At 40.7% G+C, this 139,902-nt stretch overlaps 1 long non-coding RNA gene across 3 annotated transcripts; it reads right to left on the reverse strand.

Annotated features, from left to right (window-relative positions):
- Window positions 1-19,170: 19,170 nt before the first annotated feature.
- On the reverse strand, window positions 19,171-99,626 carry LOC120884223 (uncharacterized). Of its 3 annotated transcripts, XR_013436345.1 has the most exons (12): window positions 99,494-99,626; window positions 81,089-96,023; window positions 80,871-80,940; window positions 80,411-80,483; window positions 76,350-76,530; window positions 70,672-70,781; window positions 68,059-68,173; window positions 40,513-41,273; window positions 36,961-37,137; window positions 33,633-33,697; window positions 24,011-24,121; window positions 19,171-21,297 (listed from the first exon to the last, which is right to left on the reverse strand). It is a non-coding gene; the product is annotated as an uncharacterized LOC120884223 (long non-coding RNA). The 3 variants fall into 3 exon arrangements; XR_013436347.1 differs by lacking the exon at window positions 36,961-37,137 and having other exon boundaries at window positions 41,188-41,273; XR_013436346.1 differs by lacking the exons at window positions 80,411-80,483; window positions 80,871-80,940; window positions 81,089-96,023; window positions 99,494-99,626 and adding an exon at window positions 78,303-78,477.
- Window positions 99,627-139,902: the final 40,276 nt, after the last annotated feature.

The raw sequence follows: 139,902 nt of genomic DNA on the forward strand, positions 1-139,902 counted from the left end.
CCCTTTAGGCCCCTTTGTCTACTCCACTGCTCTTTCTTCTATTCTTTTTTTATCCTCTCTCCTCTTTATTTTGGATTACCTTCTGCATATCAGAGAAAATATTCTACCTCTAACTTTTGGGGACTGGCTTATTTCCATTGGTATGATAGTGTCCAGTTCCATCAATTAACTGATTGACGCCATAAAGTCATTTTTCTTTATGGCTGAATAAAAATCCGTTGTGTATATATGCCATGTTTTCTTTATCCATTCATCTGTTGAAGGGCACCTAAGTTGGCTCCATACCTTGGCTATTGTGAATTGTGTTGCTATAAACATGGATGTGGCTGCCTCCTGTAGGATTCTGATTTTAAATTTTTTGGATATATACTGATGAGTAGGGTAACTGGGTCATATGAAGGTTCCATTTTTAATTTTTTCCCAACTGCTTTACAGAGTGATTGTGCTAATTTGCAGTCCCCACTAACAATGTGTGAGTGTACCATTTTCCCCACATTCTCGCCAACATTTGTTGTTACTTGTATTCTTGGTAATTGCCATTCTGCCTGGAGTGAAACGGTATCTCAGTGTAGTTTTAACTTGCAATGCTCTAATTGCTAGAAAAATTGAACAATTTTTCATAAATTTGTTGACCTTTGCATTTCTTCTTTTGCCCATTTATTGATTGGGTTATTTGCCTTTTGCTGTTGTTGTTTTATTTGTTTTGGTGTTAACCTTTTTGAGTTCTTTTTTATTTTCTGGATATTAATGCTCCATCTGAGGAGCAGGTGGTAAAATATTTCTCCCATCCAGTTGGCCCTCTTTTCACACTCATAATTGTTTCTTTATGTAAAGAAGCCTTGAAAAAAATGTTTTTTTTTAAAGTTGTAGCTGGCCACAATAACTTGTAGCACTGGGGATTGAACCCAGTATGTCACATGTGCTAGGCAAGCACTCTACTACTGAGCTACACCCGCAAATCTGTGAAAGAGATTTTTCATTTGATGACATTCTATTTATTTATTTATTTATTTAACTTTTCTCACTTTCAGAGTCTTGTTAACGAAGTCAGTTTCTGAACAAACATACATGTTGGAGTGTTGGGACTACATTGTCTTCTTCTAGGAGTTGCAGGGTTTCTGGTCAAAATCCTAGGTCTTTGATCCACTTTGAGTTTTTTGCAGGATAAGGGATAGGGGTTACATTTCATTCCACTACATATGGATTTCCAGGTTTCCCAGCACCTTTCATTAAAAGGGTTATCTTTTTTCCAATGTATGTTTTTGGCACCTTTGTCTAGTATGCAATAATCGTGTTTATGTGGGGTTCTCACTGAATCTTTACTCCATTGGTCTTCATGCCTGTTTTGGTGCTAGTCTCTCTTTCTTACTATAGCTCTATAGGATAATTTCAGGTCCTGTATTGTGATGTCTCCTGCTTTTCTGTTCTCATTAAGGAAGGCTTTGGCTGTTCTGGGTCTCATTTTTCTAAATCAATTTCATAACTGATATTTCCAGTTGTGTGAAGAACATCATTAGAATTTTGATGGAAATTGCACTGGAAGTATGGCTATTTTGACAATATTCATTCTCATTCTTCCTCTCCAAGAATATGAGAGGTCTTTCCATCTACTGAAGTATTATTCAATAGTTTTTCTTAGTGTTCTATAATTTTAACTGTAGAGGTCTTTCATCTCTTTTGTTAGATTGATTCCCAAGGGTTTTTTAAAATTTTTTATTTCTTTTAATTAATCATGCATGACAGTATAATGCATTTATGAAGTTTGGTATAGATAGATGGGATACAATTTCTCATTTTTCTGAGTATATATGTTGTAGGATCATATTGGTCATACAGTCACATAAATACATACAGTAATAATGTCTGTTTTGTTCTATGATCTTTCCTATCCCCACATTCCTTCCCCTCCCCTCCTTTCACTTCCCTCTACCTAATCTAAGGTAATGGTATTCTTCTCTAGAGCCCCCAACCAATTATTGTGAATTAGCATCTGCATATTAGAGAAAACATTTGGCTACCTCTCCCATTCAGGACCCCAGTCTGCCACTCTTACTCAGGACCCCTGTAGCCACTCCCATGTGGACCCCCATCTACCAGCTTGGGGCTCCCACAGTAGTCTCCATCTTAGGATACTCCAACCACTGCTATAGTTCCCTGCACTTGGGGACACTGGACAGGGTCTGGAGATAGCTTCCAGCCACAACACTGCACACCCAGAGCTGCATCTTCAAACATGCCACTCAATGCCACCTCTCAGGCCAACCTGACACCTCATCTCTGAAACCAGCCACCTCCACCTTGGGACACCTTGGTCACCATCTTTAATTGGGGCAACACTCAGCTTGGGACACTGGCAGAGGCTTAGAAGCAATATCAAGTTAACTACAGGGCTGGGATTGTGGCTCAGTGGTAGAGCGCTCACCTAACCCAGGCGGGACTCAGGTTCGATCCCTAGCACCACATAAAAATAAAGGCATTGTGTTGTGTCCATCTACACCTAAAATATTATTTTTTTTAAGTTAACTAAGTTCTCAACTCTCCCACTTCCCCACAGCCACTAATTGCTGATCAGTAGCTCCCAAAGACTGGTCCTGACCCGCCCAATATAAAACAGCTCTCTGTGACTCGTGCAACAGGTGTGAACGCCTTATAGCACAATCCATAAGACCTCTGGAAAGATCAGTTGGAACAACACAGGGATGCCCTCATTCACCACTTCTATTTAACATAGCCCTTGAAACTCTAGCCAGAGCACTTAGACAGATGAAAGAAATTAAAATTAAATCACTATTTGCTAATCACATGATTCTATACTTGAACAATTTGAAAAATTCCACCAGAAAACTTCTAGAACTAATAAATAAATTCAGAAAATTAGCAAGGTATAAAATCAATACTCATAAATCAAATGCATTTCTGTACATCACTAATGAATCCTCTGAAAAAAGAAACTAGGAAAACTATCCCATTTGTAATAGCTTCTGTAAGGGACCAGGGAAACGTGGGAGGAAGAGACCATCAAGGGAGTGCCTCATGCAACAGAAAAAGGGTGTATTTGGGGACCAGCACTCTGGGGCTCAGTGCTCACTTGAATAGAGCAAAGAGAGAGAGAGCCCTGAGAACAGCTTAAGCAGAGCTTATATACTTTCCTTGGAGAGGGCAGGGAGGGAAGTTACATTTTGTAGTTTGGCAATTGGGGACAGCTCATTCTGGGAACAAGATTAACAAACAGTTCACAGTTGGGGACAGCACATTCTGGGAACAAGATTAGCAAACAGTTCTTAAGATTTCAACAGTGTTTTGTTAAGTATATAGAAAAACGGAGTGACAAGTACCTATTTTATTAACCTTTCACTTCAAAAAATAAAATAAAATCCTTAGGAATCAATGAAGCAGGTGAAAGATCTCTACAAGGAAAACTACAAAACACTAAAGAAAGAAATTAAAGAAGATCTTAGAAGATGGAAAGATCTCCCTTGTTCTTGGATAGAAAGATTTAATATTGTCAAAATGACCATACTACCAAAAGCACTACACAGATTTAATGCAATTCCCATCAAAATACCAATGACAAGACCTCTGGAAAGATCAGTTCCTGATTGGAAGTAGATAGGGAGGGGGTGAGTGATACAGTTTACAGGGTAAAGACCAGGAATTGTGAGGCCCACAGGTGATATAAATGGCTGTGGACACATATGGAAATGTCATGGGACTGGAGGAGGGGCAACAATAGTCCAGAGGGACATATGTGGGCTTCTCTGGAGGAGGGGTCAGACCACGGACCCCAAGTCATGGCCTCCCTTCCTTCATGATAGATGCCAACAGAACTTGGAACCCAGTAATCAGGCACCCACATTCTAGCAGCAATCTCCTCCCCAGCTCATTTTGTGAAATACTTTGGATGCAAAAGCATGTGTTCTTGCTTCTCCTGTGGAGGCGAACTATTTAGGAGGCAACACCACCAGAGCTCCCCCTATGGCTGCACAGCCCCTTCCCCAGATCCCAACCCCAGGACACCTCACATACGAAACATCATGGTGAGAATGGGGTGCTGGTGGAGATCCTGCTCCCAGCACCTCTGCCCTTGCATAAACAGACAAGGCAGGCCCACATGCAACAATCCAGGGCCACTGAGGCAGAGACTATCCACCACCGTGAGAAACTCTGAAATGCCTTCCTCCTGAGTTTGGGGGAACAGGGAGCTAAGGCAGGATCAGCTATTGGGAGATTGTGAGGCAGATGTCCTGTCATGGTCATCCCCAGGACAGGGCTGGAGGTGGGGATTGGGAGTGTCTAGGCCTCATTCTGGCCCCCAGTGCCATCTCCTGTCTTCCTAGGGTAGAACTCTGGGTCACAGGGTCTGCGTGAGATTTGGGGAGATCACCACTAGGGCAGAAACACCCTGAACAGAGGCTAGGCAGGACCAGGGGCTCCCTGCCAGCTTCCAGGCTCTCTGTTGACCTGCTCTCCACAGGTTCTCATGGAGGACACCAACAGAAGCTTCCAATCAAGAGCTGTGCTGGAAGGGCCAGGGCCGAGCAACCATGGGGACAAGCTTGGCCTCAGGGTGAGTGTGGGAGCAGGGAGGCCTCCACAGCCCAGGCCTAGAGAGGGACAGAAGGTGACTCTGAGCCCAGACACCACCCTGAAAACATTCCTTGTGGGGCTGAAAGGTGGAAGGGCAGAGTCCTGAACCATAAGGAATCTGAACACAAACTCCGCACCCATCCCCACCTTCTCTGCCAGCCTTGGCCTTGGCCAAATGAAAGGTCACTGTCCCCATATTAGAGACAACATCACAACAGCAACACTGACACTCTCACTTCCTTAATCTGAAGATTTTGCATTCCACCCTTCAGCTGATTATAACTCCTAGACCCAGGTGTCTGGGTGGCAGTGGACTGCCTGTCCTTCCACACAAGTCTTACACATTAACAGGATTAGTAGGGGGACATTTAGCCAAAACATCCAGGGAACTTTGCTACTTGGTCCATTTGTATGTCACTTGCTGTCTCAAGGAACACACCCCACAGTCTCAGAACAGGTGTTGGGGGGGCCCAGCACTTTACCACCTTCCAGGTGGACTCAGTTTCCACAGCCATTCAGCCTTTCCCAGCATTGGGACCTGACCTCATTCCCTCCTGAGCCACTTTGACAGCATCACAGAGAATGATGTCCTGGGTGTCCTCACACAAGAACTGCCTGGGATGAGCCTGTTTTCTCACTTCCAGAAGGTGATGTGCTGGTGGGACTCAGGGGATAATGCTCCTAATGCACAGAGCTGCCACCTCTTGTCATATAACAAACTAGCCTGAAGCTGCTGAGGTAGTCAACTATACCTCAGCAATTCCACTTGAACTCTGCCAGCCATTGTGGTGATGGGGCTCTCCTGTCCCCCTCTGGGACAAACCCCTTAGGGTTTTGCACTGAACACCATCCCCAGATACATCTGGTGGGTCACACCTCAGCCATTGACTCTCCATCTCCTCCATTTCCCATTCCAGAAGGGAGAGGTGGCTACAGAGGTAGATGATAGCAGCATGTTATATATGTTTCAGGCACAGTCCCTAGAGAGCTTGGAGGACACCCTAGAGCCAGACTGCCTAGATGATGACTCCTCTTTCACGTCCAACACCTCCAGTTCCTCCACCGAAGAGGAGATGGATGTAATCTGAAGAAGGTAGGCCCTGCGCAGAGTGACAGGGTCATATACAGCTGTGAGTCCTGTAACTGGCTCCTTTGAACACTGGGGTGCCAAGAAGACCAACCTCATGGTCAGAAAGGCCAGGCCTCTCAGGCTGCTGTTCTCCCCTCATTCCTCTAGGGTGGTCTCCTCACTCATTGGGTTACAGCAGCTTCATAACCCTGCTCAGAAAATCCATTGCCATGTCTATGTGACAGGCCATGACTTGGAGGATGAAGACCATCACATCCTGGGCTTTATTGAAAACCCAGAGCCCATGGAGGGAGAGGCCAAATGTGAGAAGGTCTGGGTGGTAGCTGTGAGCATATAGGAATGGAACAGGGCTGGACATGCAAAGCACATCTTCCAGAAACATGGGCGGGGCAGAAACAATGAGAAGCACAGCTGTCAGTCTCTGCATGCATTCTGGGGACACTCTCAAGGACTGGGTTTGTGTGTGGATCTCTGAGGAAGGCAGTGGAAAGCATTTTGTCCCTGGAAGGAACATGGATAGTTGGCAACTTTTACTCTGCTTGCACATGCAGGGCCACTTCTGGTGACTGAGGAGACAACTGGCCAACTTCCACCATCTGGGAGAGCACTACAGCTGGAAATGCCTGAAATGTCATCTCCAGGCCAGCAGCTCCTGGTGGCCCCTCAGCCAGCGAAACCCACTCAGCTCCCCCTTATACCTATTCCCATGCCAGAGCTGCTCTTGCTCTCTCCTGGCATTTATTTTTTCATTCTTTTTGTTGTATGTATTGACTTATATTTTTTAAATATTGGTTTTCTCAAATTAAATAGTTTGTTAAAGATTCAGTTTATTGGCATGAAGTACATTCTCAGAACACTGCACCTATCTCCACTATGTAGTTCCAGAACATTTTCCTAATCTGGTACCCACAACCACTCCCATCTCCCCTCCAGCAACCCCTCATCATTCTAGCCCGGGATATGCCTAGTCTGCATTTTTCAAATCAGTGCAGTCTCATTTCTCTTTGGTCACATAATGTTGGAAGGGACTGATAAAGTTTATTTAGCAGGGTAAGTGCCATACAGGTCTAATTTTTTTGATGGTGTTGTTGTTGCTGCTGGATGTTGAACCCAGACGTACTCTTTACCCTGGTCCTATTCCTTTTGAATTTTTAGAAAGGATCTTGTTCAATTTCTGAGGATTAAGGCTGCCTGCAAACCCACAACCATCTTGCTGAAACCAGTATTATTTTAAAATAGAAAAAATCCTCTATATTCAATGCATGGAGAACAGATAAATCAGGTGTGTTACAGTTACACCAGGGAATATGATACAACAGTGAAAAATAGTAATGTCCAGCTCCATGTCATTGAGCCAGTAAATCTCAACAACAGTGCTGAACTAAAGAGCACACAGAGAAATCATTTGTGATAACAGCAACAAGAAGCCAAGCAAAAATAATAAAGCACTAAGAAACATGTTCTTACCATAGACTGTAAAGAATAGTGAGGACAAGAGTGGACAAGTCTCCAGCTAGTGACAACCTCTATGTGGGAAAAGAAAGAGGTTAGAGAAAGCCCAGGGAATGTGTCCAGGGCACCTGGCCTCATGGCCCTCTCAAGTGGAGCAGTGAGTCCACAGGTGCTCATTCTTGTCCTCTTTAAACAGGCAGCAAGTGTACTCTTCATGTGCATTGGTTTTATGAAGTGTGAGAAAATCTTTGATTTCTGGGAGGTGAGAGAGGCAGAGGGAGATAGAGTCAGAGAGAGCAAGAGAACAAGCTGTGTGTGTGTGTGTGTGTGTGTGTGTGTGTGTGTGTGTGTGTGTGATGGTGGGCCACAAGGCCTCCTGCATGCTAAACATATGCTCTGTCCCTGAGCTCCACCCCAGGCCTCTGACGTGTGTTTTGAAGAAGTTGTCAATTTTGTACCCTACTGTAAAACAATGTTCTACATTAGCCCCATGAACAGCTGCACATTATTTAACTGAACAGTTACCAATCTTTTAATAAATGACCAAAGTAGCATTTTTTCAATTTGAAAGCCAAAGTCAACATTTAACACAAGGCACCAACTCATGTGAGGGTCATCTGGCCACACCATCACCCCCAGGCCTTTTATATGTACACAGTTAATAAATGAGTCAATCGCATAACAGTGGTACCTTCCACAATTAAAAATAACAAAAAAGTAAGGTCTCCACACCACAATGATGGCAGTCCCTCCAGCATCGCCAATGACTCTGATTGGAGCCCTTGCTTTAGAATCAGCACCAGTCACAATAAAATACACACACCAAATTTTCTACATTAAAAAGGAAAACAAAGCCTTTAAGAAATTAATGTCTCCTGTGGGGACAAGTGCATGGAGTACTGCATACATGGAATATGTTAAGGGCGTCTGAGTGGCAGGGCACTCCCCTCATGTGAGCGGCAGGCTGCTTACCCCATAGCCACAGCCCAGGACATGAGGCCATGTGTTGCAGTCCCTGCACTTGCTCCACAGCCTCTCCTCACCTCAAGCACAGTTAGCAGAAACTGCATTGGTGGCTGCCTCTAATCTGCTTAGCTGCTGCCTGAGTATATATACATGGTAACTGCGCAATAAAATTAGATCTGCTTCCTGCCTGGTCTCCGGAGGTCTTGATTAGGGATTCTGCAGCCACACTCTCCTCTGCCCTGTTCTGTGGACATCCTTGCTGGACTAAAGAGAGCCCATGCAGCCTCAGGCTGGGTTGTGGCTCAGTGGTAGAGCGCTCGCCTAGCACATACAAGGTGATGGATTTGTTCCTCAGCACCACATACAAATAAATTTATAAAATAAAGGTATTGTGTCCAACCACAACTTAAAAAACATTAAAAGAAAAGAAATTAATGTCTCATGATTATGTACTCTCCACAGAGTACAAAGGGAAGGAATTTTCCTCAATCTCATAAAGGGTGACTAGGAAAACCCATAGTTGAGCTAACAAGACCCTCAAAGGTGGAAGACCAGAAACTGTCCCTGAAGAGCAAGAACAACAAAAGGACACCAACTCAATCCACTGCCCCTCAGCACTGTACTGTCTTTGCTGGCCAGAGCACTTAGGCCAGAAGGAGAAAGATAGGAGGATTGCAGACCCCAAAGGAAGAAGTGAGGCTCTATTAGCAGACAAGATGACCTTACATACAGAAAATCCCAAAAAAATCCACCAAAACACTACCAAAGCTAGCACCTGACATCAGCAAAGTTGCAGGACTCATTCAACACACAGAAATCAATGGCCTATTCAATATACCAGCAATGACAGGCTGAATGGAAATTTAAAAGGAATCCCATTTGCACCAGACTTAAAAAGAGAAAAACACCTAGGAATAAATTTAACTGAGCAGGTGACAAACTTCTGGAAATGACAAAACATGGCTGAGACAAAATGAGGAAAGTTTTTTCTAATACAAGTGTTGTGTCCTACAGATTTCTCCCTGGAGGGACTTCAAAGGCTTATCACAAATCATCTTCATTCAGTTCAGTGAGCCAGAGGTGTGTAACTTGTACCCAAAATAATGTAGCCAACCCAGCATCAGGGGTCCAGGCCATTGGGACTTCACCTTTTGAAGACAACAGAGACTTCATAGAAGTCAAACCAAGAAAGGGATACTGATACCTGATGGGTGGAGGCCATAACCACCTAAACAGAATTGGCCTGAAAAGTGACTAAAGCTATGTTAAAAGAAATAATCCCCAGATATCACCTGCCCCTGTTCTTCTGGTCAGACCATGGGCCCACCTTCATCTGGAAGTTACCCAGACAATCACCCAATATTGGCAATCAAATGGAAGCTACATGCCACCAATGACCACAGGATTCAGGGAAAGTTGAATGGGTGAACCACACCCTAAAGACCACCCTTGCTAAACTCTATCAGGAAACAGGGATTTCATGGGTAGATTCCTCCCTATAGCTCTCCTCCAGGTCTGCTGTACACCTGGAGGCACAGGGTACTCTCCATTTCACATCCTGTTTGGGACACCCCCACCTGCAATAAATACACTAAGAAGGGGTCCCTGTCAGATAGATGAGCTTAGCCTGCCCGACAGCTCCAGGCCCTAGGAAAGACTCTCCACCAGACATCTAGAGATGTTCAGGAGAAGGCTTCCCTCTCACTCCAACATCAACTGCACCCACACCAGCCCAGAGACTCTGTACGGATAAAACTGGAAGGAGCTGCCACTTCAAGCCACCTGTGGGGACCCCATATTGTCACATTAACCTCTCCCACTGCCATTAAACTTACAGGAAAAGGCCCGTGGATACAACACTCTCCAGTTTAAAAGGAAGTAGATATTGAGAAATCCACCACCTGCACATCTGAGGCCAACCCCGAAACCCACTCAGACCCACACTCCAGAGGCCACCCCAGACGTTAATTTGCCAACTCAAAGGACCCAAGGAAATCAAAGCCCTACCTCAGTCACAAATCTGAAGGCTGACTGGCCAAACCACCCTGGAAGCTTCAGGAATTCAGTGGGGGATGAGTGGGGGCCATAGTCACAATGTCACATTGCTGGATTAGGACTGATGACATTAGTTGCCTTGCTGTTATCCATAGGTCTGACTGCAACAGCCCCAAAGACTAAATTGACAGCTCTAGCATTGGACTCTAGTGTGGTAAACTTACTAGGGGAATATGCTGCTTTTTGTAGTGGCTTATGTCTTAACTGAATCCTGAGACAATGAGTCACAGCTCTTTCCCACTATGAACCTCTCAGAAATTCATCTCTCCCTCAGGGAGCAACAGAATGGATACATGCATTGAACCATTCCCTCGTGGTTTGTGCATCCATGAGGAAAAAACCTATGCAACAGGATCACCATGCCCTCCCTGCTATGCTCCACTCCTCCTGAGGGATGTGTTCCCCCACCTGTTCCTAGTCCCCCAGGTTCTGCTTCTCCAGACATAAAAGAGATGACAGAATTGCCACTGTGCCTGGTACCTCTATTTACCCTGCAATGCCAAGCAAGTGTCACCTGGCAGAAAAGGGTTTTCCCTATCAAGAATGTACGAAGACATACTGGACAGTAAAAATAACAATTTGAGAATATTGGGGATTCAAGACTGTCCCAAGGTTTCAGGCCCCACCTGTTGGGAAACCAAACCAGGCCATTAACCCCTATCTAGACTCAAATCAAGTAAGACATGATTTAGACCCTCAGCTCTATCAGATGCTAAACAAAACTTCCCCCTTCTCAATGATCTAAACCCCATGTAGGAAAAGACTGCTGGCACTGCTTACCCCTGGAGGCTCCCCAGTACCTGGCCACATCAGCACCCCTAAGGAATTTGACCAGCAAAGGCTCTCTCCCAAACTCTCTTTAAGAAGAACTATTCTGCATGGAGTCCAACAATTATTTATTGTAGATATTTTAATATCACTAAGTTTTGCCTTAGCTTTTGTTTCAATTTCAGGAGTTTTGCTATATTTTCAGTTGTAGTTTTTTTAGTTAGCCTTTATTGATGTTTTTGATATTTTAAAGACTATTTTTAAAAATTTCATCTTCTGATTGTTGCTAAAATATACATAATATATTTTGTACATACATGTACATGTTTTTTAAAAAGCCAGCCTTATAACCAGTTACCTTGCTAAATTCATGTCTAAATTATAATAGTTTGCTCACTCTTTTTGTCTTTTTATATTTCAGTTTTAGATAGCCTATTCATTATAATTTTTATACCACTTTTTTCTTCATTGCACTGGCTAGGATCTCCAGAAGTACAGATAGTAGACATTTTTGCATTTTTTTCTTCAAATCTAAGAGAAAATGAATCATTTTATCATTATATGAGATAAGTTAAATTTTAGATAATGTCTATGACATTAGGGAAATTCCTTCAAATCCTAATTTTCTGAAGTTTATTATCATGGACACTTGCTGAATTTCATTAAATATTTGTTTTGAAATGCTAAGAATGATTCTTTTCATTCAATAGAATGAGAAGAATCATTCTATTGAATTCTATGCATTGATTTTTAGAATTTTCTTAAATTATGGTGAAATGCATATAACATTAAATTTTGCCACTTAACTGTTATTTTTATATAAGTCAGTGCTTTTAATGACATTTATATTGTTGTGTATTAACCACTACTATCCATGCCCCGAACTCTTTTCATCTTGAAAGGCCAAACCCATCATCATTCCTTAAACAACAATTCACCATCTCCTCCCCACTTCCCAGCCCCTGAAGATAAGTATTCTACTTTTTCTCTTTACAAATTTGAATACTTTAGCTACCTAATATAAGGAGAATCATACACTTTTTTGTCTTTTTTATGATATGTCATTTAGCATAATATCCTCAAATTTTGTCTATGTGCATTTATTTTTGTGCCACTGGAATTGGACACAGGGGCACTCTACCACTGAGCTACAACCCTAGCCCTTTTTTAAACATTGAGTCAGGGTTTCTTTAACATAGCTGAGGCTGGCCTCCAGCTTTCAATCCCCCTGCCTCCACCACTCAAGTGGCTGGGATTAACAGGCATACACCACCATGACCAGCTATGTGGACTTATTTTGAGATGTTAAAGCAACTTTGTATTCTTGAATTAGATTCCACTCAGACATTATATGTTTAATATATTATATTTTTAATACACTTTAAGATTTGTCAAATTTTAAACTTTTGTAGGATTTTATGTCTCTCCATATTGTCTTGTATGTTTCCCTTTTTTTTAGAATTTTCAAATTTAACTGGAGCATTAAATTTCTACATCTCTGTGGGGTACCATGTGATGTTTCAATACTGTTTCCTTTAGTGTAATAGCTTTGGCAGACTTTTTTTCAGATTATGATGGACTCATAAAATGAATTGAGAATTATTTCATTTTGTTTGCTTTTTTTCCCTCTTATTTTGTGTTTGGTTTTGATTCTCTGTAAAAGTTTATGTAAGATTGATTTTATTGGTATTATAGGTGACATAAATGAGCCAGGAGTTTTCTTTGTAGGAAAATTTTAACTTATGAATTCAACTATTTTTTGACTACATATAACTACTGAAATTTTCAATCCTTGTGTAAGTTTTTTGCTTATCTGTTTGTAATTTCTCCATATTTTATCAGATCATATAATTTGGGGCTTTAAACAGTTCATGATATTTTATTATTATAGTTCTAATATTTGTTTGATTTGAGTAATGTTCTCCTTTACAATTCTCCTACTGGTAATATTTGGGTAATATTTGCATACTCTTTTTTGTGAGTTTAAGCTTTTGGGGACTTAATATTTTATTAATCTCTGCCAATATCATTTCTGATGTATTATACAGCTAGTTTCTTTTTCTTATGTTCTTTTGTTTTCTTTTATTTGGATATGATTCATGCTTCTTTTTTTAGCTTCTTGGAATGAAATCACAGATAATCATAGATTATAACAATCATAGATTTCAACATTTCTTTTTTGCTAACATTTATATTTAAAACTGTAATTTCTTCATAAGTATGTATTTAGCTGAACACAATTGTTCTTATCTCCTTTATTAAGAAATAGTTTATATCTAATCACAAGTTGTACTAGTTTAACCTCATATTTTGGTAAGGTTTGGCAAATTTATACACCTATATTACCAACACCAAAACCCAGAAACTTAGAACATTTTTATCACCCACAACCATTTCCTCTCCTTTCTCAGACAATTCTGCCAATTCTGTCTCTAAGGAACCAGAAATCTCACCCTTGACAATATAGATCAGGATTTTCTTCTCTAGGCTTTCATACAAATGGAATTATACAGGTTTTATTTCCTGATTCTACCTTCTTTCAGACACCAGTTTGGGATTAATTCCTGGGGTGTATGTCAGTATTTCATTCTCTTTTATTGCTAAGTAGCCTCCCATCACAATAACACCATAATATATTCACCCATTGGTAGAAATTTCAATTATTTTCAGTTTGAGGTTATTATGAATGACTCTTCTATGAATGTAGACCTTTACTTTCATACTGCATAAATTTCAGGGTTTGGAACTGTTGGTTCATATAGAAAACATGTATAACTTTATGACACTGCCAAGTTGTTAAAGTATCTATACCATTTTGCAAATCAACAGAAAAACATAAATTTTCCAATTACTCTTAAGTCTTTTTTTTAGAGAATTTTTAATATTTATTTTTTAATTCTTGGCGGACACAACATCTTTGTTGGTATGTGATGCTGAGGATCGAACCCAAGCCGCATGCATGCCAGGCGAGTGCGCTACTGCTTGAGCCACATCTCCAGCCCTCTTAAGTCTTGACATGGTATCAGCATCTTAGAATTTTTAGCATTTCTAATGTGTATAGTAGTGCTTCACGGTGGCTTTAATTTGCATTTCTCTGATGATGGCTTTCAATATTTTTCATGTAATTTATGGTAATTTCTGTCTCTTTTGTTAAGTACATGTTTAAATCTTTTGCTCACTCCAAGACTTAGGTGATCAGGGCCCACTACCTGCCACCATAAGCTGCACCTCACAGCTTCAGCACACCAGCAAGGAAGAATTGGATACTTTTCACAGCAAAGAGACTGATCCCCGCAGCCTGGAGTGGGTGGTGGAAGTCATGCCTGGTGTTCTGTAGTGCCAGAAGAACAGGAGAAGGATCCCATTTCTCTGAAGAGAGTTTGAGATGGCAGCAGTGGACTGGATGGGTTAGGAGGACCAGTTGTACCACTCGGAAGCCTACTTAAGAAAAAATACAAGACAAATACATAGGGACCTGTTCCTCCATTGTCTGAGTATGTTCCTCCACCAAATCCAAATCCCTTGACAAGCTAGTGACTGCTAATCCGTTTGACAGCAACTGTAATACAGCATAAGTGAAAAGTAGAAGAAGTGGGACAAAAACAAGATCCAGGAGAATACTCATTGCAACACCAGGTGACACATATTGTTCTGACCAGGCAGAACCTCTCAGCTCCTAATGCAGGTAATTCTAAAGGTCCTTCCAATCCATAAAAATAATTTTTCATACATGTGTGTTCAGATTACTGCTCTGGAGTAGCCTCATGAGCTATGGGTTAATGACACTTTTTCTTTCTTTCCTGATGTGCAGCCCACCAACATAGCATGTGGATATGTTCTTCTAAAGTATTTCAGAAATCCTGCTTTAAGACTCTATGGAATCTGCCCCCATGAAAAACATACAGGATTCGAAAAGGGTTGTTTTATTTTTGACATTTGCATCTAGTAATATGCAAATGTGAAAAATATCCTTCTCTAGAATCAAACTGGAATTAACCCAAAGCAAGATAAAGTCACAATACTCCTATGTATTTAACAAAATAAAGCTTGGAACATCTGACACAGAAACCTTCCATGTTGATGACAGGAGCTTTGTGAGGAGCAATGGTGTAGTTTCTGTTGCACAATCCACTTGAGTGCTTTTTGGAGTGCTTTTTGATCTAGGAGGGTGACATTCCCTGGAAACAATCCCCAAGACCTCCTAAAGAGCCAGGTTGCTTCTCAGCAGTGAGAAAGCACTGTCCTCCAGCTGAATGGCTCTTTGGGTGCATCCCCTGAGAATGGCTGACCTTGTTCCATCCTTCAGTACTGGTGCCCACACCATACAGATTCTTGGTTACTGTTTTTGTTAACACTGTTGTTGAGGTGTAACTGAAATTTAATTTGTACACATTAATGTACAAAACATGATGTTTGGATACACTGTAAAATGATCAGCACAAATTATTGAACTTATCAACTCAGTCATCATTTTCTTCTGAGTGTATGGGTGTGTGTGTGTGTGTTTGTGTTGACAGTTCCCAAGATCTATCCCCTTAGCAAATTTTAAACATCCCATATTATTAACTGTATTCACCATGTTATTCATTAGATCTTTAGAAATTCTCCATCATGTATAAACTTTATACCCTTTAACCAACATCACCTACCCCTTTTCCCTTGGCACACCAGCTGGTGGATCCAGACCACCAACTGGTAAATAAAATTTCTGTCTCCTGCTTTAAGATCAACTTGGTGATTTATTGCAATCTTGCCTTAACATTTTGGAGTCCCCAGCAAGATGATCACCAGAGTCAAGGCTGTGGCTCTCAGGCATGCAGGAATCCTGAATCCTAAGAAGCAGAGAGAGGCATCCTCCCTCTAGTTTTGGGAGCTCTGTGCTTTAGGAGGGTCTGGACCTCCTGTGATTTCAGCATGTCCATGAAAGCACTGGTGTTTTGCACATCTGTAAATCCAGAGGCTTTGAAGGAGGACAGAACTGCATGTGTTGGGAGGTACCTCATTTGCTCTTTCCATTTGACTTGATAGTAAATCAAGAGGTTCTGAGTGCCTGATATTAAATATTAAATCTTCTAAAGTATATCAGGGGCTCTCCTCAGGGGGTATATAGAATGAGCGCTTGATTGTAAAACTTTTGTTGAAGTGTTTCAAGTGCTTGATTGTAAAGCCCAATGGTGTATCAAATGACCTTGAGTGAGGCCTCAGTCAAAACCCAGCAAAGCTCTAATAAATGGACCATGACATGATCTGGAGGCTGGGATTACATGGAGAAGAGAGTGTCTGTCTTGTGTTTTTGTCTTGTCCTATTTGTTATTTGTTGTTGTTTGTCCCCTTTTGTTTGTTAATCTTCATTTCAATTTTTTTTCCAACTGTTTGCCCTAGCGAGACAAGACAGCCACAGTCACACTCAGTGCCTAGTTGAATTCTTGTCTCTCACCTTCCTTTTATTTCTGCCTATTGTTTTAGTTGTTAGCCTTGTCATGGGAAACCTAATGAAACCTGGCCTGATACCTACCTGGAGAAAAAGAAAATGGTTTAAAAGGTTTTTAACTGTGCTAACTAAAGCTTGCATTGAAATGTAAATGGCTGCCAACAGGTGTTAAAAGTAAAAGCTGAAGGTAATAAAATCATTCTAGAGATTGCCTTCCTTTAGGAACTGGGCAAGTGATTAGCAGAGTAGACAATGTCATTTCCTGCAGAGGGCAGATTAGAACTAGAGAGTTTTATAGGATTAGCATTTCTAAGATGTAAACATCATTTTGTCTAGGACATTTGGCTTTTATCAGTCAGCCCTAGATATTCACAAAAATTGCAGGTATGCACGAATAACTTCCAACTATTGGAGGTGACCCAAAGTTTTTACCATGTCAGTCCAGCTGATAAATGTTTTTCAGGCTAAGATTTTGGTGGCTGCTATCCAAGAGACTAGAAAAACTGGCTTAGAACAGGACCCCAACCTGTGGGGTCTCTCCCAAGAAGACCAGTGGAAGCAGGCTCCCTTGCTACCTCTTTGAGAGATTCCTTGACTATACCCGCTTAATTCTTTTCACCTCTGATGAGTGGGTCTGCATCAGGATAGAGACCAGGAAGGCCTTTACAATTTTGTATTTTTTGAGCTCATGATTCAGATCAGGCATGCCTAGGTTAATGTTTTTCTGATTAGATCTATTTTATCTAACTATAAAGGTGTTTTTACATTCTGCTTTGTTCAGAGGCTAATTTACAAGGGATAGCTCTTGTAAGATCAGGCGAGGTGAGCAGCAACCAAAGGAGGCAGATTTTAAAAGGCCACCCAACTAGGCTTTATTTGAGATATCACTCGGAGCGGAACTCGATCCGACCAACAGAGTGGGGTAGAGAAGGATCTGAGGAGGAACCGCATGGAAGCTTGACCGGACTGGACGTTTATGGGGCTTACAGCAGGAAGGGAAGGGCTTGGGACAGGAAAAGGTGTTCCTTGTCCCATTGGAGTTGGTCAGGGGAGTTGGCTGAACTCCAGGATTGGCCAAGGGGTTCTGCTAATTGACAAGTGTTAGTCAGGAGATCCCACTGATTGACAGGCATTTCCATGGGCGCCTGATTGATGTTTCTTTCCCGTGCGGGCTGCTTTGTTCTAAGTCACCACCACTGACCTAACAGCTCTCAATTTAATAGGTTTCAAGATAAGCTGAAAGATCTTTATTTGTCAAAGTGTTTTATGTACACTGGTGATTGTCAGTCTACGTATATTGACATGACTACATATGTTTGGTACCAAAATTGGCATATGAGCTCATAAATTAAAATAAAAAATAGATACAAATACCTTTTGTTCATGAGATTTAAAGGTTTAATTTAAATTGGGTAAACAAAAAAAGTACAAATGTCTTTGAAGTTACTAATACACAGTTTTGTTTCTACATGGTCAAATAGTTGTTGATAAAATATGCCTAATATCCATTGTTTCTAGGGTTTTTCTTGAACAAAAAAAAAAGTGATACTGTTCAATGTACTTGACAGCTTGGTTTTTAAAAATAAGTAAATTAGATTTAAAATATAATTAATCATAAATGTGTTTGCTAGAGACATCTAAGTGGGTTACAAAGTTAAAATGGTAACTGTTAAATGCTGAGAGCCATAGCTAAGTAGGAATGACGCATGGCAATTTCCTTGTCAGCCTACCCTATGTTGCTTAGAGGAAGGACTGTCCATTGTGGAAATGGGCTTGCCTTGGACCCAGGTCATTTGCAGTGACATTGCATTAATGTTTTGAGAAAGGTGACCCTGCTCAAGGACCAGGGTGGATCCAGGTTTAGGGAGGATCCTGCTGGATTAGGGTGAGTCCAGGTTTAGGGTGTATCCTGCTGGGAATAGGGAGTATCCCGCTCCTTGGGTTTAGGGCAGTTCCAGGTTTAAGGTGGACCCTGCTGGGAATAGGGCGTATCCTGCTGCCTCAGGCGCCTGCCCACTCCTTGAGTTCCCATTGAGTTCTCCCGGGATTCAGAGAGTATTTGGGGATGCAGAGCCCAGTGGAAGTGTGAATTTTCCCCAGAACGTGTGTGTAGAGTGCCGGTGACAGTTTGAGAATAAAGAGTTGCTGTTTGAATCTACAAGGTGTGTGGTGGCTTGTGATTTTGTGCCCCGCCAGACTGCGGCAGTTAACTATAGCATCAAGCATGCTTTAACTCCTTAAATTTCATAAGGTAATATACTTAAGCATTATTGGTGTTTTCATAAATTGGAAAATTTAAAAAGGAGTATAAGATTACTTTGTGTCATCACTATAAACAAGGTTACTAAGAGTTCAAAGTCCCAACAGCTATAATTCTATATACAAGAGGTCCAAGGTTTCAACTGCATTTCAATTAAGGTACTATAAATAACAAAGTATTTCATCTTATTAAAATGAAGTAGTTTAACTAGATTCAAAAATTTGTAAGGGTTATTTCAGAGTAAAAACAAAAAGATGGGTCAATGGATGTAAAAAATATTTTAAATCTTCTAAATAAAAAAATATATTTAGTAAAAGGAGAAAAAATTTCTAGGTAAAAAAGTCTTTATGTGGTAAAATAAAATTACATCTATGTAAACAGCAAGAGGATCTAATTAAGTAATAAAAAGGTCTATATAAATGCAGGATAAATTTTAAAAGATTTGTGTAACTAAGTTGGTTATATATATATATATATATATATATAAGTAACACAAACAGTTAAAGCTATTCAAGATTTTTCCCTAAGGTTAAATATTAAAGCACAACTACCGATGTTTGATCTATATGTTAAAATGATAAGGATTTCGTGAAACATCAATTTACTCTTTACATTGTGTCTGTTAAGTTTTATTCTCTAGAGCAACTAGTCTTAAAGAAATTAAGGTTTGTGCAACTGTTTAACCAAACAGCAACTATTATTTTAGAGTATTGTACTATGTTACAGAGTCTAGATGTTTCTTTAAAGGCTAGACTTGGTTAATAAGAAAACATCAATGTAATTAGGGTACTATTACTCTTCTCTACATATTAAATGTGTTTTTATCTATCAGATATACAAGTCTTTAAAGTAAAAAATTTAAAGGAGCATTTTATCAAGCTGGTATTCTCCAAACTATAGTTGTCTGTAATGGTAATTTTAGACTTATAAGGATAACAAATTTTATTGGGGATTTATTTATATAGCCTTTCTTTGATTTATGTTTTAGATGTAACATCATATTGTGTTAGCTAATATTCATATAAACTCAGGAAACAATATATGTTAACTTTATAAAATGATATCTAAAAAAGGATAAAACATCAACTTCAGAACTAGAATACTTTACCTAAGATTTGTGAAGAGTCCCACCTTACCTAAGGCTCTGCCTCCCATCTTACTACATGTTAAAATGGCTCCAAATTAGGCCAGATTTCAGTTCATTTAAAGTTATATTCAAAAGATTGATATTATTGTAAAGATTACTGTGATCTCAAACAGGGGATATAATGTAGAACTCAGTAAAGTTTCAAAATTATGTACAAACTATGTTTTTACTCTTGTAATTTCACTCTGTATTTTCCTTATAACTGTTGCCTGTTAATGTTTTGCAGAGGTACTGCTTTAAGAACACACAACCTAAGCTTATTTGAGATATTAAGCCATCATCTATAGACAGTAATTAAAGGGGATTAAAATTAACTATAAAGTTATAAACATTAAAGTTAAAGCCCAGTACTCTTGCTTTAAGTTGATAAGACTGACTTGCTGGGTGTTTAAGGCCAAGGCTTAAAAATTAAGATTAAAATAAAGGGGCCAAGAAAACCAATATTTGGCTCTTGCCCTCTGAGTCAGCCTGAACCCAGGTAAAAGGAGAAGAGCTTTGCAATCCCAGGCCACATAACCTCTGGTTCACGGAGATTAATGAGACCACTGGAGAAGGGAAAGCCAATCAGTACACATGCTGCAAAAGAAAAGGCTCATTGGAAAGGGAAAATATCCCTGATGCTTCCAAAGGACACCACATGGTCAGTAAGACTATGACCCAGCATATCACAGGTGGCACTAGCAGAGCTAAAAGTCTACTCAGAAGTTCCCCAAGAGTGTTCCCCAAGGGAACTCAGCTGTCTCTTAACAATAGATAGGAGCAAGGTCAGTTGACCAGCTTGATCCAGCAAAAAGAGTTAAAACCAAAGCACAGCCATTCCTGGGTATTTAAGAAATAATAGTTATTTTAATGTAACTTAAGATGTACACTTGTGTTAGCCCCCAACAATAAGTAAAACTTAAGGCAACGAAAGAGTGATTCTTAGGCAAGAAAGCCTGATAACTATCAAGAGAAACTGCCAGAGCCAGAAGTTTTTAGTCAGTTTAAGGCCTACAGTTCTTCCTAACCTCCTACACAAGTAGACTTAATCAGCATTTGCTAGTATAATTATCCAGCCCTAAGTAACAAAGATAAAGGGATATCTACTGACACAGAAACCATGTCAATAAAAAGACATTTTACAAAAATCAGATGACATTAAGAAGCTTAACTAAATGTTGTGCTTACATTCCTGATAATTCCTGACAATGTTAAAGATTTACATTCCCAAATAAAGGCTTCCTAGACTTTGTGAGGCTGTGTTATGGTGACAACTTCTCAATTCTTACACCTCTTGGTGAGAGATTATTGTTTCTATCATCTTCATGATATTTATTGACAGGTTCCAGATGCTACAACTGCTATTTTGTATTAATCTTATTTCAGTACTCATGTCTTTTTGTTTCTCTCATAGAAGCACCCATCCACAGGTAAACCAGATTTTTACCATGGACCCCTTGAAAAAGGGGCACCAAACTGCTGGCCCCACTTCACATCACCCCCTCTCACGTCAAAGCAGCAAGTACAGTCATCGCTCTTTTCCTTACAGCAGTAGGAGGTCCCTAAAATTAAAAGGAAAAATTGCAGTCAGTATAAATAAGTAATTTGGTTAAAAGACAAAATGGACGTCAGTTTGGGTCCAAAAAAATGTTAATCATGTTTTTTCTCTTGCTTGGATTATGTTATAAGATCCAAGCAGCTAAGACAACATATTTCATCAGTCAAGTTAATGTAAATGCTTGGCCATTACAATCTCTTACCTAATTTAAAAGATGAATCAAAAGTTTGGTTGTTTCTAGAAAAGGGTGGAATGTTATGGGCCAGGCTATATGGGCAATGACCAGACTCCATTTTTCCCTAAAACTCCATGGCATATAAGAAATGCTTCTCCCAGGGAAAGTCCCACCTCTGTACACATTAACAGATGCTTACCACAGCATGTTTGGCAACATAAAATGGCAATTCTTATGCAATGTAAAAGTGTTCTTTCTTTGGTTCCAATTTTTCTTGGACAATGTTCCCTGTCAGAGATTGATTGTCTAGATGTTTTTTAGTAACCATTCTTTAACTTGTACACAACTAGGGAAGTTTTGGCCCATCTCTTTTCTGCTTATGATTTTAGTCATGAGATTTCTTTATGGTTTTGAATCATAGCAACAGCCACTTATGCTTTAATATGGTTTTGGACTATAAAAGGTATACTCAACCCTAGGAGGGAGTCAAAGGGTGTAGACTTTCAGACTACCTTTTGGCCCACCAGCTGGTGGATCTGGACAACCAAACTGGTGAATAAAGTTTTTAAGATTGACTCAGTGATTATTGCAATCTCACCTTAACACAATCATCAGCACCACATAAAAATAAACTTAAAAATTAAAGGCATTGTGTCCATCTACAGCTAAAGATATTTTTTTTAAAAAAAGACTGAATAAATAACCAAGCGCAGTTGCAGAAACGTAAAATCTCAGTGGCTCAGGAAGCCAAGGCAATAAGCAATATAGGAAGATCCTGCCTGTCTGTAAACAAACTATAAAACAAGAAGTGGGGATGTGCTCAGTATTTAAGCACCCCTGGGTTTAAGTGGCTGTTGCTATGATTCAAACCCATAAACAAGTCTCATGACTACAATCATAAGCAGAAAAGAGAGTGGGGGGCTGGGATGTGTAGCTCAGTGGCAAAGCATCTGCCTTGCATTCACAAAGCCCTGGGTTCAACCCCCAGTTCCAAAAAAGACAAAAGAAGAAAAAAGAAAAAGAGAGTGGGCCAAAATGTCCCTAGTTGTGTACAAGTTAAAGAATGGTTACTAAAAAACATCTAGTACCCAAAATGAAAAGACTAAATAATATTCTCATTCTCATATTCATCCCCCAACATGTATTCTTTATTCATCCTTCAACAGATCATCAGGTACTTAAGTTGTTTCTATACACTGGCTATTGTGAATAAGGCTGCAGAAATATAGGGTTCCTAGATCAATCATATGACAGTTCTGCATTAAAGAATCTGAGGAAATTCCATACTATTTTCCATAATGCCTTAGTAACTTATCTATGAGGGGAATGTGCCAGAGCATATTAATTTGCTTAAAGCCTTTATTTTTTCTTTTTGTTGTTGTTAATAGAACACAAATAATATTTAATATCTAATCTAGGCTGTATATTCTGAATAGAGAAGTTCCTTTGATTTCTCTTCATGGATAGTCTAGTGTACTGCATATCCTACTTTAAGACAACAAGCATGTATTTACCAGTTTTGGATTTGTTAATGTAAATGTTTAACATGTTTTAATGTTTTTATTGTGAAATACAGTAAGAAATTTATTCATATATATCTATGTAACTCACTCTTCTAAAGTTGCAAATGTAACTCTGATACTTAACCATTAAGTATTTGTTTGCATGCATGTTTTCTTTTCTCTTTATCATATATTAATGTCTAAAGTCTATTTCTATTCATACATATATCTATCTGCACACAAACAAATAAAATTAGGTTTGAAATGGAAATCAGATTTCAGACACACTATGTCTAAGAAGTGCATGTGAGGCTTTAAGAACAAAATCACAGAGCCAATGATATGGCAAGGTGGTGGAGTGCTGAGCTATCATGTTTTGGGCCCTGGGTTCCATCCTAAGCACCACCAAAACAAAAGCAAAAAAACAGATTTAGTGTTGCTAAATGCTTAGGGTTTACTAATATTCCTCCTATTCAAGACAGTTTTGAATCTTAATTTTTAACCTCTGCTTACATTTTGACCCATTTTCCAGGTTTCATCTTGAGAGACTCAATTTTTGGTGATGAGTTGGAGAGAGAATTGAACGCTTACTTGTATAGGGTTGACAAATTTATCACAAAAGCACTGGAACCTGCAGCCAGATGCTGCAGGGCCTTTGAGAGTAAGGGGACTTGTTCTGGGATCACCTGAGGCATCTGGGACATTCTGCCTCAGGCAAGGAACCTGAGTGTATGAACAAGCATAAATCAATGAGAAAAAGGAAGAGGGTTTGTGATTCTTTCTCTTAGAATACTCAAGTTGGAATAACCCTCCATCAGCTCTCTGCCATCACAGATCCAAGACCTGGCCAAGCCCTCATGATGAACCTGAGCTCAGGAAGCTCATTCCCTGCTGAGGCAAGGAGGAGGCCAAGGGGAATGCTGGGCCCTTCTCAACTGCACCTTAGTATTTCAAGGTTACCTTTTTCTGGAAGCCCCTGTTTTGGCCTGACCTGCCACTTGTGTTCTGGACAACTCATGAGATTTCCACTGGTAACTTACCCCAGGAGCTGGATGGCTTCAGTCCCCTCCCAGACTGGCATCTTTGGTGCACTATCAAGAAGCTACAAGTCTTGAATATCCGAGGACTGAAGGTGTCTCACTGCTGCAGCTCTGAAAAAGAATGGGAGGAAACTGGCATTGGACTCCTCTACTTTCAGTGTCAGGTACAGCTGCTTCTTACTGATCCACTGGACTTGGGAACTCTGATCCCTTACTGACAAAAATAAAAGAAAAACAGATTTAGTGTTGCTAAATCTTTAGGGTTTACTAATGTTCTCCTATTCTAAACAGTATTGAACCTTAATTTTTACACTCTGCTTTCATTATGACCCATTTCCCAGGTTTCATCTTAGGAGACTCCTGGTTATCATTTTTGATCATTTAACCTTCTCCTGTTTGAAAGTATTCATGATCCTTATACTTGAAACACATGTATTCTTATGATGAAATAGATGTAATTTCGAAGCGGGTAAGTTAAATTCATTACAAACCTCATCATAATTGATCCTTCCTCAGTCCCTGTCAGAAAATGTTCTGTGGCAGAATCCCTCAAGTAGTATACCTGGTAAAAAAAAAGTTCTCAATTATCAGAAATAATAATTGGTAATAGAAATTATACCCTGGAAGTAAATGTCACTAGTCCCCTAGCAGGGCTATACCTAGCAATTCACACTGCATGCTCTTGTATTCACCAGCTGTTACAGCTTGAAGAGTTATCATAGGACATCTACAATTTGACACCAAAATGTGTGTATTTGAATTTTGTTATTTCATGTTCCCAGCTTATTTTTCATGAGGCAAAGTTAATTTGGATCTCATGGTATATTTAAATGTTTCAACATCTTATGGTTTAGATTTTAGGTGTCCTCCAAAAGCTCATGTGTAAGATAACACAAGAAAGTTTTCAGGTGAAATCATTTGGTTAGGACAGCCTTAAACCAATCAGTGCATTAATTCCATCATGGTGATTAACAGAGTGGAGAATGTAGGCAGGTAGACTGTGCCTGGGAGTGGAAATGCCTTTGGTATACATTTTGTGAGCTGAGCTTATTCTATGCTTCCTGATCATGTCCTGAGACACTTTTCTTAATAGCACTCTTCCAACTTGATGTTATGCCTCACCTTAACCCCCAGAGAAATGGAGTGAGCGATCTATGGACTGAGACCTCTGAAACTGTGACACATACCCCAAAGAAAAAAAAATTCTTCCTCTAATTTTTCATGTCATGTCTTTTGCTCATAGCAAGGAAAAATGTAAAATGCACCAGTTCCCTCTTATCAAAGATTTCATTTTTCCATGAGTGAATAACATATTAAAATATTATCTACTGTCATGTATATCTGAGAACAAATAAAAAGTGATTTCACTTTCTATCCTTTCACTTACCCATGAATTACCTATGTAATTCAAGATTGTAGAAATAAATATTGTATGCATTTTAAATTGCTCACCATTCTGAATGAATGATGAAATCATGCAATATCACTCTGTCCTGACCATGAAGTGAATCATACCTTTATTCATGCTCTATAGGCTACCCACCTATTAATACCTTGACAACCATTTGGGCATGAGATATAAACTAGGGGGAATTGCACTGCTGATAGATAGGGGTCAGTACTATCTATAGTTTCAGGCATCCACTGGGGATCTTGGAACAGATCCTCCAGGATAAGGAGGTCTTCTGAGTTCCTAAAATTACCATTGATCTCTTCATGCTTTAATTAGTATTTGAAGTCTTTCTCTTGGAACCAAACCAAACTTGGAACATGACTTTTTTGAGGAAATTTATTTTTCATAGGTTTCTCTGATACCTCTCAGCTGTGGAGGCACAGGGTTGTTTCATTTCTGCTTTTCCACATAAACCACTTCCTCTGCAAGATACCTTAAAACTGTCTGCCTTTTGTCCCATTCCCAACTCTGTGGAGAAGGGCATTCACTCATCTCTCTCTCTTCCTGATAAGCTGCACACCACACAGGAATGTCTCCTTCAGTTCAATCTCCATGACCCCAGAAGATGGCTCCAGCATCAGTTCTGACTTTCTTCACGTGTGTTCATCAGAAGACAGCAGAAAAATAGAGTTTGTATGTTCATTCTCTGACTTCTGCTCAATGAGATTCAACTAGCATGTTTTAGTGTCTTGCGGTGCAAGGAACTTACTTTATTGAGGCAGAGATATATAGGATGAAGACTGCTTAGGGATTATGAGAGGCTGGGATTTCCCCATCTGTGTGGCACTAGGAGACAGTCATTGTAATCAAAACATTTCCTCCCAAAATTAACAACATGAATATAGAAACCAGTCTTAAGAAATCATTTCTAGAAAAAAGAAAAAAAATAAGACACCACACAGAGCAGTTTGATTTACCCAGGGATGTTATGAACAGTTACAGTATGTTTCCCAGGAATCTTTGCACAAGAGACTGATCTTTATAAAACTTTTCACCATACCCCAACCATCAACAAATTTGCTAGCCCTTTCTCTAAGCTCCTGCCAAAATTAATTTTGAGTTTTTTTGAGAAAAATTTTGAGATATCACAGCTGGGGGGTGGGGGAGTTGGAAACCAGTTACCTGATCAGCCACAGAACCGCATTGGTAGCCACACCCACTAATAGATGATGACTAAGGTTTTCCAAGATGGATTCCATGTGTTTCTGGCATAGGGTGTTTCGTGAGGTGGGGGGTGCTGGAGTGACCTTATGCTGTGTCCAGAGCTTGGTCTGGTGACCCGCAAGCAAAGATTCTGCATTTTGTGCCGTGCCTTCTGTCTGCGCCAAGTGCCACGTGGGGGGTTTTGTATGTTCTGTACCTACCTGGTGTGGATTTCTTCTCAGTGATCTTTTGAAGGGATATTATCATTATTATTATTTTGATGAAACTTGAGTAGGAAGGTGCTCATTCATTTACTAAATGTGACTGTGCTTACTCTCAGTCATCCCAAAGAGAACAAGGGGGTGGCTCTGGGAGGTGAGGATATCCCTACCAATTGCATTTCAACCCCCTCAAGATGCAGATGGAGAAAGAAGGCCAGGAAGGAAAATGGCATTTTCAAAGTCATGAGGGAGGAGACCAGGCCTGTTCTTAGCTCTACTCTATGTGACAATTCACCTGTTTCCATATTTTAACTCTACTTTTTTACATTACACACATGTGACAATATGGTTTGTGCCATTATACACATGCCTGTTGACATTGCTAGGATGTAGATTCTAGGATGATGACACTGTGCAGGGAGACACTGGGAAAGCCTTAGAGACACGATGACTTGTCCAAGGTCCCATGAGAGGACAGGAGGAGGAGCTGGGTTGAAACCTAGCGGTGTCTCCCCAGATCTGGGACCCTGGCTGCACTCAGGCCTATCAAGGGATGTGGGGCCTGTGTTGGGGTTGGCTGTGTACACACATAAAAGTGTCATGGGGCTAGAGGAGAGCCAACAGAAGGACAAACATGGGCTTATCTGGAGGACCCGTTAGGCAAGGGAGCCCAAGACATGGCTTCCCTTCCTTGGAGATCCAAACAGAATTTGGAACCCAGTAACCAGGCACCCACATTCTAGCAACCGCCTCCTCCCAGCTCATTTGGTGAAATACTTTGAAAGCCAAAACATGTTTTCCTGCTTCCCCTGTGGAGGCCGACCCTTTAGGAGGCCCCGCCGTCAGAGCTCCCCCTATAGCTTCACGGCCTCTTCCCCAGAGCCCATCCTCTGGACACCCAGAAGACAAAACCTTTGGAAACAACTGCGATGCTGTTTTAGATCCTGCTGCCAGTGCCTTGCTGGTGGTAGTACTCCAAATGGCAGTCCTGCAAGTGCGAGGAGGAGCTTTAGGTCAACACCTGAAAGCCCTGGGGAAGTACATCCGGGAGAGACTATCACTGTGAGTAGCCCTGCAGAGCCCCACCACCTTGCTCCTCAGTAGGGGAGAATAGGGACCTGAGGTGGAAGCAGGAGGTGTGACTTTGTGAGCCTCATGTCACATCATGGTCACACCCAGGAAAAGACTAAAGGTGGGCAATGAAAGTGTCCAAGGTACATCCTGGGCACCCAGTGTCATTTCCTGTCCTACTGGGTAGAAGCCTGAGACACAGGGTCTCTCTGAGGTCGGGGGAGCAGAAGGTCACAAGGGGCAGAAACACCCTGAATGGAGGCGAGCAGGGGCTGGGGCTCCAGGCCAGCTACCAGGCACTGTCTTCCATTCTTTCCACAGTTGATCCTCCACAAACGTTGGAGCTACAGCTTCACCTCCAACTCCACGTCCAGTGAAAAATATCCAGAGCCAAGCACCAGTAGGCAGGAGCTGGGCCTCAGGGTGAGTGCGGAACAGAGGGGACTCTACTGGCAGGGGACAGAGCAGAATAAAAGTGAATAAGAGCACAGATATCACCAGGACCACCTTCCTGGTAGGATTGGCAGGTGGAGGGGCAGAGTCCCCACCGTGAGGAATCTGAGCAACAAATCCTCACCCATTCTCCCCACCCTCTCTGCCTGCCTCATTCTTGGACTCATCCAAGGTCACTGTTCCCATATTTGTGAAAACATCAGAACAGCAACATGGGTGTGATTTTAATTCTCTGATGATTTGTATCTGCCATCCAAATGACTATTAGCTTAGTTTCCCAGGTAGCAATGGCCTGACGGTCCTTCCACACACTCTCCAAGTCTTACACATCATCAGGATTACTAGGGCTGCATTTAGCTGAAACATCACAAGGCTTGTGCTAGTTCATCCATTTCTCTGGTACTTGCTGACTGAAGGAACACATCCCAGACTGTGAAAGCATGAGCTAGGGACTTGGGGCCTGATTACTTTCCAGGGGACTCAGTTCCACAGTCATTCAGGGCTGTGCAATATGGACCTCATTCCCTCCGGGGGCCATTTCAACAGCACCACAGAGAATGATGTCTTGACTGTCCTTACACAGGGATCCTCTTGTGTGGAATGAGCCTGTTTTCCCATATCCAGAGGGTGATGTGCTGGTGGGACTCAGGGGATAAGCTCCCAATGCACACAGCTGCCACCTCTGCTCAGCTAACATACTGGCCTGAAGCTGCTGTGTTTCTAACTATCCCCTCAGCAATTCCACTGAGAACTCTGCCAGCCATTGCTCTGCTGGAGTCTCCTGTCCCTCTGTGGGACAAGCCCCTATGAGCTTTGGCTATTGCACTGGACTCCACCCCCAGACACTTCTGGTGGGTCACTTTGGCACTGACTCTGTTTCCTCAATGTCCCAACCAAGAAGGTGGCTACAGAGGGGATGATACCAGCATTGGATATGTGTTCCAGGCATACTCCCCGGGGGACCTGGAGGACACCCTGGAGCCCATTTTCTTCTTTGAATCATCCTCTTCGGCCTCAACCATCTCGAGTTCCTCCATACAACAAGAGGTGTACCAAATGTTGGGAAGGTAAGCCCTGCCCAGGGTGACAGGGTCACATACAGCTGTGAGTGCTGGAACTGGCCCTGGGCCTCTCTGAGCTTCAGCCCTCTCCTCTGAACTGTGGGGTCCCAAGGTCACTGACCTCATGGTAGGAAAGGCCAGGCCTCTCATACTGCTGCCCCCATCCCTCTTGGGTGGTCTCCTCACTCCCTCACTTGCATTTGTCTCACTACCCACTTGGTAATGTCCACAGCCAGGTCACTGTCACAGGCCCCGAGGTGGAGGACCCAGGACACCAGGTCCCAGCCTTGACAGAAAACCTGGAGCCCAAGGAGGAACAGGCCGAAGGTGAGGAGGACTGAGGTGGGGTTCTGAGTATGTCAGAATGGGACAAGGATGGACAAGCAGAGCATACTGCACAGGAACTGGGGCGGGGCAGGAACAATGAGAGGCAGAGCTGTCATTGTCTGTGTGCATTCTGGGAACACTGCGTGATGTTGGGTTTGTGTGTGGAATTGTATGAAAGGCAGTAGGGAATATTCTGTCCCTGGACCTAACATGGATAGTCAGTGGACCTTTACTCCTCTAGCCGCTCTGGTGCTTGTGGAAGCTCCCGTTCGAGGTCCACCACCTCCACCATCTGATAGAGAACTGGAGCTGGACGCACTTGCCTTGGACAATCAAGACCAATGTCTCCTGCTGGCCCTTGAGTCAGCACTGCATCCAGAGGGGAACTCAGAGCCTCTGGTCTTCTCCCAGGCCATTTGTTTATTTGTTTTTATTGTATTTGTTTATTATTTTATTATTTAAAATTAAAGATTTGTTTTCATTGTTAAAAGATTCAGTTATTTGGCATCAAGTGCCTTCTCTAAACTGTGCACTAGTCACCACTATGGAGTTCCAGAACATTTTCCGGAATTCAGTAACCATGACCACTGCCTCCCCACCCTCCTGCTAGGCCCAGGGACCCCTTAGCTTCTAATATGCAATATGCTGAGTCTGTATTTTTGAAACCAGTGCAGTCTGATTTCTTCTGGGCTGCATAAAGTTTTGAGAGACTAATTATGTTTCCTCAGAAGGGCAAATGCCATACAGGTCTAAAAATTTTTTTATGTTTTTATTCTTATTTCTTTGTTACTGGGCTGGAACTCAGGGGCACTTTACCACTGAGCTACATCCATGGTCTTTTCTTTTTCATTGAGAACAGGGCCTTGCTCCGTTGCTGAGCCTGGCCTAAACCTAAACCTTTTAAAACTTAAAGCAGTTTTATTTGGAAACACACACACACACACACATACCTCTTAAGTTCAATGGCTTGAGAAAAGATAAATTTGCTTTGTAACAGGGAATACATCCCAAAGGAAGAAACAACAACATCCAGCTCCATGTCATCAGGCAGATAAATCTCAACACCAGTGCTGAACAGAACAGAAGAGTACACAGAGACAACCTTTATGGTAATACCAACAACAAGCCAAGAAGAATAATAAAGCACTTAGAAACATACATACAGTAGTCTGTACGGACACGTAAGGATAAAGGAAGAGATAAGAAACCCCAGCTCAACTTCCATAATCACCTCCACCACCTGAGAGAGCACCAGGGTCAGAACCACCTTCAACAGCAGCTTCAGGCCTGTGGCTCCTAGTGGCCCCACAACCAGCCCCACCCACTGAGCACCCCCTGCACCTGTTCCCACCCCAGAGATGCCCTTTCCCTCTCCACCTTTCATTTTTTTCTATTTTTTTATATTTTTGTTCAAACATTTTAAAATTTAAGACTATATTGTTTTAAAACAATCCAGCTTTTGAGCTTTAATTGCATCCCATTGTCCTGTATCTAGTACCCATTCCTACTCCCTCCCCTTCTCCCTCCTGCTAGTCTCCAGGGAATTGTCATTATTCTCTCCCTGGGATTTGCCTCCTCTGAGTTTTTCACATCACTGCAGGCCACCTTCTGTTTGACCACATAAAAGTAGAAGGGACTGTTTACACTTGAATTTTCTATGAATGGTAAATCCCATATAGATCGAAGATTTTTAGGTTTTCTATTATTTGTTTATTTTTGTTTTGTTTGTTTTGTTTTCTTTATTTAAGTACAAGAGATTGATCCCATGGGCACTTTAACACTACGCCACATTCCGAGTTTTTTTTTTCTTTTTGAGATGGAGTCTCACTAAGTTGCTGAGGATGTAAGATAGGAAAACTGGCCTCCAACTTTGAATCCTCCTTCCTCAGCCTCCTGAGTCACTTGGGTAGTCATGTGCCACCCACCTAGCAGTTCTACATTCATATGTAAAAAGAGTTTCTTAGAAAATACTTTCATAACATTGAAGTTGAAAATATTTTCTTCTGACCTAAGGATCAGAAGTCACATATCAACTCCTGATGGAGAAAAAAAAAAAAAGAATATAGATACTTAGAAAGACAATTCAAAACTAGCAAAGTGTTCCTTAAAACCCTAGACTAATCAAAGGTTAATATCCCAGGGACACACAGAACCTCACAGAGACAAAGAACAAATCCCTGCAATTCAAAAGGGAATCACTGCACTGAGTAACTTTCAAAGATGTTCAACCTCTGAATGTCAACACACATATTACTGAGAGGTTGTTTGTCCCCACTGATGGGCAGGTTTTAAGGCTGGTGCTGAACAGCCCTGGTGAGAATACAGGAGATGGAGGCCTGGGCAGATCCCCTGGGAGATGTGGCCACAGATACTCCTCAGAATCATTTGGCAGCACCCTTCCAAGTTCTTAGCATGTGTCCCTTCCTTCATCCAGCATGTCGAAAGCTAGGTACTTATCCTGCCAGCACTGTTGGAAATGGCCAGAACTGGAGTGCTGTAGAGGAGTGGATGGTCACATCTGCTCCCCATGTACCAAGGAACACTGTGGCTGCTGAGGTGGGTCTATCTGTGCCCACAAGGACAGAAGTCAAGGAAGCTGTTACATGAACACATTGCTGTGTTCAGGGTGTCTCTATAGAGGACCTCATTTGATAGAGGACACATCAATGATGTAAATCTGCAATGAATGCAAGTGAGAACTTGTGGCTTTTCCTATAGGGTTTGGTGCAGGACTAATGGTACCAGGAGACAGATTGAGTGCTAAGGCCTAGCCTCCCACATTGATTGCTCAATGTGTGGGGTCCACCCCTGGAGCAGCAAGGTCAGGTTCACAGAAAGGAATTATGGTGGGATTTCTGCTCAGCTTTCTCTTTCCTGTCTGAGAAGCAGCATTCTAAACACAACTTGGATGACTTTCAACGAGGCCAGACTGTAAAGTTTCTGTAATATTATAAAAACCACATCAAAAACTACAGGTACAGACCAATATATCTCATGTCTGTAGCCACAAACATCCTTAACAAAATACTGGTCCAGCAAATTCATTAGAATATTCTAAATCATTCACTAGGACCAAGTGAGAGTCATCCTAGAGGGCAAGAATGCTGTAAAACACATAAATAATTCAACCTGAAAAACCAATTCAAACACATTGAAAGATAAAAACCATACTATCTCAATAGGAATAGAAAAACTATTCTGAAAAAAATCAACACTTTTTCATGATGGACGTCCTCCGAAAATTAGGTAAAAAGGAATGCACCACAAGACAATAAAGGTCACACAGAATCTGCCACATCAAACATTGTATGCAGTGGCTGAAAAATAAAAAGCTTTTCCTTAAGATCATGACCAAGGTGATGCTGCTCACCCTGCAGCAATGTCTGTTCCATGTAGTGCTGAAGACCCCAGACAGAGGAATCTGTGAGCAAAAAAAACCCACAGGAATCCAAACCAGGAAGGAACACGGAAGGGCCACCTCTGTTGGCAGAGGACAAGTCCTCTTCATAGAGAATGCCACACTCTTTTCCAATGAAAACTGTTAGAACTAATGAACAAGCTCAGTCAAGGTTCAAGAGACAAAACCCACCTGAGAAAATCAGATGCATTTCCATGTCCTTAATAATCGTCTACCAGAAAAAATAATAATATTCCATTTACAATAGCACCCAAAGGAACAAAATACTTAGAGAAAGATTGAGCCAAATTATTCAAAGAAAGCAAATTGATCTGCATAGTGAAAATTAGTAAACACTGATGAAAGAAAATGGACACATACACAGATAGAAAGATACAGTGTCCTTATGGACGGAAGAATGAATATTGTTAAAATGTCCAGGTTACCACAACAAGAGATTCAGTGGCATTCCTTTCAACCTATCAATGAATCTTACCTGGTATAGAAAGAAAATCCTTTAATTCAATAAGTCCACAAAATGTCATGAATAGTCATCTCCTCCTGACAAAAAAGGACAAAGGAGAGGCATCACAGTAAGTGACTGAGAGTATATTGTAGGTTCTCATAAAATCCACTCAGATACTCACATGAAAGTTAACACAAAGCAGAGAACAGAGGATACCATATTAACACAGGAGAGAGCTCAGATACAAACCCAGGCATTACTGAAAAGGCACCAAGACCTTACAATAGGGAATGGACTGTCTCATCCATATACAGTGTTGGGTAAACAGGATATTTACATGCAAAGTAATGAAGCAAAGTAATGAAGATACTGTGTATCTTACACAGTACATACAAGTGAACTAGGGCTGGGGACATAGCTAACTTGGTAGAGTGCTTCCCTCTCATGCACGAGGCCCTGGGTTCAGTTCCCAGCACCACACACACACACACACACACACACACACACACACACACACGAATTAAAAATGGATTAAAGACAGAGACAAATCCACATAAATCTTATTTCTGACAAAGGTGTCAAAAGCACACATTGGAGAAGTAAGAGCCTCTTTAACAAATGGTGCAGGGGAAACTCAACAGTAATATGTAGAAGGATAAAACTAGATCCCTGTATTTCACCCTGCACAAACAAAATTAACTCAAAGTGGATGAAAGTCCTAGGAATTATGCCAGAAACACCAAATTGCTACAGGAATACGGGAAACATTCCAACACACTTGCAGGGGTACTGACTTTCTTGAAAAGATCCTTAAAATTCATGAAATAAAAGTGAGAATTAATAAGTGTGAAAGCATCAAACTAAAAAGATTCTGTACAGGAGAGAAAACAATTAAGAGTGTAAAGACAGCCTACAGAATCAGAGAAAATGTATGTCAGATAACCTTCCAACAAGGAATTAATAATCAGAAAATAGTATATAAATATTACATATTAATAATCAAAAAACCTTAACGAGCCCTATAAATGAGAAAGATGAAGAAATTCAAAGAAGAAAACCAAATGGTCAACTAACATATAAAAATATGTTCAACATCCTTAGCCATCAGGGAGATGAAAATCAAACTAAATAGAAACCAGGCACATAGGCACACACCTATAATCCCAGTGGCTTTGGAGGCTGACAGGAGGACTGCAAGTTCAACAACAACCTCAGATACTTGGTAAAACACTGTCTCCAAAAAAAAAGCAACTTTAAAAAGAGGCTGAGTATGTGTCTAAGTGGTTAAGAACCCCTGGCTTTAATCTCTGGTGCAAAAAAACAAAACAAAAACAAACCCACACTGAGATTTCATCTGACCCCACTCAGAATGATAATTATCATACTAATTTTCACACAAATGATAATTGTTCATGAAGATATGGGAGGAAACGTGGGTTCATAAATTGTTGATCGGACTACAAACTAAAGCAGTATGGCGATTCCTAAAAAGACAAGAAATGGATCTGCAGTCAGCCATCCCACTCCTTGGTATTTATACCAAAGATGTAAAATCATACTAAAGTGATATATGCATAACAAAGCATATAGTAGCACAATACACAACAGGCAAGTTATGGAACCAGCCTAGGTGCCTTCCAATAGATGAAAGGATAAAGAAAACATGGTATATAAACACAATAGAGTTCTACTCAGCCATGAGAAAAAATAAAATTTTGTCATTCGCTGGTAAAGGGATAGAACTGGAGAACATCATGTCAAGTGAAATAAGCCATTCTCAGAAATTCAAGGATCAAATGGTTTCTCTCATAAGTGGAATATAGAGAGAAAAAAGGAAAACGGGGAAATCTCACAAAAATAGACTAGACTGTGATAGAGTAGAATCAGAAAATCGAGGGTGAGGGAGGACAGGAGGCAAAGGGAAACAACTAGGGAAGAAAGCTGACGTAAATTTATGAATATGTCACAATTCATTCCAACTTTATATAAATTATAAAGCATCAATTCAAAAATAAATGAATAAATAAATAAATGCATAAGATATATAAGCCTATAAGCTATAATTATAAAACCTCTAAGAAGGCAGGGGTGTAGCTTGCCTAGCATGTCTGAGGCTCAGGGCTCGATCCTCAGCACCACATAAAATAAAGGCATTCTGTCCATACACAACTGCAAAAAATTCTTTTCTTAAATTCTAAGAGAAAAACTAGGAGAAAGCTCTGAGCAATGACTTTATAAATATGACTCTGAAGGCACATTCAGGAGAGCAAGAATAACCAAATGATAGGACATCACACTGACAAGCTTCTGCACAGCAAGGAAAACCAACAAGCACCAAGATAAAAGGCCACAGATACAGTGGGAGTCACATCTGCAAAGCATGTATCTGACAGGGGCTAACACCAAAACTATATAAGGAGCTCATACAATTCAATAACAGATCAAACATACATAAGTAAATATACTTAAGAATGGTGTACGGTGCCACTGCTGGTGGGACTGCAAATTGGTGCAGCCGATATGGAAAGCAGCATGGAGATTCCGTGGAAATCTGGAAATGGAACCTCCATTTGACCCAGCTATTCCTCTCCTCAGACTATACCCAAAGGACTTAAAAACAGCATACTACAGGGACACAGCCACATCAATGTTTTTAGCAGCACAATTCACAATAACTACACTGTGAAACCAACCTAGACGCCTTTCAGTAGATGAATGGATGAAAAATATGTGGCATATATACACAATGGAATATTACTCAGCAATAAAAGAGAATAAAATCATGGCATTTTCAGGTAAATGGTCGGAGTTAGAGAAGATAATGCTAAGTGAAGTTATCCAATCCCAAAAAACCAAATGCCGAATGTTTTCTCTGATATAAGGAGGCTGATTCATAGTGGGATAGGGAGAGGGAGCATGGGAGGAATAGACGAACTCTAGATAGAGTAAGAAGGGTGGGAGGGGAAGAAAGGGGGCATGGGGTTATTAATGATGGTGGAATGTGATGATCATTATTATCCAAAGTACATGTATGAAGACACAAATTGGTGTAAATATACTATGTATACAACCAGAGATATGAAAAGTTGTGCTCCATATATATAATAAGAATTGTAATGCAGTCTGCTGTTATATACAAATAAAAAATAATGTATGGTGCAGCTAACATTGTTAAAGTGTCCATTTGTAATTTTTGTAACACAAAAAGTGTTTGGTAATGGAGGTGATATGTATGTAAAATAGATTGATGGTGTAATCTTTTCACAATGTACATGGATAACAGAACATTCAGTTGTACATTTTAAACATATACCATCTTTTCCAAAGTAAAAGAAAGTATAAAGACAAATAGATTTACCTTCTTGTTTCAGTATAGCAAAATGAGATAATCACAGTTTTCAGAATGATCGGGTAATCTATGTTCATTTCTATTATTTAATATATAACTATATAACTTATTTCTCTTCTTATACAAGATCAGGATTTTGACGACACCTCAGAAAAAGGAAAACATTCACCAGGCATGCTCAATTTTCTGAAAAAAATATAATTATTTCAGGATATTTTACTTTAAAACAAATTGTTCAATGAAAATAGTACCACTCATTATTATTGCTGTATGTATATACATGACTGCATGACCAATGTGATTCTGCAACCTGTACATTCAGAAAAATGAGAAATTATACCCCACCTGATTCAAATGTATGATATGTCTAGATCATTGTACTGTCATGTGAAACTAATTAAAACAAATAAAAAAATTAAAATTAAAAAAGAAAATAGTACCACTGAGACATAGCTATGTATTTAGGTATGCTGGCACACACCTGTAAGACCAGGACTCAGGAGGCTGAGACATAAGGATCACAAGTTCAAAGTCAACCTGGACAATTTAGCAAGACCTGGGGAACTTACTGATACTTTGTCTCAAAATGAAAACAGAAAAGTAGAGAGACAGGAAGGCATTTGTTATTGTACTTGACAATGTAAGTGTTTTGCAAATTATTTCTTGTCATTAAACTTTACTTCCATAAATTCTAATATTTTTAAAGTCCTACCTCCTAAAATGCATGTTAGGATCTTTATGTTAATACCTCTAATACTTAGAATTGACCAAGAGGAAACATGAACACCTGAGACCATCTGGAGCCAGCTGCTCTGGTGATGGAGGAGGGCATTCTGGAGTTTCTGCTGGTGCATATGTTAGAAAACATCTAGATTCTACCTTCAATTAATTCAAAATATTAAAGCCTGGGCTGTTCAAAGCACAGCTAAGGTGCGTTTAGAATGCTGTTTCTCAGACAGAAAACAGAAACTTTGTCAGAAAGCTCAGCATAATTCCTTTCTGTGGCCTTGGGCTCCCCCAACCTGCTGGTCCCCCCAAAAGCCCCACCAATTGAGAATCCACCAAGGAAGGGCAGGCCCAGCGCTTAGCCTCCTACCTAGTGCCCTCACCCTGCATGAAAACCTGTAGTGTGCAGCAAAATAAGGTCAATGAGAGACGTTTATAGCAGTGAACACCCACATCAGAACAGATCAAAGATGACAACAAGCTAAAGCAACACCTCTAGGAACTAAAGAAAGAAGAACAAACTAAACCAAGAGTTGATTTTAAACAATAATAATAAATATCAGAGCAGAAATAAGTAAAATTAAAACTACAGAAACAATAAAAAAAACAATGAAACTCAGACCAGGTGTTTAGAAATAAAATCAGCAAACACTTAGCTAGATGAAGGGGGAAAACAAAGAAAAAAGATTCAAGTGAAATAGGAGACACTGCAACTGACACAAAATAAATAGAATCATAAGAAACTCCTATGAAGAGACCACGAACATATGCCAGTAAATTCGATAATCTAGCAGGATACATACCTCAACATATCCAATCTACCATGAGGAAATTATGAAGAAATGGAAAATCTTAATGCAATGTTGAGTAAAGACCTAAATACCTGATGAACACAGCTGCATAAATATTCAACAGAATGTTCCCAAACCTAATCCAATAGCACACCCAAAAGATCATTCACCACTATCAAAGGAGATTCATCCCAGGGAGGCAACAATGTGTCAACCTCTGTAAATACAAAAAGGTGATATGCTGCAGTAAAGAAATCCAAACTAAATATTATAACTCCATTGAAATCATTAGAGAATAACCATTCAGTAAAATTCTACTTCCTTTTATAATGAAAACCCTCAAAAATTAGAAACAAGAGAAATGTGCTTCAGCCAAATAAAGGCAATGGATTACAAACCCCAAATAACATCACACTGAAAGGTGAAGAGGTGAAACCATTTTCTGTAAGATCAGGAACAAGGAAAAAACTCTTGCTCAATATACTATTAGAAGTACTGGCCATACATCTACAGTTAATGGATGAAGCTGGAGAATTTCATGTTAAGCAAAATAAGCCAACCCCCCAAAACCAAAGGGTAAATGTTTTCTCTGATATGTGGATGCTGATCCATAATGGTGGGGGGTGGGTATGGGAAGAACTGAGGAACTTTGGATTGGGCAGAGGACAGTGAGGGGACGGGAGGGGGCATGGGGTAGGAAAGATAGTGGAATGAGATGGATATCACTATCCTAGGTACATGTACAAGTTCAGGAATGGTGTACTGCACTAATGGTGTGATTCTACTTCGTGGACAACCAGAGAAATGCACTGCTGTGCTTCATTTGTGCACAATGAATCAAAATGCATTCTGCTGTCATGTACAACTAGTTTGAACTAGGTATAATTACCCGTGTCTGCAGATGACATGATTTCATATACATAAGCCTCTCTCATTACAACATTTCCATGTCTGCTTGCTTCTCCAGGCTCCCATCAAGCTGACTGCACATGGACATATAGGGAACAGGCTCTCAAAAGAAGGAAAGTGATGACACCTGTGTTTCTAAAACCTCACAATTCAGCCACAAAATACAGAGCTCAGAAGATGTGTGGCTCTTTGAACATGATGACATGGGGCTACTATTGCAAAGTGCGGAGTTTTTAAGAATATGGAGAATGGGCTTATGCTAAAACTAAACACTTGGGGTCAACTCTAAAACTGTAGCGCTTTCAGGATCAAGTCTATGTTCCAAGACTTTTACTTACCAAAATTTTCTTATTTTAAAATTTAATCATCATTACCATTTCTAAGGGTGCAGTTCAGTGATATTGAATAACAAGGTCAGTGTATATTTCACCTTAACTCCTGGCTCAACTGATCTTCCTGCCTTTGATTCTGGAGTAACCATGACTACAGGTGTGCACCATTGAGCCTGATTACATTTTATAATTGATGTAAAACTGACAGTTTTACATTAAGAATTACATTAAAATTAATATTTTGATTTCTGATTTTAGTAATCTGTCTTTTTTATTATTCACCCAGAAAACATGTTATTCCATTACAATAAAAAACCACCACCCTCTCACTCTCCGATATATGAAACAAATTTCCTCTAATAACTTCAATAATTCCTATTTACTTATATCCCTAGGTGAACTTCATCCATTAGCTGGGTTCACTCCAAAATGAGTTATTATTAAGGAACTTGTATCAAAAAATAACTTTATTATACACATTTCCAGAGGGCTTGGTTCACATTTGGAATTTCTATGCTAGTATATACTATACCTGTATTTTATGGTGACATAAGGGACAAATTAATGTATTCATATTCTGCCAGGTTTCCTAGAATTTTATTAGAGCCTAGCACTTTTAAAATCCCATATCTCTTTGAGTGAATAATAATATGTGTAAATAAAGCCACTTCAAAAAGATAAACAAAATTGAAATTTTGTTATCTATGTTCCAAGACATTTACTTACTAAAATTTTCTTATTTTAAAATTTAACCATCATTACCATTTCTAAGGGTGTAGTTCAGAGATATTAAATACACTGACCTTGAACTCCTGGGCTCAACTGATCTTCCTGCCTTTGATTCTGGAGTAACCATGACTACAGGTGTGCACCATTGAGCCTGATTACATTTTATAATTGATGTAAAACATTTATAGGCATTAAGTACATTCTCAAAACTCTGCACTTATGTTTTATGCATAACTCAGGCATCTGAGAGGCAGCTGAAATGTAAATGTAAAGTTTGTAAGAAAGAAGAAAGTTGACTGGCCTGCTCCCTGCTAACCCCCAATGTCTAGATCAAGGTCTTGTACAGAGCAGGGATTTAATATTCATTTAACAGATATCTAAAATTATACTGAAGTGCAAGCTGTGAACTCTTCTTATTTACTAATATGCTTTAGTTTTTCATCATACTAAAATAATTCTATGAACACAAAGCACCTAACACAATCTCTGGCACTTATGAATGTGTGCTGGATGAATATGTAGGGAGGTAAGACATTTTATCTAAAGGTTAGCCTTTAATTTATGTGAATGATACATAGATGAACTACAACTTAACCGTGTTCAAGCTTGCCAATCACTGCATACCTGATTGTCAAATTTATATCACATAATCCATCTAGAATTTAATGGTGAAATTACAACTCACTCCGCAATTTTCTTTGAAAACTCCATACATGATGAATTAGAATTTGCTGAAAATAGCAACAGACCTCCTTCCATTATGTTCATCTTGGTTTCCAATTCAGGTGGCATCACACAAAACTTCAAAGCCTTTTGGTTTTCTAATTCTCAGAGCCTAGAAGGATACAATATACATAAAGAATTGCCATGATATAAAATACACCTCAAAGGATTTTTTTTTGCTTTTTTTTCCAAATGATATTTTATAAATAGCAAATAACTTCAGCTGAAGGAAAACAGGAAAACAATTTTCACCATAATGGTGTCTTTTATGTTGGATGGAGATACATACTTACGTGGGTAAACTGAAAGTTCGTTGGGTTTTAGGGTTACAAATTGATGGAAATAAGTCAAAGGAGTTAAACTAATTGTCACAACCACTGGGAATAAATAATGAACTTACAAAAAAGGTGGAGCTCAAGAACCCAATGCTTTACTGTTTGCTGCTTAAAGTCAATTGTGGACAAGACCTCCTTTTATTCTCTGACATCAAATTTATCTTGGATTAACACACAGAAAAATAGCCAAGCCATGAGTAAAGATGTGCACTCATCCATCCTTAAACAAAAAAATAAATGACCCGCCTACACTCAGCTTTTCCTGTAAAAACTGTTTCCCATAAACCTCCCTGTGACCTTTCAGCTGCCTCCCGGATGCCTGAGTCAAGCATAAAACTGATTTGTCATCTTCCTTTTCCTCAACTGGAACATGAGGCTGACAGGAAAATAACCTTAAGGAATGTTAAGTGACCACCCAATTGACAGGCAGCAGGACAAAAGTCTAGAGATCATCAGAGCTGAGGTTCTCATCCCATTTACTCTGGGCTGCGTGTCCCTATTATGTAATGAGGATGCTGTGTTGCATGGAGTATCAACAATCCAGCAGGCCATGAGGACCCCCTCCCAGAAAGCCTATTGCACTTCTTCCATTCAATGTTTGCTTGGGGCCCCTAGTGATTATAAACAGGCTGAAACTCAGCTGATCCTTTTTGTTATTCTTAAATTTTAATTAAGCAAGTAATATGTAAACACATCCTCCTTGTCAAGATCTTCAACACCATAGTTAGGCAAAAATCACCAGCCCCAACACCAGACTTGTCCCCCAGAAGTGAGGGTTCCTGGATACCTCAGGCCTTTTCCATGCACTCACAAGCCTGACCCTTATAAAATATATAGACAAAACATACATTCAATGGTTCCAGCACAAAAAGATATCACTTCACAAATCCATCCTTTGTTTTTTCACCAAACAATATATTTTGACAAGTCAGGTTAGAAAACATAGCCTTGCTAAGTTACTAAGTTCTTCCTAGCTGCTGCCAAGTCTTGCATTCTGTGAACACGCCACTTTTAGACAGGTCACCATCTGCAAGAGTTCTCCAAGTGCACACATGCTATGGAACCATCTGGTCTCAGGGAGCTCAGTGGATAGTCCCACCAGAGGGCTAGGAAAGTACACCTCCAGCCAAGTGCCCTCAAGAGGCTTTCAATTAGGACAGCCCAGGATTCCAAACCAGAAAACATGTGGAACTACAATGCAATTAACCTTGAACCTAAACAGAAATGTATATGGGATGATCAAAGTCCTGAAGAGACCAAGGAGGAACACTGATGTCTACCATGGCTTTGAGGCAGGGATCAGCAAATACAGCCACAAGCCAAATCAGGTCCCTCCAAAGCCACTTTTTACAAAATCTGAGCCATGCTCCTTCATTCACAAATTGATCCTGGATGCACCTGCACACTGGGCATAACCACAAAGCCAAAAATATTACCTGGCCCTTTATATCAAAGGGTGGCTGACTCCTGCTTTACAAGAGAACACAGCATCTGCAAAGGAGGAAAATCTGGCAGACAGGTTAATATAAAGGAAAGAAATACTGCATTATCACCAACACTGGGTGGGAAGAGATCTAACACCATCTATCAATGTGTTTACAAAAAGGATAGAGGTTCAGGAAGAAAGCAGACTTTCTTCAGAAGTCACAAATTTAGGCTTCTGGGTCAAAACTCATGTTTGCATTTTTGTTTCTACTTCCCTTTAATTGACAGTGAGACCTTGCTAAGTTACTTAAGATATCTTAGCTTGAGTTCCCTCATCCATGCAAATCGGAAAACTGGTCCCACAGGGTTACTGTAAAATTTCTGCCAAGCATTTAATACATGGATATTGGACACATGCATATGCAAATCCACTTCCAACACCTTGTATATCTATCAAATATAGTAATAGTTATGGGGCAGCCATCTTTCTGTACCCTCTCACCTTCAAATAAGCTCCTAATAGTACAACAGGGTTCTCAAGAGTACTTGGAATAGAATTAAAATATTTTCTAGAACGGAAAATACCATAGAAATCATTCAGCCCATCTTTCCTTACTCCTGCCTATCTGCAGGATTCTTGCCAAGAACTGCTACACCAGGTGCTTGAACAGTCTGAAGCCCACATCAAGGGCTCATCATTTCAAATTCTTCCTCAGAACATTCTGAGACTCCTTTCCCTGCACCCTCTATCCATTGCTTCTTGTCCTTTGAAAATTTATAGGAAACATCAGATTCCTTTTTCACAGGACAGCCCCCACCCTATCTCAAGACAGTTCCCTTGATCCTGTGTATTCCCTTCTTTGGGATATTTCCTGAAGCCTTTCCTCAGCTCAATGGCTCAAATGCCCTATATCATCTCAACTATGGTCCCTTAAGTTCCAGTCTTCAACTTTTAGACTATAATCAAATTCTAATGTAAGGGTTGGGAGAGTTGCTAACTAGTAGAGAGAGTATGTACCACTCTGGGTTGGGGCAGTACTTTAAAAAAAATGCTAATGTCAAACCATTTTCAAAATGGCACAGTGTGGGGGTGAGGCATCCATTTGGAAATGACTATCAATACAGTCACACCCTGTTACTATTCATTGCACAAATTACTGACACAGAATAATTTTTTTTCTAGTTTTAATTCTCCTTTCTCCTATTGAAAATTCCAGTTGTGTTTTTTACCACCTCTCAAGAAAAGTGAGTTTTAAAGGATATCCTCAAAATCATGACAGTATGGGCTGGTAGGAGACTCATCAGCACAGGTTTTAGTGTGAAATGGAGAATAAAAACATTCCCACTTTTCCCCCATAAGTATAGTTCCTTTATGTTTATCCTAAATCTACTCTAGAATGTATAATAATTATTTATAGCATGTGTGAAAACCTATCCTTTCCAGAGAATCTTTGTATCTTTTAAAGTACAAATCATACTCCTCTTTGAATGAGGTTTGAGAGTCTGCTAAGTTTCCTGAATTAAACCACACTGCAAGAAATCACCTGCCATGGACAGACTAGCAATCATCCTAAATACCAGGGGTGTAATTCAGTGGTAGAATGCTTGCTTAGTACTTGTGAGCATCACAGGAAAATAATTTTAAAACTACCCATTTTAAAAAATTGGTGACCCTGTGTGATGATTCATATTGGAGATGAATAAGACTGGCACAGAATTATATCATTTTCCTACTGTGTAATACTCTTCTATCTGCAGATGATTGGCGGAGGTGGGTGAAGGCTTGGGCTTGCCTTCCAAATTATGCCATAATTTGGCCTGTGGCATATCCCTAGTCGAAGTCTTTACCTTCAAGAAAACAGGGAGAGAAACCTGGTATACAGCACCCCCATCAGAATCTAAACTCCAGACAGAAGAGTTTTTACTATTTTATGCCATATACCCAGTGCTTAGAACAGCACCTAGCACTTGACAGAGGCTCATCAAAAGTGCGTTGAAGGGCTGGGCTGTGGCTCAGTGGTAGAGTGCTCACCTAGCAGGTGTAAGGCACTTGTTCAATACTCTGCACCACATAAAAAATAAAATAAAGGTATTGTATTCCCCTACAACCAATATATATATATTAATTTTAATGAATAAACCCTCACCTCACTGAGTTGTAATGATTGGCATATGGAACTGAAGTAGTCTATCAACAAAAATTTGCATCAAAAAACAAAGGATTACTTCTTTATTAGTGATAACAATCCTAAAACAAATAGTATACTTAATAAATATGTAACATGTGTCATTATTTTACATGGAATTTAATCATGACCAATAACATGATAAATCATCCTTGTAATTCAACTATAAAAAGATTATCCACAAAACCTTAACTAAAATTGTTAACCATTCATTCATCAATCTCCCAACACCATCCAACATCTCAGCATGATGAAATTTTGGCTTCCTTCAAGGCTCTTCCTTATTATCCAAATTCTCACTGGACATTTTCTAGCCATACACTCTACATCTGACACAATAACAGCTTTTTCCTCTGCAACTCATACCTAGAGAGGCTAATTCAATACATACATGCAAATGGCACATTCTTCATTTGCTTATTCCTGCCTGCAGGCCAAGGTCTATACTCTGGATCATACGCTTACTTTGAAACATGGACTACTGGAGTCCCTCTCCTGTTTGCAGTCACAGCTGCAATGTTCATCGCTACATTTTACACTACGGACAAACACCTTTCTGAGGTGCCACTGTCACTACAAACCTCCCATCGGCTATCCCCTATATTGGAACCAGCTTAGACGAGTGAATCTGAGGGGGATTCTCAGTTGACAAAGCCACTCTACACGATTCTTACATTCCACTTTGTTCCACCATTTCTTTCTTATCGAAGTCCTAGCAAGAATCCACTCACTCTTTCTCTATGAAGCAGGATCCAGCAACCCATCTGGACTCATCTCTGACTCAGATAAAGTCCCTTCCACCCATATTACACAATTACAGATGCCCCAGGCCTACTCACTCTAGGATTAGTCTTCATAGTCTAGTCGTGTTCTCCCCAGACCTCCTAGAAGACCCTTGACAATTATACCCCTGCTAATCCCCTAAATGTTCCTCCCCACATTAAGCCACAGTGATGTTTCCTATTTGCCAATGCTATCCTCGGATCTATTTTAATAAACCAGGCAGATTCCTGGCACTAGTATTCTCTCTCCTAATCCTCATACTATTTCTTGTCCTGCGTGCATCTAAACTACAAAGTATAATATTATGACCCTTAAGCCAATGTTTCTTCTGAGTCCTAGTTGCCAACCTCTTTACTCTGACGTGAACTGGAGGCCAAATAATAGAACAACCATCTATCATTATGGGTCAACTAGCATCTGTCTTCTATTTCGCTCTTATTCTACTTATTTCCCCAACCATCAGTTCAATCGAAAACAAACTTCTTAAATGAAAAGTCCTAATAGTATAAATGTTACTTTGGTCTGGTTTATGAAGCCTTAAATCTTCTTAGAGCAATATTCTGGGAAGATATTACAAATTCCACCTTCAACTCCCAAAGCTGGTATTACTAACTTAAACTACCCCTTGCATTAATACTTGACCACATCCTCTAAATTTGATTCCCACATGACTACTCTCCACTCAGCTATAAATCTAATAACTCCTATGTATACAGTGCATTAATGCTCAACCTCATTAATAACGTACAACCCATAAATAATCCTCAACAGTACACAGTACTTTATATGTTTAGTCAACATTAATACCTGACCCATGCATATAAGCAAGTGCAATCAATACTCATATAATACATAAAACATAACATCTCAGTTCAAAAATGATCAACCTTTCAAGAACATGGGTATCCCCACCCAACAGCAATTCTAGTACTGCAAGACACATTAAATTCAATAGTGATAGGTGCCCCGTTCTGTCATCAACCTGCCTCGTCCAAATGACTATCCCCTTCCAATGATGGTCTCTTAACCTACCATCCTCCATGAAATCATCAGGCTGCCCAATTCATGTCCCTCTTCTTGCTCTGATCCCATAAAACTTGGGGGTAGCTAACATCAAACTGTATCTGGCATCTGGCTCTACCTCAGGGCCATAATTTGTAAATTTGCCTACTTAGTGCCCTTAAATAAGACACATGATGGATTAATGCCATATATGAGCCCATGACCCAACATAACTGCACTGTCATGACTTCAGTGGTTTTATTTTGGGGGTATGCTTTCACTCCCCACTGGTCGTCAGAGGCTCCAACACAGTCAATTCAATGGTAGCTGCACTTATTAGTCAATATTTCCATCTAGCATATTAACTATAAGGTGTTAATATATTCATGCTTGATGGACAAAAAATCTTTCAAAACACAATTTGACGAGAGTTCCCAGCATCTTACAACTCTTACATAAATTAAAATCCAACCCACTTCTATTTAACCCTAAATCACATAGTTTTTACATGGCCTAAAAATTATTAACTTTTATCTCAGTATGTCCACATAATCAACTTTAAACTACTCCCATCCCAATACCAATTTCACATTAACAAACTATAAACAACAATTTAACTAAAACCAAAACCCTACTTCATCTATACTGATTAATACTATGATACTTACATAATAGTTTAACACACCCTAAATAAGAACAAGCCCATGATCTGTTAGTATAGCTTAAATAAAGCAAAGCACTGAAAATGCTTAGATGAGTGTGTTTGTGTGTGTGTGTGTGTGTGTGTGTGTGTATATACACACACACTCCATAAACACAGAGGTTTGGTCCTAGCCTTTTTATTGGCTTATGGTAAACTTACACATGCAAGTGTCCTCACCCCAGTGAGAATGTCCTCTATATCAAAATACAATCAAAAGGTGCAGGTATCAGGTTCACTATATGTAGTTCACAAAGCCTTGCTCAACCACACCCCACAGGACACAGCAGTAATTAAAATTAGGTACATAAACGAATGTTTGACTAAGTATACTATAAGAGGGTGGGTAAATTTCATGGACAGCCACAATAGTCATACGATTACACTAGTTAATAAAGTATTATATAAAGCATGATTAAGAAAACAACTAAATAAGACTGACCCTTTATTAAGCTGTAGAAAGTCCTAATGATAATAAAAATTGTATACAAATGTAGTCTTAAAACATGAATTCACGATCGCTAAGGCCCAAACTGGGATTAGATATCCCACTATGCTTAACCCTAAACATAAGTAATCAACAAACGAGATTATTCACCAGAATACTACTAGCACAGCTTAAAACTCAAAGGACTTGATAATGATTTATATCCTTCTAGAGGAGCCTGTCCTATGGTCGACAAACCCAGATATACCTTACCTCCTTTCCCAATATCACCCTATATACCACCTTTTCCAGCAAAACCTAACAAGGCCTCATAGTGAGCACAAGAATGTTACATAAAAATGTTAGGTCAAGGTGTAGCTTATAAAGTGGAAAGAAATGGGCTACATTTTCCATCTGCTAGAACAACACTTAGAATAGCTTTTATGAAAACTCAAAGCTCAAGAGGGATTTAGTAGTAAGCTAAGAACGGAGAGCTTAGCTGAACTGGGCAATAAAGCACACACAGTGACACCACCCAACACTGCCGTCACCCTCTTCAAGGACTATTAACTATAACATATCTGATTTTATTCCACTAATAATACGAGAAGAGATAAGTCATAAAAATGTAAGCATACTGGAAAGTGTATTCGAATAACCAAAATGTAGCCTAACAATCTAAAACACCCAACTTACACCCAAAAGATTCCACTTAACTGTGGACATTTTGAACTAATGCTAGCCCCTGAGCCTAAAACCTTAACAACAATGTATCAGTAGAATAGAACATTTACCTAATAAATGTATAGGGATATATTTTTAACTGGAGCTACAGAGACAGTACCATACAGGGAAAGAAGAAAGATTAACTAAAAGTATAAAAAAGCAAAGACTAAAACTTTCACCTTTTGCGTAATGATTTAACTAGAAATAACTTTAGAAAAATAATTTAAGCCAAGACCCTGAAATCAGACCAGCTACTTATGAGCAACTAATTAGAGCCTATGCTCCTATGTAGCAAACTAGTGAAACAATTTATAAGTAAAAGTGATAAGCCTACTGAGCCTAGTGATGGCTGGTTGTCCAGAATAGAATATTAGTTCAACCTTAAATTTACCCAGAGCATTGGTAATCTCAATGTAAATTTAACTGATGATCTGAAGAGGGACAGCTCTTAATTAGGGAGTAAAACTTTAAACTATCATAGTTCACCTAAAAGCAGACATTGATTTTTAAAAAGCATTAATTTAAACTTAACTCAAATTCAACTCAAACTTAATACCAATACTTGAAATGATCTCCTAACCCTAAATTGAACTGATCTATTAATATATAGAAGAAATAATGTTAACATAAAGTAACAAGAAACAACTTCTCCCTGCGGAAGTTTATATCAGACCAAATAATTCACTGATATTAACAACTATATAACACAAACAACTCAACCATTTTGACCATATTGTTAACCCAATACTGGCACGCACTTAAGAAAAAGATTTTAAAAATTAAAAGGAGGGCTGGGGTTGTGGCTCAGTGGTAGAGCACTTTCCTAGCATGTTTGAGGCCCTGGGTTCGATTCTTAGCACCACATATATATAAATAAAATAAAAGTCCATCGACAACATATATATATATAACAAAAGTAAAAAGGAAATTGGCAAACACTAACCCCAACACTGTTCACCAAAGACATTACTTCTAGCATGAACACTGTTAGAGGCACTGCCTGCTCAGTGCCATATATTTAACTGTCATATATTTAACATATATTTAAGTATCCTGACTTTGCAAAGGCAGCATAATCACTTGTTCCTTAAATAGGGACTTATATGAATGGTATGACATGGTTTAATTGTCTCTTACTTGTAATCAGTGAAACTGACCTTCCCATGAAGAGGCGGGAATGAATTAATAAGAGGACAAGACCTCAGGGAGCTTGAATTTAATAGCCTAAGCACTTTCAATAACCACTCGGAGACCTAAAACTCTTCCTAAGGGCCAAAAATTTTGGTTAGGGTGAATTCGGAGTATAAATCAGCCTCAGACACCAACCTGCCTAAATTTTAACTCATTAATTGACCCAAACTACTTGATCTACAGAACAAATTACCACAAAGATAACAGTGCAACCCTAGTCAAGAAGTCATATCCACAGTTAAGGTTTACTACCTTGATGTTGGATCAGGACATCCAAATGGTATAACCAATATTAATGGTTCCTTTGTTCAACAATTAAAGTCCTAAGTTCAGACCACAGAAATCCAGGTTCATAATATTTCTCCCTGAACTAAAAGACAAGAGAAATAAGGCCAATTCTACACATATGCCTTAATAGAAGAAATAATCTAATTCTAGTAATTATTATCCACCCTGCCCTAGAACAGCAGCTTTCAATTGCAAAAGACTTCCAACTTCATTACCACCTATGTTTTTAGTAGACTTACTCCTCCTGATTGCCCCACCCTTAGAGGCCGTGGCTTTCTTAACTCTAACAGAACAAAAAATACACAACTTCAAAAAGGCCCAAGTGTTGTAGGACCCTATGGCTTACTTCAAATGTTTGCTGATGCAGTAAAATTACTTATTAGAGTAATTTTAAAACCAAACCTCTAACATCTGCCATCATTTTGTTTATTATTGCTCCCTCCCTGGCCCTTACTTTGGCATTTGCAATGTGAATCCTCTACCCATGCCACAACCCTCACTAATATAAACATAGGAATTCTCTTCATCCTTGCAACATCCAGCTTAGCTGGATATGTGATCTTATAATCAGGATGATTCCAAATATGCTTTAATCGGAGCACTAGGAGCTGTAGCACAAACCACCTCCTATGAAGTAACTCCAACCATTATTCTACTATCTGTCCTGCTTGTACATGGATCATCTACTCTATCAACCCTAATCACAACTCAACATTTATATATTTCATTCATATTGCCAATGTGATCCTTAGCAACAATATGACTTATCTCAACACTGGCAGAAACAGTGCAAGCTCCTTTTGACCTGATAGAAGGAAAATCAGAACACGTATCAGGATTCAATGTACAGTACACCATGGGCCCCTTTGCTTTATTTTTTGTAGCTGAATATACCAATATTATTATAATAAAAGCTTTACAACTCTTTTTTATAGGGGCACTCTTCAACCCACCAATCACTGAAATCTTTACATTTTGTTTTGCCCCTAAAGAACTTAATCTTGGATATTCTTATGAATTCGATCATCATACCCAAGATTCTGATACGACCAACTCAGGCACTTATTATCAAAAAACTTCTCACCCCAACATTAGCTTTATGTATGTGACACATCTCCCCACCCATTATTGTAGCATGTGTACCCCTCAAACCTAAAGAAATATGACAACATAAAAGAAACTTTGACAGAGGAAACAACAGAGGATTAAATCCTCTTATTTCTAGAATCATAGGATTTGCACCTAACCCTAAGATTCCAAAATTCTTTGTGCTACCTGATACACCATGTCCTACTAGTAAAGTTAGTTAAATAAGCTATTGGGCCCATACCTTATAATGTTTATATCCTTCCCATACTAATTAACCCCTTAACTCGCTACCATTTATCTCACCATATTTTCAGGAATTTCTATTACACATTCAGTTCCCTCTGACTACACATCTGAGTAGGATTAGAAATAAGCATATTAGAAATTATTCCAGTTTAATTAACAAAGCGAACCCCTGGTCAACAGAAGCTGAAACCAAATATTTCTTAAGCCAGGTCACAGCATAGATAATTTTAATAATAGGTACTATTACCAACGTTAAAATCAACTCCAACAACCAAGTCTCTTCCCTAATATTTGCTGTAGTGCTATCAATAAAAATGGGATTAACTTCATTCCATCTATGAGTCCAAGAAGCTAAGAAGTCACACTTATATTCAGGATTAATTCCACTAACATGACAAAAAAAATGCACCAATTTAAATTATCATTCAACTTGCTCCCTCTATCAACTTTTCCTTAATCATAACAATAGTGATACTGTCCTTATATCAGAAGGATGAGGAGGACTTAACTAGACCCAACTATGAAAAATCCTAGCATGTTCATCACTCACTCACATAGGCTGAATAATAACAATCATCACATTCAACCCCACATTAACTATGTTTAATTTAATTACTTATATTATGCTTATAATCAACATATTCATGTTATTCCATTACAATTAAAAAACTATCACCCTCTCACTCTCCAATATATGATATAAATTTTCCCTACTAATTTCAATAATTCTTAATGTACTTATATCCCTAATGGACTTCCTCCATTAGCTGGGTTCACCCCAAAATGAGTTATTATTAAGGAACTTGTATCAAATAATAATTTTTTTAAGAAACCAAAAAGCTATTTTTATTTATGGACAACATAATTGTTGACATGAAAATACTATAGGATCTACAAGACAAAACCCTATTGGAACACAGAATGAATAAGTTAGTTTATGAAGGCGAAGTATACAAGATCAATTGCCATAAACTAGCAATGAATAATCAAAATTAAAGTTTAAAAATTACTACTTATGGTAACATCAAACAATACCAAATACATAGAAATCTTTCAAAAAATGTGAAGGATCTGTAAAATGAAAACTATTAGGATAAATATTCTGTTTATAGGTCAGAAAACTCAGTATTATTAAGCTGTAAATTAGTCAACTTTATTATACCCATAAACAGCAGTAATAGCCCTGCTAAACCTATATTTCTACAGATGCCTTATCTACTTACCATCCCTAACATTATTTCCATCCTCTAATAATACTAAAATAAAATGACAATTCGAAAGTATAAAAATAACCCTCTTTATACCAATCCTTATAATTCTATCTACCCTCTCCCTCCCCTTACACCCCTATTATCAATCTTAAACTAGCAATTTAGGTTAAACTTAGAACAAGAGCATTCAGAGCAATAAGTAAGTTCCTACAGTAAGGACTGCAAGACTTTATCTTACATCAACTAAATGCGAATCAATTACTTTTATTAAGCTAAACCCTTAATTAACGCATTTCACTAGACTGATAGGATTTGAACCCATAAAAATTTAGTTAACAGCTAAATGCCTAACTCAACTGGCTTCAGAAAAAAAGGTGGGAGAAGCCCCAGCAGAGTTGAAGCTGCTCCTTTGAACTTGCAATTCAATATGATAATTCACCTCAGGACTTGGTAAAATAGGGCTCAACCTCTGTCTTTAGATTTACAGGCTAATGCCTGCTCAGCCATTTTACCTCCTACCTGTATGTTCATAAACCCTTACATCGGAACACTTTACCACCTCTTTGACACCTAAGCTGGTATAGGAGGAACAGCACTTAGTCTACTGATTTGAGCTGAACTAGGTCAACCCAAAGACTTGCTAGGGGATGATCAAATTTATAATGTAATTATAACTGCACATGTATTCATAATAATTTTCTTTATGGTTATACCTGTTATGATTGGTAGGGTCAGAAACTGACTAGTTCCCCTTATCCGTGTAGCCCTGATATAGCATTTCCTCGAATAAATAACATAAGCTTCTGACTCCTACCTCCATCATTTCTTCTCCTTCTTGCCTCCTCTATAGTTGAAGCAGGCCCAGGAACCGGTTGAGCAGTATATCCCTCACTAGCTGGGAAGCTTGCACACGCAGGCGCCTCTGCAGATCTCACTATTTTCTCATTCAACTGGGCAGGTGTTTCATCCATCCCAGGGGCAATTAATCATATTACTACCATTATAAACGTAAAACCCCCTGCCGTATCACAATTCCAGACTCCACTATTTGTATGAGCAGTAATAATTACAGCCAGGCTACTCCTCCCATCCCTTCCAGTTCCTGCAGCAGGAATGTCCATACTCCTCACAGATCCAAATAGTTAAGTACAACGTTTTTTGAACCTGCGGGAGGGGGAAACTATGCTTTATCAACACCTATTCTGTTTCTTGGACATCCAGAAGTATACATTCTGATTCTATTCTTTTGGATATATGAGAATAGTTTGAGCTATAATATCCATTCACTTTTTAGGATTCATCATATGAGCACACCATGTATTTACCTTAGGAATGAGTGTGGACACCGGAGCACACTTCACATCAGCAACCATAATTACAGCTATTCCAACCAGAGTTTGCATCTGACTGGCAACTTTACACAGTGGCAATATTAAAGGGCCCTAGGTTTTGTTTGCCCATTTACTGTAGGAGGCTGCACAGCAATTGTTCTAGCTGACTCAGCACTACACATTGCATTATATGCTACATATTATGTAGTAGTTCATTTTCACTATGTCCTACCATCGGGGCTGTGTTTGCAATAATGAGAAATGTGTTCACTGATTCCATCTGTTCTCTGGTTATACCCTAGATGCTACATGAGCTAAAATTCACTTCACTGTTATACTGTAGGAGTGAATGTAACTTTCTTCCCACAATATTGCCTAGGATTATCAGGCATACCACGATGATACTCTGACTACCAAGACACATATACATCATAAAATACTGTATTCTTGATAGGGTCATTTCTCTTACAGCTGTAATAGTTATAATTGTTATAATGTGAGATGCATCAAAAAGAGAAGTCCTAACTGTAGAACTGACAATAACTAGTCCAGAGTGACTACATGGATCCCTCCACCTCACCACACATTTGAAGAACCAACCTATGTGAAAGCATAATTAAAGAAAGGAAAGAACTGAAACTCCTGTGACTAGTTTCAAGCTAGCCCCATAACCATTATAACTTTCTTTATAAGATGTTAGTAAAAATATCATATAACTTTGTCAAAGTTAATTTATAGATTAGGATCCTTTATATCCTTATGGCACACCAATTTGAACTAGGATTTTAAGATGCTACATGATCTATTATAGAAGAACTATTACACTTTCACAAACAGACCCTATAATCCTATTCTCGATCAGCTCTTTAGTTCTTTGTATTATCTCACTTATACTTACCACAGAACTCACTCACACAGGCACCATAGGTGCTTAAGACATTGAGAACATCTGAACTTTCTACCCACTAGTATCCTCATCCTAATTGTGCTTCCTTCATTACAAATTTTATTTATAATGGATGAAATTAATGACCCTTCGTTAACACTAAAAACAACAGGCCACCAATGAAGATATACAGATTACGAATACTTAAATTTTGACTCCTACAAGGTTCCCACCTCTGACTTAAAACCTGGAGAATTACAACTTCTAGAAGTTGATATTTGAGTAGTTCTACCTATAGAATTATCAGTTCGCATGTTAATTTCATCAGAAGATGTGCTTTACTCTTGAGCAGGCCCATCCCTCTCACTAAAAACAGATGCCATTCCAGGTTGACTTACCCAAGCTTCCCTAACATCAACACGGCCAGGAATACAGTACAGACAAGGCTCAGAGATCTGTGGGTCTAATCTCAGCTTCATGCCAATTGTCCTCGAATTAGTTCCACTGAAACACATTGAAAACTAATCTTCATCAATATTATAAATTCTCCATGAACCATTAACCTTTTAAGTTCAAGATTAGAAGCTTAAGTTTCCTCATAACAAGATGCCCCAACTGGATACATCAACGTGACTTATTACCATTATTTCAATAATTTTCACCCTATTTATCTTATTTAATCTCAAACCATTCATACCCCTCCTTTAACCCCTCACCAAAATATTTGAAATTGATTGAACATAAGACCTCTTGAGAAGAAAAATGAACAAAAAAATGTTTGCCTCTTTCACTACCCCTACAATAATAGGATTACCTACCGATATCCTCATTAGCTCACTCCTCAATATTTTACTGCCTTTGCCTAATCGACTTATAAATAATCAACTAGTCTCATTTCAGCAATGATTAATTCAGCTCTTTCTAAAGCAAATGTTGATAATACATAATCCAAAGTCTCATTGGACCAGCAACTTTACTTGTACTATAACCTCACTCTTTTACACCCACCACCCATCTCTCAATACATCTAGAAATAGCAAATGCCCTATGAGCAGGTGCACACATTAAGGATGGGAGATGAGATTGGATCCCATGCTGGCTTGGGACTGCTCTGCTGTAGATCCCATAATGAGGAATTGCCTCCCCCAAGGCTCCTAGAGAGGCCAGCATGGTAGACCCTGGTTCCTGCCAACCCAGTAGAGAAAGAAGGAGGGAGCAAGACACAGGCTGACTGGCAGCGCAAGACTGGAGTCTCCCTTGGTACCCGCTGCCTCCCCCTTGGGACATTGGCCCTTTGAGCCATGGAACTCCCCGCCCCATGCACCTGCGCTCCCTAAGGCCGGAGCCCCTCAATCCGCACTGACTCACCTGCCCGACTACCTGCCCTGACCCCAGCCCCGACCCCAGCCTCCACTCACTCTCAGCTCTACAGGCGGTGTCTCCAACAGCAAAACAGCGGTTCCACAGGAAAGAACCTCATTTCAGCAACACAGAGGCCAGGATGGCGCGGGGCGGGGCTACAGGCTTGTGGCTGGGACTTTGGGCGTGGCCTGGCCATAGGGGAGGAGCCAGACCTTCTGGTCTAGCCCCTAGGAAGCCAGATAGAGGAACTGTCAGGAAACACTAGGGCCAGAGGTGGGTTGTTTGGGGGTTTTTTGTTTGTTTGTTTTTTGGTGCTGGGAATCAAACCCAGGGCCTTGTGCATGCGAGGCAAGGACTCTACCAACTGAGCTATATCCCCAGCCCCATCCATTAAGAAGATGAAAGGTCATTTGCAGGAAAGTGAATGGAATTGGTCATCATCATGTCTAAGGAAGTTACACTCAGAAAGACAAGTGTTGATGTTCTTTCCTGTGGACTCTGAGCTCCGGGGAAGACAACATGAAAGATAGGGGGACCTTCAGGGAAGGAGAAGACTACCACGGTTACAGTGAAGGGGTTACAGAAGATAATAGCGAAGGAGGATGTGATCAAAGCATGTTATATGCATATATGGAAATCTCATAGTGAATCTCATTATTTGGCATAATTAATATGAATTAATGATTATAATTATTGTAAACACAATATTTTGAAACTATTTCTAATATTTGAATAACTCTTTTAATGATTCCTTCATGAAATAATATCTACAAGACTTCCTTAGTAACTAATCCTAGATTATTCATAATTTATAATCATTCATGAGATTTTATTTTTCAAATCATTTAACCAATTGAGAGAATAAATCTTAGACCATGCTAAATATATGTATAGCAGATATTTTTTTCCATCACTGGGCTAGAGTGCTTGGTTAGAATGCAAAAGGCTTCGCATTCCATCACCAGCACTACAAATCATTAAAAAAAATTACAACTAGAAATACTGAGAAAACTAAGAACACATAATTTTATTTTAGAAAAAGTCAATCAAATATCCAGATACCTCCCACCCCCAAAATTAAATTGACTCTTCACTAGAGCCAAAATTCTATCCTATCCAGAATTCACTCCTATCTCTTGTATTCTTTCCCTCATTTTTGAGTTTGAAAAAGTCTTATGGTTACACCTAAAAGGCTGTTTCATGGATTAGTGTAGTGTGATATACTTTAGTCTTGTTTTTAAAATGCATTTTTATAGGGGTAAAAATATCATTGGGACAGCTGTCTTGAATAATAGGTTATATTAGAAAAACCCCACATGGGATAAGATTCTTTGAAGAAAGTTCAAACAACCAATCTTCATTTATAGTAATGCCATGAGATTTTACAGAAAACTGTCAACTTAAAAGGCAGCTTCAAAATGCATGAAGTATGATATGTCAAGAACTATGTAAGGTTTTGAACAACCAATAATAAAAATTTAAAAAAAATTTAAAAAGGCAGTTTCAGGGATGGGAGTGTAGCCCAGTGACAGAGTATGAAGTCCTGGTCCAGTCCCCAACACTCCTCCAAATATCAATATATGATCTTTAATGTGAATAAAATGTTTTCTAATATGATTTTTTATTTGTGTTTTGGTGGAAGGTGGGCAAGGGAAACTACTTTTTTTTTAAGATTTCAGTAACTGGATTCCTTGAGTCCCTCTCCCATCTGTGCAGGCATCACCCTGGGTCCCAAGGCTCCAAAGCTTTGATTTCAGTGGTATCCAGGCCACATTTACTTACACCAGTGCTGCACCTTCAGAGGCCAGAAGCTACAGCTACAGCAGAGGGTGAAGTACCCTGTGAAGAGCATGGTGATGCCACCAACCCCACTCTTCCTCACTGTGGTGTTGCAGCAGATCCAGCCTTTGCACACAGCTCCCAAGAGTCTCCTTGGAGGAAACATGGAGGTAGTAAGCAGGGTTTGGGGTTACAAGTTGCTTAAACCAGCCAAACTTCTTCCTAACAAAGGAATTTGTGAGAAGCTTTGCCCCTGAGGACTGGAGAGCTGAGGCCTCTGGGCCATTGAGTTCCAATACTGAGGCTTCCCCAGCAACACCCCCTAGTCCAAGAGAACCAGGATAGAGCTATGGAAACCACTCCAACCCCATGAAGCTGGGAAGAGTCTTTCTGTCAGCAGCACCAATATGACTGGCTGAGAAAATCACTTTTTAGAAAGAGATACATGCAGAGACTGAGGCACCCACTGCACAATTCTGGGACTGAGAGCCAGAGCTGGAGTCTTAATCTCCACTAATAACTTCACATCAGGCACTTGCTGAAGACTGCAGAATGGTGCTTTCTCTTCTTGAAGAAATTGCACAGTAAGAGAAGCAAGACTTTGGTTGCTTGATTGACAAGCAGAAACTCCCTGTAAGCTGCCTCCTGTGGAGCTAACAGATTTAAAAGAGGACCTGCATCTTCCAGCTGAAGCGCCAGTGTTGAAGTGCTCAGAGCCAAGGCTCAATGGTGCCAGCTCCTGCATCTCCATGGCAGACACACTTTCCTCTGCATTCTCTTGGCTTCCACACGCTTCTGATCCAAGGCCAAGTCCTTGGTTCTGGTTCTCCCTGACTTGAATTTCAACAAACTGGCTGACTCTAAGGCCTAAAAAGGGTGATGTTGAAAATTCTTTTCCCAGCACTCAGTGTCAGCAGAGCCTAAGATGATTCTTTCACATGATGTGGAGTGACTAACTGAAGACCCATTTGAAAACTCAGAAGTGTTAAAATCCATTTGTGGGGTGGAATGGGGGGATTCATCTGATGGAAGACACTGACATGATCTGAATTGACTTGGAAGCAAAACCTAACCTAAACTAATAGTAAAATAAATTTGATTGTGGGTGCTATGCCAAATCTCCCTGAAATTGTTTATATAGTACACAAAAAATGTTCCATATACATATTACTTTTTCATTGGTTCTTTTCAGTTATCCATGACAATAGGAGTCATTTTGACCTAATTATGAAAGCAATGGAATATAATTTGTTCTAATTCAGTCCCCAGTACTTCCTCTTCTCCTCTCCTCCTCCTCTCTCCATGTTCCCTTCCTTCTACTTGACTGATATTTCTGCTATTTGTTTATAGTTTTTTTTAATTAGTGTCCTGTGCATGTGCATGATAATGAGATTCACTGTGGTATAGTCACACTAGTACACAGGAAAGCTAGGTCAGATTCACTGCACTGTCTTTCCCTATCCCAGCCCTCCCCTTCAGTCCCCTTTGTCTACTCCACTGCTCTTCTTTTTTTTATCCTCTCCCCTCTTTATTTTGGATTACCTTCTGCATATCAGAGAAAATATTCTACCTCTAACTTTTGGGGACTGGCTTATTTCCATTGGTATGATATTGTCCAGTTCCATCAATTAACTGATAAACGCCATAAAGTCATTCTTCTTTATGGCTGAATAAAAATCCGTTGTGTATATATGCCATGTTTTCTTTATCCATTCATCTGTTGAAGGGCACCTAGGTTGGCTCCATACCTTGGCTATTGTGAATTGTGTTGCTATAAACATGGATGTGGCTACCTCCCATAGGATTCTGATTTTAAATTTTTTGGATATATACTGATGAGTAGGGTAACTGTGTCATATGAAGGTTCCATTTTTAATTTTTTCCCAACTGCTTTCCAGAGTGATTGTGCTAATTTGCAGTCCCCACTAACAATGTGTGAGTGTACCATTTTCCCCACATTCTCGCCAACATTTGTTGTTACTTGTATTCTTGGTAATTGCCATTCTGCCTGGAGTGAAACGGTATCTCAGTGTAGTTTTAACTTGCAATGCTCTAAGAACAATTTTTCATAAATTTGTTGACCTTTGCATTTCTTCTTTTGCCCATTTATTGGATTATTTGCCTTTTGCTGTTTTATTTGTTTTGGTGTTAACCTTTTTGAGTTGTTTTTTATTTTCTGGATATTAATGCTCCATCTGAGGAGCAGGTGGTAAAATATTTCTCCCATCCAGTTGGCCCTCTTTTCACACTCATAATTGTTTCTTTATGTAAAGAAGCCTTGAAAAAAATGTTTTTTTTAAAAGTTGTAGCTGGCCACAATAACTTGTAGCACTGGGGATTGAACTCAGTACGTCACATGTGCTAGACAAGCACTCTACTACTGAGCTACACCCGCAAATCTGTGAAAGAGATTTTTCATTTGATGACATTCTATTTATTTATTTATTTATTTAACTTTTCTCACTTTCAGAGTCTTGTTAACGAAGTCAGTTTCTGAACAAACATACATGTTGGAGTGTTGGGACTACATTGTCTTCTTCTAGGAGTTGCAGGGTTTCTGGTCAAAATCCTAGGTCTTTGATCCACTTTGAGTTTTTTGCAGGATAAGGGATAGGGGTTACATTTCATTCCACTACATATGGATTTCCAGGTTTCCCAGCACCTTTCATTAAAAAGGTTATCTTTTGGGGGTCCCCAACATGGCGGTCGGCGAGGAGGCAGCACTTTCAATGCCTCCGTAGTAACAGGATCAGAGAGACCCATTAATACTCCTACATGCGACCTGCTGAGAAACTTCTAGCAAAATTCTGATGAAAGGAGACCTGCTGGGAATTAGTAAGTTTATTGGAGGTGTCAGTTTGTCCCAGACCAGTGAATCTTGGCAACCCGGAGCAGGGGCGCAGTACCGCCAGCTGCCGCCTAGCGGCCGCTGCCCACACATTACATCAAACATACAAACAGCCACTGTCTGCCTGGGCCCACGCCGGCCCGGCTCTGTGAACCGCCTCTGGAGGTTCAGCACTGAAAACGACCACCCCCCCACCACCAGTTCAGCGCTGCAAACAACGACCCCCCCATTCGTGTGAACAGCTCCCTATCGCCTGGCTCTGCAAACAGCCCCGCTCACATGGCCAACGGGCCCGCCCACCCGGCTCTGCGAACAGCCCTGAGCGCACGGAGTGGCGAGGTAGCCGCAGGGTAGAACTCTTGGCTACTGCTCCCACCAGTGCTGACAACTGAGGTCTCTTTCACCAACTTCTGGGGGCGTGGCTACCCGAGGGCAAGCAAATGCGCTGGGGGTTCTCAGCCCCAAGCTCTACAAACTTAGGATCCGAGGGAATGGCAAACAAGGAGAGTGTGCCCAGGCGTTCATGAAAACAGGGCTCCCAGGAGCAGCAGACCTGGCGTGTAGCCAGTATTGTGGTGAGCGTCAACAGTGAGTGGGGCCTGGCTCAAGGAAAAGTGGGGAAGTGACTAGACACAAGAGAAGGCCCTAGGCACTCAGGATTGGAGACCCACCCAGTCCGGGAGGAAGAGCTGCTACACAGGGATTGGCTCCCACCTACTGAGAGGAGAAGCATGGCCCCGTGGGCACAGCTCCACCTACTGGAAGAATAGTTAATCGAACTCTAAGACTGCATTTATTAATTTTTGTTGTTGTTGTTGTTGTTTTAAAATTTTATAAAATTCATTTTATTTTATTTTATTTTATTTTTTTAAGTTTAAGTTTAATTTTTATTATTATTATTATTATTTTAATTCTTTTTAATTTTCTATTTTTTTTAATTTTTTTCTTCTTTTCTTCTGTCTTTTCATTTCTTTTCAATTTTCTTATTCCCCCTTCCTTGAATTCTACCTGCTTACTCTCATTCTCTTTAGTGACTTCTTCCCTTCCCTTCTAATACCTTTCCTCCCAAGCATCAAATAAATTTATAGGAGTAAACAGTAACTCAGCAGTCAAACAGAACAAGAAGCAAAATGAGCAGCATGAAAAAGCAAGGAAGAAAAGGAGTACAAACAATGCAGAACAGCCTAAATATTCAAGAGGATATAGAGTCATCACAAAAATGGTCATATAAAGAACTCAAGGAACACCTTAGACACATGGAATGGAACCTTAAGGAGGATACGAGACAACAAATTCAAGCAGTGAAAGAACACATTGAGAATGAATTACATAAAGAGATAAAAGAAGAAGTTAAGCATCTTTATCAAGATAGAGATTATAAAAAAGAATCAAACAATAATCTTAGAAATGAAGGAAATTATAAACCAAATTAAAAACTCAAATTAGAGTATCACTAATAGAGTGGAGCAAGTAGAAGCCAAAACGTCAGATAATGAAGACAAAATATATCATCTTGAAAAGAGTCTAGCCAACTCAGATAGGCTGGTTAAAAATCACGAGAGAAACATCTAAGACATATGGGATAACCTAAAAAAAACAAATTTAAGAGTCATTGGGATAGAGGAAGGTATAGAGATTCAAACCAAGGGAATGAGTAACCTACTAATGAAATAATTACAGAAAACTTTCCAGAAACAAAAAAGGAAACAGATATACAAATTGTAGATGCATTCAGGACACTGAGCATACAAAATCACAGTAGACCAATGCCAAGACACATTGTTATGAAGATATGTAATATACAGAACAAAGAGAAAATATTAAAAGCTACAAGAGAAAGGAGGCAGACTACCTTCAGGGGTAAACCAATAAGGTTAACAACAGATTTTTCATCACAGACACTGAAAGGGGGAAGATCCTGGAACAATATATTTCAAACACTGAAAGACAATGGATGCCAACCAAGAATTCTGTATCCAGCAAAATTAAACTTCAGGTACGACAACAAAATAAAAATCTTTCATGATAAACAAAAGTTAAAAGAATTTGCAGCCAGAAAACCAGCATTGCAAAGCATCTTGAGCAAAACACTACACGAGGAAGAAATGAAAAACAATAACCAAAAACATCAGTGGGAAGTGCCTCAGTAAAGACAGAGGGTGGGGGGAAAGATAATCATGGAGAAACAAACTAAATTTTTTTTAAAAAAGGATAAATAATCAAACATGGCTGGAAGTACAAACCATATATCAATAGTAACTCTAAACGTTAATGGTTTAAACTCTCCAATAAAGCGACATAGGCTGGTAACATGGATTAAAAAAACAAATCCAACAATATGCTGCCTCCAGGAGACACACCTGACTGGAAAAGACATACACAGGCTGAAGGTGAAAGGCTGGAAAAACATATACCACGCACACGGTCCTCACAAGCAAGCAGGGATGGCCATCCTCATATCGAATAAAATCGACTTCAAGACTAAGTTAATCAAAAGGGATAAGGAAGGACATTATATACTGTTAAAAGGAACCATTCACCAACAAGATATAACTATTATCAATATTTATGCACCAAATAATGGTGCTGCAACGTTCATAAAACAAATTCTCCTCAAGTTCAAGAATCAAATAGATAAAAACACAATAATTATGGGTGACTTCAACACACCTCTCTCACCATTGGACAGATCCTCCAAGCAAAAGTTGAATAAAGAAACTATAGAACTCAATATCACAATCAATAACCTAGACTTAACTGACATATATAGAATATATCAACCATAATCAAGTGGATATACTTTTTTCTCAGCAGCACATGGATCCTTCTCAAAAATAGACCATATATTATGCCATAAGGCAACCCTCAGTAAATATAAAGGGGTGGAGATAATACCATGCATTTTATCTGATCATAATGGAATGAATCTGGAAATCAGTGATAAAAAAAGGAAGGGAAAATCCAATATCACATGGAAAATGAACAATATGTTACTGAATGATCAAGGGGTTACAGAAGACATAAAGGAGGAAATCAAAAAATTCTTAGAGATAAATAAAAATACAGACACAACATATCAGAATCTATGGAAGACAATGAAAACAGTTTTAAGAGGGAAATTCATCGCCTGGAGGTCATTCCTCAAAAAAAGGAAAAACCAACAAATAAATGAGCTCACACTTCATCTCAAAGCCCTAGAAAAAGAAGAGCAAAACAACAGCAAATGCAGCAGGAGGCAAGAAATAATTAAAATCAGAGCGGAAATCAACGAAATTGAAACAAAAGAAACTATTGAAAAAATTAACAAAACTAAAAGTTGGTTCTTCAAAAAAATAAATAAGATTGACAGACCCCTAGCCATGCTAACGAAGAGAAGAAGAGAGAGAACTCAAATTACTAGCATCATCCTGAATGGAGAAAAATTGAAGGCATTCCCCTTAAAATCAGGAACAAGACAGGGATGCCCTCTATCACCACTTTTATTCAATATAGTTCTCGAAACACTGGCCAGAGCAATTAGACAAATGAAAGAAATTAAAGGCCTAAAAATTGGAAAAGAAGAACTTAAATTATCACTATTTGTGGATGACATGATTCTATACCTAGAAGACCCAAAAGGTACTACGAAAAAACTACTAAAACTTAATAAATGAATTGAGCAAAGTGGCAGGATATAAAATCAACATGCATAAATCAAAAGCATTTCTGTATATCAGCGACAAAACTTCTGAAACAGAAATGAGGAAAAACTCTCCATTCACAATATCCTCAAAAAAATAAAATACTTAGGAATCAACCTAACAAAAGAGGTGAAAGGTTTATACAATGAAAACTACAGAACCCTACAGAGAGAAGTAGAAGAAGATCTTAGAAGATTGAAAAATATACCCTGTTCATGGATAGGCAGAACTAACATCATCAAAATGGCGATATTACCAAAAGTTCTCTATAGGTTTAATGCAATGCCATTCAAAATCCCAATAGCATTGCTTGTACAAATAGATAAAGCGATCATGAAATTCATATGGAAAAATAAAAGACCCAGAATAGCAAAAGCAATTCTAAGCAGGAAGTGTGAATCAGGTGGTATAGCGATACCAGATTTCAAACTATATTACAGAGCAATAGTAACAAAAACAGCATGGTACTGGTACCAAAACAGGCGGGTAGACCAATGGTACAGAATAGAGGACACAGAGACTAATCCACAAAGTTACAACTATCTTATATTTGATAAAGGTGCTAAAAGCATGCAATGGAGGAAGGATAGAATCTTCAACAAATGGTGTTGGGAAAACTGGAAATCTATATGCTACAAAATGAAACTGAATCCCCTCCTCTCACCATGCACAAAAGTTAACTCAAAATGGATCAAGGACCTTGATATCAAATCAGAGACTCTGTGTATGATAGAAGAAAAAGTTGGCTACGATCTACATATTGTGGGGTTGGGCTCCAAATTCCTTAATAGGACACCCATAGCACAAGAGTTAATAGCAAGAATCAACAAATGGGACTTGCTTAAACTAAAAAGTTTTTTCACAGCAAGAGAAACAATAAGAGAGGTAAATAGGGAGCCTACATCATGGGAACAAATTTTTACTCCCCACATTTCAGATAGAGCCCTAATATCCAGAATATACAAAGAACTCAAAAAATTAGACAATAAGATAACAAATAACCCAATCAACAAATGGGCCAAGGACCTAAACAGACACTTCTCAGAGGAGGATATACAATCAATCAACAAGTACATGAAAAAATGCTCACCATCTCTAGCAGTCAGAGAAATGCAAATCAAAACCACCCTAAGATACCATCTCACTCCAGTAAGATTGGCAGCCATTATGAAGTCAAACAACAAGTGCTGGAGAGGATGTGGGGAAAAGGGTACTCTTGTACATTGCTGGTGGGACTGCAAATTGGTTCGGCCAATTTGGAAAGCAGTATGGAGATTCCTGGGAAAGCTGGGAATGGAACCACCATTTGACCCAGCTATTGCCCTTCTTGGAGTATTCCCTGAAGACCTTAAAAGAGCGTACTACAGGGACACTGCCACATTTATGTTCACAGCAGCACAATTCACAATAGCTAGACTGTGGAACCAACCTAGATGCCCTTCAATGGATGAATGGATTTAAAAAATGTGGCATCTATACACCATGGAGTATTACGCAGCACTAAAAAATGACAAAATTATGTGTGTTTGTGTGTGTGTGTGTGTGTGTGTGTGTGTGTGATGGTGTGATGGTGGGCCACAAGGCCTCCTGCATGCTAAACATATGCTCTGTCCCTGAGCTCCACCCCAGGCCTCTGATGTGTGTTTTGAAGAAGTTGTCAATTTTGTACCCTACTTTAATTGTAAAACAATGTTCTACATTAGCCCCATGCACAGCTGCACATTACTTAACTGAACAGTTACTAATCTTTTAATAAATGACCAAAGTAGCATTTTTTCAGTTTCGAAGCCAAAGTCAACATTTCACACAAGGCACCAACTCATGTGAGGTTCATCTGGCCACACCATCAACCCCAGGCCTTTTATATGTGCATAGTTAATAAATAAGTCAACCGCATAACAGTGGTACCTTCCACAATTAAAAATAACAAAAAAAGTAAGGTCTCCACACCACAATGATGGCAGTCCCTCCAGCATCGCCAATGACTCTGATTGGAGCCCTTGCTTTAGAATCAGCACCAGTCACAATAAAACACACACACCAAATTTTCTACATTAAAAAGGAAAACAAAGCCTTTAAGAAATTAATGTCTCCTGTGGGGACAAGTGCATGGAGTACTGCATACATGGAATATGTTAAGGGCGTCTGAGTGGCAGGGCATTCCCCTCATGTGAGCGGCAGGCTGCTTACCCCATAGGCACAGCCCAGGACACGAGGCCGTGTGTTGCAGTCCCTGCACTTGCTCCACGGCCTCTCCTCACCTCAAGCACAGTTAGCAGAAATTGCATTGGTGGCTGCCTCTAATCTGCTTAGCTGCTGCCTGAGTATATATACATGGTAACTGAGCAATAAAATTAGATCTGCTTCCTGCCTGGTCTCCAGAGGTCTTGATTAGGGACTCTTAGCCACACTCTCCTCTGCCCTGTTCTGTGGACCTCCTTGCTGGAAGAGAGCCCATGCAGCCTCAGGCTGGGTTGTGGCTCAGCTGTAGGGCGGTCGCCTAGCATGTGCAAGGTTCTGGGTTTGGTCCTAGCACCACATACAAATAAATTTATAAAATAAAGGTATTGTGTCCAACTACACATGCTGCAAAAGAAGAGGCTCACTGGAAAGGGAAAACATCCCTGATGCTTCCAAAGGACACTACATGGTCAGTAAGACCATGACCCAGCCTAGCGCAGATGGCACTAGCAGAGCTAAAAGGCTACTCAGAAGTTCCCCAAGAGTGTTCCCCAAGGGAACTCAGCTGACTCTTTTAACAATAGATAGGAGCAAGGTCAGGTGACCAGCTTGATCCAGCAAAAAAAGTTAAAACCAAAACACAGCCATTCTTGGGTATTTAAGAAATAATAGTTATTTTAATGTAATTTAAGATGTACACTTGGGTTAGTCCCCTACAATAAGTAAAACTGAAGGCAACATAAGAGTGATTCTTAGGCAAGAATGCCTGATAACTACCAAGAGAAACTAACAGAGCTAGAAGTTTTAAGGCTTACAGATCTTCCTAACCTCCTACACAGGTAGACTTAATCAGCATTTACTAGTATAATTATCTAGCCCTAAGTAACAAAGATAAAGGGATCTCTACTGACCCAGAGATCATGTCAATAAAAAGACATTTTACAAAAATCAGATGACATTAAGTAGCTTAACTAAATGTTGTGCTTACATTCCTGATAACTCTGACAATGTTAAAGATTTACATTCCCAAATAAAAGCTTCCTAGACTTTGTTAGGCTGGCCATGTTATGGTAACAGCTTCTCAATTCTTATACCTCTTGGTGAAAGATTATTGTTTCTACAGATACTACAACTGCTATTTTGTATTAATCTTATTTCAGTACTCAAGTCTTTTTGTTTCTCTCATAGAAGCACCCATCCACAGGTAAACCAGATTTTTACCATGGACCCCTTGAAAAAGGGGCACCAAACTGCTGGCCCCACTGCACATCAACCCCTCTCAGCTCAAAGCAGCAAGTGCAGTCATCGCTCTTTTCCTTACAGCAGTAGGAGGTTCCTAAAATTAAAAGGAGAAATTGCAGTCAGTATAAATAAGTAATCTGGTTAAAACATAAAATGAAGGTCAGTTTGGGTCCAAAAAATGTTAATCATGTTTTTTCTCTTGCTTGGATTATGTTATAAGATCCAAGCTGCTAAGACAACATATTTCATCAGTCAAGTTAATGTATATCTTGGCCATTACAATCTCTTACCTAATTTAAAAGATAAATCAAAGGTTTGGTTGTTTCTAGAAAAGGGTGGAACGTTATGGGCCAGGCTATATGACCAGACTGCATGGCATGTAAGAAATGCTTCTCCCAGGGAAAGCCCACCTCTGTATACATTAACAGATGCTTAGCATAGCATGTTTGGCAACACAAAATGGCAATTCTTATGCAATGTAAAAGTGTTCTCTCTTTGGTTCCAATTTTTCTTGGACAATGTTCCCTGTCAGAGATTGATTGTCTAGATGTTTTTGAGTAACATTCTTTAACTTGTACACAACTAGGGAAGTTTTAGCCTACTCTCTTTTCTGCTTATGATTTTAGTCATAAGATTTGTTTATGGTTTTGAATCATAGCAATCATAGCCACTTCTGCTTTAATATGGTTTTGGACTATAAAAGGTATACTCAACCCTAGGAGGGGGTCAAAGGGTGTAGACTTGCAGACTACCTTTTGGCCCACCAGCTGGTGGATCTGGACCACCAAACTGGTGAATAAAGTTTTTAAGATTGACTCAGTGATTATTGCAATCTCACCTTAACACAATCATCAGCACCACATAAGGCAGTAGGATTTTGAGTTCAAAGTCATCTTTAGCAATTTAGCAAAGCCCTAAGCAATTTAGGAAGACCCTGTCTGTAAATAAAATATAAAAAAGAAGTGGGGATGTGCTCAGTATTTAAGCACCCCTGGGTTTACGTGGCTGTTGCTATGATTCAAAACCATAAACAAATCTCATGACTAAAATCATAAGTAGAAAAGAGAGTGGGCCAAAACATCCCTAGTTGTATACAAGTTAAAGAATGGTTACTAAAAAACATCTAGTACCCAAAATGAAAAGACTAAATAATATTCTCATTCTCATATTCATCCCCCAACATGTATTCTTTATTCATCCTTCAACAGATCATCCAGTACTTAAGTTGTTTCCACACACTGGCTGTTGTGAATAAGGCTGCAGAAATATAGGGTTCCTAGATCAATCATATGACAGTTCTGCTTTAAGAATCTGAGGAAATTCCATACTATTTTCCATAATGCCTTAGTAACTTATCTATGAGGGGAATGTTCCAGAGCATATTAATTTGCTTGAAGCCTTTATTTTTTCTCTTTGTTGTTGTTAATAGAATACAAAAAAATATTTAACATCTAGGCTGTATATTCTGAATAGGGAAGTTCCTTTGATTTATCTTCATGGATAGTCTAGTCTACTGCAAATCCTACTTTAAGACAACAAGCATGTATTTACTAGTTTTGGATTTGTTAATGTAAATGTTTAACATGTTTTAATATTTTTATTGTGAAATACAGTAAGAAATTTATTCATATATATCTATGTAACTCACTCTTCTAAAGTTACAAATGTAACTCTGATACTTAACCATTAGCTCCACATATGTTTTCTTTTCTCTTTACCATATATTAATGTGTAAAGTCTATTTCTATTCATACATATATCTATCTGCATGCAAACAAATAAAATTAGGTTTGAAATGGAAGTCAGATTTCAGACACACTATGACTAAGAATTCCATGTGAGGCTTTAAGAAAAAAAGCACAGAGCCGATGATGTGGCAAGGGGGTGGAGTGCTTAGCTATCATGTTTTTGGCCCTGGGTTCCATCCTCAGCACCACCAAAACAAAAGCAAAAAACAGACTTAGTGTTGCTAAATGCTTAGAGTTTACTAATATTCTTCCTATTCAAGACAGTTTTGCACCTTAATTTTTAACCTCTGCTTACATTTTGACCCATTTCCCAGGTTTCATCTTGAGAGACCAAATTTTTGGTGATGAGTTGGGAGAGAGAATTGAGCCCTTACTTGTATAGGGTTGACAAATTTATCACAAAAGCACTGGAACCTGCAGCCAGATGCTGCAAGGCATTTGAGAGTAAGAGGACTCATATTTCCTTGTTCTGGGATCAACTGAGGCATCTGGGGACACTCTGCCTCAGGCAAGGAAACTGAGTGTATGAACAAGCATAAATCAATGAAGAAAAGGAAGAGGGTTTGTGATTCTTTCTCTCAGAATACTCAAGTTGGAATAACCCTCCATCAACTCTCTGCCGTCACAGATCCAAGACCTGGCCAAGCCCTCATGATGAACCTGAGCTCAGGAAGCTCATTCCCTGCTGAGGCAAGGACGAGGCCAAGGGGAATGCTGGGTCTTTCTCAACTGCCCCTTAGTATTTCAAGGTTACCTTTTTCTGGAAGCCCCTGTTCTGGCCTTACCTGCCACTTGTGTTCTGTGAGACTTCTAACAACTCATGAGATTTCCACTGCTAACTTACCCCAGGAGCTGGATGGCTTCAGTCCCCTCCCAGACTGGCATCTTTGGTGCATTATCAAGAAGCTACAAGTCTTGACATCTGAGGACTGAAGGTGTCTCACTGTTGCAGCTCTGAAAAAGAACAAGAGGAAACTGGCATTGGACTCCTCTACTTTCAGTGTCAGGTACAGCTGCTTCTTACTGATCCACTGGACTTGGGAACACTGATGTCTTTCTGACCAAAAAAAAGAAAAAACAGATTTAGTGTTGCTAAATGTTTAGGGTTTACCTATTCAAGACAGTATTGAACCTTAATTTTTACACTCTGCTTTCATTATGACCCATTTCCCAGGCTTCCTCTCAGGAGACTCCTGGTTATAATTTTTGATCATTTAACCTTCTCCTGTTTGAAAGTATTCATGATCCTTATAATTGAAATTATAATATTCTTATGATGAAATGCATGTAATTTAGAAGCAGGTAAGTTAAATTCATTACAAACCACATCATAATTGATCCTTCCTTAGTCCCTGTCAGAAAAATGTTCTGCGGCAGAATCCCTCAAGTAGTATACCAGGTTAAAAAAAGAAAATTATACACTGAAAGTGAGATACTGAGAAGTAAATGTCACTAGTCCCTTAGCAGGGACAAACCCAGAAGTTCACACTGCATGCTCTTGTATTCATCAGCTAACCATTAGAGCTTGAAGTCTTATAATAACTCATAGGACATCTACAATTTGACACCAAAATGTGTTTATTAGAATTTTGTTATTTCACATTCCCAGCTTACTTTCCATGAGGCAAAGTTAATTTAGATCTCATGGTGTATTTAAACGTTTCAATATCTTATAGTTTAGATTTTGGGTGTCCCCCAAAAGCTCATGTGTAAGATAACACAAAGTTTTCAGGTGAAATCATTTGGTTAGGACAGCCTTAAACCAATCAGTGCATTAATCCCATCATTGTGATTAACAGAGTGGAGACTGTAGGCAAGTAGAATGTGCCTGGGAGTGGAATACCTTTGGTATACATTTTGTGAGATGAGCTTATTCTATGCTTCCTGATCATATCCTGAGACACTTTTCTTAATAGCACTCTTCCAACTTGATGTTATGCCTCACCTTAACTCCCAGAGAAATGGAGTGAGCCATCTATGGACTGAGACCTCTGAAACTGTGACACATACCCCAAAGAAAAAAAAATTCTTCCTCTAATTTTTCATGTCATGTCTTTTGCTCATAGCAAGGAAAAATGTAAAATGCACCAGTTCCCTCTGATCAAAGATTTCACTTTTCGGGCTGGGGATGTGGCTCAAGTGGTAGCATGCTCACCTGGCATGCGTGCAGCCCGGGTTCGAACCTCAGCACCACATACAAACAAAGATGTTGTGTCCGCCGATAACTAAAATAAATAAATATTTTTAAAAAGCATGCTGGCTGGACTGGCATCTAAAAAAAATTTTCACTTTTCCATGAGTGAATAATATATTAAAATATTATCTACTGTCATGTATATCTAAGAAGAATTAAAAAAGTGATTTCACTTTCTATCCTTTCACTTACCCATGAATTACCTATGTAATTCAAGATTGTAAAAATAAACAATGTATGCATTTTAAATTGCTCACCATTCTGAATGAATGATGAAATAATGCAATATCACTCTCTGTCCTGACCATGAAGTGAATCATACCTTTATTCTTTATTCTTCCTCTATAGGCTACTCACCCATCAATACCTTGACAAGATAAATTAGGGGGAATTACACTGCTTATAGATAGGGGTCACTATAAGGGAGTCTTCTGAGTTCCTAAAATTACCAATGATCTCTTCATGCTTTAATTAGTATTTGAAGTCTTTCTCTTGGAACCAAAACAAAATTGGAACATGACTTTCTTTGAGGAAAATTTCTTTTTCATAGCTTTCTCTGATACCTCTCAGCTGTGGAGACACAGGGTTATTTCATTTCTACTTTTCCACATAAACCACTTCCTCTTCTGATACCCTGAAACTGTCTGCCTTTTACCCCATTCTCAACTCTGTGGAGAAGGGCATTCACTCATCTCTCCCTCTTCCTGATAAGCTGCACACCACACTGGAATGTCTCCTTCAGTTCACTCTCCATGACCCCAGAAGATGGCTCCAGCATCAGTTCTTGATTTTCTTCACGTGGACAGCAGAAAGAGTTTGTATGTTCATTCTCTGACTTCTGCTCAATGAGATTCCACTGGCATGTTTTAGTGTCTGGAGGTGCAAGGAACTTACTTTATTGAGGCATAGATATACAGGATGGAGATTGCTTAGGGATTAGAGAGGCTGGGATTTCCCCATCTATGTAGCACTAGGAGACACAGTCATTGTAATCAAAACATTTTCCCCCAAAATTAATAACAGGAATATAGAAACCAGTCTAAAAAAATCATTTCTAGAAAAAAGAAAAAAAATAAGACACCACATAGAGCAGTTTGATTTACCCAGGCATCCCAGGGTCAGAACAGTTACAGTATATTTCCCAGGAATCTTTGCACAAGAGACTGATCTTTATAAAACTTTTCACCATACCCCAACCCTCATCAAATTTTTAGCCCTTGTCTATAAGCTCCTGCCCAAAATTAATCCTTTTACTTTTAGCTGAGGTCACGAGATTCTTTCACAAATTCTGTAATTTCCACAAAGGGCAATTAAAGGCCAACCATCTGTGTGAATGTCACACACCTGTATGCAGACACCGACAAGGCACTTGATACTCAGTATGTAGTAAACTCAGGTTGCTGAAAGATGGACACACACATTGCATAAAAGCAGTGTGGGGCCCCAGAAGCAGCAATGAGCATGGCAACTAGGGGAGGTGCTCCCATCTGGACCATGTGCAGGCCCTAAAACAGCCCCAGCCATAGCAAAACAAGAAGTTGAACAAGAACAGGAGCAGCCACCCAAAACCTGTTTCAGAAAGTTGCTCAGGGACTCCCTAAGTTGGGGAAACTGACCTCCAACTTCCAATCCTCCTTCTCAACTTCTCAGTCACTGGGATACAGGCAGCATCATCCACCCAACAGGTGTATGTTTATATGTAAAATATTTTTGCAACATTGAAGTTGAAAATGCAGTTGCTCAGCCTCTGAATGTTGACACACAAATGTGCACATTACTGAGATGTCATTTGTCCCCATTCAGTGAGCAGGTTTTAAAGCTGGATGCAGAACAGCTCTGGTGAGAATACAAGAGACAGAGGCCTGGGCAGATCCCTGGGAGATGTGGCCATAAATACTCTGCTCTCAGAATCCTTTGGCAGCACCCATTCAGGTTCTCAGCATGTGTCCCTTCCTTTATGTAGCATGTCTAAAGCTAGGTACATATCCTTCCAGCACTTGAAATGGAAAAAACTGGAGCCCTCAGTAACATCCATGTACAAACAATGGGTGGCAAAATCTGCTCCCCATGCACAAGGGGACATTGTGGCTGCTGAGGAGGGTCTGTGACCACAGGGACAGAAATCAAGGAAACATATGAAAAAACATATTGATGTGTCAAGTTGTCTCTGTAGAGGACTTCATTTGACAGAAGACACATAATGATGTAAACATGAACATACAAATAAATCTAATTAATGTATGTTAGAGTACTTTGGCCTTATTGCACAGGTTTTGGTGCAGGACTAATGGTACCAGATGAGAGGCTGAGTGCTAAGGCCTGGCCTCCAACAGTGATTGCTCAATGTGTGGGGTCCATCCCAGGAGCAACAGGTAGGGTGACGCTGGGTCCACAGAAAGAAATCATACTGGGAATTCTGATTACATTCTCTTTCCTGTCCAAGAAGCATCATTCTAAACACAACCTGGATGAGCTTTAAATAGCCTGGTATGTATGTAATATTACTTATGAATTAATTGGAGGCAAAAAGTCACACGTGCAGCCCAATCAATACATCAGTCGAGATGTGAGAGTGATTGGAAGCTGCACAGATTGTCTTAAAATTTTCCTCTTGGTCAGTTCAAAGTATGAGACTATAAAATACAAAAACCTGGGGCTGGGGATGTGGCTCAAGTGGTAGCGTGCTCGCCTGACATGCATGCAGCCCGGGTTCCATCCTCAGCACCACATACAAAACAAAGATGTTGTGTCCACCGAAAAGTAAAAAATAAATAAATAAATATTAAAATTCTCTCTTTTTCTCTCTTCTCTCTCTTTAAAAAAAAAATACAAAAACCTGCTCCTAGTGACATTACCAAGAAGAGAGGACTTTCACAATATTAAAATCTAGGAAAGTAAACTTTAACAACCAGATTAATTTACCAAATAATGATATGGACAAATAAAATATGATTGTTATTTAATGATTTTGTTTACCCTGAAAAAATATTTATATATTTATTTATTCATTTATTTTTAAGATGGGATTCTCTGTATTTCTCAGGCTGATCTCAAACTCATGATCCCCCTGTCTCAGTACACCTAAATCCTGGGATTACAGATGTGACCCAGCATATCTGGCTTTAACAATTAATTTTAAAATAAGATGGTCATTCTGCCATGACGCCATCCTGAGTCATTCCACCAGTGCTCAGAGCAACCATGCTGAACCACAGTGACACCTCCATCATTAAGGAAAGTTCAAGTATATAGAGAATATTCCCTAGCAGTTGGGAAAAGTCCACTTAATTCTTTTGAATACAACAGGCCTTTGGCTATATTTCTTTTTCTTGTCAAACACTGCAGGGAAGAGGTTGGGAACTGTGCCAAGAGGCTTTCAACTCTACTTCCCTGTAAACATGATTGCATTATCAGTATATTAAGACATCACAAACATAGCCAGGGATATGGTAACTTTCAGTATGGCAGGGGTGGCCTGATAATAAGAGTCAGAAGACATAGGCACATTATAGGCTCCCACTAGGTCATTACTTATCAGTCCAGTTCATTATCACATCAAATGTATAAAATGTCTCCCAGGGCAAGACCACCAGATTTTCAGGCTTCTGCTGGATTTTGGGTTTTAAAATAGAAGTTGTCCAGCCATGTGTGGCCTCACCATTTGAGGTAACTGGTATGACTCAATTAAGAGACAATAGCATATCTTGCTTTGAGATTTATTCAGAGTGTTAACATAATATTGGATCTCTCAGATGGTATAACCCTATGCATTCATCCCTTTACTCTCAGCTATTAGATATTCTCCAATATAGTGAAACAAAAAAAATTTCATTTTGGTTTCTATTCCTGGCATCAGAATTCTAGTTCAGCCGGTGCCTCCCTTCCCATTTATTCAGTGTGGGAATACTTGGGTACAAAGGAAATGGGCTAGCTCAGCCACTTCGTAACCACCATATTTACTATGAACACTAATATATTTCCAGATGTGTTGAAAGCAAAGCCCACCATATCAGAACCTATGAAATTGTAACATCAAGGTTTAAAAATCAAAAGAATACAAGTACAATGAGACCACTTTATCTCCACATGAAAAGAATGACTCATTTTACCAGAATCCTCTCATGCAAAATAATCTATAGGCATATGAACTTATTCCCCAAACCCTCACTGAATCTCCCATATAAATCTCCCATTGTTTTGCCCCCTCATGTTGAATGAGACCATGTGGGGACAAGTGCATGGAGTACTGCATGCATGGCATACATTAAGGGTGTCTGAGTGGCAGGACACTCCCCTTGTGCTAGGCATGATAGTGGCAAACCACTTACCCCATAGGCACAGCCCTGGGCATAAGGCTGTGTGTTGCAGTTCCTTAGCTTCCTCCACAGCCCACTCCTCAATTGGTCGTTGCAGTGACAGTTGGCCAGAAATTGTATTGGTGGCTTTAGCCTGCGGCCAGCATAGGCTTCATAAATGAAGGTTCATCGACGTGAGAAATCCTAAGGGAGTCTGAATTAAAGAGACAGACTCTAATTACCTTTAAACCAGCTCCAGGATGGCTTCTCCTAGCTCCAGCCTCCAGCTACCTATTATGGTAGCAAGGTTTACTGAAGAGGCTAGCAAGAGAGAGAACATGCCAGGGAGTGGACTTTTACTGGGGAACAAAAAATTCTGGGGAAAATCCCATCCAGTGAAGATTAAGGGGGGCAGTGTCCCAAGATCAGGTGCGACGACTGGGTCTTCGGGGTACTGGCCAGGCACACCTCCACAATGACAAGCCCTCGGACCTGAGAAACTAAACTCCTCTTGCCCAGCCAGGGAGGTAATTCAAATCATGTGCAAGGATGGCCTCCCACAGGTGGCTGCCTGTAATCTTCTTAGCTACTGCCTGAGTGTGTATGTGTGTGTGTGTGTGTGTGTGTGTGTGTGTGTGTGTGTGTGTGTGTAGTAACTGAGCAATAAAATCAGACCTGCTTCCTGTTTGGTCTCCAGAGGTCTTGATTAGTGACCCCAAAGTTATACCTTCCTCTGCCCTGTTCTGTGGACCTCCTCGCTGGACCAGAGAGAGCCTATGCAGGACCACACACAAATGAAGGTGTGTAAGCTAGTACTTCATGCTTCTACCTCCCAACATTTCCATGTCTTCTTACAGTTCTCTACCAAATATAACTTAAAATTTTTCTCCTGAGAAAGGCACAGGACATTAGCATGAGTTCACAAAGAAAGACCAGAACTCAGGATGGGGGTAATAGGAATCATGGAGCAACGTTAATCCAGCAAAAGCTTCTCATGAAATCACAGGGAGTGATTTATTCAGACCCTGACACACCTTATTAAATTGACTCCCTCATTTAACTGCCTTCATTGTCTTCCTATCCATAAGTTAGAACTTTAGGTCAGTAGCCACATTCCCATGCAGAACAGAATGTTTCTTTTGTGGATTCCTTTAAACCAGATTGTGCACAAGTATGTTTTTACATACTAGAGCAATTTAGTAAATTTTATGCAAAGAAGTCATTTCTTTTTTGTCCAAGACCACTTTATTGTGTTGTTTTCCCCCCTCTGATTATGACCATGTATAGGTGATTTTCTCAGGCTGAGGTAGAAGACAGACTCTCCCAAAGAACATGAAGAATGCAGGTGAGCTTTATTATATGTCAACTACTACTTCAACCACTGACATGCACCTTATCAATGGTCCAGAAGGGACCTGAAAGCATGTTTAATAGCAACAAACTGTGGTATTTCTATACCATGCAATACCACACAGCAATAAAAAAGAATGCACTGTTGACACATGTGTCTACTGGGATGATTGAAAGCATATATGTTGAGTGAAAAGATAAATCAATATCAAGTGGCAAATGTTGTATAAACAGAATTGAAAGGCTTTTGCTCCTAAATTCAGAAAGGAAGTCTAAATCCTTGGTATTTCCCAAATAATAAAACTGTCCATTATTTGTATCATAACTTTTTCTGCTAACAGGTTGAATCTGAAGCAAGAGAGGGAAAGTTATTCACCGTAAACACCACTCCTGTGAGTAGAAGGTTAGGGCTTTGAGTCAGCCCAACCTCAGGGCACTGAAGGGAGATGCAGGCTGAATTCAACCCCACATCCATTGATTTAATCAATCACATCTACATAATGAAACCCCAATAAAAGTTCTGGACACCGAATCTCAGTGGACATTCCTGCTTGGTGAATACAGTGATGGGCCAATAGAAAGGTATGCTGGATCCCACAGAAAGAAGGTCCTTGCTCAGACCCTCCTAGACCTCACCTGGTGTATCTCATTGTTTGGCTTGTCCTGGTTTGTACCCTTTGTAGCAGCACTTTAATCACCAGTATCCATGAGTTCTATGAGAAGGTCACGGAACCCCCAAATTAATAGCAGCTGGTCAGAAATGCGGGGTCTTCTGGTTATCCCTGCAATACAGCCAGCATCTGAAGTAAAAAAAGCAGCCTTGCTGGGGACCCTGTCCTTGGACTTGTGGAGGCTGAGCTCTCACTGTGGTGATTCCTACCAGAGTCACAAAGCAGTCCACCAGTTGGTGCTTATATCCTCTCACACTCTTTACTTCATCTAATTCTCAGAGACACATACTGAAATCCCTCCATGTTGATGTGTTTTTACTGAGCCATTTCTAGCAGCTTTTGGCTTTGGGAATTTAGCCATCACCTGGATTACTCCAGGCAGGCTCCTCACTGCTTTATTTCTGCTGCAACTTTGCTTTCCATCACTGCATCACACCACATGTTGGGACTGTAGAATCCACCTGTCTGATGGTGATATTGCCCATCCTGCCTTGCTTTAATTTGTAACTGTCTGCAAACTTAATTACTGCCAGCCCTCCTTTGCCATGCCAGTTCACATGCATTTTTCTAAAAGAAACTGTGGCTAGGTTTGTTTTTACATAGCACCCTGACATTCTCTGTGCAAAGGAAGATATTTTTTTCCATTTCACTTTAGTTTAACTGTATACTTTACCTTGGTCATTTCCTCACAAGCTACTTTTCTTTGCTAATTTGTACAGACCTGTCCACTGTCTATTGCACTGTGAAGCACTTCCCCTTCTCTGCTTTTACAATGAGCCTGAAGAAAAAACCTGAATAACTCTGATTTTTACATGCAGTATCTGTTTTTATCCCCAATTCTATACCTCACATAGCTAAAAAATATGACTCCCACTAGCCTTGCATAATAACAACTTAACTATGCAGGTCACAACTCATGTTTGCCTAAGTTACTTTTCAAAAACTGGAAGGTTTTTGTTTAGCTCAAAGCAGGTTTTTGTTTAGCTGAAACCCCTGCCTTTTTCACAGGGGCCTGCACAAGAGACTATGGGTGAGCATTTGATGACCAAAGGCCCAAAGCTCCACACTCAGATCATGCTATTGTGGCCATTTTATGAACACCTGTCCCATCAAGTGGTATGTAGATTCACTATGTATCCAGACAACAGAATCCCTCACCTCAATACCCTTTCACTGGCTTTCTTGTCTCATAAAACCCCTAAGTCTCAGAGAGGCAGATTTGAGTTGGGGGTCTCTCCCTACCAGCCTTGGCCATCTTATGAATGAACTCTCTTTCTAGCAACTTGCAGATTCAGGGAGGATTACACTATGAGGCAGGCACTAGGTTCGATCCTCAGAACCACATAAATGTAAAATAAAGATATTGTGTTCACCTAAAAAAAACTTAAGAATAAATATTTTTTTAAAAGGGGGGGAAGGGAAGGGAAATGGAAGCGGAAAGCCATTGCAACGAATTAGGCATAACTTTCCTCTCCTTATATATGAACACAAATCAGTGTAGCTCCACATCATGTAAAACCACAGGAAAAGGATCCTAATTAGAATAAGTTACATTTCATGTAATATCTCAAAATACACTCTCCTGTCATTTATATCTAAAAAGAATTTTAGAAAGTCTACAGGCAGCCAAATGGGATGGAAAGCAGGGAGTAGGCAGTGCCAGGACTGTCCCAGCAAAGTCATCCTGCTGGGAAGGGTGTGGCAAAGTGCACATCTCCATGAGTTAGACACCAGCCACCTGGCAGCAGGAATGCTCAACTAACCTAACCCAGGCAGGGCTCAACTGAGGTGCTGCCTGGCCCTATCTAGCTGGCCCATTCTCCTTGAGTGTGGGACAGGGACAGCCAAGCAGGCCAGAATGCACCAGGACATGCTTTGTTGGTACTGCTGATCTGCCTGGGGTGAAGCAGCCCCACCCTGGATCACAATAATCAAGCGCATCCTCATAACTCAAGAAATAAGCACTAAAAAATGGAAACATTTATTTCTCTGCCACAATCACCTAGATGTCAATTAGCACAGAAGCAGAAAAGTCATATACATGTTTTAGCTCAAGCATTTTTTCATACTTACTTGATGTGCCCCTTCCTCAACATCAGCATCTCATGAATATTCCTCTATGTTTCCTGATGTTTTCTCACTGCTTCTATAATATTAAAAAAATAAAATCATGCATATTTCATATTGTCATGGTTCTGAAAAATCTATGGATGCCATGCAGACAGTGCCAAGAATATATGATATGTGGCCCCAAAGGCCCAAGTGTTTAACCCTTTCAGTCTGAGGTACTATCTGGACTTGGTAGAATCACTCCCAGGGAGTCCTAACTGGAAACAGGTCAGTAGGAGCATGCAAAGGAAGGGAATATTATGATTCCTCAGCAGCTTCCTCCTTAGGGCCAAATGAACATAGACTGAAACCTCTAAAATAATGAACCAAAACAACTTTTTTTCTCTGTAAGTTGATCTGTCTCAGGTATTTCTATTAGAAAATAACAGGGCTGGGGATGTGGCTCAAGCGGTAGTACGCTCACCTGGCATGCGTGCGGCCCGGGTTCGATCCTCAGCACCACATACAAACAAAGATGTTGTGTCTGCCGAAAACTAAAAAAATAAATATTAAAAATCTCTCTCTCTCTCTCTCTCTAAAAAAAAAGAAAATAACTAACAAAGCCAATAATGCCAATGAATCAGCAGATGCTGGGGGGTGGGGTGGGGAATACAACAACAAATGGGGTCTTATCACACTCACTTTTCTGAATCTTCTTTTCCCACTCCAGGGTGAGGAGAGACAATTCCTTCAAGGCACCTCCTCAGCTTGACTCCACTCCTTCTCCTGGCTGATGTATCCACATTAATAATGTATAACATGCACATGACCCCAATGTTCCTTGCTCATACAGCAATGTGCTGCCAGTTTTTGACACAATGCTCCATAAACACACTTGAACTTACTGGTGTTGTTGTTTCTGTGTATGAGTTTCTGGGGATATTTGCATTTTTCATTTTCCTGGGTGCTGCCACATGGCTTTCCACCAAGGCTGGTCCTGCAAGCCTGTCATGGGTGCAGACGGCTGAGCAGGTGCACAACACCGTCTGGTATGTCTTTAATTATCCTTCCCTTCCATGCCCATGCAAGATCTTAATCTGTACTTAGGTTTTCCTTCTCATGCACAATCTCCTATATGTCTGCTACTCCCTTCTTCCTTTGCACGAAAATTGCAATTTGTGATGAGTTCAAATTTTGCTGTTGAAGATGGTCCCATTGTGGGATTGCTCACTTTTCTGCTAAAATATGGATATAAATACATCTTGATTTCCCAGCTCATTAATTTGTTTTGATCTTTATCAGTTACTTCCTCCCAGTTTCCTTTGGTAATTAAACCATGTAGGTCCTTTTACTTTTGTTGTGCTATTTCAGTATAGAATTCCCATAGTCTAATTTTTCCACTAAATACAGTTAAGACCCAGGAGTTTGAGAATTAAGGGCTTTTCTTTCCAGAGCTTTCTCAACAGATTTCAAATCTGTCTAGACAGTCCTCTTTAATCCAAGTGTTTTTGAGACGGGTATTTCTTGAATTCTAAATGAAAATTTACTGGTCATGTTATTATTTATACTAATCTTATTAGATTATGATAAAAATATAGCTTTTCCTCTAATTCTCTGTGTTGGTTAAGTTTTTTTGTGGCCAAATATATAATTAATTTTTGCAGTGGTTCCATGAACATGCAAACCAATGTTATTTTCTGTTTATTCAAGCAACAATCTACTTACTAAATCCAAGGTTTTGTTCTCTTTTAACTTGATCTAATGCTCAAGACACAAACTGAAGCCCCTCCCTGTCGATGTGTTTATATTGAGCTGCCTGCCATTTCTAACAGCTTTGGCTTTGGGAATTTGGCCATCATCTAGCTTACTCCTCACTGCTTTATTTCTGCTGCAACTTTGCTTTCCACCACTGCATCACACCACATGTTGGGACTATAGAGATCACCTGTCTGATTTCCCATCCTGCCTTACTTTAATTCGTAACTCTCGGCAAACTTAATTACTGCCAGCTCTACTTCACCATGTTGGTTCACATGCATTATTTGTAAATAAAACGTGGCTGACATTCATTTTTACATAGCATGCTGACAGTGACACTCTGTGCATAGGGAGCTATTCTTTCCATTTCCCTTTGCTTAACTATGTACTTTGCCTTGGTCATTTCCTCACAAGTTACTATTTGTTTGTTTCCTTGCTAATTTGCACAGACCTTTCCCCTATTGCACCTCCCCATCTCTGCTCTTCCAATGAACCTGAAGAAAAACCTGAATGAGCACTCTGACTTCACATGCTTTTAATTATCTCTTTGTATCCCCAATTCTATACCTCCTACAGATGAAAATACAACACTCCCAGTACCTTTGCTATAGATAACAGTTCAACATGCAGGTCACAAGGATAATGTTTTCATAAGTTGCTTTTCAAAAACTGGCAGCTTTTTGTTTAGCTCAAAGCAGCTGAAACCCCTGTCTCTTTCATTTGAGCCTGTATAAGCGTCCCATGGGCAAGCTATTGATGTCAAAAGACTAAAAACTACACCCTCAGATTATGCTACTGTGGCCATTTTCTGAACTCCCCAAAGTGCTATGTAGATTGCCTATGCACAACTGAATCCTTCTCCTCAAATTACCTTTCATTGACTTTCTTGTCACATTAATGCCCCTAAACCTCAGGGAGGTGGTTTTGAGTCTGCGGTCTCTCCCTACCAACCTTGGCCATCTTTATAAACTCTCTTTTGAGCAACTTGCAGATTCAGGGAAAATCACACTGTGAGGAAGACATGACAGGACTGGTTTTGTAACACACAAACCACTGCCTGGACCCCCGGAAGACATCTTGGGGTCTAGGAAAGGAAAGAGTCTGCTCTTGAACATGTTTTCACTTTGGCCATTTCTTCAGAACTAAGACTGGTTTCTAGGGCAAGTTACTCTCTAACTAAAAGGTTATCATTCTTCACTGCTCTTGCATCTAAGAGTCACCTGATCAAGGTGATGAGACAGGAGCAGAAGGAATGTCAGGATGAGGGGATCAGCTTGCATGGAGCCAACACAGCTGTGTGGCACTCTCTTTCCCTTTACCTCAAAAAACCTTCTGAAATTCAGCATCTGGGGCCAGGGACAGACTCAGAGATGGAAATCAGCTCCAGAGAGCCTGGGGCAGAAAGACAGTGAGGTGACTGCACAGGTGCCATCCAGGTCAGCATTGAGCACCATCTCTACTTCTTTTACAGCAGAAAGAAGAACTATCCCTCTTTCTGTTTTTTCTGTTCTATGATTCTGGTATTTCTGCAGTGGGTGGGCAAATCTAATTGCAACTGAGGCCCCAACTTCCACTTAAATCATTGCATCAACTCAGGCCAGACCCTTCCCTCCTCTATGAAATATATATTCCTGTCTTATCAGGAGGCAGGGCCAAGTATATTTCTGTGCAGTGTCATATATATTTCTGTGGATCTGGTGCCTTCACCAGGCTCCCATCCAAACCCACTTCTAATAGACACAATACCTCACATTTTCTTTGAGGATCCAGTCCTGCCCGCCCCACACACACACTTCCATGCAGCTGAGAGAGAGTGATTACACTTTCTGACTTTGAGGAGATGGGACAAAAGGATCTCACAATTGAGAAAGGATGGAGACCTGGGAATGTGTTGTGTGGCACTGTTTCTATGCCTGTGCCAATGATAACACACATTCTATAAACACAAGGCCAGGCTACACCAAGCAGGGTACACCTGCACCCATCCTGGGCAGACAGTAACATGGAACCCTGAAGCACCACCCTGACCAACCCTACCCAGCCTGGAAAACTATGTAGCATCTACCAGAAGGGACTATGTGTAAGTTCCTCTCTAACCATTCACTGCACATTTGGGAAACTGAGGCCCAGTGTCAGATAGGGACTGGCCAAGAGAACAGGACAGAGGCAGACTCCAGAGGAAAAGGCAGGATCATGACTTCCTAGTTCAGGACTCATCCATCTCCCATAGGATTTCCTTTGGAAAAAGAACTTCCATGATCCTGGGGACACTTGCCTGCCTTTTCCATGTAACAGTATTTCTTTTCAGCCTCTCAATAGGTGCAATCATGTGGAGATCAGAGAGTGGGTCAGAGAAAATGGGGGCCCAGGAGGTGGAGGTAACATGGGAAAGGACAAAGATGCCAGGCATGGTGGTACATGACTACAATACCAGCAACTTGGGAAGCTAAGGAAGATCGCAAGTTCAAAGTTAATCTCAGCAACACTGTGACAACCTGTCTCAAAATAAAACAGAAAAACAGGTTGAAGATGTGGCTTGGTGACTATGCACCCCTGGGATCACTCCCTGAGACCAAAAAAAAGAAGAAGAAGAGACTCGAGACCACGCTTCTATGGAACAGGAGCAGCCCATCTCCAAGTACCTTGACTGGGCCCTGAGAATGGAAAGGGGAAAAGACCAGAATTTCATTGTTGGGAGGTCCCTAAGGTGCCCAGGGATGTGCTTACTCTCATCCCAAAGAGAACAAGGTGGGTGGCTCTGGGAGGTGAGGATATCCCCACTAAATACATTTCAATTCTCTTAAGATGCAGACAGAGAAAGAAGGCAGGAAGGAAAATGGCATTTTCAAAGTCACAAGGCAAGTGGCTAGGCCTGTTTTTAGTTCTACTCTATGTGACATCCCACCTGTTTCCATATTTTATCTCTACTTTTGTGCATTACAGAGATGTGACAACCTGGTTTCTCATTACAGCAATGTGACAACCTGGTTTCTAAGTGTTATCTCACATATGCAGGGGAAGGCTTAGAGACATGAAGACTTGTCCAAGGTCACAAGAGAGGACAGGAAGAGGAGCTGGGTTTAAACCTAGCTGTGTCTCCTCAGAGCTTGGACCCTGGCTATAGCCAGGCCTGGCATGTGATGTGGGGAACTGTGTTAGGGTTAACTGTGTACACATATGGAAATGTCATGGAGTTGGAGGAGGGCCAACAGTAGCCCAGAGGGACAAATGTGGGTATACCTAGAAGAGGGGTCAAGTCAAGGGACCCTAAGACATGGCTATGTTGCTTTCAATCACACTCCCAGTGCCTCCTCTAGTGGTACTCCTCCAAGTAGAACTCCTCAAAGTAGCCCAAGGCCCACACCTGGTAACCCTGGGGAGGTACGTTCAGGAGAAACCATCACTGTGAGTAGTCCTGCAGAGCCCCACCACCTTCCCCCTCAGTATGGGGGAAGAGGCCTAAGGCAGGAGCAGCTGGGGGAGATTGTGATCCTGGTGTCCTGTCATGGTCACCCCCAAAACAGGGATGTAGGTGAGGAAAGGGAGTGTCCAGGGTACATCCTGGGCCCCCAGGGTCATTTCCTGTCCTCTTAGGGTAGAAGCCTGGTATGAATGGTCTGTATGAGGTCTGGGGAGCAGAAGGTCACTAGGGGCAGAAATACCCTGAATGGAGGCCAGCAGGGGCTGATGCTCCCTGCCAGCTACCACGCACTGTCTTCCATGTTTTCCACAGGTTATCCTCCACAAGCGTTGGAGCTGCAGCATAAACTCTATGTCAGGGAGGAAGAGCCAGGGCCAAGCACCACTGGGCAGGAGCTGGCCCTCAGGGTAAGTGTGGGACAGAGGAGACTCCACTGGCAGAGCCTAGAGAAGATGAGAAGCAAATAAGAGCACAGACACCACCAGGACCACCTTCCTGGTAGGGCCTGGAGGTGGAGGGCATAGTCCTACACTATGAGGAATCTGAGCACCAACTCCTCACCCATCCCCACCCTCTCTGCCAGCCTCAGCCTTGGACTCATGCAAGATCACTTTTCCCATATTTGTGACAATATCAGAACAGTGACACAAACACTATTTCACTTCAATTTTTCAGATGATTTGCATTCTGCCATCCAACTGACCATAACTCCTAGACCCAGGTGTCTAGGTGTCAGTGGCCTGACTGTCCTTCCACACACTCTCTTACACATCATCAGGATTAGTAGGGCTGCAGTTAGGCAAAACACCAGGAACTTGTGCCAAATGGTCCATTTCTCTGGTACTTGTGTCTCAAGGAACACACCCAGACTGTGAAAGCAGGTGCTGGGGACCCAGGGCCTCATCACCTTCCAGTGGGACCTGGTTTTCACAGTCATTCAGCCTTTCAGGGCTATAGGACCTGGACCTCATTCACTCTTGGAACCATCACAAGGATACCACAGAAAATGAAGTCCTGGCTGTCCTCACACAGAGACCCTCCTGTCTGGGATGAGCCTGTTTTTCCCATCTCCAGAAGGTGATGTGCTGGTGGGACTCAGGGGATAAGCTCCTAAAACATGGAGCTGCCACCTCTGCTCAGCTAACAAACTGGCCTGAAGCTGCTGTGTTTCTAACTATCCCCTCAGCAATTCCACTGTGAACGCTGCCAGCCATTGCTCTGCTGGGGCTCTCCTGTCCCTCTGTGGGACAAGCCCCTATGTGCTTTGGATATTGCACTGAACTCCATCCCCAGACACTTCTGGTGGGTCAGTTTGGCACTGACTCTATGTTTCCTCAATGTACCAACCAAGAAGGCACAGGTGGCTCCAGAGGTATATGATACCTGCACAGTATCTCTGTCCTGGGCATACTCCCTGAAGAGCTTAGAGGAGACTCTGGAGCCCGCCTAACTCTATGACTCCCCCTCTTCCATGTCTACCATCTCGAGTTTCTCCACCCAACAGGAAATGGACCTAACACTGGGAAGGTAAAGCCTGCCCAGGGTGACAGGGTCACATACAGCTGAGTCCTGGAACTGAACCTCTCTGAGCTTCAGCCTGCTCCTCTGAACTGTGGGATGCCAATAAAACCAACATCATGGTAGGAAAGGCAGGCCTCTCATACTGCTACCCCCCTCTTCCTTTTTGGGTGTCTCCTCACTCCTTAACTTGCACTTGCCTCACTATCCACTTGGTAATATCCACAGCCAGGTCACTATGACAGGACTCAACATGGAGGACCAAGGCCACCAGGCCCAGCATTGAGAGAAAAACCTGGAGTCCACAGAGGATCAGCAGAAGGTAAGAAAAACTGAGGTGGGGGCATATGAGTGTGTCACAGTGGGACAGGGATGGTCATGCAGAGCATATAATCCAGGAATGGGCGGGGCAGGAGCAACTGTCACTGTGTGCATTCTAGGAACACTGCCAGGGTGGTTTGTGGGTGGAACTGAGTGAAAGGCAGTGGGAAATATATTATCCCTGGAAGGAACAGGGATAGTCTCTTGATCTGTACTCCTCTTACAGCTGCAGGGCAACCTCTGGTGCTTGTGGAAACTCCAGCTCAAGTTCCACCACGTCCACTACCTGAGAGAGAGCTGGCGCTAAAACACCTGCAATGGCACCTCCAGACCAACAACCCCTGCTGGCCCCTCAGCCAGCACCACTTACTGAGACCAACCCAGAGTCTCCCTTCCTCTCCTCTGCCATTTATTTATTTCTTATTTTTATTTTCTTTGTTTATTTACTTTTGCATAATTAGCTTCTTTCAAAATTGAAATTTTTATGTTTTAAAATATTTCGTTTACTGGCATTGAGTACATTCTCTAAACTGTGCACTGGTCACCACTATGTAGTTCCAGAATATTTTACTGAATTCGGTATCCATGACCACTGCCTCCCCCACCCTCCTGCTAGTCCCCAGCAACCCCTCAGCTTTCTAGTCCTGTGATATGCCTAGTCTGCATTTTTCAAACCAGTGCAGTCTGATTTCTCCTGGGCCATATAATGTTGGAAAGGACTATTTAAGTTTCTTTAGATGGGTAAATGCCATTCAGGTCTGTTTTTTTAGTTGTTGGTTTTTTGTTTGTTTTGGGGGGAGGTTGTTTGTTTTTTGTTACTGGGGTTGAACCAGGGGCACTTTACCATTGAGCTACATCCATGGTCCTTTTCCTTTTTTATTTTGAGACAGGCTCTTGCTCCATTGCTGAGGCTGCCCTAAACTTAAACCCATTTGCTCAAAGCAGTGTTATTTGGAAATACAAAAAAAGAAAAAAGAAAAAAAAAAACCTCTTGTATCAATGCCTAGAGAAAAGAAAAACCCCTTTGTACCAGTTACACCAGGGAACACATCCAGCAGGGAAAAGCAACAATGTCCAGCTCCATGTCTTTAAGAAGGTAAATCTCAACACCAGTGCTGAACAAAACAGTATGCAGAGACATCATTTATGGTAATAACAACGAGCCAACAAAATAATAAAGCACTTAGAAACTTATGTATCACAATAGAATGTAATGATAAGATAAAGGAAAAAAATAAGAAAACTCCAGCTCAACTTCCATAACCACCTCCACCACCTGACAGACCACCAGGGTTAGAACCACCTTCAACAGCAGCTTCAGGCCTGTGGCTCCTAGTGGCCCCACAGCCAGCACCACCCACTGCACACCCCCTTACACCTGTTCCAATCCCAGAGTTGCCCTTTCCCTCTCCACCCTTTTATTTTCTTCTCTTTTTATATATTTTTATTCAAACTAGTTTATTTTAAAATTTAAGATTGTTTTTAAAAATATGCAGCTTAGTGGCTTTAAGTGCATCCCATTACCCTGTATTTGGTACCCACACCCATTCCCTCCCTTCCTCCCTCCTGCTAGTCTCCAGGGAACACTCATCATTCTCTCCCCATGATTTGCCTCTTCTGGGTTTTTCACATCAGTGCAGTCTGACTTCTGTTTGACCACATATGTTTAGGGACTATTTATGCTTGAATTTCCTTTGAATGGTAAATCCCATAGAGATCTAAGATTTTTAGGTTTTGTATTATTTATCTTTTATTTATTTCTTTTTTTAAATTAGTACTAGGGATTGAACCCAGGGGGATCTGAACACAGTGCCACATCCCCAGTCCTTCAAAGTCTCACTACATTCCTGAGGATCCCCTCAAGTTGGGGAAAATGGCCTCCAACTCTGAATCCTTCTTCTTCAGCCTCCTGTGTCACTTGGGTATCCTCCTGTGTCATTTGGGTATAATTGTGTCACCCAACCAGCAGGTCTAAGTTTATATGCAAAAAGAAAAATTATTATGAAAGATTTTCATGACATTGAAGTTGAAAGTATTTTTTTTCTGACTGAAGGGTCAGAAGTCACAAAAAAATGACTGACTCCTTATAGAAAAACAAAAAGAACATAGATACTTAGACAAATCACAACTATCAAAGTGTTCCTAAAAAATCAAGACTGATAAAAGTTTAATATCCCAGGGACATGAAGAACCTCATGTGTCAAATCATTTTTCTAGTGGGACAAAGGACAAATTTCCACAATTCAAAATAGAATTACTGCACATAGTAACTGTTAAAGATGCTCGATCTCTGTCAACACACCAATGTTGACACACATATTACTGAGATGTTTTTTGTCCCCATTGAGTGGGCAGGTTTTAAGGCTGGTGCTGAACAGCCCTGGTGAGAATACAAGAGACAGAGGCCTTGGCAGATCCCCTGGGAGATATGGCCATGGGGACTCCTCTCAGAATCATTTGGAAGCCAGAAGAATCAGGGAGGAAAAAGAAATCACAAGCACCCTAACCAGGAAGGAAGAAGGAAGAGCCGCCTCTGTTGGCAGAGGACAAGTCCTCTTCATAGAACATGCTACAACCTTCTCCAATAAATCTGTTAGAACTAATTAACAAGTGCAGTCAAGGTTCAGGAAACACAGTCCACCTGAGAAAATCAGATGCATTCCCATATCCTTAATAATCAACTATAAAAAATAATAATATTCCATTTACAATGGCACCAAAAGAAACAAAATACTTAGAAATAGAGTGATGCAAATGTATTCAAACAAAGCAAATTTACTTGTTTCATAAAAATTATAAAACACTGATGAGAAAAACTGAAGACATACATGGATAAGAAGATACAGTGTGCTTATGGATTAGAAGAATAAATATTGTTAAAATGTCCAGGCTACTCAAAGCAAGAGATTCAGTGACATTTCTGTAAATCTATCAAGGGCAGTTTTCCTTAATATGGAAAGAAAATCCTTTAATTCACATGGCACCAAAAAAAGATCATGAGTGATCATTTCCTCCTGAGACCAAAAGGTCAAATGAGAGGCATTACAGTGCATAATTATGAGTATATTGTAAGACTCTAATAATCCTTTCAGATACCGACATGAAAGCTGACACAAAGAAGAGAACAGAGAATACCACATGAATATGGAACAAGGAGAGAACTCAGATACAAACTCACGCACACAGAATCAATTACTGAAAAGACACCAAAACGCACAATAGGGAAGGGACTCTCTCATCCATGTATGTTGCTGGGAAAAGAGGATATTTACATGCAAAGAAATGAAGCTGGACCTGTATCTTAAGCAGTACATAAAAGTAAACTAAAAAATGGATTAAAGTCACAGAGACAAATCCACATAAATCTGATTCCTGACCAAGGTGCCAAAAGCGTACCTTGGGGAAATGACAGCCTCTTGAGCAAAGGCTGTGGGGAAACCTGAACAGCCATAGGTAGAAGAGTGAAATGAGGTCCTTATCTTTCACTCTGCACAAAAATGAAACCAAAGTGTATCAAAGTCTTAGGAATTAGTCCAGAAACAGCAAAACTGCTACAAGAAAACATAGGGGCACCATTCAACACACTGGCAGAAGCACTGACTTACTTAATAAGACCCCGAAAACTTAAGAAATAAAAGCAAGAACTAATACACGTGACAACATTAAATAAAAAAGCTTCTGCACAATAACAAAAAAATTAAAGAGTGTGAAGACAGCTACAGAATGGGAGAAAATGTTTGCCAGATACTTTTCCAACAGGGGATTAATCACCACAATATATAAAGAACTCAAAAAAAAAAACCCTGATAAACCACTCAGTAAATGGGCAAAATATCTAAAGAGACATTTTGCAAGAGAAGAAATTCAAATGGCCACCAGATATAAGAAAATATGTTCAACATCCTTAGTAATTAGGGAGATAGAAGTAAAAACTACACTGAGATTTCATACTACCACAATCAGAACAGCAATCATCAAGAATACAAATAAGGATAATTGTCAAGGATGTGGGAGAAAAAGCATGTTTATACATTGTTGAGAGGACTGCAAATTAGTACAATCACTTTGAAAAGCAGTATGTTGATTCCTCTAAATGGAACCACTGTATGGCCCAGCTTTCCCACTTCTTGGTAGTTACATAAAAATACAAAATCAGCATACTACAGTCACATGTGCATACCAATGTTTACAACAGCATAATAGCCAAGTTATGGACAAATGAATAAAGAGTAGAAATTTGGCCAAAAAGAAAAATGAAATTATTTGCTGGTAAATAAGTGGAACAGGAGAACATCATGCCAAGTGAAATAAGTCAGACTCAGAAAGTAAAGGTCAAATTCCTTCTCTCATAAATGAACGTTAGGGTGGTATCTTCCAAAAATAGAAGGGAAAGGAGTAGAAATAGAAAATCAAGGGTGAGGGATGACAAGAGAAAAGAGGAAGAACTAGGGAATAAAGTTGATCAAATTATACTATGTGCATGTGTGAATATATCTCAATGCATTCCAACTTTATATATAACTACATTTCATCAATTTAAAAAATCAATGAGAGACTGGCAAGATGGTGGAAGGAAGGAAACCAATAATTCCCAATCTCCTCATGCACAGAAAGGAGGCAGTGAAGGAAAACCAGAATTGTGAGATGGGTGAAAACTTAAATGTTCTAAGACTCAGTATAACAAAGTCCAAGACCTGGAGAGATTTGCAGACTGGTTACCACAGTAGAAAATTAGCACACAGTTCCCTGATCCCAAAGCCAGACCAGGGTGGGGTAAGGGGTAAGGGGCAATAGAAAGAGAGAGGGAGTAGAAATTTACTTAAACTCACCCACTAAAAACATTAGGAAAGGCAGATAAAAATTTAAGTGTGATGGGAACATCAGGGCCCTTATAACAGATCAAAGGTTAAAACCAAATTGTGAAAGGAAAGCTGAGCCAGGGGTTCACAGCCATCTCATGACAGGACATCTTCCTATGTCCAGACAGCTGCAAATGAAACTAGAGGGAAGTCCCCTGGATTGGGACCTCATCAGAATAGAGCCAGAAAGAAATTCTAGAGGAACCACTAGTAGCCCCCAAATCACTGAAACTCCCTCCCCCTCCCCTTCCCCCAAAAGAGGGGGAAGGGGCTGAGTGGACTGCGCTAGGAAGTACGCCTAGCCCACCACTCTGCAACCCAGGCAAAGGCAGGGAGTAAAAAGAAAAAACAGCAACAAGAACAAAAAAACTCTGTGTAGCATCCACTAACCCAGATAGTGACAAAGCAGCAAAGTAACTGTGGCTCTGAGCAGAGGAAAATGGATCCCTGAGGACCACAGCAGCACCAACCATGACATTGAGGGGAAGCACTGTTGAGAAGCCCAGGGACCATCCTCTTGACAGTCCATACCAGAGGGAAGCTTCAGACCCCAGAGCTCATAAACCAGAACTGGCCATGGGAGGGTCACAGAAAACAGGGAAGTGGCTCCTGTACCCCAGCAATCATGGGGGGATCCATGGCCAAAGGAGGATGCATACATTCTAAATGTCCAAACCCCAATGAAACCCAACCAAGATCCAACAGGAATTTTCTTCACCTGGCATGATTTTCTATAAATAACTCTAATATCAACATTGAACATATAAATAACTTTTTCACTTGAATGATTGTGGTTATGCTAATAGCCAAGATTCAACACAATTGACTGTATTTTATCTACTAGTTTAACTAGAATCAATCTTCCTATCCTTGTTTTCCTTGCTCTACTTTATAGTTGCTCCTTTTACCCTTTATATTCGTCCTCTTGTATTATCTGCTATTACCTCAAACACAAATACCACCCAATCTATTCCTCCTTCATTCCTTCCTTTCTTTTCTTTCATCTTTTTCCCCAATTTTTCCTCTTCCCCACTTTTAGCACTCATTTAAGATTATAGCAATTTTAGTAAATTGAAGAACTAAATTTGACCTATTCCAGAACTTCACTACAGCTTAGACCTGGATTTGAGAAGCCGTGGACAACAATGTCAACATTGTGTTTCCCATAAGGTTGAATAGCAGGAGGCTTGGTTCTGAGTGATTGTAGTAAACAGGGTTCGGTGGCATTTCTCAAAGTGGTGCTGATATTTGGATCAACAAAAGTTTCACTTTGACTTGAAGTACCAACATCTGGATATTCACCGAACCCAGGGCTCTTAAAAGAAAGAAGCTCACAAAGTAGTGAGCTATCACAACAGATGTGTAGACATACCAACAATATGAAAAGGCAAGGGAACAAACCATCCCAAAAGCCCATAATGCTTTAACAACTGATCCCATCAACACTGCAGTGGAGGAAATGTCAGAAGAATTAAAGAGTTAATAGTTAAAATGCTGGATGAGCTAAAAGAAGATATAAGGAGTGAAATTAAATATGGGAAGTAAAGGATCACTTGAATAAAGAGAGATTCTGAAAAAAAAAAAAAGCTGAATGGAAATCCTAGAAGTGAAAGACTCAATAAGCCACATTAAAATTTCAATGGAAAACACCACCAGCAGACTAGACCACTTTGAAGACAGGTTGGAGGCCTCAAAGACAAAGTAATTGATCTTGAAAATAAAGTGGACCATGAAGAAAGGATGTTCAGAGACCACGACCAAAGCAACATCACACTAACTAGAGAGGAGCTGAAATGATTTCCTATAAGATTAGGAACAAAAGAACATGTATATTCAATATACTATTGGAAGTACTGGTCACAGAAATAAGAGGTAACAAGAAAATATAAGGCATCCAAACAGGAATGAAGGCGGTCTAAATATCCCTGGTTTGCAAATGACATAATTTCATATGCATAAACTCCCCTCATTATAAACATCTGGGCTGCAGGCAGCCCCTGATTTCCAGTCTCCTGGCTTCTCAGGGCTCCCATCAAGCTGGCTGCACAAGGAGGTAACAGGAATAGATTCTCTAAAGACGAATGTTGGTGGAAAGGAAAGAGGTTATCCCAATGTTGCTAAAACCTAACAAATAAGCCACAAAGTACAGAAGACATGGGGATCTTTCGGCATAATGAAAATAACAGCAATAACCAGGTAGGACTGTTGCCAAGTACCAAGCTGTTATGAATATAATATATAATATATATTGTGCTGATGCAAAAACCAAATGCTCAGAATCAACTCTAAAACTGCAGAGCTCTCAGGATCAAGTTTATGTTTCAAAACTTTTAGTTCTTATTATAAATTTATTTCTTAAACTGTGGGGAAAACATGTGTCATAAAATTTAACCATCTTTACCATTTCTAAGTGTACTGATCAATAAATATTAAAGACATTATTGTGCAGTAACCACCTCTGCCCACCTCCAGAACACTTTCTACTTGTAAAGCTGAAATTCCAAACCAACAGTGTACAAGGGTCCCCCCACTGATCCATAGCCATGCCAACACTTGTTCTCTAGACTTCTTGCCAAGAACCAGCCTAACAGGTGCTCAGTGACACCTCATTTTGGTTTTGAATCTGCATTCCCAGCCATTAGTGATGCTGAGCACCTTTTCATATCTGTTGGTAACCTGTCACTTCCTTTGGGAAAACGCCAAGGCAGGCCTTTTCCCCACTATTAGAGTCATTTTAACCCCTGTCAGATGTGCTTTGTAAATATTTCCCCCACTTTGGACATTGCCCTTTCATTTTATGGATGGATTCCTTTGCTTTTTGTAGCCCTGCTTGTTTAGTTTTCTTCTGTTGCCCCTCCTGTTGGTGTCATGTCCAAAAAATCATTGCTAATACCCATATCAAGAGATTTCCCCTCGGTTTTCTTCTGAGAGTTTCAGGACTTGTATTTAAGTCTGTCTTCCATTTCAAGTTCCTTTCTATGTATGGAACATAAAATAAGGGTCCAATTTCATCCTTCTGTGTGTAGGTGCCCAGTCTCTGCAGCACCATGTACTGAGGAGACTGTCCTTTCCCTCTCATGCACTTCTGTCCCCTTGTCAAACATGACTTGACCCCATGTGTGGGTTGAAGTCTGGGCTCTCAGCTCGGCTCTGCTGGACTATGTGCCTGGTTTTGTCCCAGTGCCATGCTGTCTTGATATCCTGGCTTTTCATAGTTGAAATCAGCAAGTGTGATGCCTTGGAATTATGTTCTCAATTCCCTTTGGGGTGTTACTTTCATATCCTGCAATTTTACTGAAATTATTAGTTCTAACACTTTTCTGTGTGACATCTTCAGGGTTTTCTACATATATGTTATGTTTTCTTTGAACAGACATACTTTTATTTCTTCCTTCCCCATATGGATGCCTCAATTTCATTTTCTTTCCTTACATGCTTCTGTTATAGAACTTTCAATACTATATTGAATGGAAGGGGAAAAGCAGGCATCCTGAACATTTTTCCAATTTTACCAAATAAGCTTTCAAGCTTTCACTCCTAATTATGGTGTTATCTGTGGCTTTTCATGTCATATCTTTATTGAGGTAGTTTCCTTCTAGTCCAACTTTATTCACTGTAAAGTTTTTCCCTTCATAAGATGGTGTTGAATCTTTTCAAATGCTTCTTCTGCTTTGGCAGAGATGATGATATTCCCCCTCTACTTCAGTCTGCTAATGTGGTATACTGATTGATGGTCACATGTTGAGCCATCGCCATGTTCCTAGAATAAATTATACTTGGTCATGTTATACAGTCACTTTAAAAAGCTGCTGAATTGCACGTGCTAGCATTGTGAACATTTCTGCACCAGGATTCATAAGGGATAATGATCTAGAGTTTCCTTCTCCTGTCAAATCTATGTCTGGCTTCAGTACCACGTTATTGCTGGCCTCTCGGAATACATAAGGTATGTTCTCTCTCCTTTGAATTTTGGAAAAGTTTGAAAAAGAAAGCTGGTAATGCTTATTTAAACTTTTTTAAAAAATATTTTTAGTTGTAGATGTACACAATACCTTTATTTTTTTGTAGTGCTGAGAATAGAACCCAGTGCCTCACATGTGCTAGGCAAGCACTCTGCTACTGAGCCACAATCCCAGCCCTTATTTAAACATTTGGTAGACTTCTTTAGTGAAGTTATCTGGTTCTGAACCATCCATGTGGTTCATTTGGTGTTCTTGTTTAGAACTTTCCATTGGAAAGTTGTTTTGGATTACTAATATCTTGTGAGTTTTATTTTTCATTTTTTTATGATTTCTCAAGATTAAGTCTTTAGAAGGTGGTATGCTTCTTGGAATTTCACATTCCATACCAGTTATTCAATTTGTTGGCATATACTTTTTCATAGTTTTCTCTAAAAAAGAGAAAAAAGTTTTTTGAGTCAAGGTCTCACTGACAGTGAACTCTTGGGCTCAAGTGATTTGTCTGCCTTAGATTCCTGAGTAGCTATGACTACAAGCATCCCCATTGTGCACAGCTAAATTTTTTATGAATGTAGATAGTAATGTTCTCATCTTCATCTCTGATTTTAGTAATCTGAGTCTTTCTTTTTACTATACACCCAGATAAAAGACTTTCATTTTTTTTATCTTTTTGAAAAACTAATTTGGATGTATCGAATTTGGAAGTTGCATCATTTTTATGCATATTCACTATGCATTCAGAGATGTGAGATTTTAAAAATGGTACGCTCTAACAAAATGCTACAGTGAAATTTGGTAGAATATTAACAGATTAATTTATTCTTAGATGTCATCATAAAAATTGAATAAGTACATCATAGCATGGCAACTTCAAAATGTGAACCAAAGCCCTTTGTAAATATTTATGTGCTATAGATTATGGTACTATAGAAATTGAATGAATTGTTATATTCCTTTAAATATGCTCTCCAGGTATGCTTTGAAATAAATGACCCAATATATCCAATATACACTTATTAGATTTCTTCTTTCACATCATTTGTTGGCATTTTAACAATTCCTGATGTAAAGGTTAAAAGTGCAATGGAGCAAGGAGTATTTCCATAGAAAATAGAAAGTTCCTTTTCTCTTGCAGATGCAAGGGTGAGATTTTGTCTGCTACAAAATTTGTTATGCCTAAGTGGTCCTGACAATGTTTAATTCCACAGGCCACAATATTCTGTCTCCTACAGTAGAGCCCAAATTTCACTGTGTTGCTATTGAATCCACTTAGAACATCTATGAAAAAAGCAGAAAAAGGGCTTTGATATGAAATAAAATTTTCATTGTAAGTTAGACTTCAGAGTATTTTTTTCTAGAGAGATTTTAATTTGCATGAATCTGAAGGATATTATATGTATTTGCAAATTAGCTTTGTCTTTATTCAAATAATATAGTTTTTAAAAACTGAGGTGTTTGCTTTTTATTGTGCTGGATCAACATTCCAGAAACTTCATATTCATTTACTCATTAATTGCATTGTCCAATATTTATTGCTATAAATGTGCCTTGAATATGTTGGTTACAATACAGTTAAAAATCAAAATGGGTACTTAATGGTTATTTAGTACGTGGCTTCAAACATACATTGATTCTCATTATTTAATAATATACAGTAATCTATATATTCATGTCCACTAACTATTAAGCATTGTCTCATTTCTATCTATTATAAAGAATTTAATTTATATTGCTCTTTTCTATATTTGGGGATATGTTGTTATTTTTTAATTTGTTCTAATTATTTATACATTATGGTAGAATGCATTTTGACACATCATACAAAGATGGAATAAACTCATTTTTCTGGTTGTACATGACAGTTACACCAATTCTGTAATCATATATGCATATAGGTAATACTGTTGCTGTTTTTAATAAGCTTCATTTGTTGGAGAAGTTTTAGGTGCATATCAAATTGGGTAGAGATTTCCTGTACATCTCCTGGCTACCACAGGCTCCCTGTTATCCACATTCCCCCACCAAAGTGATATGTTTCTTACAATGAACAAATACGAATTGATTTATTTTTATCAAACAATGAAAGATTTTATTCTTGTGTATTACTAGTGAAAATTTAGACTTCATGAGTGATATAAATTCCATATTTCTTTTTGTTGTTCCTAATTATAAATGGGCTTATAAATTTATGAGGTAATTTCTAATGGTTTTGGAAAGGCATTGAAATATTACTGTCAAGAAGATGAAAAACATTTAACAGCTCATGTGTCAGTTTTTATTACTAACTGAAGCATAAGTGACTGTTATCTGTTTATTTCAAGGGTCAATGTCAGTGGGCCACAGGGGTCTCACATATTTAGAAAACCTGATTTGGGGTGTGATTGTAATGAGAGAAATATGTAAATCAGTAGATCAAGAAAAGTACTACCCATCGGGAATGGGCCTCATCCAAGCAGTTGAAGAACTGGATAAAGCAAAACACTGAGTAAGAGTGAACTGTTCCTGCCCAGTTGCCTTTGAGCCATGACATGGGTTTCATTTGCCTTCAGATGTGAACTTGAACATTAGTTTTGTGGGTATCAACCAACCACCTTCTCACCTCAACTACACTATAGGCTTTCTTGTGTTCAGGCCTTTAGGATCAGGCTGGAATTCCACCACAGGCTCTCCTGAGACACCAGCTTGAGGACTACAGAACTTGGGACTCATCTGCTTTCAAGATCACATGAGCCAGTCCAGGGTCAGTTTCTCTTCCTGCTGGGACACACCATAGTGTCCCAGGGACACAGACTTGCTAGCTCTGGGCAAGGCCTTCTCTTCTGGGAATCTGTCCCATAGCCAGAGGCACCATCCTCCTCCCTCCCTCACAGGACAGTTCTTACAGGCACCTTGTACCTCACAGGGTGCAAATTCAACCTGTCTGGAGACAGCCCATCTGTGTGTTGCTACAGCCCCCTACCATGCACCCAAGTGACCAACTCAAGCAAGCACACTGGGAAACCTACTTTTCAATTCAAATTATGTCCCAATCCTGGATGGAGGGTCTTCTGGTAAACAATGGCAACTCCTACTTCAATGCACCTTTCACATCCCCTAGTGATTTCTATGGGTTGTGCCCCATAGAAGCACTTCTTAAATAGACCAGCTTTCCTTTGCCCCCCTGCCTCACAATTAGGGCAGGCAACTAAGCCTGACTCCCATCAGTCAGCATGAAAACCAAATACAGAGCAAACACCATGGAATTCAACCCACAAAGTTGATCTGTTTTTACCTTTTCTTGATTTCACTGCGTGCATGCGGCAGCCACCCAGAAACCAACCACCTCTTTGCTTGACAATCACTAGCTGTTCAAAGGGAAGAGTCCAAGTGGGATAGAATCCAGCAGTTCCACAGGTTTCTCTAAAGTCAGTCCTAGGGAAAAGACCAAACTGCTCAGGAATGTCAACTAACTCTGCATCTCCTAGTAGGTTTCTGCACAAGCCTTTTCATTTATTACCAACCCTCCCCATTACAGCATGTCTCCAACATCACCTAAGACATCATATATATTTTGTGTTTCAGGGATATTTTTTGTTCTTCAGTTACAGGGGCATTTTCAACTAATGAAAGTTATCATGGTCAAAGTTTTATCAGTCATCACTGGGAGGTGCTCACAGGTTTTTGTGCAAGCCCCTGGTTACACTTTCCCCAGCACAATGTTATAAAGGATCTGTCCATTCCAGTGCTCCAGCTTCTAGCCTATGCTCTTCAAATCCCATTCCCTGTGTGGACTCAAGCAATCATCATGTGCAAATGTCTAAGATTGTACTACTAGAGATAAGAGGAACATATCTTAAGATCATAAAAGCTATCTGTGCTAAGTCCCAGGACAACATCATTCTAAATGAAAAAAAATTAAAAGCATTCACTCTAAAAACTGGAACAAGAAAGGGATGCCCTCTTTCACTACTTCTATTTAACATAGTTCTTGAAACACTTTCCAGAGTAATTAAACAGATGAAAGAAATTAAAGGAATACAGATAGAAAAAGAAGAACTCAAATTAGCACTATTTGTCAATGATATGATTCTGTAGCTAGAAGACCCAAAAAATTCCAACATAAAATTTCTAGAATGAGTAAATGAATTCAGCAAAGTAGCAAGATACAAAATCAACACCCATAAATCAAAGGCATTTCTGTACATCAGTGACAAATTCTCTGAAAGGGAAACAAGGAAAACTATGCCATTTACAGTAGCCTCAAAAAAATAAAATAGTTGGAAATCAACCTAACAAAAGAGGTTAAAGTCCTCTACAACAAACTAGAATATATAAAGATCTTTTTTGTTCTTGGATAGGCAGAATTAATATTGTCAAAATGACCATACCACCATATTTAATGCAATTAATCCCAGTGGCATTCTTCATAGAAATAGGAAAAGCAATCATAAAGTTCATCTGGAAAAATAACAGACCCAGAAAAGCTAAAGCAATCCTTAGCAAGAAGAGTAAAGCAGGTGGCATCACAATACCAGACCTTAAACTATACTACAGAGCAATAGGAACAAAAACAGCGTGATACTGGCACCAAAATAGACTGGTAGAGCAATGGAAAATAATCGAGGACACAGAAACTAACCCACAAAATTACAATTATCTTAAATTAGATTAAGGTGCCAAAAACATACATTGGAGAAAAGACAGCTTCTTCAACAAATGGTGCTAGGAAAATTGGAAATCCATATGCAACAAAATGAAATTAAACCCCTATCTCTCACCATGCCCCAAACTCAACTCAAAGTGGATCAAGGACCTGGTAATTAACCAGAGACCCTGTGTCTAATAGAAGAAAAAATAGGTCCAAATCTCATTAATGTTGGATTAGGCCCTGACTTCCTTAATAAAACTCCCATAGAGCAAGAATTTAAATCAATAAATGGGATGATGGGCTGGGATTGTGACTCAGTGGTAAGAGCGCTTGCCTAGCATGCATGAGGCACTGGGTCTAATCCTCAGAACCACATTAAAAAAAATAAAGATATTGTGTTTATCTAAAACTAAGAAACAAATATTTTAAAAATAAAATGGGATGGATTCAAACTAAAAAGCTTCTTCTCAGCAAAAGAAATAACCTCAGCTCAGGAAGCTCATTCCCTGCTGAGGCAAGGAGGAGGCCAAGGGGAATGCTGGGTCCTTCTCAACTGCCCATTAGTATTTCAAGGTTACGTTTTTCTGGAAGCACCTGTTCTAGCCTTACCTGCCACTTGGGTTCTGTGAGACTTCAAACAACTCATGAGATTTCCACTGCTAACTTACCCCAGGAGCTGGATGGCTTCAGTGCACTATCAAGAAGCTACAAGTCTTGGGCTGGGGATGTGGCTCAAGCAGTAGTGCGCTTGCCTGGCATGCGTGCAGCCCAGGTTCGATCCTCAGCACCACATACAAACAAAGATGTTGTGTCCACTGAAAACTAAAAAATAAATATTAAAATTCTCTCTCTCTCTCTCTTAAAAAAAAAGAAGCTACAAGTCTTGAACATCTGAGGACTGAAAAGTGTCTCACTGTTGCAGCTCTGAAAAAGAATGGGAGGAAACTGGCATTGGACTCCTCTACTCCTCAACTTTCAGTGTCATGCATAGTTGCTTCCTTACTGATCCACTGGACTTGGGAACATTGATAGCTTACTGACAGACACATGGTTATTATTTCTGTTCATTCTTTTCGTGTTTGGAAGTATTCATGATCCTTATAACTGAAAAAAATGTATTGGTATGATGAAATTCATGCAGTTTACAACTGGGTAAGTTAAATTCATTACAAATCTCATCATAATTCATCCTTCCTACGTCCTTGTTGGAAAAATGTGCTGTGGCAGAATCCCTCAAGTAGTATACCCAGATAAAAAGGTCCCGAATTATCAGAACTTGCAGAGGTCACAGAAATTATACACTGGAAGTGAGATACTGAGGAGTAAATGTCAATAGTCCCCTAGCAGGGACACACCTAGCAATTCACACTGCATGCTCTTGTTTTCACCAGCTAACTGTTACAGCTTGAAGTCTTATGAGTTATCATAGAACATCTATAATTTGACATCAAAATTTGTTTATTTAAATTTTTATTTGGCATTCCCAGCTTATTTTCCATGAGGCAAAGTTAATTTGCATCTCATGGCGTTCTTAAATGTTCCAGTATATTATGGTTTAGATTTTAGGAGTCCCCCAAAAGCTCATGAGTAAGAGAACACAAGAAAGTTTTCAGGTAAAAACATTTGGTTAGGACAGCCTTAAAACAATCAGTGCATTAATCACATCACAGTGATTATTACCAGAGTGATGACTATAGACAGGTAGACTATGACTAGAAAAGGTGGGTCATCTGGGAGGGGAATGCCTTTGGTATACATTTTGTGAGCTGAGTTTATTCTCTCTATGCTTTCTGATCATGTCCTGAGACACTTTTTCAACTGCACTCTTCCAACGTGATGTTCTGCCTCACCTTAACCCCCAGAGAAATAGAGCCAGCTGTGTATGGAATGAGACCTCTGCAACTATGATATTCTCAAACAAAAAAAAAATTTTCCTCTAATTTTTGGTCATAGCAATGAAAAAGCTAAAATTCACCAGTTCCTTCTTATCAAAGATTTCACTTTCCCATGAGTGAATAATAATATGAAAATATAATCTACTGTCATGTATATCTAAGAAGAATAGAAAATAATTTCATTTTCTATGTTTTCACTCACCCACAAATTACCTGAGTAATTCAAAGTCACAGATATAAACAATGTTTACATTTTAAATTGCTCACCATTCTGAATGAATGATGAAATCCGGCAATATCATTCTCTGTCCTGACCATGAAGTGAATCATATCTTCGTTCAATGGATTCATGCTCTATAGGCTACCCACCCATCAGTACCTTGATAACCATCTGGCCATGAGCTAAACTGGGGAGAACTGCACATGCTTATAGATAGGGGTCAGTATTATCTGTAGTTTCAGCCACCCCACTGGGGATCTTGGAACAGATCCTCCAGGATAAGGGGGTCTACTGTATTCCTCAAATTACATACTTTAATTAGTATTAAAGTATGAGCTCTCCATACTTTAATTAGTATTTGAAGTCTTTCTCTTGGAACCAAAACAAAATTGGAACATGACTTTCTTTGAGGAAAATTTCTTTTTCATAGGTTTCTCTGATACCTCTCAGCTGTGGAGACACAGGGTTATCTCATTTCTACTTTTCCACATAATCCACTTCCTCTGCTGTGTTCCCTGAAACTGTCTTGCCTTTTGCCCCATTCTCAACTCTGTGGAGAAGGGCATTCACTCACATCTCTCCCTCTTCCTGATAAGCTACACACCACACTGGAATGTCTCCTTCAGTTCACTCTCCATGACCCCAGAAGATGGCTCTAGCATCAGTTCTGACTTTCATCCTGGGGTTCATTTGATTGAGTCTGTTCACACCTGTGTTCATCAGAGGACAGCATAAAGATAATTGGACAGTGATTATGGGTTCATTCTGACTTCTGCTTAATGGGATTCTACTGGCATGTTCTAGTGTCTGGAAGTACAAGAGACTCACTTGATTGTGGCAGAGATGTACAGTTTGGAGAATGCTCAAGGATTAGGAGAGACTGGGATTTCCCCATCTGTGTGGCACTAGAAGACACAGTCATTGTAATCAAAACATTTCCCCCCAAAATTAACAACATTGATCATATGCTCATATACATGAAATAACATATGAAAATAATATAAAGTAACCAAGTTATTTTATGTAATATACATTAGATATATCGTACCAGTTGAAGAAATTTCCTACACTAAAATCAAATCCTTTTGACAAACAAATTAGAAATTTTCTACAACACATAAATATGGGCTGATATTTTTAGGAAAAAGTAGAGGAAGTCAAATAGGCTTTCCAATAACAAAATAATTTCCAAAATTAAATCTTCATTCCATATTAGAAGGCCTTTACTTACAAGAAAATACAAGAATGTTTGAAAAAAAACTGTTACAACACATGAATATACTTTCCAAATTAGAAAATGAATAAGGAAAAATGTAAATAAAAATTAATAATGCAGGATACAAGGATGAAATTTTCAATGATCTGGGGAGATAAACATGATTTTTTAAAATATACTTTTCTAGATGTTGATTGGCACAATAACATTATTTATTTATTTGTATTGTGCTGCTAAGGTCAAATCCAGTGCCTCACATGTGCTATACAAGCACTCTACCACTGAGAACAACCCCAGTCTACAACTTTTTTTTTACATAACAAATTTTTAAAGAATGTTACATTGATCCTAATTTCCCCCATTTCAATGAAGATATCTAAAATTAAAGTATTCAGATATTGAATAATAAAAAAGAAACTTTTAATTCAACAAACATCTCATGCAAAAATCTCCACCACTGGATTTTGTATTAAATTCTATAGACATTTCATATAAATGGACTTTAGCATCATAAAATATTAATAGTTGTTATTAAAGAGCCACCATCATTTTGGGGATCTTCTAAAAGTGATTGACAAATTTTGCTTAGTGAAATACCCACACTTGGAAGTCACTTTAACATATTATTTCTAAACATCACCACCAGTCACAGATGGGTCCTGTGAAAGATGAATTAGTTAGTGTAAATTAATGTAAAATTATTTAAAGTCTTCACTGGTCATGAGCAATGATCAAATATGACAATTCTCTCAGTAGAAAATGAGAACTAGTAAGTATCTTTTTAAACATATTATTTGCTTTCATAAAACCCAGGAAAGTAAACTTGTAACTGAATTCCAGTTTTGATATAAATACAATATTGAAACCAAAAATTAATGTCATGAGTTTTACTTGACCCCCTTTCAATTCGCCATTTGTTTTTCACCTGCTTTAACCTGAGGGTTAAAAACACTAGTTAATTATAAAAATATATGGGTCAACATCCCATATATTTTTATAATTATAAAAATTATAAAAGGGCCTTCCTTACCCCTCACCCAGGAAAGTCCTGTGTCCCCAGCTCATCAGTACAGCTAGAGGGCTTGGTCCATTCTATTCCCTTTCTCTGTATGTGTCCTGGGAATTTCTCCACCAAACCTGCATCTGCATAAAACCTCACCTCCCTCCTCTGCTATGACGAGCCTCCACCTGCAATAAATGGGTCATTTTGTCCAAGTCCTGCTGAAATACAGTGTGAGGAAGGAAAGAACAAACCTTTGGGAATGGACTACTTAAGAGAACTTCCTCGGGCAGCAGCGAACAAAAGCGCCTTCCTCAGGCATCAGAGCCTCCAAAAGACCTTCTCCTCGGCAAAGATGAGGCTCCCTCCACCCAAACGGAGGACAAGCTTCCAGGGCTGGGTACTGAATAAACCTGGCCCAGGCTACACAGGCCTGTGCACCATCTGGGGCAGAAAGCAGAATTCGTTGCCCTCTAGTGGCCCTAGGCACTCAGGGCAGGATCTTTGCCTTCATTGTGCAAGTTAACCTTGTGCTCCCTGGTGGCCTCCTGCTGATTCACTGGTAGAAAATTGGGCTTTTTCATCTAGGTTATTCACTATCTTATATTGTTCAGAGTATTCTCTTGGGATGCCTTTTCTTCCTGTAAGGCAGAATGACCCCATATTCAAATCTTATAAACCCCATGTTCAAATCTTATAGTTTAGGTCATACCTTTTGTTCTTGTTGCTTCAAGGTGAAGGTGGTCAATTTTTCTCTTTTTTAAAATCAACTTTGGATTTTATGAATTCTACCTTTTTCTATTTTCTAGTTCATTTTTTCCTTTTTTTTTTTTTTTTTTTTTTTTGGTTTTGGGAATGAACCCAGGAGTAGTTAACCACTGAGACACATCTCCAGTCCTTTTTTAATATTTTTATTTAGAGTCAGGGTCTTGCTAATTTCCTTAGGATCTTGCTAATTTGATGAGGCTGAATTTGAACTCATGATTCTCCCCAGCTGCAGAGATTTACAGGCATGTGTCATGGCATACAATCATTATTTTCATTTTTAGTCTTTCTTATTTCCTTCTTTCATCTAACATTGTGTTTAGTTTATAATTTTTCTAGTTTATTATCCTGTAATTAGATTACTATCATGAAGAAAATGCAGAGTCCTACAAGCAAAGAAGATAGAAAACATCTTTCACCATTAGGAAAAAGCAACTAAAAATCACAATGAGAATCAAAGGACATAGGGGAGGACTGTAGTCCCAGATATTCAGAATGCTTAGACTGAAGGATTGTTGGGGCCTAAGAGTAAGAGAGGAGACTGCACAACATAGCAAGACCCCATCTCAACACATAAACACACACACACACACACACACACACACACTTAGATCATACACACCTGTAAATGTAGTTCAAATGAAAATAGTCTCCAACCTCTGCTGCTGAAGAGGAAGAGACAGGACCACTCGTACATTGCTAGTGGGGATGTAATTATTAGAGCCACTGGGAAGCAGTTTCTTCAAAAAAAAAATTCATGCTATTCTTTTGATCTTGAATGTCCTCCAATGGCCCATGAGATGAAGGGTTGGTCCCCAGCATGTGGTCCTGACAGTAGCTGGTGGAAGTTTTAAGAGGTGAGGCCTAGTGGAAGGAAGTTTGCCATTAGTAACATGCCTTTGGGGGGTATATTGGAACTTCAGCCCCTTATGTCCCCTTGTGAGCAGCAACCAATACTATGATATATGCAGAGGCCTCAAAGCCACAGGACCACCAAGCACAGACTTAAACCATGAGCTGAAATAAACCTTCCCTCCTTTTAAGCTGATCATTTCAGGTATTTGGGCACAGTAATGGGAAGCCAACCAACAATGCAAATACCATTAGATGTGTCAACTGCACATCTGAGAATTTATACAGAGAAATGAAGACTTTAGTGATCACATGCTCAAATTTTTTCAGTTTTCATATAGCTGCCTTATTTGTAACACCAAGAACTGAATTCATCCCAAATGACCTTTTGGAGATAGCAAGACAAGAAACAAAAACTGTGCCACATTCTACACACTGACAACTACTCTGTCATGAAAACTGGTATCTACAACAATTTGTATGTATCACTAGAAGAGTGATACATACAAATGTTATCACTCATCGTTCCTGAGTGAATGATGCTAATCACAAAATAGCAAATACTATGATTGATTTGATTTTTGTAAAATTCATGAAATTCTAGTAATGGGGGAACATAATAGTGGTTACCAGCAGGAAAAAGCACAGAAAGGAGGAGAAAAGTTTGTTTGGCTACAAGAAACCACTTGTGGACTCCTTTTAGTGATGGAAACAATGTACATCCTCACTAGTATTGATGTAATCTTCTTAGTTGTGATATCAAATTGTGGTTTTGCAAGATGTTACCATTGAGGGAAACTTGAGTACAAGGAACTATGTCCTGGGAATTTCTCCCCAGAAACCTATAGCTGTCTTACTTGTGACACCATGAACTCCCTTTTACAAATGCATACAAAATAAGATATATACTTAGATACAGAAACAACTGAAATATCTACCAGTCAATATTTATTTATGATGTCTCTTACATATATCCATGAAATAGTCTCAAGAACAAGACAAAAATAATTAGGGAAGTATACTTATATTGGATTTCTGTGTTTTATTTCACTCTTTAAATAATCACCAAGTTAAATTAGTTTCATGCAAAGCAAAAACTTTTATTCACTATGATTCTACAAAAAATAAAATGCTAAAAATACAATAGCATAAATTGAGAATACTCACAGGGAAACTGAATAACTCAATACACCATTGGTGGGAATATAAACTGATATACCACTTTGGGAAACAGTTGAAGATGTTCTTAAAAGCAGAATGCAAAGCCAGGAATGTGGTGTGCACCTGTAATCCCAGCTATTTAGGCAGATGAGGCAGGAGGATCACAAGTTTCAGGCCATCCTGGCCAATGTAGCAAGACCTTGTCTCAAAATAAAATGAAAAAGGACAGGAGATGTGGCTCAGTTCTCCAGCACTCACCTAACATGTCAGAGGCCCTGGCTTCAATCCCCAGTACCAAAAACAAAGTAAAAAGTTGAACATGTATCTACCCATATGACCAGGTATTAAATAAAGGGAAATAAAAGTGTAAGTGCTTACAATGTCTTTTTCATAATGTCCATAGCAATTTCTTTCAAATATGCACACAAACACAGGAAACACTGCAGACATCCATTAGGAGAAGAATGTATGAACAAACTGTAAACTACTATGCACTGCCATGAGAGGCTGAAGTGCAGATGTAGGAAAAGCATCGAAAAACCTGAAAATAGTTACCAGAGGTGACACAAAAGTAGTGCATAGTCTATGGTTATATAAAAAATGCAAATTAATCAAAAATGATAGAAAGAAGCAGCATACAGGCTTACCTTGCTCCCTGATATTCTTCAGGGAAATTCTGTCCTCCTGTCCTTGGAATGAAGAATTTAGCCATGGATGCATCAGGGCCTGAGGGGACAACAATACTGTTAACTTCTGGAGCAGAGAGGAAACCCAGGTCACCATGCTTTATAAATTATGCAGACAGGTACAAAAAAATGTGTGTGCACACTTACAATGACAGTATCCAAAATAATGCATTTCTACTCAGAAATATAGAAAGCACCCTAAAAATCCTCTTATGAAAAAGAAAATGAAAGACAGCACAAAGGGGCAGTGTGACTTACCAGGCACCCCAGAATCTGAACAGTTATGTTTCCCTGGGACCTTTCCACAGAAACCTAATTTTACAAATCTTTTCACCCCACCTATGCCCTCACCAAATTCTGTCACCCTTGTCACTAAGCTCCTAACAAAATTAATCCTCTTTGCTCTGGGTGAGGTCACAGGGTGTCTGCACAGGCTCTGGGATTTCCTAAAGGGGCAAAAAAGGGCCAACTATCTGTGTGAATGTCAGACACCTGTGTGGAGGTCCAGGCAGAGGCTGGACTCTTGACAAGGCACTTGGTACTCAGAAGGTAGTAAACACAGGTTGCAGGAGGGACGGACACACACAAATTCCATGAGATTTGGGGGCTTCAGCAGCAGCAATGCACATGGCACCCAGAAGAGAAGCTCCCTCATGAGCAAGTGAACAGACAACCCCAGCCAGAGCAAAAAAGGAGATTGCGCCAGGACAGGAACAGCATCTCCAGAAGAAGCAATGGTCAAAACTGTTTTGGACTCCCTTTTAACATTTGTCCAGTTTCTTCTGTCTTGATAATTTTCTGGGGCCAGAAACTTTAAAAAAATTTTTTTCTCTCTTAATGTATTTGAAACCTTTTCCTAGGAGGCCTCTTTTAGGACCTGGCCCTGAGGTGTTGTGAGGAAGAAGAAAGCAGCCTGGACCTCCAGGAGTTGGCCTGTCTGTCAGTGGGGACTGCTGTTGCCAGGACCACGTTTGACACTCGCAGCCTGGCCCTAAAATCCTAGTGAAGCACAAGCAATTTCATGGAGCATCAACATGCACCAAATTCAACGTGAAATGAGTAATCAGGACCAAAAATAAAGTCTGATCTCTAACCATGTCTGAACACAGATGAAAGGTGAATATAGATTAATTCACAGAAGTGACTAAACATCCCTTATCTGGTGAAACTTAAGTGACTGCTGCTTTGCCCCCAATTAACATTCACCTCCCTCCAGTCTTCCCTTTTCTGCATAAGATGTAAGAAGATCACCACCAATAGAATTCTCTGCTTCCTGACAGCATCCACTCTAGAAGAGAGCTCCTCTATCCTTAAAATGTCCCTCAAGTTCCAAATCTTTGTAACACCCCTTACCAAAAGTGATCCCAGTATCCCCCTACTGTTTTCCCTGACTGCTATGAGGACTTCATCTAAGTGGTGTTAAACACAGTCATGTTCTTTGGTTTGGTTTTGGTTTTGTCTGCAGGGCCTGCACAGGATGCATGAAAACAGACTGAGATCTCAATGCAGGATGATGAATTTTGCCAGGGAAATTGAGGAATGCAGTTATTCAATGTAGTGAGAACTTAGCTGAACCTAACAAGTGAGAAGCAGCCTTGGCCACATAAAAAATAGGTTCATTTCAGAGAAAAAGTTCTCAGTCAGGGCCAGGGATCAAGGGCTAGAGCAGGTCCACAGAGGGAGATGAGAACAGCCCCCACTTGGTGCACCAGGCTGTCAAGAGAGAGGAGCCAGAGCCAGGAAAGGCCCCCAGAGCAGCTCTCCTCTGCAGGCTAGCAATTCCCCTCAAGGGTGCAGTGGCTATTCCCACTGGAAAGATTGCTCTGTGTATGGACTGACCCTGCCCTACCCGGCACACATCCAGTGGGGTCCAGCCACTGTGATCATGAGAACCAAGCTTGATATTGTTATCACACGCACAAGGTGTGGGGACAATGTTCTCACAGAGATCGCATGTTCAGATCTGCAAGGTCACAAAGATAGATGGGACACCGCAGGGCCACGCTACGCTTTGCCTCTTCTGTTTCTAAGAGTCTCTGGAGAGGCTTCTCGGGATATGGGGAAGAGGAAGGATGTCACAGAAGGTGCTGAGGACCCTAGATCCCTAATTCTGCCTTCAACGAAATAAATCCACTGGTAAATGATTTCTTTGGAAAATGCTCCAGGGCTATGGGGGCGGGGTGGGGGGGGACGCTAAATACAAATCCATCGACTCAAAACAGAACCCAGAGGCCTGGAATCAGGGTACAACGGATCAGTGAGGGTGTTTCAGGAGAATTCAGGAAACCCTGGCCTGAGGAACCTGACTCTGAGGACAGAGGAGGAGCCAGACCCGACGGGGACAAGAGGTGAATTGGGCAAGCCTGAGTGACCAGGCACTAAGAGGGAGGGTCCCCTCCCCAGCCTCCTGCAAGACCTCTGGCACTCACTGGGGCTGGACAGCAGCACCTGGCTCCAGGGCGCTCCTGCGGTGCTCACCAGGTGCTGACAAGACGCTGACTGAGCCCAGGGCTGGGGAGCTGCCACACAGCGAGTCCCCAACGGCTCTCTGCGCGCGCGTGCAGGTCCGTTACCAGCCTCAGCCAATCAGCGCTCAGCCCCACCGGCTGGACCAATAGCAGTTCCTTTTGCTCCCCATTCAAAATTGTGGGCGTGGAGCGTGGATGTGCGACTTCTCAGGCCAGAGCAGAGCCAGGGAGGAAGGGGAGAGTTCAGGGAAGGTCCCATGATCAGGGCTTTCCTCAGCTCTTCTACTCTTTGGGACTGAGGTGGGATCTTCAGAGACCCCTCATGGCTGGGGATGGCTCACCTTCAACTCTCTCCCTGAGTTACTAAAGTAAAATTCACGTGTAATAGTCACCCTCTGTCCCTTTTGAAGGGTACAACCGAGTGTGATTTAGTAAACTTGTAACTTTGGAAAACCTTCACCACCATCTAGTCAAGAATGTCCTCACCATCCCCAATGGAAACCTCGTTCCCATCCAGCTGCCATCCCCACTCCCCACACCAAGTCACTGCTAATCACTAATCTGCTTGCTGTCTCTACAGCTTGGCCTATTCTGGAGATTTCATATAAATGAACCCATGCAATATATGGCCCCTGTGCCTCTCTTTGCATGATGGTTCCAAGGTTCATCCATGTTGTAGCATCTGTCACATCCTCTTCCTTTTAGGGCTGGATAATATTCCATAATATGAATTCAACCATCCATCAGTTCATTGTTACCTGCCATGTCTATGTGAAGTGTGCTGCCATGAACAAGTATGTATGAATAGCCATTTTAATACTTTTTAAATTATTTTTTAAGTTGTAGTTGGACACAATACCTTTACTTTACTTATTTATTTTTATGTGGTGCTCAGGATCGAACCCAGGGCCTCATATGTACTAGGTGAGCCCTGTACCACTGAGCCACAACCACAGTCCTATTTTAATACTTAAAAAATATATTTTGTTTATTTATTTTTTTAACATGGTGCTGAGGATCAAATCCAGGTGCTCTGCCACTAAGCCAGAATCCCAGCCCCACATTTTAATACTCTTTATACATGCACATAGAAGTTGAATTGCCAGGTCTAAGGTAATTATAGATTTGACTTGTTGAGGATCACATAGATGAAGCATTTTACGATTCTCCAGGCATGTATGAGGGTTCTGATTTCTCCACATTTCTGCCAACACTAGTTAATTTATGGGTTTCTTTTTCTTTTTTACTCCAGCCATCTTAATGGGTGGGAATGGTATTTCATTATGGTTTTCATTTCCCTATTGATGGGAACATCTTTTCACCAGTTGTTGGCCATTTTATATCTTCTTTGGAGAAATGTCTAGTTCAGTCATTTGTCCATTTTTAGTTGCGTTGTCTATTCTTTGTTAAGAGTCCCCCCCTCTCTCAGTGCATATAAACTCAATATTTTATTGTCTTCATAATAAAATACAAGGTAAAGCTAAGAACTGTAACACTTGCTTGCTCATTTCTTAACCTCTTCTGTTCAAAATACTTGCATCTCGTGGGAGCCAGCATTCTCTGAGACCTGCAGCTGGGCTCAGCACAATCTTTCAGTCTTCTTTGTAGTGTTAACCTTGTCCCAGAAAATCAGTGTGGTCTGTCCAAAATAGCCACTCTGTTTCCTGTCACAACATGGTTTTCTTGTGCACACAGAGAATTCTTGCCCTTCTCATGTGTCACTTCATGGGTTGGTGCTTGTCACACTTACTGGAAGTCTGGAGGGGCTTGGGAATGTTCACCATGTCTGTGGAAGCACTACTGATATGGAAAGCAAGAGTTCTTCACACATTGTGAATACCATGCCCTTAGCTAGATGACTGGCTATCAAATTCTCCTGTTCTATAGGTTTCTTCTCACCTTCCTTGATAGTATGCCTTAATGCACAAAATTTTCATTTTCATGAGAATTTGCTTTTTCTTCTACTGCTTGTGCCTTTTTTTGTCAGATCTGACACAAACTTGTCAAAACCTCAGTCAAGATGTATGCCTGTGTTTTTTTCTAAGAGATTTATCACTTAAGACATTCCATTTAGGTTTTTGATCCACTTTGTATTGATTTATTGTATTAGGTGAGGCAAGGTTCCCCAAACCTTATCTTGCACATGGAAACCTATTTCCTCAGCAACATTTATTAAAGACACTATTCTTTCTCTTGTGAACACTCTTGGAATATTCTTGGAAATATCAATGCAATGTAGATATTTGTGTCTGTTTCTGTACTCTAAATTCTATTCCATAGATCTGTAGGCCTATGTTTCTACCCATACTGCACTATTTTGAATACAAAGCGACTTTGTCACTTTTTAGTAAGCTTTGAAATTGAGAAGTTTCTTCTTCATTGTCAATACTTTTTTTGTTACTTGAGTTCCTATGCAATTGTATAGAAATTGGTGGATTAGATTTTCCATGTTTTGCATAACATGACCATTGGAATACTGATGGGGATTTTATTAAATACATAGATTTTGGGGAAAAGTGGCACATTTTTAACATTGCCTTCTAAAACAGAAAAACACAGCATGGCCCCATTTATGGAGGTCATCTTTAAGGTCTTTCAGCAATGATCTGTTGTTTCAGTGTAAAAATCTTAAGCCCCCTTTGTTAAATTCATTTTTAAGTATTTGATTCTTTGATGATGCTCTATATTATATTCTTCTAAGTTTTCTTTCAGACCATGCCACTGGACCAGCGCTGGCTTCATGAAAGAAGGTTCGGTTCATAAGAAATTACTAGGGAGTTTTAAATTAAAGAGACAGACTCTCACTACCTTTAATACCAGCTCCAAGACGGCTTCTCCTAGCTCCCTCCTCCAGCCACCTAATGTGGTGGCGAGGTTTACAGAAGAGACTAGAGAGAGAGGGAGAACACGCCAGGGAGTGAGCTTTTATTGGGGAACAAAAAATTCCAGGGAAAAACCCATCCAATGAAGGTTAAGGGGGGCAGCATCCCAAGGTCAAGGGAGATGATTGGGTCTTTAGGTCAGTGGCTAGGCACGCCTCTGCATGGACAAGCCCTCAGACCTGGGAAAGAATAGGGAAGGCTTTAACACTGCTGTGTCTAAGCGCCTCTCACCCAGTCAGGGAGGTAACTCAAATCATGAGCGAGGATGGCATCCCACAAGACCATTTGTTGACAGTCTACAAAAATACAACTGATAAATTTGTGTTGGTCGTGTGTCCTGCCAGTTTGCTGAATTTGTTTATTAGCTCTTTGTTCTTTCCTGGACTCCTTAGGATTTTCTATGTATTAGACTGCATCACCTGTGAGCAGAGGTAATTTGACTCCTTCTTTTCCAATTTGGATAACGTTGACTTCTTTTTCTTGCCCAACTCTTCTTTTTTTTTTTTGGAACCTGTGGGGAGAGCTTGCAGTCATCATCCCTGTGGGCAACATGAGCTGTGCATTTTTCATCAGTGACTTTGATCAGATTGGGGAAACTCCTCCTGATCTGTAGAGTGTCTTTATTCTAAAAGTGTGCTGGATTTAGTGAAATCCTTTATCGGCAATGAGACAATCTGTTTGACCTCATTATGTTTTGGTGCTGTGTGCATGGGTTGACTTCTGCACAGGAAGCCATCCTGGCTTGCCTTTGACGGATCCCACCTTTTCCTCCTCTGCAATCCTTTTAAAGTGTTACTCAATTCATTTTACAGGGATCCTGTTAAGGATTTTCACATTCAGATTCACAGGGGATGTCAATCTGTGCTTCACTTTTCCTGTAATGTCCTCTTCTTTCTTTGATTTCAGAGTAATACTGGCATCAGAGAATGATTCAAGAAGTTCTCCCACCACTTATGTATTTTTATAAAATTGGAGAGGAACCAATGTTACTGCTCCTTCAACTATTTTTTAAAAGGCACCATTGAAGGCAAATGGTATTGAGTTTTTCAACATGTGAGACTTTTTATTTCTAATTTATTCTCTTCTGCTTCTGTTCAGATTTCTTCTTCCTCTTCCTCCCCCTCCTCCCCTTTCCCCTCCTTCTTCCCCCCTCCTTCTTCTTTTTCCCCCCAGGCTTTCTTGCCTTGAATGTGTGCAAGGGCTGGGAACAATGTCCTGCAGATGTGCCTGGAAAGCACCATGTCTCAGGCTCTGCAGGGGCAGAGGGGTGGGTACGTGGCCCATCAGATAGGGGGCCTTGGCAAGAAGAGTCCTACAAGGTTACAGACCCCACATCAGGCCTGCTAAGGCTGCTAAGGCTGCAGTAGCCCCAGGTGTAACCTGAGGGAAGGGCAGGCCTGAGAGCCTGGGCAGAGCCAGCACCACACTACCCCCTGGTGGCCTCAGCAAGCACACTCCCCCAGACAGAGGTGAATGACCTGGACCTTAATTTCCCTGCAGGTGAAGGGCATGTACCACCTACTCCAGGGCCTTCACCAGGGCCTCATTGGCCTTGATGCGGATTTGGATCTCTGCCTGAGTGGTCTGCTGCTCCGACAGCTACAACTGGGCCTTCTTCATGTTGGCTCTGGCAGCCCACAGGTCCAGCATATCAGTGTCCACTGAGGAATCAGCATTAACTGTGATAAAACCATTGCTCACAAAGTTTTTAGTAGTACTGCCATCATCTGCGTGGCCCACCACCAGCCCTGGCTACAGGACCTGCAGGGTGGGCACATGGGCTGCCAGTATGCCAAAGGCTCCAGTCAGTGTGGGCACTTCCACCAGCTGGACATGGGCACCATGGAAGGACACCTGCATCAGGGAGGCTAGGTGAATGATATCTGGCTGCACCACCAATCTCCTCTTTCTTCTTGAATTGGTCTTTGGTAGTGTGTTTCTAGAAACGTGTCTGTTTCACCTAGGTAATCTAATTTCCTAAGGGCAACCAACAAGAGCACATGGCCAGACACAGTCTTGCCCAAGAATGACCACAGCGGCTTGATGTTTAAGGGGCAAAGCTGGAGAGAATGCAAAGATGAAGGAACAGATGAGTGGAGAAACACAAGTAATTGCAGGCAGTGGCTGAAGGATTGCTGTATCCCAAGTTCCAGAGACCATGGCCTCGGGACTCCCTGCACTGAGAGCAGCGGGTCTTCTCTATCCCAAATTCCCAAGGCCACAGATTCAAGGACCCCACAGTGAGATTATCTTCCCCAAATACTGATGCTGCTTCAGCTCCTGCTTTAGACACCTTTGGCTACTTTCCAGGAGGCACCGATGGTGACACCAGACAGGCCAGAGCAGGACCATCCTGGCCATACCCTATGCAGCTCCACCCCTTCCTCTCAATGTGGGAAACACAAGTCCCTGAGGAGTCTAGTTTCCTGCCATGTTCTCTCTCTCTCTCTCTCTCTCTCTCTCTCTCTCTCTCTCTCTCGTGATAAATGGAAAGTCTAGTGATCTATTTTCAGAATATACTATTCAGCTTTAATTGGATCCAATCGTAGTCATTTTAATTGTAGCCCTTTCCCCTTACCTGCCCTAATAACATGGATTATACCCTGAAGATTTCCAATCAGGAAAAAGGGCAGCACTGCCTTAGGTATATAAACAGGCAGGCTGCCCGCCCAGGTGCCCTTGCTGGCCAGGTTCTGTAATGCCAGATTCAGGGGACCCCAATAGACTTCCAGGAGCTGAATCCGATGCAATCACACAAGAGTCTTTATTGTAAGCTCGAGCCTGGACTCAACCATTTCCGATGCAGCGATCCCGAGGAGTGGGACCCGTTCCTTTGTTCAGTGAGATTTTATAGGCTTGGGGGGATACTCTATGCATCACAACATCACACAGCAAATCATTTCACACCGTGGGAAGATTAAACAACTCTTAACTTTGATTAGCACATTCACTGGTGGGAACAATTTGGGTACGAGTGATTGGGTAGTACAAGAGGGGGATTTGTTTGAACTGATTGGATTAATCCATGAGGGGTGTGTGTGCTGAACTACATGGTTTCCCAACATGTTATCAACTACCATAAACTGGTCATCTGGCATCCCAGGTATTTTCCCTGTCTCATGCTGATTGGTGGTTGCTAGGGGGTTGCTATGGGTCCTCACCTAACCTAACAGAGTCAGGGACACCTGGTGCCACAGATCTCTCCTGTTATTTACAGACAAGCAACTCAGCAAGGTGGCTATCTGCCTAGGAAGGTTCTGTGGGGTTTTCCAAGGACAAGGGTCATGTCCCATTCCTTTGGACAGGCCTTGCTCTGAGGTGAGAGGCTGGTTTCTCAAAAATGGAGTCCCATCAGTTTCTCAGTTCCAGTAGCACAGCCCTTCTGGCAGAGGTAAAAGTTTGCCTTGCCCACCCACTTTTGAGCATGTGTTTCATTTCTTGCAGCACCTTATTATATCTAACAATTTTAGCACCCAATGTGGCACTCCATTTATTGTCTAGGGGTCTCAGTAATCCCCCTCCTCAGAGGTAACATGTTGCGCTGCCTTCTTATGGTAACTACAGAGTTGGTGAGGAAACTGCCATCCCTGAGGCCAAGAAAGGGCACAAATTCCAAAGTGGATCAAAACTAGATAGACAACACAGGAAAAGGGCCCAGGCAGGCACCATGGTGACCAACTAATTTTGTTCATATACATAGACCAAAAAGAAAAATGTATCTCAAGCTTGAAGGTGGTCAGGCAAGAAATCCCTAGTAAGTATGAGTGAGCAGTTAAGGGCCCTGGATATGCAAGAAATCCCCAATAAGAGGATTGAACATATGGACAGTAGGTGGTTAAATGCACAAGAGGAAACTCAATTACAGGAGCCTACCAAAAATAGGGAATAAAAAATTTTAGGGCTAGGGACAGGAAAGAACAATGGAAAGAGCCCCATATGTCCAAATCCTCTTTCCTTTGAAGAGTCCTGAGCAGGGAAATAAACAATAGTAATGGTGGGAATAAATCTTCCACATGAAGGATGCGTGGTCACCTGAACTTTTGACTTCTGCATCCACCATGGCTCAAACTGTATTCCTAATGTTCCCAATTGCAAAGGCCCCCCAAAGGACCAAGTCAGATGCAAACTTCATGGATCAGCAAAGCCTTCATTCAGCAATGGAGTCATGCCTCTGATGGACTCACTTTCCTAGTGGAAAATGAGCCACTGGCCAAAGGAGGAATCTGTGCTTATATAGGTTTATGACACTGAGAGTTATTGACACAGCATGTCAGTTTGGGCACTCAGAAAACAGGTTTGTGAGAATTTGAAATTTGTTTTTACTGGGCAATAGTTTCACTTGGAGAAGAATGGAGGGTGTGGGGTCAGCATTCAGTGCTTATCTCTTTCCCTTCAGGGTCCCATTATACTGTCCCTGGAAAAGGATTTATTCAGGGAAAAAAATCAATGCTTTGGCTTCCTTTCTAGGGATTCTTCTGCCACTTGGAAAGAATGCACTGGGAAAGGTCAATGCCATCAATGTGCTGCCCCCTCCTCTTCACTCCCTCTTCCCAGGCCACAGTATTTTGGGGTATGTCATTTTCCATATCTAACAGATCATACTATATAAATCTGTGATAAGCTCTATTTTACCTGTAAAAACGCTACAAGATTTTTTTATTTATGTGTGCACACCTGTGTTTGGTATTATAATGTCTACTTATGTGTTTGTGATGGACACAGTATCAAAATTAGCTTATAGGTAAATAAGAACTCATAAGTTTAATAAATAGATCCATATGCCTTTCAGTTTGTGTGACTTAAATAAAACTCTAAGAAAAAGGATCCATCTAAATTGGTAAGAAAAAGATGCCTTTGAAATTATTAAGCCACATATTTTAGATGGCCAGCCAAGCAGAATATTGATGAATAAGAATAGCTATGGTCAGCCATCAGAAATCAGGGGACCCAGTTGAGGTCTTATTCAGATGCAGAGGCCACACCTGGAGGATAACTAATAGAAATACCTTCAAGGCCTATTGCAAAGGTAAATGACCATGAGATGGGGTTCACCTGTGGGAGTACTCCAGGCAGCTCCTTTGGCCCAGAGGCAGGAAAATTCAAAGTGGGGGTGACCCATAAGAGAATTACAGGGATTAACCTTCAGGCTAAAGATCACAACCAATAGCCTTGATACTTTTTCAATGTTTTTTAAGCCCCTAAACCAGCAAAGGGCTTTCCTGCTATCTGGCCCCCTCCCACATGGTGGGATTCTGCTCTTCCCTTCCCTTATTATCCATGGATTTTATTTTTCAAATCTGGGAAACAAGAACCCACAAGGAGATGGGCAAAGGAAGGAATCTAGGCTCATCTCAGAACTCTGGCTTCATTATAGAGGTCACAGGGAGATCATCAGAAGGATGAGTAAAATGGACTAAAGCTTTATTACTTCGAAGCCCTATACCCCATTTATACATTCTGTCTCTATCAAAACTTCGAGGACTGGCTGGGTGTCATGAGGGGGCAAAATTGCAACGTATGCAGTCTAGGGGAGAAATAAAGAATGTCCACACACTTCTGCCCGTTTCAATGCTTTATTCATTCAAATTACTCAATACAATTTCACTCTATAGGTTCTTAATCAAGAAAACGACAATCCTTAACGCTAGGCACTGCCATAGACATAATCAATTCATAGCAAACAATTCTAGATTAATTAATTCAGAGAAAACAATTCTAGATTAATTCTAAGCACTGCAAAGCACACTTAGTCATGACAGGCTCAGACGTTCTGACAGACGTTCCCTCTGCATGCTAAGTTCAAAGGTCTTACGCCTTAGGCTTTGAGTCCAGCAGATGCGCACTCACTCAGACCGTGGTGATCAGGTTGGAACCATGGCAGGCTTTTCCTGGCGTAGAATGGACGACCAGTTGCAGAGGGAGAAGTCGCAGCTCTCACCCAGGTCCAGACAGGTGGTAGAGTTTGAGAGCGGTGAGGATCACACAGAGGCTCGGGAATAATGACAAGTGATGGGATGTCAGGTCCTCAGCAGGCTCTCCAGCTAGAGTGTATCTTTGTTTCGGCTGGCTGAATCCCTGTTCATTTGCTCTATCATTTATACTAAATTTTGGGGCTTTTGACCCCCCTTTCAATCCTTATCAGTTACCACTGGATTTCTCAGTGACATCATTTATCCTGGGCTCAGAAACATCTGGTCTGGTGGTCTCCACCCTGATCTTCTCTCCTTTCCCTCTTATCAGGGGAGGACAGCCTGCCAGGGGCTTCACCCTGTTTATCAGGGTGAGGGGAAGTAACTTGTCTGAGGCCATACTGGAGGGCTCTGTGGGTGTGCCTGGTGAGACTGCAGGTTTCAGACTGGAGTTTTTAAAATGGAGTTGCTTAAGGTCATCCTAACACTGGGGCTATGGCTCAGTGGTAGAGCAGTTGCCTAGCCCATGTAAGGCACTGGGTTCCATCCTCAGCACCACATAAATATAAATAAATGAATAAAGTTATCATGTTCATATACAACTAAAAATATTTCTAAAAACCTGGAAAAAAATTCTGGGGCATGTCAAGGGTTAAAAGTGGATGGTACAGCTGCTGGACTGAGGAAAAAGGCTTTGTTGGAGTGAGATTTATTAATCCCTCTCAGCCTTTGCAGGAGAGAATGTTGGTGTAAGATATGGAAAATGACAAACCCCAAAATAGTGTCACCTGGGAAGAGGGAGTGAGCAAGAAGACAACACATTGATAACTTTGATCCTCTCCCAGTACATTCTTTCCCAGTGACAAGACAAGCCCTGGGGAGGAGATATCTGTGAGTTACCACAAGTGAACTTTGGGCATGTCTAAGCCATTTTGAAGCAGAGGTGTGCCCCTAAGAGAACTCTCAGTGTAATCTCATCAATCTGAGGCTGCTTCATTGCCTTGGCAAATGTCCTGCTCAAAGAGAATGCTGTGATATCATGGAATTTATTGGCTCAGCCCCAGGTTCAAATGCAACTCCCCAGAGATAGAGACACAGTGCCCCAACTAGTCCTGTGGCACCAGCTGCCTGAAGGAGGAAGAATGACAGCCCAAATGGTAAGTCCCCAATCAGGCCAACTTCCTCACAGCCTCTCCTTTCTTGTTTACCTCCCCACAACAAATTTCTTTGGTGTTTTTCACTATAAATAAAGCATTTCCAAGCGTGTCCCCTTTGTTAGGATCAGACCCATCAGGTCTCTCCCACCTATTATGCCTGGCTTTGTAAATATTTTCCTGAGTACTTTGCTTCATTTCTTGATATTACTTTTCCAGACCTTTTACTTCCAGAGGGCTCACACTCAGAGAGTTACTTATTTCCTCCCCACGCAGATCATGGGTGACAACTGGCACCTGGATCAGGACCCTGGAGAGGAATTCAGAAGAAAGAATGTCAGGTGGGTGCTCAGCCTCTCCCTCACAGAAAAATGTGCATTATTCAAGTTAAAGAGAGAGAGTGGAGGGAGGAATCTTTTAGATAGCTTGACATTAAGAATGGGGAATTTAAACTCTAAATAGAGTTATGGTGTGCTTAAATGAAGAAAGCACAGTTGATGCAGTTTTTAGAACTTGTTACTAAAAGTTTTCTTTGTTTCCTTAAAGAGGGATGGGACTTAGCAGAGAGTTGGGTGCTGGCTATAGTAATTCAGGTAATATGCCCAGGTGCATAACTGAAAATGTGGACTTTGATACAAACTTGTTTGGATTCAGATCAAGACAGTGTGATATGGTCAGCAGAGGATCAATTGGTGGCTTTAAGAACAGTGTCAGAGGTGACCTGCCTGCCTGCCTGCCTGCCTGCCTGCCACAGCTTCTTTACCTGCAGAGAGTACAGTGCAGGAAAGGGGGAGGTTGGGTAAACAGCTGTGTGTCAATTCTCTAGCAGAGAAACCAGACAAAATCTTCGTGGGAGTGTTTATCTTGTGGCCATTTATCTGGTGTGGTGTTAGTTGTCAAGAGCCCCATGTTACCTGAGATTAGGGTCTGCCTCTCACCCTACTCCACGATAGGAGTTCATGTTGTGTTCAAATGATAGACTTTTGTTGTAAAGATTTCTGTGATCTCAAAATAGGGATATAAGCAAAACAAAGGTTTAGGTAAATCATTTGAAAATATTTAAGATAGTAATAAATTTGTAAGTAAAGTAAAATTTTTAAAGGATTTCATGTGATTGAGTTATTTATGAGTCTTTGTGGAAGCAAACTAGATCCAAAGATACATTAGTATTAGTGTAGAAATTATGTTTCTTGGTTCACAGCTGTTATACAAAGTAAATGTTTTCAGCCTTGTTATTTTCATTATGTATTCTCCTCATAGAACTTTATAACTTTTGCCTAGTGTTTTAAAGAAGTATTCTTTCTTTAAGGCAGAACAACCTAAGTGAATTTAAAAATAAGCCATCACCTATAGGACAGAAAAAAATATAAGCCTGTGTGGGAATTCTGTGTTTGGGATTGGAGTCTACAAACTTCATGATTATGACACGCTTGGTGACTAGGAAGTTTCTGTGCCAAGACACAGGATGCCTGGCTGCTAGATAATAAATACCTGATGACTAGAAACTCCTGTGCAAAGGCACAGGATGCCAGGCTGCCATAGCATGTCCTTCACAGGTTCCCGCTGATTCCCATGATGGGAATGCCCATCCTCCTCCCTCTGAGGCAATAAGACAACTATGCAGGCACTGGATGGTTTCCTTAGCAATGTCCTTGGAGAGAAGGGGCTCTGTGTTTCTCTTAACCTGGACCTTATCTCAGTTAGCTAAGGTTAAAGAAATACTAATTATTTAGTATTTAGCATTCAGGTTAAAGAAGTACTAATTAGAATATCGTCAAGGTAACAGGAGGTAGGTGTTCTTGGAGTGAATGCACTCCCCGGCTGGGAGGGGCAGACCCCCAACTTCTATACTTCTTCTTCACCACTTCACCTCACTCCTCTCTGCCCCTCCTGTCTGCTGGCACTATTTGTGTCTGTGTCTGTTCTTTGTGTGCCTCCTCACAGATATTCCCACACAGGTGACTTCCAATACTAATACTGGCCCCAATGAAATGGAAGGGGTAAATAACTTTAAAGTTATATACATTAAATATAAAACCCAGTACTCCTACTTTAAGACTAGTGAAACTAGCACACTGAATGAAATGTCCTTGATGCTTCCAAGGGAAGCTGCAAATGGTCAGCAAGACTCTGACCCACCCTGGCAGATGACACTAGAGAAGCTAAGGGGCTTCTCATAAGTCCCCAAAAATGACTTATCTATATATTTTTTGTGGTATGATTATTATAAACCTTTGCACAGGCTTTCATTCTAGAATTTGCATTCATCACTTCCAGCCTGATGACTTGATTATGATCAAGACCCAGAGAGAAAATAATCTTCAATCAAGCTGAAAGGAGAGAGCCAAGTGCTCCTGACCACAGGATGGCTATGCAAACTGTTAAGAGGGAAAACTCACTGCCAGGGGGCATTTCCACTCCAAACGGGTATGTCTAGGATAGATGGCAAGACCAACGGGTACAATGACAATGAGACCAAAAGGTATACAAAGGAAAAAGGGGGTTGAGTTGGAAACAGGAAGTCTGGTGGTCCATTCTCTTAAGACGTTCAGCCTTAACTGGATCCAGTTAGTCCTTTTAATTGTTGCCCTTCCACATTTACCCGCCCCAGGGATTTGCTGAATCTGGACCATCACACGGGGCAACAGAGTGGCTCTGGGGTAGCTCAGTGGTCCAGCGTTGCTGAGCTGCAACCCAGCACAGCCCCAAACACAAACCAAATAAAGCCCCAAAAGACAGGAAGGGGAGAACTTGGTCCGGGGCCTCCGTTTCCTTCCCTACAAAGTCTGGAGCTTGGAGTAGGTCATCCAAGGTCTCGCAGGCTCCCCAGTCTGCGCTGCCTCCCATGTGACAGTGTGCTCTGGCCCTTGGTGGAAGCTTTCTGCCCCCTGGGGGCCATCAGAGGACAGAGGGGACAGGAAGACAGACGTGGGCCACAGCAGAACGGTGCCCTAAGGGACCACTCATCCTTGGAGGAGGAGAAAGACCACCTTATTGGAGTCTCGGGGACCCATGTGGAACTGGAACCCAAGTCCTTGCCCTTTGTAAGGACAATGACTCCCAGGTGAGTGTGGCCAGTAGAGGAATGGAGTCCCTTTAATGTCCCTGGGTCCTTCAGACCCCATTTTTGTCCCCGGGTGTTTGTTAAACTGAGGCCTAGAAGTCACTGCAGCAAAGCCTGTTTCCTGTGGCGGTTTTTCTTCCACGAGGTACAGTGACCACTAGCCACCCGGGGGAGACTGAGCCCACTGTGCTCGGCTGGAGCACCCACAGTCAGGAAGAGCCACCAGAGGGCTCTGTGGCTATTTCCCTGCCACCACACAGAACGGCACCTCCTAGAAGGAGCATCCATCTCCACTATCTGAGCTGCTTACTGACTGGCGCCTGCTCCAGCAGGTTTCCAGATCCTCTCATCTATCCAATCACTATTCCCCAAGTGCTGACCTTGTTCCATGTGCTGAGTTAGGCCCTGGGACTGCAAAGAAAAAGAACAATGTGGTCTCTGCCTTCCAGGAGCTCCAATCTGGAGAAGAAGAGGGACAAATCACTAGATAAATATAACTGGAAGAAAAGACCAAGTGTTATATCAAAGGAAAGCACAGGGCTCTTAGGGAGGGCTGCAATCACCACATGGAGCCATCTGAAAAGGCCTTACTGTGGTGACATGGATGCCTAGAGCTGACAAATGGGGTCCTGGGTGGGGAGGCTAGATAGAGGGAGGACACATGAGAGGGGGACACATGAGAGGAGGGGAGGGATGGGCAAGGGAAGGGTCAGAACCTTGGGTTTTGCCAAATATGCCTGTGACATGCTAGTATTTGAAAAATTATCCCACACAAAGCATATAAAGCCACAAACATTTGTAGGCTTAGTTTATCTAGATCAGAAATGCAAGAGGCCTCAGCTGGGGGCTTCCACCATGTCTCTTATGAGGCTGGGGCCACAGATTCAGCTGATGCTCAGTGATGGCACAGTCTGTTCTCAATCTCTGCCACATGGCTACAGGCGGGACTCAGGTAGGACAGAGGCCTCATTTCTGCCCTCTCCATTGTCCTTTCTGTCCTAAGACCTGTGAGCCTCTCTATCAGGAGTGACATAGAGAGCATCAGCTTCCCCAGAACCACAGATCCCAGGGAGGCAAGAAAAAGGAAACAAAGAAAGAGGAAAAGGAAGAATGAGGAGGAGGAGAAAAAGGGAAGAAAGAAGTGAAGAAGAAGAGGAGGAGGAGGAGGAGGAAAGAAAGGAGGAGGAGGAGGAGGAGGAAAGAAAGAAGGAAGAAGGGAAGGAAGGAAGTAAAGAAGAAGAGAGAATGATATGTTATTCACAGACATTTCAGAAATAAACCTTGGCGGTGACACCATATGAACTTTTCTCATGTTCTATCGGTCATCTGAGAGACACTAAATCCAGCTCACACTGAAGAGAAGGGTGTGGGAGGCCGACATAGTACATTACCATCATTTGTCTCCCCTTATGACTGATGTGGCATTGCCAGTCACCTTGTGATCTGGTTGCCTAGGTAACCATAGACCTGATCTTTAGGGTCAAGAAAATGTGTCTTTGTGCATGGGTGTGCCTTCCTACATCCCCATGGGTTGAGCTACGCTCACCTGTTCTTTTGTGATATTTACCCCTTGCGCTGTTTGGGATAGAATGTTCCATGGAAACGCCTTTTGTGTGTCCCCTTCTTACCTTGCCCTTGGGTGTAGACTTCCTAGATGTCAGTCATCATGAAGTTAGACTCAGCCCCTTGAAACCTGACCCCTTGCCTCATTTGAATGGCTTCTCCTCAATAAAAGGGGTCAGCATGTGCGGGCTCTCTCTCTCTCTCTCTCTCTCTCTCTCTCTCTCTCTCCCCTCTCTCTCTCTTACTCTTTCTGTGAACCCTTAAGGTCAGAGGAGCCGTCACAGCACCCCTAAAGAAAAAGGTATTTCTGTCTCTTGTGTGGTTATTCTCTGCAGCCCAGTTCCCCTGGAGTGACCCCTGAGTGTTTTGGTCACGTGCAATGCAGCAGAAGAGGGCTGCTCAAACTAGGAGGTTTGAACAACACAGAAACTTAATGAGCCTCCTTTACAAAAGCATAGCGATACCATTTTCAAATATAAAAAGAATGACTCCCTTAACATAAGGGCACTAATTTCCACGCTGAGCACCTCCATCAAAAATTTTGACTCTACAACAACTCTACCCACTTCCCCATGCATTTTGCTAAGTCAACAAAAGAGCAGTTTTTGAAAAAGGGCAAAGGCAGTTCACAGAAGACAAAATAAATATTTTTAATATATCAAGGAAACAATGTCTTTTTAAAAGAGAAAACCAAGGTAAAATGAAATTCATTCATTCTATCTATCTATCTATCTATCTATCTATCTATCTATCTATCTATCTATCTATCTATGAAGTGCCAGGAAGCCAACTCAGGGCTTTGCACATCCGAGGCAAGAGCTCTGTGTCGCTGAACCCCACCTCAATCCCGCAATGAGTTGTGTTTACACTAAGAGGTTGGCATGATCAAAAAGTTCACACTAAATGAAGGTGAACAGAGGAAATCAAAATAATGATAAAAGCATAGTTTTGCTTTACCCATTTTAGGAGTGTTTTCTAGTGTATTTCTCAGTGTGGCTCTTGTTGCAGAGTTTTGTTGAAATGACATCCTTATATGTGATGCATATGTATCACTGAATGGAGGAGGAGGAGGAGGAGGAGGAGGAGTGTCTCTACTGTGCATCTATAACCCCTTTTCACATTCTTTCCTCTGTTACATCTTTTCTCTGCATTTTGGGGGCCTCTTCTGAGATGTGTCCACTGTCTTGGTAGTATTTTTGCGACTTCAGTTCTGTTCTTTTTTATTACAATTTGGTCATTCTAATTTTAGTTTCCTTATGATGTTTTCATGTTTTATTCTTCTGGCTTTTAAACTAGTTGTGCCATAGAATTTTTAAAAATAGACTTTATTTTCTAGAACAGTTTTGGGTTCACAGTAAAACTGAGCTGCTGTGTTCCATGACTAAACACTCCAGGTGAACCGGGCTGCACAAAATAATCACACAGAGACAGAGAAATACCTTTTTCTTAAGGTCCTGTGATGGCTTCTCTGACCTTAGGGGTCCATGGAAAGAGAGAGGGGATCATGTGCTGAACCCTCTTATTGGGAAGAAGCCATTCAAATGAGATGAAGGTCAGGTTTCAGAGGATTGAGTCCAACTTTGTGATGTCTGCTGTCAGCAGGTTGATTGACATCTAGTAAGGCCACACACAAAGGTAGAGCAAGAGAAGGGGACACACAAAGGGAATTTCTGTGGAACATTCTATCCTAAACAGGGCAAAGGGATGGGATTACAAAAGAATAGGTGAGTGTAGCTCAACCCCAGGGGTATGCCAGAAGACTGGCCTTGCTATCTGAGCCAGGGGAAACACTGAATCACAAGTCATGGCACTACCAGGCCAGACTACAGTGATCCCTCAGATTCCTGTGGTGCACCAGGACTGGAAGGCATGGTAACTCAATGTGGCTCTCCACACTGAGCAGAAGGCAAAGAGATATCCCATAAACCATCTACCCCACACATACATAATCTTGCCCATTATCAACACTTCTCACCAAATTTGATGTATTTGTTACAATTGGTGAATTGAAAAAAAAAACATTATCTCTAGTATAAACTAGTTTACACAGGACTCAATCTTAGTATCATATTGGTTTGGACAAATGTGTCATAAACATATACCTACCATTAGAGTATTCTTCAGAATAGCTTCATTAACCAAATTCCAATAAGGTTCTCCAACCTGTCAGACCATGGATCTCAAGTAAGTTAATTCATTCATCAGTATTTAGCAACTGCTCTTTGAGATAGAACTGGAACTAAGGCATAGACTCTGCTCTGAGGTCACTGTCTGGGAGGGACACCAAGGATCATAACACAATGAAGAGTGATAAACTCTTGTGTACAGGTGATTAAAATCGTAACCTTCTCTCTCACCAACCTCATTATTCTGACCTGATGTTCATTCAAAACATAAAGGATTTTAGCAAAACTTTCCCAGGGAAGAGAAAGCTCAGAGTTTTGGGGATAGTGGACAGTGTGTGCCAGACCTCACCATGCTAACCATGAGATCTACCATTTGACAAAGGTCCTATGAGAACTCTTGCAGATGGCCTGTTGTAGGACGTCATTTCTGTTACATTCCATCTCTGAGGAGTAGATCACATTCCAGTGAAGATTCGCATCATGAAAAGAACAACATGACAGAAGAAATGTGTGATACAGAATATCTAACTGTGACGAGATGTTTTACATGGATGTTGGTACATGATGGATGGAGAAAGAAGGGAGATGCAAATAGAGATGGGGGTAGACCCATCATTTTTCATATCTTCACGTGACACAGGCACATTTTCCAGCTAGTGGATGACCATGTGTTGTTTCTTGTAGAAGATATTCATCGGCTTCCAAATCATAATAAAGAATAAAAGCAAATAAGTATTTTTAGACAAATGATCTACATTATTAAAGGTGTTCTCTAGATAACAAAACTTGCAAACCTTCTGCAATAGGCAGTGTCATGGAGGCAGGAAGTCAGGCACTGCTCCCCTGGTGGCCACATGAGAAAATGTCATGAAGAGTGTAGAGCTCCTTGATTGTCAGCAAAAGTACACAAGCACATAGAGGCCTTTAATTCTGTGGTTTAAAAAATACATAAGTGAGGCCCTAAGCAACTCAGTGAGACCCCTGTCTCTAGATAAAATTCAAAAAAAAATGTGAGGACGTGGCTCAATGGTTGAGTGCCTCTGAGTTTAACCCAGTATCAAAAACAAAACATTAGCAGCGCATTAGGTCACACACCTGTACTCCAGGTGACACAGGATTCTAACTTAGACAGATAGCAAGTTTTAAGCCAGCACTGGCAACTTAGTGAGACCTTGCCTCATAAATAAAAAAAAAATAAACTATATACCAAGGATACAGTGCAGAGGTAGAACACCCCTGAGTTCAACCCAAACAACCAAACATTTAAAAATAAAATAAAAATACATCATACAATGTTCCAAATTCATTTATCAACATTTATTTTTGGTTTAATCAAAGTATTTTTAATCAAATATATTTGATATAAGTGACTTGGTATCTTGTCCACATTACAAGATATTTATCATAGGTTCTGTCCCTTAAAGACTTACTTAGGAATCACTATTTATGCTTTTTCCAGTGTCCTGGATCAAATAATGCACAGTAAAATATTTTAAAAGTATGTATCCCTCAATACTTCTTAAGTGATCAGTATTATCACATGAAGGTTGAAGCATGGTCGGTTTTATTCAGTGTGCAATATCCTCCTTAGTGATATTGACCACGGGAGTCTGAGTGTCTTAGAGTCAAAGCATTTTACTTCCTTCATCACAGAGATTTGGTTTTGAGCAAGTCTAGGAATATACTGTGTCCACAAAGGCCTCCACCACCCTCCGCTTCTCCACCTCATACAAGGGAAGGAGGGGATTCTCTCCCAGCTCCTTTTGGGACACAGCAGATGAAAGACCACACAGAGGCTCCAAGAAAACTCCAAATGAACCCTCCAGTTTTATATGCTTTGAGTTACTGGCTTTCAATTCACTTAAAAATCACTCCTTTGGGATGTCCACCAGCTGAGCAATGTGTTAAGACTCTTCAGTGTGTGAGTCTTAACCATAAGTAGGTCACTTTCCAGGGATGTGAAGGACACCTCTGTCAAAGCCATTGACTCTTCATTTGGACCTGAAAGTGTCTAACAGGTGACTTTGATGTCGGAAGCCTAAAAACTCCACCTTCACCTCAAGCTGACACCTCCCTGTTCCAAAAATATGACTCATGAAGAGCCATCAGTGTAGACTGTGTATGCACAGACCACTGACTGCTTCACCGCCAATCACTGCCACCTGCTCCTTCATCCCATAAATGACCCCCCAGCCTAGCCTCAGGGAGGCAGATTTGACATCTGAGACTCCCATCTTCACACTTGGCAACCTTGTGAGAAAGATATTTCTTTTTTGCAAAATACTTTGTCTCTAGGAAGGGCATACTGTGAGAAGGCATGACAGGCATGGTTTGGTAACAAAACACCAGTGCCCAGCACCCCTGAAAGACTCCATTTCCTCCTCTTCATCTTGGGGTTTAAGGAAGAAAAGCATCTGCTCTTGAACACATAGTTTTCTCTTTGTCTATTGGGTTTTGCCAAACATACCCGTGAATGCTAATATTTGAAAAATTATCCCAAACAAAGCATATAAGAATCACAAACATTTTATAGGCTTACAGTTTTTCTGGGTCAGAAATGCAAGAGGTCCTGAAATATTTGCTAAAGAAATTCTTACAACTTTGACTAAAAGCATATGTGCTTATTTATCTTGGCAAAAGGACAAATAACATTTGTATCTACATTCTTGTTTACAAGATTAATAATTGTTGTGAGCCTTATAAAAAGTCTCTTTAAACTCTTCCTTAATAATGGCAGAAGCCATCAATTAAAGAAACCATCAGATCTATCAACGATCTATTAATACACTCTTAGTGGAGGGACGTTGGTTGGATTTCAGCTGTCTGGCTGCACAGTGGAGTGGGATCTGGGTGGAATGTTCCATTTGGTTTCCAGCTCTGTGCCAGCACTGTGTGCTCTATGACAAGGTCAAATGATGATGTAGCTAATAAAAATGTGGACAGAGACAGGGACATGCTGATGTCATCCAACCCAGTTCCTGGGATATGTAAGTTCTTAATGCATGATGGCTCTAAAACTGTGAGAGAAAAGGAGACTAGATAGTTGAAAGGGGGTTGAGTCCGGGCTCTGCCACTTGTCATCTAGATGACTTTGGGCAAGTCATTTTCTCTCTTTGATCTCCAGTTTTCTCATAAGCAAAATGAACATAAAAGTACATGCAGGCAGGGTTAGTTTCAGGACTGAATGAGACACATATATGATGTGACGGCTGTTCAAACCAGTTCAGCCCAACCTCCCTGTCTTGGAGCATCTCTCCCCTGCTTCTACCAGCATTTGTCCATTCAATGTAAAGACCATTAACTGACTACCTACTGTGTGCCAAAAACCACGCTTAGCACTGGAGACAGGGAGAGCGCCTGCTCTCATGAGGCTCATACATGGCCTTGAGAAGGAGATAATCAGCCAAAGAGATATGGCAAGTGCCTGACAGAAGATGGTGCATGGGATCAAATGGACATAGAGGAGACCCAACAGGTCCTGTGTGGAGGGGGTGGAGGAGGTCACCAAAGACCTTCTCCAAAGAGACATGTGCTGGCCTTCACACAACCCTGGCTCAGTGTCCACCCACCCTTCTAAGTCCTACATGGCCATACTGGACTGAGACTCTACAGCCAGCATCCATGGTAGTTCTATAAGATAAAAGGTTCCAGAGATGACCTCAAGGCTGAAGGAGGCTGTGTTAGCTTCCCAGAGCAGCCATAGCAATGTGCATTAGCCTCCCCACCCCCATTACCATATGGAATGCCATCAAAGCCCCAAGGATGCTCGAAACCATGGACACTACCAAACCCTGTGTAGGTTTTTTTTTAAATATATACTCTACCTATGATAAAGTTTAATTTATAAACAAGGCACAATAAGATTACAAGGTTAACAACAACAATAAAATAGAACCATTATAATAGTATACTGCACTCAAAGTTATTTAAAACTTACAAACCCTGTTTCTGAATTGTTCAGACAATGGTTGACATGGATATGAGAACCCACAGAAAGCAAAATCATGGATAAGGGGGCATCTATGTACCACAGGCTGGTGGGGGGCTTTAACTACAGAACTCTATTATCTCACAATTCTGGAGACTGGAAATCCAATATCAAAGTGTCCCAAGGGTTGTTCCTTCAGAGGAATGAGGAACAGAATCTGTCCCAAACCTCTTTCCTTTGCTTCTCAAGGGCTGCTGGAAACCCTTGGCATCCTGGGCTGGTAGAAATGCCACCCTGATCTCTGACTTCCTGTTCCCACGTCCTTCTCTACATGTGTGTTTCTAAGTTTCTCCTTTATGGAAAGACACCCACTGTATTGGATTGGGTCCTCCCAAATCCACCTCTTAGCTAACCGTATTAGCATTGACTGTCTCCAAATGTTGTCACCTTCTAAGGCATGTCACATGAACTTTGATGAGATGTGATTCAAGCCATCATAGAAGCTCAAGCCCACACCCTGTTGCTGGTACTACTACTGGTGGCTCTCCCCGTACCCCAGGCAGCGCTGGATGGTTTCAGAAAGAGTAATTAGCTCCTGTTTCCAGGTGTTCTCCTCACACTCCTAGAAACAGCCTCAGGGTACCCAGTATCAGCTGGCTAGGGTCACACTCCATGGGGACCCTCCTCAAACCCTCCTCCTAAAACTCTAACCTCGCTGCCGTCCTTCCAGCCCTGTGGTGTAATTAGCTTCTTTCTGCCCATCAGGGCTAGCCTCTGGAATGGCCCTGGCCCTCCACCCTGGTTCATGTCTGTGTGGGACCCTCATTCCTGGAGTGGTGGGATGGACTTTCTGACTCACTCCCACTATCAGGGGTGAAGCGACTTCTGAGACTCAGCAATGACACTGTGGCCCTGGTCATGGCTTTTCTCTTGCTCACATGCTCTGATGAACATGGTGCATTGTTGTGAACTGCCCCAGGAAGACGCCCACCAGGCAAGGAACCAAGGGGGTCCTCCAGCCAGTGACAATGATAAACTAAAGTATAAACTAAAGTCTCCAGTCCAAGGAGCCTGCAAGAGACTGCCAATGACTGCTTGAGTGAGCTTAGGAGCAGATCCTTCCCCAGGTGGGACCCTGGATGAGACCACAGCCTCAGCTGACACCCAGTGGTTGATTTATGAAGCATTCTGAGGCAGAGGATGAAGTCATGCCCAGCTTCCAGGCCAACAGAAAATAGGATAATGAAGGTTGGCTAGGTTAAGGAGCTAGTTTTGGGGTGGTCTGTTATGCAGAAATGTGAGTTAATCCAGAGCAGTTACTATGTAACTGGCCAACAAATAAATGAATGAACATGACTGTGTTCCAATAAAACTTTATTTACACAACAGGCAGTGTTCTCGCTTTACCCTTTCATCTTTCAGTATGTATATAGCCATTCCCTGTATTAAATTAACTGTCATAATTTCTGTTTTCCAGATTAGACATTGACTGGCTCAAGATGACATCTAAGCTATGACCTTAAGGACAACTGGAATAGCACCAGGATGGGAAGACCATTTCAGGACTAGACAACAACATATGGAAAGGTCCAGGCACATTTCAATTTGTTAAACCTATTTATTGAGCACCTACTGGGTGCCAGGCCCAGTACTAGGTGCTGCAAATGAAGTCATGCATGAGAGAACAAAGTCCTGGCTTCATGAGGATTGCCTTGGCATGTCCAGAACAAGGCATCCATGACACAAAAGCTAAAACCAGGACATCTGAGACAACAGATACCCAAGGCTTCCTTACAAGTGACCCAGGCATTGGCCTTGGCTTACTCAGTCTAGGCATAAGATAAGGAACCATCTCTAAGCTTTGGCTTTTCATTGGCAAAGCATGGATGACCCTCTCGACCTACAAATGACTGTGACATTGATCAGATTTAGGCTTGGACGCTTAAAAGCCGCTTTCTAGAGAAGACAGAACCTGGCTGCCATTAAGAAAGGGTAGCTGTAATTTTAACAGCTAGAACTCCCAACTTAGAATCATCAAAGTCTTTCATCTGCCCAAGTGGCCAGCAGTCCTCTGCTGGGATTCCACAAAGAGCCTGCTGCTTCTGGCCCCAGCCAGAAGGTTGCTGATTTTTGATAAAATACAGACTAATACAAAAAGCAACCTCCTCATGGCCACTGTCCCATAAATCATCAACCACCAAGGGCTGCTGAATTCTTTGGAAGATGGATGACAACAAGCTGGAAGGCTGCTTGATAAGGTTTCCTTTTGAATAATTTGGTGTAGAAACCTGGGTTTGAGAAATGGGGTCTCTCCACCAGCCACCTCTGTCAGCTGTGTCCAAGATGAACACGTTTTCTTAGGAGCTGCCAGGGTGTCTGCGAGAAGGAAGAAAACTTACTACCAAGCCCCAAAGACATACCTATTTTTGTCTCAGGTCCACAGAGTGGTTTCCTTTTACCACTAGTAGTGGCATTCACTGTTTATAGTACTACTAATAATAGTTATGATTTTTTATTATTCCTCGAGGGTAAGGATTTAATGTTGGTCCAACCTGGGATTCACATATGACCATCTGGTACACAGCAGGTACCTCATGCATATTTGTTTAATGAGTTAATCAATGAATAATCAATTCAACACCAAAAAATAGCTATTGTTTATCAAGCATATTCTATATGCCAGGCAATGTGCAAAGCAATCACATGAAACAATTAGGTGAGGTGGTTCCTGTTACTCCATTTGATTGATGAGATGAAGCCCAGAGAGGGGACATGACTTTCTCAATGTCATGCAGCAAGTCAGTGTTGGAGCTGGGACTCAAACCAAGTGCCAACCAGTAAATATTTCACGATTTGCAAGCCATATGGTCTCCATTGCAACTACTCTCCTATGTCCCTGTAATGCAAAGGCAGCCAAGGACAACAAGTAAATGAATAAACATTACTGTGTTCCAATAAAACTTTATTTACACAACAGGCAGAGTGCAAAATTTCATCCATGGACCATAGTATGTAATATGGTCCTTCCCCTGCAATACTAGCGATTGAACCCAATGGTGTTCTGTCACTAAGCTACCTACCTATTCCTTTTTCTTTCTCTTTTTTTTTCTTTTAATTGTGAGATAGGCTCTCCTAAGTTGCTGACCTGAAATCTTCCTGCCTCAGCCTCCTTCTTTGAGAGTCCACCACAACCTGTTGGGATAGGAATGGAGATGAAAGGTTAGAGATGTCTTTCCCAAGAAAGTAACAAGAATTCTGTAGGAATTATAACCAGATAAATAGGAGGCAGAAGAGAGTCCTAGACAGAGAGTGGGTAAGAACACGCTGTTGGAGGATCTAAATTCTCAGTGAGATGAACACACAGTCAGGAGTGAGTGGCATGTGATGCAGCTGAAGACAGCAGGGAACAGATCCCCCAGGGATTTGAAGAGCAGCTAAGAGAGTTTGTTCTTCCTCTTAGGAACAGTGAGATGCCACCAGCAGGCTTTAAGCTGAGTGTCAATCAACTGCTTTGCATTTTGGCCAGATCACTTAGATGCAATTGGAGGATGCACATGGGGAAGGGTGTGGAGTGGGTGCAGAGAGAGCTGCCAGCACACTCGCAAACTTCCAAGCAAGGAATGAAGGGAGCTCAGAGCAGGGTGGTGGTGAGGAAGACAGAAAAACATAGAATATCTGAGAACTAATTAGGAGGTGGAGAGAGAAACAAGCAGGCTGCCGTCTACATTTCTGGCCTGTATAACTGCATGGGTGGTTGTGGGTTTCACTGAGATAGCAAACACTGGAGAAAGACCAGGTGGGAGGAAGGAGAAAAGGAAGACAATATATTCTAAAACAGAATATGAGCTTAAGAAACGATTGAGGCAGCCAGGCAAATATCAACAGAGTGAACAGACATGGGTGCCCATGACCCCAAGGAGAGACAAGGCTACAGTTACTCAGCTAAGAATAATCGGTCTATAGATGCATAAATTTCTCATGGAAATACTTGGGCTAGACCCCAATCTCTGGTCTCATCACTCATGGCTGGGTCTCCTTGACTCAAGGGTAGTAACCATAACACTATGAAGATGGAACCACTTTCAGTTTCCCTCAGAAGTCATTCATTTACTCCCCAGTCTTGCAGGTTCAAGTGTCACATTTTGTCCTTGGGGGCTGGCCATACAGCAATAAGTGAGAGCAAATAAAGTTAGGCTCCTTTTAGGCATTTAATATTGTATGGCTTCTTCCTTCCTATGGATTGCTCAAAACAACCCACTCTTTTCTTCCATGTCTAATCTGGAAGAATTCACCCCACTTGAGGGAAAGGCTTGCTTGTAAAATGACCTCAGATTTCAAGAAGATACCAGAAGTAGAGTATCTCAGTCTCACATGAGTAGGATCCGCTTCAATGATGGTGTCAAATAGATTTCATATGCCAACTTTAATTGATTGATACAAGCTACCTGCGAGTGAGACTGAGTGATTCAGTTTGGAAGATAAAACAACAAAACAATTGATTAGTGATGTCTGTCAAGGCTTTGATATGGGACAGTGGATGATGATCTGATCTGATGTCAACTTATTTATCATTTTTGAGTATTGATAAATTCTATTTGATAACATTTTGTTAAGAATTCTGTGTCTGTGTTAGAGACATTGTTCTATTGATTTCCTTTTTTCAGATTTTCTAAAAGCATTATGTTGACCTAATGAGTTGCCAACAATTCTCTTCTTTATTTTCTGAGTTTGTATAATATTGGCATTATTTAGTCCTTAAATATTTGATGAAATATGCCTGTAGTTGTGAAGAAGAGGAGATAAGAGGTTTTAAATGATGAATTCAATTTTTAAAATGTTTTTAGTTGTGGATGGACACAATGCCTTTGTTTTATTCATTTATTTTATGTGGTGCTGAGGATCAAACTCAGTGCCTCACATGTGCTAGACAAGTGCTGTACCACTGAGCCACAACCCTACCAAATTCAATTTCTTAAACAGATGCAAGGATATTTAGATTTTCTGTTTCTTCTGTTCATTTTGAGTTGTAAATTTTAAGGAATTTGTGCATTTCATCTCAGTTGGTAAATTTAACCCATTCCTTAAAAGGTGAAGAAACTGAAACTTAGATATGACAGGCCACATAGCAAATAAGGACCAAACCCAAGAACTCATATCTTCAGAGACACGGCCCATTGCTCTCAATCTGCCACATCCAGACTTATCCCACCTCCGAAAGCCACCGGGAACTTGTCTAAGGATCTCTCCAGAAATGACATATATGCATTCTGTACAACCACATGCTGCAGCATTTAATATGACCTGCTGACACACATAGTTGTTTAAGGCAAAATCACTAAACCGCAGACTTCAATTTTAGCAGTCTTACCTGCCAAACTCGACGGTAAACTATAAACTATAAACTATATTAATAGTTCCTACCTCATGATTTTTAATATATGGGCAATATTTAGCATAGTGTATGGTTCTCTCTCTGGTCCATACTCACAGGAGAAAGTTCACATTTTCTTATTTCTTCCTTCTTGGGGAAACACCTCACTTGACCTAAGGGAAGATGAGCAGATAATTCAGGTTTCTGTAACTTGCCACCAAGAATGCTGAATGATACACCTGCTGTGCATACGAGGCTGTGAGCATAGGAGCTGATACGACACCATCCATCCCTGTGCTCACACTGCTGGCTGACTGCAAAGAAGTTCAGAGCATTTCCTGGGTGCTTGGTTATGCACCATCTTTCCTCCTTGACTATCCCAGGAAGAGGACATCTCATTAGAATTAAGCTGGGACAGAGGGCAGGGGAATAATGACCACACAACTGATATTTGACTTCTCCACATACTTCACCCCCATTCTAGAGACCAGATACCATAGCCAAGCTTAATCTTATGGGCCTATTTAAAAGTTTGGCAAAATAATGATTGTAAAAGCCATTTGCGACTTTGCAAGTCTTTTTAAATGTGCCTCATTCAGACATAATGGGCTCATCACGAGTGGCACTTTCCTTGCAAAGGAAGAGGGAGTAGAAGACATGGAGGAGATGAGGCATGAGAAAGGAGATCTAAGTGCAGATCCAGAGCATGCATGGGGAAGACCCCAGCTCCCCCCAGCAGGGAAGGATGATTGAAGACACACCAGTCAGCACTGCGCACCCACATGCAGCCTGCACCTACGACATGCTGGCAGGAGCAGCCTGGGTGGTAAGCATCTGAGAGCATCCAGGAAAATTAAAAATGCAAATATTCCTAGGAAACCTTACATAGAAATTAAAACATCAGGAATTTCCAGGGTGTTTATGGAACACTGTGTCAAAACTGCTAGCAAATTGTTCTTTTATCAACAGGGAACATTTAGGTGGTGTTCATGTTGCACATTATTAGCATTCGTGTCAGTCAATGGAGAAGGAATGAATTAAAGCTGTCCAGCTGCATTGAGGGATTCCACACCCTGGAGGGACATCCAAAGATGCAGAAGAGTGAGTGTGATAAGACCCATTTTTTTTTCTTTTTTTCCCTGTCATCTGCTGAGCCCTTGGCATTATTGGCCTTGTGAGTCAGCTTTTCATTACTCTGACAAATACTGAAATAAATCAATTTAACAAGAGTAAAGGTTTATTTTGGTTCATGATTTCAGAGGTTTCAGCCCATGGTCGGTTGACCTTATGGATTTTGCAGTACATCATGGCAGAAGTGGCAGAGGAAGCCTCTAACGTTACCAGTCCAGGAAGCAAAAATGAAAGAGGCTGGGGTCACAATATCCCCTTCAGTAGAATGCTCCTAGTAGCCCCAATTTTTCAGTTAGCACTCCTTCATAGTGATACCACCATGTCATGATAGCACCTCAGTCTGGTGACAAGACTGAAATGGTGACAACACTTGGGCCTTTGGGAGCACTTACCCAAACCACAGCATTGTCACTGTCCATAATGGCACCCACAGACCACCATTAGAAGAAGACAGCACCTGCCAGATCCCACCATTTTAAAATAATGACAACTCCCAGTTTGTTGTGCATGGTTTTACTTAGTTTTATATGTTATACAAACAGTGAGGAAAACATTGCAATGCATAGTGGAATATTCATGAGATGCTGATGTTGAGGAGGGAGTAAACCCCGCAAATGTGAGCCAAAGTCTGAGCTAAGACAGGTATGTCATATTTCTGTTTGTTAATTTCATGTATGTGGTTTTTGCACAGTAATACAAGTTTCTTTCCATTTTTTGAGTGCAGTTCTTGAGTGATAAGGATGCATTTATGTTATTTGTTGTGACCAGGGTGGGGCTTCCCAAGCACAGACAGACCAAACCATAGCATGTCCTGGCACATTCTCCTAGTGTGCGTGGCTGTGGCCCTCCCAGAGCCTGGACTGGTCCCCAGGGGGATGTACAGCTGGGTGGGGGCCAGGAAGCAACTCAGAGGGACTCTGGCTGGTCTGAGTGGGCTGATGAATAGCTGACAGTAACCTGCACTTTGCTGTACTACCCAACAGCTGACCTGGTGGGAAGGGCTCTGGCACTGCCCCTCCATCCTCCAGCCCTGCTTTCTGCCCTAGTGGGCTGCCCTTGTCTTATCTCAGTGGTGGCTTCTTGCAAACCAGGGCATATTTTCCATCGTTCCTGACCACAGGAAAGTTTGAGGGATGCAGTGAGGATTGGTGACCTCCATCGTTGGGGGAAGATTTCCTCTAGCTCCCTCTCACCTTCTGGGGTTGCAAACCCTCAGCTTCTTGGACACAAGACACTATGACTGGCAACAGTTAGAGAGAGATGAAGGTTCTATTCTTAATTTCCCCAGAAGGTGCCTCTGGGTCCAGTTCTGCCCATTTTGTGCCTCTAGAGGAGACTCTGTAATCAGTAGTCAGCCTTCTGTAGGCTCAGCTTCTGCATCCACAGACTCAACCACTCTCAGATGGAAATGTTTGAAAAAATATTCACTTCATTACTGAATACTTAAAGACTTTTTTCCTTGTCATTTTTCCCTAAACAAGACCCTTGACAACCATTTCAAAGCATTTACATCTTAAACAATTTCAGGTTAATTTAAAGTATCTGGAAGGAAGTCTGTGGAGGTTACATGCAAATTCTACACAAATTTTTAAGGGAGTAGAGCATCTGGTGATTTTGGTATTCAAGGGGTTCTGTGACCAATCCCACTTGGATACTGAGAGG

This window comes from Ictidomys tridecemlineatus, chromosome 3, assembly GCF_052094955.1.
Source record: "Ictidomys tridecemlineatus isolate mIctTri1 chromosome 3, mIctTri1.hap1, whole genome shotgun sequence".
NCBI classification, from domain to species: Eukaryota; Metazoa; Chordata; class Mammalia; order Rodentia; family Sciuridae; genus Ictidomys; species Ictidomys tridecemlineatus.